Source organism: Sus scrofa, chromosome Y, assembly GCF_054392235.1.
Source record: "Sus scrofa isolate SSC_HxYL_T2T_F1_AM1 chromosome Y, Sscrofa_HxYL_maternal_Yorkshire_Landrace_v2.0, whole genome shotgun sequence".
Classification (NCBI taxonomy): domain Eukaryota; kingdom Metazoa; phylum Chordata; class Mammalia; order Artiodactyla; family Suidae; genus Sus; species Sus scrofa.
The window spans coordinates 2,325,544-2,464,659 of NC_139402.1; the positions used below are offsets into that span (position 1 = coordinate 2,325,544).

The 139,116-nt window shown below is 57.0% G+C and overlaps 5 protein-coding genes across 14 annotated transcripts in view; 2 read left to right on the forward strand and 3 right to left on the reverse strand.

The window, feature by feature from the left end:
- Positions 1-3,991: 3,991 nt before the first annotated feature.
- LOC100620339 (colony stimulating factor 2 receptor subunit alpha) lies at positions 3,992-27,295 on the forward strand. 3 transcript variants are annotated; one of them, XM_021081380.2, is made up of 12 exons: positions 3,992-4,096; positions 7,080-7,181; positions 7,684-7,829; positions 9,894-10,017; positions 12,511-12,640; positions 12,737-12,909; positions 14,752-14,885; positions 19,433-19,462; positions 20,720-20,855; positions 22,941-23,037; positions 26,178-26,259; positions 27,081-27,295. In XM_021081380.2, exons 1-12 carry the CDS (start codon positions 4,006-4,008, stop codon positions 27,174-27,176), a joined length of 1,341 nt encoding a protein of 446 aa, XP_020937039.1. In that variant the 5' UTR covers positions 3,992-4,005; the 3' UTR covers positions 27,177-27,295. The 3 variants fall into 3 exon arrangements, with proteins under 3 accessions (XP_020937039.1, XP_020937042.1, XP_084865233.1); XM_085009107.1 differs by lacking the exon at positions 3,992-4,096 and adding an exon at positions 5,198-5,544; XM_021081383.2 differs by lacking the exon at positions 22,941-23,037.
- An 11,628-nt stretch (positions 27,296-38,923) lies between these two features.
- LOC102161330 (uncharacterized) lies at positions 38,924-75,963 on the forward strand. Its single transcript, XM_085009125.1, is given in 24 exon segments — positions 38,924-39,146; positions 41,186-41,279; positions 42,036-42,175; positions 43,429-43,555; positions 43,661-43,790; positions 44,439-44,623; positions 46,872-47,005; positions 47,486-47,509; positions 48,073-48,208; positions 49,779-49,881; positions 51,055-51,136; positions 51,544-51,710; positions 59,422-59,649; positions 59,788-59,951; positions 66,349-66,470; positions 68,105-68,228; positions 69,173-69,302; positions 69,455-69,642; positions 71,369-71,487; positions 72,484-72,510; positions 73,405-73,519; positions 74,475-74,580; positions 75,497-75,578; positions 75,774-75,963. Coding segments are annotated over 23 exon segments (2,781 nt in total). The 5' UTR covers positions 38,924-39,146; positions 41,186-41,206; the 3' UTR covers positions 75,849-75,963.
- A 1,056-nt stretch (positions 75,964-77,019) lies between these two features.
- On the reverse strand, positions 77,020-79,837 carry LOC146394323 (ADP/ATP translocase 3). Its single transcript, XM_085008965.1, has 4 exons — positions 79,625-79,837; positions 78,471-78,957; positions 77,833-77,973; positions 77,020-77,567 (listed from the first exon to the last, which is right to left on the reverse strand). Exons 1-4 carry the CDS (start codon positions 79,733-79,735, stop codon positions 77,410-77,412), a joined length of 897 nt encoding a protein of 298 aa, XP_084865091.1. The 5' UTR covers positions 79,736-79,837; the 3' UTR covers positions 77,020-77,409.
- Positions 79,838-83,003: 3,166 nt separating this feature from the next.
- On the reverse strand, positions 83,004-104,521 carry LOC146394324 (putative bifunctional dTTP/UTP pyrophosphatase/methyltransferase protein). Of its 7 annotated transcripts, XR_014836000.1 has the most exons (14): positions 104,377-104,521; positions 102,665-102,796; positions 101,055-101,102; positions 99,568-99,632; positions 98,834-98,895; positions 97,743-97,851; positions 95,244-95,631; positions 92,068-92,230; positions 91,462-91,649; positions 90,023-90,155; positions 89,084-89,227; positions 87,232-87,354; positions 84,183-85,035; positions 83,004-84,094 (listed from the first exon to the last, which is right to left on the reverse strand). XR_014836000.1 is itself a non-coding variant. In XM_085008961.1 (13 exons), exons 1-13 carry the CDS (start codon positions 104,467-104,469, stop codon positions 84,836-84,838), a joined length of 1,848 nt encoding a protein of 615 aa, XP_084865087.1. In that variant the 5' UTR covers positions 104,470-104,521; the 3' UTR covers positions 83,004-84,835. The 7 variants fall into 7 exon arrangements, 3 of the variants coding, with proteins under 3 accessions (XP_084865087.1, XP_084865089.1, XP_084865090.1); XR_014836003.1 differs by lacking the exon at positions 91,462-91,649; XM_085008961.1 differs by having other exon boundaries at positions 83,004-85,035.
- A 3,680-nt stretch (positions 104,522-108,201) lies between these two features.
- The window catches only part of LOC146394325 (S-geranylgeranyl-glutathione receptor P2RY8-like), a 50,450-nt gene continuing 19,535 nt past the window's right edge, over positions 108,202-139,116 (reverse strand). The window contains exons 1-2 of one of the 2 annotated variants that reach the window (XM_085008967.1): positions 125,824-126,016; positions 108,202-113,043 (exon numbers count right to left, since the gene is read on the reverse strand). In XM_085008967.1, coding sequence (XP_084865093.1) covers positions 111,942-113,018 — 1,077 coding nt within the window. In that variant the 5' untranslated portion in view covers positions 113,019-113,043; positions 125,824-126,016 and the 3' untranslated portion in view covers positions 108,202-111,941. Of the gene's footprint in view, positions 113,044-125,823; positions 126,017-139,116 lie in introns of those variants that run through there. The other variant, XM_085008966.1, reaches the window with a different exon arrangement.

Sequence of the window (139,116 nt, forward strand, 5' to 3'; positions counted from 1 at the left end):
CACCTTATTGTACATCTGAAACACAACATTATGAATCAAGCCCAACTAAAAAGTAATACAATACATAAAAATACCATAACGACTAAAGAAAAAAGAAAAGAAACTCAGCCCAGCCTGCTCCTTCCCCGGAGACTCCCTTCCTGAGGCTGAGAGGAGGCAGGGCTGCTGATCGCATCCCCAGGAAGCCTGAGGTCAGGCATCCGGAAGTTGACACACTGTCTGAGGCTATTTGAAAATGTGTCACAAAGTCTCCACTGCCACGGTTTCTGAGAAAAGGTGTTACAACTCATTAGGGCTCCACCCTCCCCAGAACGGCCGCCCCGCCAAGGTCCTGCTTCTCCGTAGTGGCCGCCCCCACCTCTGCGATTCTCCGGGAGAGGGACGGATGGGCCCCTTTCTCTTCTCCGACCCGTTGGGGAGTTGGGGGAGGACGGAAGAGTGTGACCCTGGGGGTGGGAGCCGGTGTCCTGTCGGCAGAAAGGCAGAGGGGACGGCTGGGTGGGCTTCTCCGCTTCTGGCTGGGACACTGGAGCGGGAGGACCCTGCGGAGGGGGAGTCCAGAGCTCTGTGGGGGGCGGAGCAGCTCCGTCGTCGTCTCCCCCCACCGCAGACCAGGAGCCCCCTCCCCCATGGCCGTGACAACCAAACTGTCCCCAGACTTTGTAGTACGTCCCCTGGGGGAAAAATTCAGCTCTGGTTTTGAACCCCTGCCACAGACACACACACAGACAGAGCGATAGCTTGATTGATGAATGAGGGCTATAGGATGGACAGATGGTAGATTGATAGATCGATAGACAGGGGAGACAAATTAGACGGACTTGTGGCTGCCAAGGGGGTCGGGGAGGGATAATTGAAGAGTATTGCTAGATACACACTATTATACATAAAATACATAAGCAACAAGGACCTCCTGTCCGGCACAGGGCACTGTAGTCAATATCCTGTGATCAACCATCACGGAAAAGAATCTGAAAAAGAATCGATAAATGTACGTGCATAACTGACTCCCTTTGCTGTACATCTGAAGCTACCCTCCCTTATAAATTATAAATCAACTCTACTTCAATACAAAAAAAATGAACAGACCAATACGTCTTTTTTATTTTGGGGGGGGGTGGATTGAGGGTCACACCTGCAGCATGTGGAGATTCCCAGGCTAAGGGTGAGATTGGGGCGGCAGCCACAGCAACACAGCATCTGAGTCGCATCTGCAACCTACACCACGGCTCACGGCCATGCCGGATCCTTCACCCACGGAGCGAGGCAGGGGATGGAACGTGCGTCCTCACGGATACAAGGCGGGCTCGTTACAGCCACAACGGGAACTCCAAAGTGTCTCTTCTGATGACTCAGGCTCAACATTCTGCCGGAGGGTCTAGCCAGGCCACTTAGGCAAACATTTTTTTAAACACTCACATTTTTTAAAGCATGGGCATCTGAAAAGAGAAGTAAAGCTCTGTCTGTCAGCAGGTGACGACTGTGTATAGAAAATCTTAAGAAGTCTACTAAAAAGGCTCAGATCTCACAAGCAGATTCATTCGGTTGCAGATACAAGAGCAGCATGCCCAGCCACGCCGGTAACGGGCCATCCAAAAATAAAGAAAATAGGTCCATTGGCGTTTTCCCTGGTGGCACAGCGGGTTGAGTCAGCATCCACTGTTATCACTGCTGTACCTTGGGTTGCTCCTGGGGCACAGGTTCAATCCCTGGCCCCAGGCGTTCCATGGGTGCAGCCAGAAAAAGAAAAAAGAAAACAATGCCATGTACAGCGGCATCGAAAAGAGTAAGAGACATCGGTTCTTCCTGATAAATAAATAAAATAGCTTTACTGATATGCAAATAAATTAGTTTAACAAAAGAGGGCAAGGCTTGTACACTGAAAGGTGCAAATTCCTGCGGAACGAGAGGGAGGCAAAGCCCTAAAGAAACAGAAGGACGTCCTGTGTTGGATCAGAACCCTTCATCTTGTCAAGAGGTGAAGACTGCCCAGAATCTTCAGATTGGTCTTTGGATGGAATGCCATTCCTGAGAAAACCCCCGTTGCCTTTTTTTTTTTTTTTTTTTTCCTTTTTTCCTTGCAGAAATGGACAAGCTGACCTTCAAATGTATAGAGAAATGCAAGGGTTCTGGAGGAGCCCAAACAAGCTTGACAAAGGACCAGACAGCAGGACTTAGCATTTCCTTGGATGGAGTGATGGGGGCTGAGGCTCCTCCACCCAATGCCACAATGCCAGCCTTGGAGATCTGTCCCCAGGCCCTGGAGCACCTCCAGCCCAGGACAGAGGGCAGGGTGGGAGTGCCAGGGCACACGGTAATGTTTCCTTCCTTGCGAGTTCCTGGAAGGCCAGGGTGTGTCTGTCCACGTCCACAGTCTGTTCTCAGAATCTGCCCTCTCACAAAGGTTACCCTGAACCTTTCACAGGAATGAAAATATTCCACACCAGGAAACACCCAAGCCCCAGAGAGAGAAAGGAAATCTGAGAAAGCATTGAGCACCCTGTCCATGTTACAGAGTCCTGTTGCCAGCACCCTGGTAGGTTGGTGGTCACTTTGGGGAATGCTGGTATCATTCCCCTGCTCCCTCCTCCATGCTCTCCCCAGGGTGTCCCAGAAGGACCTTTACAAGCCACCCAAGACCGCTTGTCCATGCCCTGGTGGGAGCTCTGAGCAGATCTGAAGAAGCCAAGGCAAAAGCCAGCCCAGGCGATGAAAGAGAAGAGGTCCAAGAAGCATCCGCTTCCCTGTCCAGACCATGAGTTATTCAGCTTCTTCTGCATGGGTCGGGCTTGAGCAGACATCGCAGCCTCCGGGATGGTGAAGAAGGAGTGTGTCAGGGTCCCCAAGACCACCCTCGGGTTCCAAGAGTCCCGAGAAGGACTCGTGTAACTCAGCCCATCTATTACATTCACCATTCTCGTTTAATAGGGGAAATGGACCCGGAGCAAAGTCATCCAAGGCCACGGGATCCAACTCAGGAAGACGGCCTTCTCCCCGCGGATGCTGGCGCCCAACGGCCAGACGAGAGGACACACCTGGTACCTGGTGTGAGTGGATTTGGTGAACCATGTGCTTCCACTCTCAGGGACGATGGTCTTCTCTCTGGGGATGCTGAGACTGGGCGGTGAGATGAGAACCAGAGTGAACCTGGTCTGTGGGGACTGGGGGAGCCACCTGGTCCAAGCCTTGGGAAGATGACCTTCTCCGCACTGAGGCTAAAAGCGGGCAGGGAGACGAGAACCAGGTCGTGCCTGGTCCGTGTGGACTCGAGGAGCCACCTCGGGAAGCTGCCGTCCATGTCGATGGTGAAAGTGGGCAATGAGACAAGAGGACCCAAGAGGTCTGTGTGGACCTGAGGAGCATCTGGTTCAACTCTAGGGAGGATGTGCTGCTCTGCATTGATGCTGAAACTGGGCGGTGGGACAGGAAGAACCACCTGGTACCTGGTCTGTGTCGACGTGAGGCGTCATCCAGGCCAACTCTTGGGACCTTCTCCACACCGACGGTGGATGGGGAAGGTGGGCCATGAGATGAGAGGACCCACCTGGTACCTGGCTGAGCAGCCTCATGAACCACCTGGCTGACCTCTGGGAAGATGACCTGCTCGGGGTCACGGGGGGAGGGGGGCAGCTCAATGGCCAAGGCGCAGTCTGTCCAGCTGCCTTTCACTTCTGGATGCTCAGAGGTCACCTGCCATCTCTTGACCACCTCCCCCTGTGCTTTGCACAGACACCAACATCTTGTGTGTCCCCCTGGCTCTCCTGTGCCTGGCTTTTCTCAGCACCTTCTAGATGTGTCTCTGTGTGTGTGTGTGTGTGTGTGTGTGTGTGTGTGTGTGCGCGCGCACATGCGTGACATGGGAGCTATGCAGTGGGACGCTCCGGGGACAGACACAAATGACCTATAGGTTTCCCAATTCCTTCTAAGAGACATACCACAAGACAGGGGAGGAAATTCAGGAGAAAAAAAAAAAAAAGGAAGATACCGAGCTGAAATGTCCTTGTCATGCAATCCGTGCGGCAGCTCTCAGACGAGGAAGAGACCTGTCAGAGGGCTCAGATGTGGGGACAGCGGGACACAGCCCGGAGGAATGCAGGTTGGCAGAGGCGAGCCCAGCGCGGGGGTGGTGGGGGTGTAGGCCTGTCCCCTTGACCCCGGAGTCCTGCAAAGTGTCCGGTCACTTGGGGACCTTCTCCTGCTCGCGGGGCTGCTGTTGGCGGCTGGGGATCCAGGTTGGGCAGATTCTGAGGGTGGGGAGGAAACGTGTTGGATGAAGTCTGCCTGAGTGGGAGGGTGATCAGGGATCGGTAACCCCAGGTGTTCTTCGGCGTGGGGTGCAGCTTAAGGTCTGGGGGAGCCCCGGGGACCCCGCCCCGGTGCAGCGGGAGCTTGCGGAATTCCCCAGGCAAGCCTGTGACCGTGAAGGTGGGGACGTGGTTTGGGATGAGCCCAGAGGCTCCGGTGGGGTGTGTCTGCAAGTGGCCCGGCCGGGCAACAGGGACGGTGGCATCGCATTCTGCACAGCGAGGGAGTGCACCCCCCGGGACCACAGGGCATCCGAGGAGAGGACCGGCAGCCCCACCGCCAGCTCCCCGCCAGGCGTGACTTGAATGCATTGGATGTGGGTCCCGGGGGGGTCTGCGCCCCGTCCTTGCCGCCGCCACCATCTCTATAAAGCTGAACCCTTTAAAAGGGGAAAGAAAACCCAGTGTGACGAAAACGAAAAGAAGAAGGGAAAGTGGGCACCAAGGGCAAAACAGGGCATGACTCCGTTTTCAGGAAACTCCCGGGACGGGCAAATGCCTGGAGACGGAGGGCAGAGCGGGGGTGACCACCGGGGGCTGGGGGAGGGAGTGACGGGGCAGGACTGCTGACAAGGACAGGGTGGGGTGGGGGGCTCCTTCTCTAAGGCTGAGAATGTTCTGGACCCAGAGAGCCATGGTGGATACACAGCATTGGGAATGAACTCGTGCAGCTACGTCCTCTGCTTCCTCAGGGTGAATTTTATGCCGTGTGAATTTTGCCTCGGTTTTTTGTTTTTTTTTTTTTTTTTTAAATCCTGGCCAAATATATATAAAAGTACAAGAATGCGGCTTCCCTGGACTTGGGTCTTCTGGCCACTTCTGCGAGGTACCAGGTGCGGGCGTGTAGGATGAAAGAGATGGTTAAGCCCAGGGCCGGCCCAACCAGATAAATCAGAGCTCTGGGTGTTTCCTGCCCGGAGCCTCTGGGGATTGGCTCACAATCTTCGGGCACCAGGCGTGGATCGTCCGGAACGGTGTGGGTGTCTGTGTCCCTTCGCGGCATGTGAGAACTTCGTGCTTCTTTTCAGGCCAGCATGCAGAAGTTTCTGGTTTCGCTCCATCGCCGCTGCCGAGAAGCAGCCCTGGGAGGAAGCGGAATGGGGAAATCGTGGAGGGGTGGATGCATCTGGGAGGGAGGCGTTCATGGGTTCCGGCCACGTATCCACCCCTGGGGCGGGTCCAGCAGGAGGCTCTGAGGTGAGAAACGTGGCCCCGGGCAGCAGCTGGGATGGAGAGCAAGGTGAGGGAGGCAGGTGCTGCCACCAGCGAGGACTCAGATGGCTCCCAAAGTGCTCCGCTTGCCCACAGCCCACAGCCTGCCCCTCTTCCTGGTGAAGCGAAGCTCAGCTTGAACCGCAAGGAGGTTGCACAAATTGCAGATGCGAAAGTCAAGGCGGAGGCAAAGCCAGAGTCGCGAAGAGGGTGGAGCCCAAGGAGGAGCCTTCAAGGCACAGTGGGGAGCCCCCAGCCCCGCCCAGGGCAGGGGATCAGGGACCAGACCCAGGGGAAGGCTGGAGGTTGGCGGGATCCAGCTGGGGTGGAGGAAGCTGGCTGCTTCTCCATCCTGAGGGCCAGGTGGGAAAGTTGAAGCGTGTCTGATCCGTGCCTTTTATTTCCTCTTTGACAGCAAGGGAGCTTCTCCGGGGGGCGGGGGGGTGGTCTGGGGGGCGCTCAGGGAGCTTGGGAGCTTGGGTGTCTGTGCCCAGGTGCGCCCGTGGCCCAGGTGTGCACACCTGGAGTGCGGACACCTGGTCACAGCACCACAGCTCATGGCATCACTGGATCCTTAACCCAGTGAGCGAGGCCAAGGATAGAGCCCACGTCCTCACAGATACTAGTCGGGTTTTTTTTAACCACTGAGCCACGACGGGAAGTCCCAAATCAGTACGTCTTTCTTGGATCAACCCCACTGAGTGCAGGGTTCAGCTGAGCCTCAAAGCCACGGCTGATGGGTCGTGGTGATTGTGGGACACTTTGGGGGGAAATGACACCGACTTGGATTCATTTCGCATTTGCTCTGATGCTCTCTGACGCGTCAAAGTGGATCCGGGAGGGTTAGCACCAGAAATGAGGGCTCTGGTGTCCCTTATGATGAGAATGCGTTTTTTGAGATCCTTTAAAAAAATGGTTTGGAACTTGACTTTTGCAGCAGAGCAACGCAGGACCTAATTTTCCTGGGGGTGGGGCGGGAAAAGCTCTGGGGTCCCCACACTCCCTGCGGAGACCCCACACGTCCGGCCCGTACCCCACTCACTGGCCAAGACTGTCTGATTCCCCCTCTCCCTCTCTGCTCCTGTGTCCACACTGACCTCCTTGGGTGCAAATAAGGAGGAGATCGAAGCCTTAAGCAAGCTTGTCCGAGACAAGCCGCCTCCTGGCAAAAAGATAATATAAATATAAATAAGTGATACAATTTCCTTGTATTCGTGCAGTTATGCGCATTCCTACAGACACAAATGATTTCTATATAATTCACATTTTATACTTTTATATAAAGATCCATCTTATAAATGGGACTTTCCATTGTGGCTCAGTGTCTGTGAGGCTACGGGTTTGTTCCCTGGCCTTGCTCAGTGGGTGAAGGGACTGGCGTTGTTGTGAGCTGTGGTGTCGGTTGCAGATGTGGCTCGGATCCCAAGCTGCCACAGCCGTGGTATAGACCTGCAGCTGCAGATCCAATCGGACCTATAACCTGGGAACTTCCAAATCCCACAGGTGTGGCTGCCAAAAAAAAAAAAAGACTCCCCCATGAAATCGGATTTTCTCTCCTCCCAGTGCTTGCTCATCCCGCAGGCTGCCCCAGGCGTCTCCTAACCACGGCCCTTCTGCTCTCCCTGCTGCTGGACCCCGCGATTCTCCTGCTCCGGGAGCACCAGGGTGAGTGTGTGAATGTGGTTTGGCCTCTGCCGGCGAGTCCCACCCCATGACCCTGGCTTCTGCGGACACAGCCCGAGGCCTGCGTCTCATTTCATTGTTTCCTCATAGGAGAGATGCACCCCCCTCAACCCCAGGCATCACGCCTCCTATTGTGCACCTGCTTTGGGGACCATGAATTCCCCCCCCCCCCGCCCCCGCTTCTGCAGCCGCAGGGGCAGGTGTTCCACTCCCTCCCCGCAGCCAGCTCTGAACGCACCGCCTTTGTTCCTTCTCACTTTCTTGGTCTTTGTTTCTCTCCACAGCAGACACTTCCACGTGGAGAAAGGGTGGGAAGGAGAGATGGAAAGGGGGCCACGGAATGATGAGGACGTGACGGGCGGGGGGTGGGGGGTGTGATTCCCAACCCTCAGCTTTACTTCTAAGGCGTGGGGTTCACTGGCAAGGGGGACGTGCGGACGGGGAAAGAGTCCTTTCTGAAGCCAGCGGCCACCACGTCTCTTAGATCTTCCCGCCCTGGACCAGAACGCCAGTCTCCATGTGACGTTTGACCCAAAGACCATGACACTAAGGTGGGACTGCAGGGAAAACATCACCTCTGGGGAGTGCCTGATGACGATGCACAAGGAGAACTCACGGGTTAAGAAAGGGGTAAGAGGGAGTTCCCCTGCTGGCTCGGAGGGTTAAGAACCCAACGAGTATCCATGAGGATGCCTCACGCAGTGGGTTAAGGATCTGGTGTTGCCACGAGCTGTGGTGTAGTCTGACAGCTGCAGCTCCAATTTGACCCTAGCCCGAGAACTTCTATACGCCACGGGTGTGGCCCTAAAAAGAAAAAGAAAGGAAAAAGAAAAAAGTAAGATGGATCAGATGTGGCCAAAGGCTGTCCTTGCCACAGCCCTCATCCAGCAAGACCACAGGAAAAATTTTTAAAATGCCAGGGATACTGGGATGCACTTTGGAGTCCCTGGTGTAGGTGCACCAGGGGAGTCCTGGCAGGAGTTCAGTTTGGGTCCGGCAGGCTGATTCCCCTGGGGGAACCCCATTCTTGCCTCGGGCATCCCTGTTTCAATGAGCCTGGGGGCTCCTGGCTTCATGCAATGGGTGGTCCACATAGCAGGCTTCATCCCGGGAAAGCAACAGAATCAGCTCTGCCTCTCAAAGGACAGCACACTGAACAGATTCACGGCGATACAATGTATACATGACACCCAGGTCAGAGGGCGGGCATGAATGAGGCAGGACAAGAAAAATCAACCCCATCAAACACGACCTGAGGAGTTCCTGCCGTGGCACAGGAGGCTAAGAATTGGCCTGCAATGACTCAGGTCACTGCGGAGGCGAGGGTTTAATCCCCGGCCTGGCACAGTGAGTTAAAGGAGCCAGGCTTGCAGAAGCTGCAGCATAAGTCACAGCTGTGGCTCAGATTCAATCATGGGCCCAGGAATTTCCATACGCTGTGGGTTCAGACATATAATTAAAAAAGGCAGCAGCAGGATGGACAGGGAGTTTGGGGTCCGTCAATGCAAAGGGACATTTATTTTTATTTTGTCCTTTTTTTTTAGGGCCGCACCTGCGAGGCACATGGAAGTTCCCGGGCTAGGAGTGGAATCAGAGCTGTTGCTGTGGGCCTGTGCCAGAGCCACAGCCGTGCCCAATCTGAGCCGCGTCTTCGACCTACACCACATCTCATGGCAATGCCGGATCCTTAACCCACTGAGCGAGGCCAGGGATCGAACCAGAAACCTCATGGTTCCTAGTCGGATTCGTTTCCACTGCGCCACGACCGGGCCTCCCGCACACTTGACACTGAGAATAGACAGGCCATGAGGTCCTGCTGTGCGGCACAGGGACCTGTATCCAGTGTCTTGGGACGGACCATGATGGAAGGTAACATGAGAAAAAGAATGGGAGTTTCCATTGTGGTTCAGCGGAAACAAATCTGACTAGTAACCACAAACCTCCCTAGTAACAAGTGAGGCAGGTTCGATCCCTGGCCTCACTCAGTGGGTTAAGGATCCAGCTTTAGCAGTGGTGTAGGTCACAGATGCAGCTCAGATCCTACATGGCTGTGGCTGTGGTGTAGACCAGTAGCTGCAGCTTCAGTTCGACCCCTTGCCTGGGAAACTCCATATGCAGAGGATGCAGCCCTAAAAAAACAAACAAACAAAACAAACAAAAAAAAAAGAAAGAAAGAAAGAAAAAGTATGTATATAGATATATGTACAACTGGGTCACTCTGCTGTACAGCAAACATGGGCACAACATTGCCCATGTAAATCAACTCTTTTTAGTAAACAACAGCAGGGTACATGAAAAAAAATTTTTTACCAAACGCCAAAAAAATAAATAAATAAAAATAAAAAAAAGAAGAGAGTGTGGAGCTCCACAAAGTTGAAAGGGATGTGGGCTCTGGCTGCTGCGAGTGTGGCGCATTGGCATTCCTCGGAGCTTGTGGGAAAAGCAGAATCCCAGACCTCGCCTGGGGCTTGCAGAACCAGCCTCTGCATTCGCACAAGATCCCTGGGGGCGCCGGCCAGCAGGTTGCCAGGTGAGCTCCATTCGCCCCTTGTGAACGCAGCTGATGGGCGTCTTCCCCACGAAGGTACCTGGGGGATGTCGCCGAGGGAAGTGGGTGGATGCAGGACCACATGACGGCAGGGTGAAAAGCAAGAAGGCTGTTTCCTAACCCACCGGGTGGGTGCATCTTTTCAGATCAAAGGCAAGGAATGTCGGTGTACCTTCCAAGACCATTCTCTCCACGGGGGCGTTTCGTTCACGGTTAAAGTAAACATCGGCCAAAGATGGATTTCAGAAACGCTGGTCTACAGCAACCCAGGTAGGGAAGACGTGGCGTGATGCTTGTGCACCCCACTAGCATCAGAAAGACGAGCCCATTTATTTCAGCTTTAGGGAGAGAGAACCGACCCACAGGAATTGTGTGTGTTTAAGGGGTGCCTTTGGTGTTTTGATGTACATAGGCTTTGTCAGATGGTTACGACTGAGCTATGAATCTATCCGTCCTGTTATGGCGTTAGGGGTTTTGGGGAGTGAGAACCCTGGAGGTCTACTCTCTTAATGAAGACCAGATGAACCATGCACTACCGGTGCCACTGGTCACTACGTTGTGCATGACAACCCCAGAACGTACTCTTCTTATAACTGGAAGTTTGTACCTTTTGACTGACGCCTCCCCATTTCCCGCACCCCCTAGCCCCAGATCACCTTCATTCTGTGGGTGTCTCTGGATTTTCTTTAGAGCCCACATATACAGAACATCATTTTGTGTTTATCTTTCTTTGTCTGACTTATTTCATCCTCCAGCTCCATCCGTGTTGTTGCAAGTGGCAGAGTCTCCTTCCTTTTCAGATTGAATAATATTTGTGTGTGTGTGTGTGTGTGTGTGTGTGTGAGAGAGAGAGAGAGAGAGAGAGAGAGAGAGAGAGAGAGATCTTCTTTAGTCATTCATCCGTCCATAGACACGTAGTTTCTTTCTGTATCTTGGCTACTGCAAATAATGCTGCATAATCAACATGGGGATGCAAATACCTCTTGGAGATCCAGGTTCTATTTCCTTCAGATATACACTGAGAAAAAGGATTGTTGGGTCATACGGTAGATCTCTTCTCACTTGGGGGGTTATGCCGAATTGTTGTCCATAGAGGCGGCACCACTTTAAATCCCCACCAGCAGGGCACAAGGTTCCCCTTTTCTCCGAATACTGATCAACCCTGGTTATCTCTGGTCTTTGATGGTAGCCATTCTGACAGGTGTGAGGTGATGGCTCATTGTGGTCATAATTTGCATTTCCCTGATGATTCGGGATGCTGAGCATCTTTCCCCATGCCTGTGGGCCATCTGGATGTCTTCTTCGGAAAAATGTATATTCGGGTCCTTTGCCTGTTTTTTTTCACCAGAATATTTGTTTTTTAAAAAATGTGTGTTTTTCGTTGTTTGAATTCAATGCATATTTTGGATACTAACCCCTTACCAGATGTATATGGTTTGCCAATATTTTCTCCCGTTTCACAGGCTGGTTTTTCACTCTGTCGATTGTTCCCTTTGCTGTACAGAAGTTCTTAGCTTGATCCAGTTCTCTTTTTCTGTTTTTGTTTTTTGTCTGTGCTTCGGTGTTAGATCTAAGGTCAAGGGGCTTTTCTCCCATGTTTTCCTCTAGGAATTTTACAGTTTCAACTTTCTTTTTGTTTGTTTGTTTCTTTTTTTTTTTTTCTTCTTTTTTTTTTTTTTTCTTTCTGTAAAGACGTTCGCAGGCTCGGGGTCAAGTCAGGCTGCATTTGCTGGCCTGCACCACAGCCACAGCACCACCAGATCTGAGCTGCATCTGTGACCTATGTTGCAGTTTGTGGCAACACTAGATTCTTAACCCGTGGAGCAAAGCCAGGGATTGAACCCGCATTATCACACACACCGTCAGGTTCTTAGCCTGCTGAGCTGCAATGAGAACTCCAAGACTGTTTTCGTAACATCCTTTTCGGATCGGTCATTGCTACTGTATGGGAACACCGCTGATGTTTGTGTGTTGATTTTACACCCAGCACCTTTACGAAATGTATTCATTTTAGCATTTTTTGTGTGTTTGCTTGGGCTTTAGAGTTTTCTACCTATACAATCATATCATCTGCAGAGATCATCTTGTTTCTTTCTGATTTGAAAGACTTTATTTCTTTTTCTTCTCTAATTGCTCTGGCTACGACTTCAAGTACTTGGGGGAACAGGAGTGGTGCCCGTGGGCACCCTTGTCTCACACAGGATCTTAGGTGAAAAGCTTTCAGTTTTTCTTGATTCTGACCTTAGCTGTGGGCTTTTCTGGTTTGGCCTTCACTGGGCTGAGGTCAGTGCCTTGTAGACCTAACTTGTTGAGAGTTTTTATCCTGAAGGGATGTTGAATTTTGTCAAACACTTTTCCCACATCGACTGAGATGATTATGTGGTTTTTCTCTTTCACTGTGTTAACGCATCTCATCAATGTATTGGCGTAGGTTGACTCATTTTTACATCCCAGGGGTAAATTCCACTGGGTGATGGCATGTGATATTCTTAATGTGCTGTTGGAGACGGTTTGCTAGCATTTGCGGGGGGGGATTAAATCTATATTCATTAGGGATATGGTAATTTTCTTATGTCTTTGTCTGGTTTTGGTATCAGGGTGATACTGTCCTCATAATACAATTTTAGAAGGGTTCTCTCTTCTTCTCTTTTTGGGAAGAGTTTGCAAAGGATTGGTATCAATGCCTGTTTCAACTCTGGAGCCATCCAGTCCATCTCCCTTTAAATTTCATGTACAAATTACTTTGTTTCTGCCTCTCCCCAGGTGTGGAGGGCACCGCCGCCCAAAACTTCTCCTGTCTTATCTACAACGCGGATTTCATGAACTGCACCTGGGCAAAGGGCCAAGCAGCCCCAAATGACATCCAATATTTTTTGTATATACGAGACTCAAAGTAAGTGTTGACCCCATGTAGACAGACAGCCCTGAACCCCTCAGCGAAGAAAGAGAGATGCCCTGATGGTTCTCTGAACACTTTGGACTCTTGCAGGAAGAAAATCGAGAGAGAATGTCCTCGGTACTTATCAGACTCGGGAACCCACGTGGGATGTCACCTCCAAAACATCTCGGGATTAAGTTTTTACAGTTACTTCCTGGTTAACGGTACCAGCCAAAAGTCAGGAATCCAGTTCTTTGACTCGGTTTTGATGTTAAAGGAAATAGGTGAGAACAACCACCTGTGTTTTAACCGCTATCTCATAGGTCTGACAGAATTATTTGTGTTGAAATCTGCCTAAGTTCCCCAGGGATGCTATCATGAATGACCACACCGTGGGAGGCTTAAAACCATGGAAATGTGTCCTCTCACCATTCTGAAGGCTAGAACTCCAAAATCAAGGCATTGGCAAGGCTGGTTCTGGAGTGTCTAAAGGCCCACCTGCCCCCATGCCTGTCTCCTAGATTCTGGAGACAGTCAAGAATCCTTGACTTATACACGCATCACTCCAGTCTCTGTCTTCATACATCTGTCTTCCCTGTAGGTCCCAAATCTCCCCTCCTCCCCCTTGTAAGGGCACCAGTCATTGGATTTAGGACCTATTTCCATCCAGAATGAGCTCATCTCAAGATCATTAATGACGCAGCCCAATGAGTCCCCAAATTGGAGAGGAAGCCACCACAGAAGAGCAGACGCAGAAGCTCCACACCCTTGCCCCAAGCTCTGCCCTCTGCATCTTTTCCATCTGGACATTCCAAGTTATATCCTTGCATAACAACCAGTGAGCTCATAGAGAGAATGTTCCCCAAGTTCTGTGAACTTCTCTTGCAAATCGATGAAAGCCAAGGAGGGGGTCAGGGGGAAGCTTTGATTGATCACTGGACACTCAGAAGCCCAGGTGATGCATGTCCTGGATTTGGGCATGGTGCCTGAAGTTGAGGGTGGGGGTGCCGTCTTGTGTGTCAGAGCCCTTCACCTGTGGAATCAGACCCCACCTCCGGGTAGACATGTCGCAATGAGGTTGAGTGGTAGGGCACCCAGCTGGTGTTGGAGAATTGTTTGCTGGTGTGGGCGAGTCCCAAACATCAGACTTGGGTGCAGACTCCTAGGTCTAGACCACAGTGACGAGCCCGAGAGCTGGTCCCTCTTACTTTGCGGCCAGCGCGTCTCATCGTGAGGGTTAAAGGTGAGGAGATCTACTCGAGGTGGATGTCGAGAATGTGAGATTTACAGTCACAAGAGAAGCTGCATGCGACGGCCGAGATGTGCAAACCCACCCTCAAAGTTTCAAAGAACAGAATCGAGTCTCAGCTTTAAGAACAGAAGAGATGCCAGACAAGGTGGAAGCAGATACACTCCTGAGCCGTGGATTGCCAGCGCCCAGGGTCGAGGGGTCACCGTCTGGGTGCCCGTGCACCGCTGGAGGACGCAGAAGCTCTGCGACCTTTTCTGGCACAACTGGAAACCATGACCTTGCCCCACCTGCGTCTTTCCCTCCTTCCCTCACTTTGGATCACATGCTAGATGGTCAAGTATCCACTCGGTGGAACCCTCCCAGATGCCACCTTCTCTGTATCTCCTTAGAATGTGGAAACCCTGACTGTCCAAGCCTCTCCACCGATCCTGGACCACTGGGAATTCACTCTTTTTTTTTTTTTTTTAACCAATTTTTTTCTTCTTTTTAGCCCTCTGCTCCAGACGGGCCTCCCACGATAGTTCCATATGCCAAACAATGCCTTCTCTTGCAAAGCCAGCCCTCTCTTTCTACATGCAGCCTTGCTAATCCTATAGGATATGCCAGGCCTCTTAAGGCTAAAGACGTGTCAAACCAGCCTCTCTCCTGCCCTCCAAACCCACCACCGCCTCCCTCCCTGGGTCTTCAGGAACCCAAGCTTCTTTCCCGCTGCACATGTCAGCCTCAGGATCATCTTCCCCCAAGAGCAACACTCGGACCCACCTCTGCTTCCTGGTGACCTCGGGGAGCTACCGTCACTGTCAGGACTGGGTTTCCCTCTGTGGCCAAGGCAAAGACCTCTGGATCAGAGGTGTCTGCGGGGTTCTCGTTACAGAGAGATACAACCCTCCCAACAACATCACCGTGTACTGCAATGAATCCCACTGCTTCATCCAGTGGGAAAAGCCCAGGACCCGAAAAACACTGTCTGACAGGGAGTTCCAGTACCAGCTGGACATCCAGAGACAGGTGAGTGAACCCTGCTCTGAGCAGGACTTCCCCCCTCCAGAAGCAGGGCAGCCACTCTCAGGACCCACTGTGAGGACTTGGGGCACATGGGGTGGGTTTAGGTTGGGTGAACATCAGGGAAAATTCAGGGTCTGCTCCAAGTCCACCTGGACCCAGCGTAGACAAGCAGGAACCCTCTGCTCCAAGCCAAGCTGGACCCAGTGTAGACAAGGAGGGACCCTCTGCTCCAAGCCCACCTAGACCCAGTGTAGACAAGGAGGGACCCTCTGCTCCAAGCCCGTCTGGACCCAGTGTAGACAAGGAGGGACCCTCTGCTCCAAGCCCACCTGGACCCAGTGTAGACAAGGAGGAACCCTCTGCTCCAAGCCCACCTGGACCCAGTGTAGACAAGGAGGGACCCTCTGCTCCAAGCCCACCTAGACCCAGTGTAGACAAGGAGGGACCCTCTGCTCCAAGCCCACCTGGACCCAGTGTAGACAAGGAGGGACCCTCTGCTCCAAGCCCGTCTGGACCCAGTGTAGACAAGGAGGAACCCTCTGCTCCAAGCCCACCTGGACCCAGTGTAGACAAGGAGGGACCCTCTGCTCCAAGCCCACCTGGACCCAGTGTAGACAAGGAGGAACCCTCTGCTCCAAGCCCACCTGGACCCAGTGTAGACAAGGAGGGACCCTCTGCTCCAAGCCAACCTGGACACAGTGTAGACAAGCAGGAACCCTCTGCTCCAAGCCAAGCTGGACCCAGTGTAGACAAGGAGGAACCCTCTGCTCCAAGCCCACCTGGACCCAGTGTAGACAAGGAGGAACCCTCTGCTCCAAGCCCACCTGGACCCAGTGTAGACAAGGAGGGACCCTCTGCTCCAAGCCCACCTAGACCCAGTGTAGACAAGGAAGGACCCTCTGCTCCAAGCCAAGCTGGACCCAGTGTAGACAAGGAGGGACCCTCTGCTCCAAGCCCACCTAGACCCAGTGTAGACAAGCAGGAACCCTCTGCTCCAAGCCAAGCTGGACCCAGTGTAGACAAGGAGGGACCCTCTGCTCCAAGCCCACCTAGACCCAGTGTAGACAAGCAGGAACCCTCTGCTCCAAGCCAAGCTGGACCCAGTGTAGACAAGGAGGGACCCTCTGCTCCAAGCCCACCTGGACCCAGTGTAGACAAGCAGGAACCCTCTGCTCCAAGCCAAGCTGGACCCAGTGTAGACAAGGAGGGACCCTCTGCTCCAAGCCCACCTAGACCCAGTGTAGACAAGGAGGGACCCTCTGCTCCAAGCCCGTCTGGACCCAGTGTAGACAAGGAGGGACCCTCTGCTCCAAGCCCACCTGGACCCAGTGTAGACAAGGAGGAACCCTCTGCTCCAAGCCCACCTGGACCCAGTGTAGACAAGGAGGAACCCTCTGCTCCAAGCCAACCTGGACACAGTGTAGACAAGCAGGAACCCTCTGCTCCAAGCCAAGCTGGACCCAGTGTAGACAAGGAGGGACCCTCTGCTCCAAGCCCACCTGGACCCAGTGTAGACAAGGAGGGACCCTCTGCTCCAAGCCCACCTGGACCCAGTGTAGACAAGGAGGGACCCTCTGCTCCAAGCCCACCTGGACCCAGTGTAGACAAGGAGGGACCCTCTGCTCCAAGCCCGTCTGGACCCAGTGTAGACAAGGAGGAACCCTCTGCTCCAAGCCCACCTGGACCCAGTGTAGACAAGGAGGGACCCTCTGCTCCAAGCCAACCTGGACACAGTGTAGACAAGCAGGAACCCTCTGCTCCAAGCCCACCTAGACCCAGTGTAGACAAGGAAGGACCCTCTGCTCCAAGCCCACCTGGACCCAGTGTAGACAAGGAGGGACCCTCTGCTCCAAGCCCACCTAGACCCAGTGTAGACAAGGAGGGACCCTCTGCTCCAAGCCCACCTGGACCCAGTGTAGACAAGGAGGGACCCTCTGCTCCAAGCCCACCTGGACCCAGTGTAGACAAGCAGGAACCCTCTGCTCCAAGCCCGTCTGGACCCAGTGTAGACAAGGAGGAACCCTCTGCTCCAAGCCAACCTGGACACAGTGTAGACAAGGAGGAACCCTCTGCTCCAAGCCCACCTGGACCCAGTGTAGACAAGGAGGGACCCTCTGCTCCAAGCCCACCTGGACCCAGTGTAGACAAGCAGGAACCCTCTGCTCCAAGCCCGTCTGGACCCAGTGTAGACAAGGAGGAACCCTCTGCTCCAAGCCCACCTGGACCCAGTGTAGACAAGCAGGAACCCTCTGCTCCAAGCCCGTCTGGACCCAGTGTAGACAAGGAGGAACCCTCTGCTCCAAGCCCGTCTGGACCCAGTGTAGACAAGGAGGGACCCTCTGCTCCAAGCCCACCTGGACCCAGTGTAGACAAGCAGGAACCCTCTGCTCCAAGCCCGTCTGGACCCAGTGTAGACAAGGAGGAACCCTCTGCTCCAAGCCCACCTGGACCCAGTGTAGACAAGGAGGAACCCTCTGCTCCAAGCCAAGCTGGACCCAGTGTAGACAAGGAGGGACCCTCTGCTCCAAGCCCACCTGGACCCAGTGTAGACAAGGAGGAACCCTCTGCTCCAAGCCCACCTGGACCCAGTGTAGACAAGGAGGGACCCTCTGCTCCAAGCCCACCTAGACCCAGTGTAGACAAGGAGGGACCCTCTGCTCCAAGCCCACCTGGACCCAGTGTAGACAAGGAGGGACCCTCTGCTCCAAGCCCACCTGGACCCAGTGTAGACAAGCAGGAACCCTCTGCTCCAAGCCCGTCTGGACCCAGTGTAGACAAGGAGGAACCCTCTGCTCCAAGCCAACCTGGACACAGTGTAGACAAGGAGGAACCCTCTGCTCCAAGCCCACCTGGACCCAGTGTAGACAAGGAGGGACCCTCTGCTCCAAGCCCACCTGGACCCAGTGTAGACAAGCAGGAACCCTCTGCTCCAAGCCCGTCTGGACCCAGTGTAGACAAGGAGGAACCCTCTGCTCCAAGCCCACCTGGACCCAGTGTAGACAAGCAGGAACCCTCTGCTCCAAGCCCGTCTGGACCCAGTGTAGACAAGGAGGAACCCTCTGCTCCAAGCCCGTCTGGACCCAGTGTAGACAAGGAGGGACCCTCTGCTCCAAGCCCACCTGGACCCAGTGTAGACAAGCAGGAACCCTCTGCTCCAAGCCCGTCTGGACCCAGTGTAGACAAGGAGGAACCCTCTGCTCCAAGCCCACCTGGACCCAGTGTAGACAAGGAGGAACCCTCTGCTCCAAGCCCACCTGGACCCAGTGTAGACAAGGAGGGACCCTCTGCTCCAAGCCCACCTAGACCCAGTGTAGACAAGGAAGGACCCTCTGCTCCAAGCCCACCTAGACCCAGTGTAGACAAGGAGGGACCCTCTGCTCCAAGCCCACCTAGACCCAGTGTAGACAAGCAGGAACCCTCTGCTCCAAGCCAAGCTGGACCCAGTGTAGACAAGGAGGGACCCTCTGCTCCAAGCCCACCTAGACCCAGTGTAGACAAGGAGGGACCCTCTGCTCCAAGCCCACCTAGACCCAGTGTAGACAAGCAGGAACCCTCTGCTCCAAGCCAAGCTGGACCCAGTGTAGACAAGGAGGGACCCTCTGCTCCAAGCCCACCTGGACCCAGTGTAGACAAGCAGGAACCCTCTGCTCCAAGCCAAGCTGGACCCAGTGTAGACAAGGAGGGACCCTCTGCTCCAAGCCCACCTAGACCCAGTGTAGACAAGGAGGGACCCTCTGCTCCAAGCCCGTCTGGACCCAGTGTAGACAAGGAGGGACCCTCTGCTCCAAGCCCACCTGGACCCAGTGTAGACAAGGAGGAACCCTCTGCTCCAAGCCCACCTGGACCCAGTGTAGACAAGGAGGAACCCTCTGCTCCAAGCCAACCTGGACACAGTGTAGACAAGCAGGAACCCTCTGCTCCAAGCCAAGCTGGACCCAGTGTAGACAAGGAGGGACCCTCTGCTCCAAGCCCACCTAGACCCAGTGTAGACAAGGAGGGACCCTCTGCTCCAAGCCCACCTGGACCCAGTGTAGACAAGGAGGGACCCTCTGCTCCAAGCCCACCTGGACCCAGTGTAGACAAGGAGGGACCCTCTGCTCCAAGCCCGTCTGGACCCAGTGTAGACAAGGAGGAACCCTCTGCTCCAAGCCAAGCTGGACCCAGTGTAGACAAGGAGGGACCCTCTGCTCCAAGGCCACCTAGACCCAGTGTAGACAAGGAAGGACCCTCTGCTCCAAGCCCGTCTGGACCCAGTGTAGACAAGGAGGGACCCTCTGCTCCAAGCCCGTCTGGATTCTTAGTAGGATCCACCAGCAGCTGAGGTTCTAGAAGGAACCATGACCAGGGGGCGCCCTCCTTCCTCTGGACACATTCTGTCCTCTACGTGGGGTCCACACCTGGATAAGGTGAACAGAAAGACCTCAATCTTTCTGCTGGGCCCTCACTGTCTTGGTTTCTCCTGATGACGCTCAAAGCGGAGATCCCAAGAGACCTGTGAAAAACCTTCAAAATGGAGCCCCAAACACCTACCTTGCTTTTGTTTTCTCTAGAGCAATATCAGACGCAGTGAAAATCAACTGGTGAGTTCACCACTCTGACCCAACGTATCACCCTGGTAACTTGACCGTCCAGTGTTGGTCCGTGGACACGCGCCAGGTGCACACCTGGCCCAGCGGCGGCCAGGACGGGAGGCGGGCATAACTGGAAGATCCGAGTTCCCGGGAATGCCGTCCAGTCAGGGATGTGGGCTCCCTCCCGGTAGCCCCCCTGGGTGGGGTCAGCCTCTTCTACCCTCTTGTATCTTTTTTTTTTTATTACTCAATGAATGTATTACCTCTATAGTTGTACGATGGTCATCACAATCCAATTTTATAGGATTTGCATCCCACACCCCCAGCGCATCCCCCCAGCCCCAACCTGCCCGCTTCTGTCTTGACCCACGTCAGTCAAGGAACTGTTCCATGGCGTGTCAAGGACGTGATTGCTCCTTCACGACCCCTCCGCAGGAAGACCCTCCAAGTCCTCTTTGTGGGTCTTTTCTGCGTTTCACCACCACGCTGACCTCAGTGTCTTCCTCTACTGCATGAGGAAGAGAGCCCCTCAACATCCCTTACAGGAGGATTAGCCGTCTGTGGGTCTGTTCACATCCGGGGTCGCTGCTGAAGAGTTTCTGCATCTAGACGTACGATGCTGGCAGCCCCAGAGGTGGTTGCTCAGCCAACGGAGGCATCCTTCTTTGTCCCTATGTCGTTATCCTTCCTCCAAAGTCCGCGGTACGTCCAGCCCAACCGTCACGCCCAGACTGAGTACCTCTGGATGCAGAAATCATTCAGCAGGTGCAGTGGACACGAGCAGGCTCACAGGGGGGTAAAATCTTTGTAAGGGCTGCTAAGTTCAACCTCTTGATGAGACAGAGGACGATACTGGAGATCAGAGTGATGGAGAAACTGAGAAGTTTCCTTATAATTCCTCCAAAGTCCTCAGGACACCAAGGACAACGTTCAAAACCAGACGGGGTGTAAGTCTGGATGCAGAAATGATGCAGCAGCTCCGTGCATAAGGAACAGACCCACCGATGGATAAGATCCTTGTAAGGGAGGTGTTAGGAGGACCCATGGCTGCTCAGGCAGAAGACGCTACGGAGGGTCAGAGTGGTGGGGAAACCTGGGCATTTAGTTATTTCTCCAAAGCCCCCCGTACATGGAGCATGACGTTGGCGCCCAGAGGGGAGCGTGGCCTCGAATATTTCATCCATTTCTCTGGTGCAGCTGAAAAGACTCCCCCCTTTTTCTCAGCATAGGCAACGACTCTAACTTCTAACTCTGATTTCTCCAAAGATTGTGGTGTCTGGTGATTTGGGAAATAAGTACAACTTTCCGAGCCCGCACCCCAGGGCCACGCACACCCTGAAGATGAGAACAGCAGACGCCCGGCGCGCTGAATGGGGAACCTGGAGCCAGCCCGTCCAGTTCGGTACGTGGGCCCGGGATGGTGGCCAGAGGCGCTGTGGCAGCCTGACGCCGCCGAGGGGACGTCCTGGCCTCTGCGGCTTGGTTCCCTCGGCCTCAGCCAATGAGACCGTCCCCTTAAGGCTCTCTAAGGGGCCGTTCCCGGGGTGGCTCAGCGGGTTAAGAACCCGACTAGGACCTATGAGGATGCAGATTCGATCCCTGGCCTCGCTCCGTGGGTTAAGGATGCAGGGTTGCTGTGAGCTGGGGTGTAGGTCACAGATACAGCTTGGATTCTGAGTTGCTGTGGCTGTGGTGTAGACCGGCAGCTACAGCTCTGATCCGACCCCTAGCCTGGGAACTTCCATATGTCACAGGTACAGCCCTAAAAAAAAAAAAAAGGACATTGGGGGAAAAAAAGAAAAACCCACCAAAGAAGAGAAAATACCTTCAAATGATTTGATGAGGGCTAAGCCTCCAAAATATATAAACTATTCTGAGAAACCAAGAACACAGGCACTAGACAGCCAAGTTTAAAAAAGGGTTTAAAATGTGGGCCACAAAAAAAAAAAAAAAGAAGAATAGGCAAAAAGAATAGATGTTTCCCGGAATAAGTTCTGAACAGAGCTGGCGCATGTCCACGGGACTTTTTCGGTTTTGTCTGCCATCTGGAATCTGCCCGTTTTACAGCGAGCATGCTGGTTCCTGTGCCGGGGTGTGTGTTATCTGATCGTATTGAAACCTCTCGAAAGGGCGGAGTTTTTCCTCCATTGAATGATCTTGATAGAACTGGGGTTTCTTCCTGGATTTTTTTTTTTTTTTTGTCTTTTTAGGGCCACAAAAGCAGCATATGGAAATTCCCAGGCTAGGGGTCACACCACAGCTCACAGCAACTCTGGAACCAAGCAGCGTCTGTGACCTACAGCACAGCTCACAGCAACGCCGGATCCTTAACCCACTGAGTGAGGCTAGGGATGGAACCCGCATCCTCACGGGTGTTAGTCGGGCTCATTATTGCTGAGCCACAACAGGAACTCCTCTCGTAGAAGTTTTAAATACTCACGGATAAAATGCGCCCTGTTAGAAGAGTAATTTATTATAAAAAGTGCTTATTCCTGATGATACATAAATTAAAACTTAAGACTAGATGGGAGGCAGGGAGTTTCCTGGTGGCTCAGTGGGTTAAGGATCCAGTGTTGTCACTGCTGTGGCCTCGTTTCAACCTCTGGCCTGGGAACTTCCTCATTAGATGGAAGGTGATTTTGTTTAAAACTGTATGCCTGGGAGGTCCCATGGCGGCTCAGAGGAAATGAATCCATGAAGACGTGTGTTCGATCCCTGGCCCCGTTCCGTGGGTAGAGGATCTGGCATTGCCGCGAGCTGTGGTGTAGGTCGCAGAGGCAGCTCGGGTCCTGCGATGCTGTGGCTGTGGTTTAGGTTGGCAGCTGCAGCTCCAATTCAACCCCTAGCCTGGGAACTTCCATGTGCCATGGGTGCAGCTCTAATTGAAACAATTAAAAAAAAAAAAAGCATAGAAAAAGAAAAAAAACCCTGTATGCCTGGAACTGCATATTCACTTTAAAAAAAATTATTATAGTTGATATAGGATGATCTGTCAATTTCTGATATACAGCAAAGTGACCCGGTCATACATGGGTGTATATTCTTTTTCTCACATTATCCCTACGTATTCACTTCTTTGTCCAGTGTTTTGTTTTGTTTTTTTTTTTTCTTTTCGGCTGCACCCTCAGTATGGGGAATTTCCTGGTCCAGGGATCGAACACATGCCACAGCAGCGACCTGAGCCACTGCAATGATAACACCAGGTCCTTAAACTGCTGTACCACCAGGGAGCTCCCTTATCCACTTTCAGTTTTCCTCCATCTTTGGGTGGCTGTGTTGTAGGAGTTTCCAGTGTCTTGGCGAGACCCACCCCTGGGGGGGTCCCGTTGCCTCAGAAACGTGTTTTTGTGAAAGCTCCAGAACTGGGTAATTTCTCTAGATTCCTCTTGTGTCCTGGGCATGTTTCCCTATCCAGGAGCTAGTGAGCCAGGGAGCTGCCCCAGCGGTGACAGCTGGTCCCTGTCCCCCCCACCCCCCCCACCCCCAGGCTCCGAAGAACTAGAATCCAGCCTGGTGCATGTCTACGTGCTGGTGGTCCTGGGGACCCTTGTCTGCGGCCTGATGCTCGGCTGCCTTTTCAAAAGGTAACCCCCGAGAGTCCTGGGCGAAGCTCCCCCTGCTCTCCGGTCAGCGGAGGGGTGATGCTTGTTGCAAAGGCAGCCCCTCGCTCGCTCGCTCGCTTGCAAAGAAGAAGAGCAGGGAGGCTGCACAGAGCCCAGGCGGTCCTCACCGCGGGCGGGCACGGCAGGGGTGTGTGTGTCGGGGGGGGGGGGTCTAGGAAGGAGGTCCGAGAGATAGAGAGACAGAGACAGAGACAGAGAGAGACAGAGAGAGAGGGAGAAAGAGATAGAGAGAGATAGGGAGAAAGACAGAGACAGAAAGACAAAGAGACAGAGACACAGAGAGAGAGACAAAGATAAAGAGATAGAGAAACAGACAGAGAGACAGAGAGAGACAGAGAGATAGAGAGAGACAGGGAGAAAGACAGAGACAGAGACAGAAAGACAGAGACACAGAGAGAGAGACACAGAGAGAGAGACAGAGACAGAGAGACAGAGAGACAGAGACATACAGAGAGACAGAGAGAGAGGGAGAGACAGAGAGAGATAGAGGGGGAGAGAGAGAGGGAGAGACAGAAAGAGACAGAGAGACAGAGACAGAGAGAGACAGACAGAGACACACAGAGAGACAGAGACAAAGATAAAGAGATAGAGAAACAGACAGAGAGACAGAGAGAGACAGAGAGACAGACAGAGATAGGGAGAAAGACAGAGACAGAAAGACAGAGAAAGAGACAGAGACAGAGAGAGATGGGGGAGAGAACCAGAGACAGAGAGAGGGAGACAGAGGGACAGAGAGAGACAGAGAAGGGGTTGGGGGGGTGGAGAGAGACCCCAGGGAGGGGTCCCAGAGAGCAGACAGCCCACTGGCACTGAGGCTGGTGGGCAGGGGACCCTCGAGAGTCCCCCCCAGGAGGGCAGCCCCTCCTGTGCCGAGGTGCTGTCACTCCCGGGCTGCCCGCCCTCCTCTGCCCCCCCCACCCTCCCAGACCTGCCCTCAACCTCTGGCATCTTCTGGAATGCTGGGAACACTGGAATTCTGGGAGCACATCCCGCTCCTTCTGCCCCAGGCTCCCAGCCCCACCCCACCCCGGGTCAGCCTGTCCAGGGGCAGCAGCCTCTCCTTATGGGACCCCCGGCATCACGCGGGGTCTGCGGCCACATGGCCAAAGCTTCTGGGCGGAGCTGCATGGGCACAACGCTGACTGTGGGTTGCGTGCATTTGGCCCGGGAGGCTTTGCAGCGGGAGACCCCCTGCAGGGCATGCGGAAGCTCTGGGCATCCACCTGTGCCCACTGTCCCCATGTCCTCCTCCTGGCTGGGCATCCTGTGTCCATCCCCCCCACCCCCGGGACAAGGGGAAATGCTGGCCTGCCTGACGAATGCGGCTGCAAGGTGCCCCTGTCCCCAGGGATGCTGGACCTGGGGCAAAGAGGGGCTGGGAGTGCCTGACCACCGGCCGCGGTGACAGGAAGAGAGTGTAGGGCTTACACAGGAGAGTTATTACCTTAAAGAAACGCTGTGTGAGTTTCCCGTGGCTGCCGGAACCAGGGACCACAAACCACAGGCTTAAAACAACAGGAACCCACCCTCCCCCATCCTGGGGACCAGACGTCTGAGGTCAAGGGGTCCCAGGGCCGCACTCCCTCCAGAGCCTCCAGAGGAGGGTCCCTCCCGCCTCTTCCAGCTTCTGGGGGCTCCAGGCAGCCCTGGGCTGGTGGTTGCCTCCCTCCCGTCTCTGCCTCCGTCTTCCCGTGGCTTCTCCTCTGTGTCTGGGTCTCCTCTTCTGTCTCTTGGGAGGACACAGTCCTTGGAGGGAGGGCCCCCCTCTTCCAGGAGGACCTCCTCTCAGATCCTTCGCTTCCTGACATCTGCAAAGACCCTGTTTCCACACAAGCTTCCGTTCCCAGGTTTGGGGTGGGGTCAAGACTTGTGGGGAATCTTTGGGGCCACCTTTCAGCTCTGCACACCCCTTCTTGATGCTGTCACAGAACCAAAGGTGCTAACCCTTGAGAAAGAAAACAGACGCCCCTTTGAACACGCAGCGGGACTGTGGTGCTTGGTGTTGACTTAAAAAAAAATGCACAACCTAAAAGCTGAGGGTTCCGTTTGACTGGGGGCAAAATGAGGCAGCATCCCAGGAGCTCTGAGAAACCGCTCCCAAGAGGCAGGGGGAGGGCAGAGTGTCTGATCTCGGTGAAGGGGGAGTCCCTGCCACCAAGCTCACATTGTGGGGAAGGTCCCTGCTGGCCTCGTGAAGGTCACCGCTGGTCACGAGGAGCAGACGTCACCATGAAGGATGTTGGTGGTTTTCTAGGTACAAGGAGATGCAAGACTCGGGGGCTCCTGAAATCTTCTCCTGAAAACCTCTAACCCTCTGAAGCCCTGTCCTTCCAGTTTCCCCAGAGCACAGAGGCCTCACTCCTGGTCCCCACCCTGAGCTCCTGTCAGGGGGTGGGGGTCAGCGGCGGCAGCAGCTCAGGACTCAGTCTGTGTAGAGGCGGGTGGCACGTGCCCGTCTCCAGCTCACCCACAGCACGTGCAGGTTAAGGGATGAGCAGTGAAAATACCGCACATCCACAGAAAGCTGCCCAAATCTGCAGCCACATCCTTCACGGTTGGAGGGACAGCAGCCCCCCGGGCTTGTGACACCAAAGACCCCGGACTCCACCCAGCTGGGCGAAACTGGATGCGTCCCCCACTCCCGTCCCTGCACCCACAGGAGGGGTGAAGGGTCTAGAAAGCCCCAGGGTCATCCCTAACTAGAGCCACAGTGTCTGTCATTTTCTCCATGACCGAAGACTGAAGGCGGCCCTTCTGCGAGTCTTTTTTTTTTTTTTTCGGTGTGGCCTATGGAAGTTCCCAGGTTGAGGGGTCAAATCAGAGCTGCCGCTGCAGGTCTACACCACAGGCACAGCGATGCAGGATCCTTAACCCACCGAGTGAGGCCAGAGATCCAGCCCGCATGCTCATGGACCCTATGTCAGGTTCTTAACCCGCTGAGCCAGCGCGGGAACTCCCCTTCTGTGATGCCTAAACCACGTAGTTGTGAAGATGGGAGTTCCGGTGGCATGTTAAACACAGCGGGACAGTCTGTCCCGTTTGGGAGCCGGAAGGACGCTGGGCATGTAGGTCTCTTCGTCACAGGGGTCCTGTGTCCCCAGGTTCCTCGCAAGGCACAGCTTATTCCCGCCGATTCCACGGATCAAAGACAAACTGAACGAGAACCAACACGTAGACCACGAGGTAGGCCTGGCATGGGGGTATGTGAGCCAGGACGGCGGCGGTGAGGGCAGGAGGGGAGGGACCCCCGGTTTGGGGCTGTTGTCCCCCAAAGGGCCCACGGGGTGTGGGTGGAGTCCCGAGTCCGGCTCACGGACACTGTCCTGGGGGTTCAGGGTTTTCTCTGCAGGCTGAGTCTGGGGACATTGGGGCGGGGGGACAGGATGATGAGAATGCGGATGAGGAGAGAGGAAAGATGGACAGAAGAAAGATGGACAGAGGAGAGATGGAGAGAGAGCACAGAGAGATGGGCACGGGTCTGACCGCATCTGCAGAGGGCAGCGTCCAGAGAGGATGCAAAAACACAAGGGACTTAGAAAAGAGCCCCCCTGTGTGGGCGCCTCCTGGGTGCCCCTGTCACTCTGCTCCTCCCTGGCGCGGGGCCACGTCTGCCACGTCTGCCGTCCGGCGTCACATCCACCAGCTCCTGCTCCAGCTGGACCTCGATTCGCTCAGGGTCGCCAACCCACGGCCTGCCTGCTTCCTAGGGGACGTTTAGGGTCCCGCCCCCGGCGGGGCAGGGCCAGGGCGAGTCCCCGCCCCTTCCTCGGAGACCCGCGTGGCCCCGCACGTGCTCAGATGTCCCCGACCCCCTCCGAGCGCGCGCTCCCTCCCCATGTGCCGCCCACGTGCCGCCCACCCGCCGGCTTCCAGCTCGCAGATGACCGTCTAGGTTTCCAGAACCTCCACCCCCCCACTCCCCCCGCCCCCCGCGCCGTGGTCACTGCTCCCAGGCCCCCTGAGAACCGGAGACCCCACCCTCACCTCGTCCTTCTTCTCCTCAGAGCCTCTGGGAGAAGTTCACACACGACGCAGGGAAGGCTGACAGGGAGGACGTCTTAACGGTGGAAGAAGTGGCCCAAGGCCCCGCCAGCGGGTGAATTTCAGATGCCTCCACGCCCCGGAGTTTCCTGGAAATCAATTTTCCATTTTTCTTCAATGTTTCCATCGGTTGTTTTTTTTTTTTTAATGTTCTATTAAATGTTTAACTTTTTAAAAATTGTTTAGAGTCTCTCTCTCTTTTTTTTGTCTTTTGTCTTTTTAGGGCCACACCCGTGGCATATGGAGGTTCCCAGGCTAGGGGTCCCATCGGAGCTGTAGCCGCTGGCTACAGCCACAGCAACGCTGGCTGGATCCTTAACCCACTGAACGAGGCCAGGGATCGAACCTTCCAACTTCATGGTTGCTAGTCGGATTCGTTTCCTCTGCGCCGCGACAGGAGCTCCTGTTTTGACTCTCTTTGTAGCTGTTTCTTCATTCTTAAGAAACAGCGTGATGGTTTTTAAAAAACCATGCCTGCGGCATATGGAGGTTCCCAGGCCAGGGGTCAAACTGGAGCTACAGGTGCCGGCCTCCACCACAGCCACAGCAACATGGGACTGGAGCCGCATCTTCAACCCACCCTGCAGCTCAAAGGCAATTCTGGATCCTTAACCCACTGTGCGAGACCTGACTCTGCATCCTCATGGACCCTTGTCAGGTTCTTAACCTGCTGAGCCATGACGGGAACTCCTTACTACCCAATGTTTGTAAAAATGAGTTCTCCAAGTGGGTGTTCCTAGCAATCAGACCTAAGGCCCTGTATCCAGACGTGGCCTCTCAGTGACGGGTCCATCCTCTTCCAAGGAAGGGCCCCGCCCCCTACCCTGCGGGCGGAGAGGCTGGGGGGTGGGTGGCGCGCTGGGGTGACTGTGTGGGTTGCCCAGCAGCGCCCTGGTGCTCACTGGGGCTCAGTGCCTGCAGACGCAGCTTTTGGGAACTGGCGCCTGGCATTGCCCAACAGGATGTGCAACGCAGGCAGGGCCAGGGGAGGTGCTGGCCGTTCCGAGATACCAACCGCATCCCCAGGTCCCTTCCTCTGGACGTGAGCACGTGTTTCCCAGCAAATTTCTAGGGCTGACGCTGCAGCCCAGGCTCACACATAAGGGACGATTGATGCCTTTGGTGACCAGGCGGTCCCTGGACACGGGGTCATGCCCCCAGCTCCATCCAGGCTCTTACGGCCATGGGGGGGGGCGGGAGGGGGCGGCAGAGTCATCCTCCCGCCTCCGTAGGAGGAAGCCCACACATCAGAGGGGGGGTGAAGGAGGAAGTGGTCAGCCTGTGAGTGACACTGACTTAGCCCGAGGGGACGTGGGGGCGGTGGGGGCCACTTAGCAGGGGGGTGGCCCGCGGGGGGCGGGGTGTCCTGGAAAACATGGCATCCCTCTCAGTGAGGGGACAGACGCGAACCAGGAGCCACGCGCTGCAGGGGACTCTGAGGTCTTGCAGCCAAAACCGGCCTCTGTCCACAGGCCAGTTAAGAGACAGAGGTGGGGTGAAGCAGAAAGACCAGCTCTATGGCTCTGTCAGGCACAGGAGGCCCCGGCAGGGGAGCCCCTCCAAACGGGGTCCTCCCTTGAGAGGGGACAGCCAGGGCTCTTCGAGGTTGAGCTGCAAACCAGGGCTGCTGATGAGGATGTGGGAGCCTGCCTTCTGCTCCCTCCAGAGGTCACTTCAGAGTCATCACGGCCGCAGTCAGGGGGTCCGGGGACGATGCCTGGTGGTCTGTGGGGGGATGGCCCCTTGTCCTTCTCTCTGCAGTGAGGACAGCTCACCAAGGAAGGGGTGTGGGGGAGGGTTTCAGAGGAAGAAAAACCCCACGTGCCACAGACCTCCACGTAGAAGGGAGCCACGAGGGACAGAAGCAGTTCAGCAAGGACGAGACCTCGTGTGCAAAGCCGGTTCGACTTAGGTCGTGGCCAAGGCTGGGCTGTACGTCCTGGAGACTCTTGCCCCTCGTTTTTAGCTGTCACCATGTCTCCTTGTCATGAACTCTGGAGTCAGCGTTTTGAGACGGAAGGGAGGCCTGGGAGGGGAAAGGCGAAGTCTTTTCCTTCCCAACCCAAGGGCTCCGAGTTCCCGTTGTGGTTCAGTGTGTTGAGAACCAAATACCATCCATGAGGACACAGGTTCGATCCCTGGCCTCATTCCATGGGTGGAGGATCCAGCGTTGCCGTGAGCTGTGGTGTAGGTCGCAGACGTGGCTCAGATCCCGTGTTGCTGTGGCTGTGGTGTAGACGGTGGCTGCTGGGAGCCACAAAGTGGCTAAGAAGAATAATCCTGCGTGAGGCCTAACTGCAAGCAAAGCTACAGCAGAGGCTGAAGGAATGATGCCCTCTTCCGTTCTTGCGCTTATTTGCTGTCTGACGTTAATGTGTGTTGTAAGTCATTCTTGGCTCATCAAATGGGAACCTTCTCAAATTCCTGAGCCTCCACTCAAGTGTGGGCCATTACCTACTTATCGACCTAGCCCTTGCCAAATAGGTTGAAAACAGTGAGCATTGTGTAAAGAAGTCTCCTATCATGCAGAACTGCCACGTAAGCCAGGGGATTTTGTTGGAGTTTGGTCTGTTCCCATGGAGACAGATTAGGGGGTGGTTGGGGTGTTGCCCATGGCCCAACAATTGCGGCTACTATAAGGCCAGATATTTTTCCACAAAAAACGCTACCTGTTGGGACCCAGCAGGTGGAAATTATTATTTTTATAATTGGTAGGATTCTTTGATACATAGACTTGGTAATTAATAAAGGTATAAATAATCATAGACAAAGCTTATATAAGACAGTTTATGTTCCCGCGACCTGCTAATGGGCTGAGGTCAGCCTGACCTGGAAAGCAAGTCACATGTGAACACCCCACTGCCCATTAACGGCTGCTCAGGCCTGCTAGAGGAGCACAGAAGGTAGCTTGAGGCAAGAATGTCTATCACCTGGAGTTCCCATTGTGGCGCAGTGGTTAACGAATCCGACTAGGAACCATGAGGTTGCGGGTTCTATCCCTGGCCTTGCTCAGTGGGTTAACGATCCAGCGTTGCTGTGAGCTGTGGTGTGAGTTGCAGACGCGGCTTGGGTCCTGCGTTGCTGTGGCTCTGGCTTAGGCTGGCAGCTACAGCTCCGATTGAACCCCTAGCCTGGGAACCTCCACATGCCGCAGGAGCGGCCCAAGAAATGGCAAAAAAAAAAAAAAAAAAAAAGAATGTCTACCACCTTACGCCAAACCATGCTGATGCAAAAATTAGATACCTATTATTCTGCCTGCTAAAAATTTATCTTCTAAGAATAAAAGTACAGTTTGTGCGTATTTTCTATGTAATCTTCATTTAAAATCTAAAACTAAAAGAACAGTTTGGAATGATAAATTAGCACATGTTGTTTTGTGTTTGGAATAATAAGTTCGCACATATTGTTGTTTTGTATACTCGTGCACTAGAGCGAAATGCATAAAAGCTGAGGCTCTCCTTTCAATAGATGGGGCATCCGCAGCACTTGCGGAGGGAGTTGGCTCCAATTCTTTCCGCGCCGTTTGCAGCCCCTCCTCCTGTTCGTCGTCTCCTGGCTGCTGGGGCTGGACCCCGGCAGGTGGCTACAGCTCTGATTCTACCCCTAGCCTGGGACCCTCCATAGGCCACAGGTGTGGCCCTACACACACACACACACACACACACACACAAAAGAAAAAAGCAAAGAAAGAAAAAGAAAAAAGAAGACACACACACAAAAACCCATGACGCAGGGGCTTGTACACGGATTCAGTCTCAGCAGCGACCTCGCTTCAGCATGAACCCTCTCCTCGTCTCCACGGGGCTCTAAGAGAAGCAGGACTTTAGGACCCCGCCCGGGTCACCCCTAATTCCCTAACGCCCCCTGCAAATTCCCTGCTGTTCAGTCTGTCTTCCAGACATTTCGTGCAGCTCCGCTGTATCTTGTCACGACCGGTGCGTTCACACAGGGTCCAAAGGTCCCCATGTGACACGCGGCTGCTTCTGCTTCCTGCACCCCAAACCTTTTTATCTGCCCCAGCTCTGGATGTTTCATTCTTATCTTTTTTGATTTGCTTTCTTTTTAAGGCTGCACGTGTGGCACATGGAAGCTCCTGGGCTAGGGTTTGAATCGGAGCTATAGTTACCACGGCCACGGCCACGCCAGATCTGAGGGGCACCTGTGACCTACGCCACAGCTTGTGGCAACACTAGATCCTTCAACCCACTGAGCGAGGCCAGGGATCGAACCTGCATCCTCACGGAGACTGTGGTGGGCTCTTAAGCCCCTGAGCCACACTGGGAACTCAACACCATCAGTGCAAGGAGGCGAGCTGATCACTGGTCCAGGGTTGGGCTGACAGCTTGAGCTTGGGTTGCAGCTGTGGTGTTGATCCCGAGAAGCGGGATGCACGGAAGGGCTCGGCGTCCTGAGCGTTGGGTGGCTGGGGTGTTTCTAATCCACGGCCAGTGACGGTGACTCTCCACATTCCAGGAGCACTCGGGGGTCTGCTGTTCTGTAAGTGCGCTTATGTCCCGCTGTGGGGCAGCGTGTTACCTCCTACCTCTGTGGACGTGCTATGGATACGCAGAGCCCCGAGCAGCCCCCGGCCAGCAGAGGCTCATCCACCGCCTTGCTGGTGGGTCCGTTCCGCTCAAAGCGACTTTGAGACCATAGCAGGCAGGCTTCTCCGGAGAAACAAAACTGATGGGATGAAGGTTTATATTAGATTGGTAGGTAGACAGACAGACAGACAGACAGAAGGACGGATGCGAGACAGAAGATAGATAATAGATAAACAGATGATCGATGGATGGATAGGTAAATCCATAGAGGATAGACAGAGGGTACATACGTACAGAGATGATGGATGGAGGCAGGGACAGATGGGGAGATGGATGGATGAACCGACGGATGACTGGACAGCGGATAATAAACAGATGATCAATAGACGGATAAGTACACAGAATGCTGGGTGATGGGTACATACATACACGGATGAAGGGATGGCAAGGCTGCTCGATAAGTAGAAAGATAGATGAGAGGTACGACTTGTGGACAGGTAATAGGGAGATGGATGAACGGTAAATGGGGATGGTTGATGGATGATACATGGGATAGGGAGAGAGAGAGACGATTAGACAGACAGATAATGGGATATGGGCTGTAGATATAGACGTAAACGTAGACATAGTTATGGAGACATAGGTGCGCATTCAGACAAGAGACATAGATTCACATACACACATATATATACAGAGAGAGGGTCACTATATACACAGCTGGCCGTGTGTCTCCGCAGAGACAGAACACATGGAGGTGGACGGCCAGGTGGAGACAGATGTAGGGGTGCATGTGTGTGTGTGCATGTGTGTGTGTGCATGTGTGCGTGCGTGTGTGTGTGTGTGTGTGCATGTGCGCGCACGCGTGTGTGCATGTGTGCGTGCATGTGTGTGTGTGTGTGCATGTGTGCGTGTGTGCGTGTGTGTGTGCGCACAGAGAGACACGTATGCATGTGCGTATCTGTGGAGATGTCTCTTTGGAGGAAAATACGGAGGGCGACGGATGTATAGAGACAGGGAGAGAGACTTATTCCAAGGACTCGGCTCCTGCCATTGTGGGGTGGGGAATCTGCAGTGAGCGGGGCAGGGAGCCCCGCTGGGAGGTCCCCCCCCCCCGAGTGTCATAAATGGCCTTCACCTCGTGATGGAGACCCCCCCCGTCCCCACCAGCACCGAGTCACCGAGCCGTAAGGCCCTGCGGGACCCCGGGGTGTCTGACTTACCTGCCCAGGGACCCCAGGAGCCGTGCCTTCTGACTCGAGTGTGGAGTCAGACCATTCCCAGGTCTGGAGCCGGGCAGCAGGGCGGCACTGGCCTGTCACAGCCGGGGGACCTCAGGCACCGCACTCCTCCTTTGCAAACAGCGCATGCTCCAGTGGGCTGTGGGAATTCCAGGGAGCCCCCCATGTCCCTGAACAGACCCCAGGGTTGGGGGGGTGGATTGGAGCAGGAAGCTCTAAGGGTTTACCCTGAGTGCGTCTGTGCCCAGGACGGGTCTGGAGGGAGGGTCCGGGATCAACCCCGGAGCCTCCTGGCTTTGTGGGTGATCAGAGGACACGCTGTCCTGCCTCATCCTGCTCTGGGCTGGGCCGCGGTGCGGAGAGGCAGGGCTGCTGCAGGAGATCCCTCTGCAGCCCACCCGCTCCAGTCCTCGAGTCCCGCCCGGCCGCCCAGACAGAGGACCGACCCTTCATCCAGCCGCAGTCCTCGCCCTCAAGTCCCAAAACACCATGTAGAGCAGACGCAGACGGAGTGACCCTCCCCAGCCATACGCACCTCACAAAATACCACAAGGTGACAGAAGCCGTCCAGGAGCAACACAGCTGACCTTGTCAGCAAAGGGCCCCACTTTTTACTGAAACAGAAAAAAATAAACCCACCCTTCCTAGACGGTGGGGGTGGGGTGGGGGGAGGGAGGACCAGGAAAGTGGGGGTGGGGAGGGTGTCTGAGCAGATACCTCTCTGCCCACAGCAGCCACAGAGCTGCAGCATGGACAGCGCCTGCTCCTTAACCCATGGAGCCACCAGGAAACTCCCCTTCTCGATCCTATACACCAGGAAAAAAATTGAAAAGTGGGGTCTGGGGCTTAGAAGCCCTGGTTGGCACAGGGAACTGAGTGTGTAGGACAACAAGGAGCAGGACACGGGACGTGGTTAATAACAGTGTATCCATCTAAACCCATCATTTGTAGCAGGTGCACCGCCTAGGACAGGATGTGTCTAACATGGGAGTCTCGGGGGGGAATAAGAGAGAGAGTCAGACGTACTGGGGACTCTGTGTCTTCTGCTCTGCATGAGTGAAACCCTCACTCTGCTGACCAAATGCAGCCCCTGAATAGGAATAATAATAATGGCATTATAGCAATAATATAAAATTCACAGTAGCAATAATAATATGAAATGTTAGCCGTAATAACATTCAATAATAGTAGTTGTACTAATAAGTAGTATTCATATAACAATGATAAGTGATATTGGTAGCAGTTGTAGTATTAAATATTAGCCGTAGTCTAATAATATTAAGTAATATTAGCAGTAGTGATATTAAGTACCATTAGCACTAGCGATAATGCCAAGTAATATTAGCGATAATAAGTAGCACTAGTAGTAACAATATGAAGTACTATTCGTACTACTACTGCTATTTTTTTTAGGGCTGCAGCCATGGCACACGGAGGTTCCCAGGTTAGGAACCCTGGTCCTTAACCCACTGAGCGAGGCCGGGGCTGAACCCTCATCCTCGTGGATGTTAGTTGGGTTCCTTACCGCTGAGCCGCAATGGGAACTCCCATAGTAATAATACTAAGTAACATTAGTAGTGATAGTAGTATTTCATCATAACGTTACATAATGCTAGCAGTAGTAAGTACTATTGGCAGTAATAAAACCAAGTACTATGAGTCGCAGTGAAGAGTGAGCATCATAGGGAGTAACATTAGTGCGAAGAGTCGTGATAATATTCGATCATACTAATCGTGGTACCAGTAGCAATGAGAGCATTCAAGAGTATTAATACTGCTGCTGCTAGTAACGCTCTGGCCCCGGGAAGGAGGGGCCAGGCCAGCAGCAGAAAGGGTTGCTTACTTCCTGGCCAATACCCAGGACGTGCCCCTGTGGCTCAGTAGGTGAAGATATCCGACGAGGATCCATGTGGACGCGGGTTCGATTCCTGGTCTTGCTCGGTGGGCGGAGGAGCTGACGTGGCCGAGGCCGTGGTGCAGCTGCAGCTGCAGCGCCCGTTCGACCCCCGGCCCGGGAACGTCCCTGTGCCGCCAAGTGGGGCCCTAAAAAGACGAGGGAGAAAGACCACGAGGTGCGTCAGGGTCTTTGGAAGGACAGTGCTGTCTGGGCTGATGTCGTGTTTCAGGTTGCGCAACACGAGAGGTCACACAGAAAAGTGACAGTTCAGGGAATGTCCCTGGCGGAAGGACCGCAGGCCAAAGTGAGTCACCGCCAACTTGCGCTCTTTCCAGCTCTGGCTCGGGGCCTCTGCCGGTCAGTGTCCAGCCCTCCGGTAGGGGGGACAGGGATTGACTTGAAGGACCCAGCGGCCTGGGGAGCCCCTCCCTCCCCCAGGACCCAGGTCACAGCCCCCTATGGTGCGTGACGCCTGCTGGGTCCAGGGGCCACGCCGGGTCCCGCTGCTACTGTGGGCGGCTGTGTGGGTTTGGGGGGGTCAGGATGTGGCCGGGCTGACTCATGCCCCGAGCCTCCTCTTCCCCGAGTCAGGCCCCAAGGCGGGGGTGGGGGGGCCCCATCTCCCTCGCAGGCGCCCTGGACACATCCCGACCCTGAGCCAGAAGTGCAGCTCTGGGGACCCGGAGACCAGCAGCCCCTGGGAGCGGGGTCTCCCTTCGGAGCACCCTGTGGGGGCCCTGACAGGTCGGAGCCGAGAAGTGGAGCCCCCTCTGCTCAGGGTCCCCCAGGGCTCGGACCTCCTTCCCAAGTCCTGGCGTTGGGAGGGTGCTCATTCAAGGTGTCCTGGAATCAATGACCTCCTGAGGGGTTTGGGAAAACTCTGCAGATGGAGGGGTGACCCGGCACACATATGGGGTTCCTCCCTACAGTGCCCCGCCCCACCCCCAGCCAGGCACACCTGTCCTTGCAGGCGACACAGATGTGTCATCTCTGCAGTTTTGTAGAGATGAAACCCCATGGTATGGTAGCGACTCTGTTGCCTGTCCTTTTAATGTTTTTCATTTTTATTTGTATTTTTTATTTTTAGGGCTGCACCCGTGCATATGGAGGTTCCCAGGCTACGGGTCACATCAGCCCCACAGCTGCCGGCCTACACCACAGCCACAGCAGCGCCGGGATCTGAGCTGCATCTGTGCCGTACACCACAGCTCTCAGCAACAGCAGGATCCTTAACCCACGCAGTGAGGCCAGGGATCGAACCCATGTCCTCATGTATACTGGTCAGATGTGTTTCCACTGAGCCACGATGGGAACTCCCGGCCTTTTTATTTTTTGGCTTTGCTTTTTTCTTTTGCTCTTTGGTCATGCCCGAGGCATGTGGAAGTTCCCGAGCCAGGGATACAGCCACAGCACGGCAGGGACCTGAGCCTCAGCAGTGGCAATGACAGATCCTTAACCTGCCGAGCCACCACGGAACAGCCATGGCCTTAGTTCTTTTTTTTTTTTTTTTTTAGGGCCACACCTGCGGTATATAGAAGTTCCCAGACTGGGGGTCGAATCGCAGCTGCAAGTCTACACCACAGCTGCAGCCACACAAGACCTGAGCCACAAGTTCAACTTACACCACTGCTCACGGCAATGCCGAATCCTTGGCCCACTGAGTGGGGCCAGGGATCGAACCCGTATCCTCATGGATACTATACACTATGTTAGGTTCTTAACCCCCAGAAGCACAGTGGGAACTCTGATATTCCTAGTTCATGTCTGAAGGAACACAGAATTTGCAGATGGACCGTCTCCCAGAGCTTCTACTAATCGATAACGCACGTTTTAAATAATCAAGAATTACTACTATTCTTACAATAATTTTTTTTTTTTTTTTGTCTTTTGTCTTGTTGTTGTTGTTGTTGCTATTTCTTGGGCCGCTCCCGCGGCATATGGAGGTTCCCAGGCTAGGGGTTGAATTGGAGCTGTAGCCACCAGCGTACGCCAGAGCCACAGCAACACGGGATCCGAGCCGCGTCTGCAACCTACACCACAGCTCACGGCAACGCCGGATCGTTAACCCACTGAGCAAGGGCAGGGACCGAAGCCGCAACCTCATGGTTCCTAGTCAGCTTCGTTAACCACTGCACCACGACGGGAACTCCACAATAATTTTAAATCGCGATATACTTAAATAATCCTCGAGTCCACTTCTCTGCCCACGCTGTTGGAAGCCGACCAAAACGAAGTTGATTCGGTTATACATACATAGATTTTTTCAGATCATTTTCTATTAGAGGTTATTACCAGATATTGAGTGGACTGCCCTGTACTATACCGTAGGAGCTTGTTGTTTATTTTATATACAGATTTTTCTTTTCTTTTTTTTTAGGGACGCCCTCCCAGCATATGGAAGTTCCTGGGCCAGAGATTGAATCCGAGCCGCAGCTGCCACCCGAACCACTGCAGTCACTTTCTTGACCACTGTTTCTCGGCGGGAACTCCAAATTAAATTTAATTTTAAAAAAAGTTGAACCTTCCGGACCCCGCACGTGACCTGGTGGTGCGTGTGTACCGTCTGTTCTAAAAACTCTGCGGCTGCCATGCCCCCTGCCACGCCTTCCTCGCTCACAGTTAAAAATAAGGTGCAATGAACACATACAACCCAAACCCACCGGGTACCAAGGGCCTGCGGGTCACATTAAAAAGATCGGCCAGGAGTTCCCTGGTGGCTCAGCGGTTAAGGGCCTGGCGTTGTCACTGCTATATCTCAGGTCGAGGCTGTGGCACAGGTTCAGTCCCTGGTCTGGAAATGTCTTCGTGTCAGGGATGCGATCCCTCTGGCTCTCATCTGTTGGGGGTTCAGTTCTGCAGAAGAGCTCAAAGACATTGCTGTGTGTGTCCCTTGAGGGGGAACCAGGACCTGCCCCCAGGCGGCAGTGTGGTCCCCTGCCAGCCCCTCGGGGTCTCTGCATCCCTTCCCTTCCAGATCAGCTCCTGTGGGCACCTGCCCTTTGGGGCTCGGGGAAGGGCCTGGGGGCTGAAGCTTATTCCCTAAAAACAAGACATGGGGGGCTTGTGCCCAGGAGCCCACAGGGCCCTGCTGGGTTCCATCGTGCCAGGAAGCACCCCCCACCACCACCACCGTTTTTCTTCTTTTGAGGGCCGCACCTGCAGCATAGGGAAGTTCCCCGCTGGGGGATGAATCAGAGCTGCAGCTACCGGCCTCCACCACAGCCACAGCAACACCTGACCTGAGCACCTGAGACCTATACCACAGCTCACGGCAACACTGGATCCTTAAGCCACGGATGGAGCGAGGCCAGGGATCAAACCTGAATTCCCACGGACCCTGTGTCGGGTTCTTAACCTACTGAGCCACAGCGGGAACTCGCGGAAGCACCCTATATTTTTATTTTTATTTATTTATTTATTTATTTATTTAGTCTTTTTGCCATTTCTTGGGCCGCTCCCGCGGCATATGGAGGTTCCCAGGCTCAGGTCAAATCAGAGGTGTAGCCGCCGGCCTACGCCAGAGCCACAGCAACGCGGGATCCGAGCCGCATCTGCGACCCACACCACAGCTCACGGCAACGCCGGATACTTCACCCACTGAGCAAGGGCAGGGATCGAACCGGCAACCTCATGGTTCCTAGTCGGATTCATTAACCACTGCGCCATGACAGGAACTCCAGCACCCTTTATATCAAGGGGGCCTTTGCGGGTCTTTCCTTGGGTGCTGAGGCCCGAAGATCTTCCTCCCCAGCTCGGGCTTCCCGCCCAGCCCGCGGGCCGTCTTGGGAGCTGAGAGGGAATCACCTCCCCTTGGCGGGGAGGATGCGCTGGGGCAGGAAAGGTCACAGACGCAGGACACAGCGGCGGGGTGGGGGGGACCCTCATTCCCCTTGACCACCCCAGAGGGAGTCAGGGCGGGAGGGCCCGGAGAGATCCTGTTGCAAAAACAGGAACCTCGGGAGGTTGATTAAAAAAAAAAAAAACAACCGTCTGAACGCTTCCTGTCCCCCCAGAAGATAACGCTGCAGTGGCCACACATACGGGGGAGACTCAGCTGATAGAAGATAAAGGATTTCTCCAGACGCTGACCTACGGAAGACCAGTGACACAGAAAAGCCAAACGAGAGCATTTCGGTGCAGAGGGCACGTCTCAGCGAGCAGGCTCCTTCTTGTGGTCGCCCCGAAATCCCACCTCTCGGAAGGCGCCCCCTCCCCCGGGCCCCTCTGCTCTGTGCCTTCATCCCACAGAGCCTTCAGGCCCTGCCCAACCCCACTCACCAGCTGGACCAGGCTCTGCCCTCAAGAGCCCCCCGAAACGGTCCGAGGAAGATCCCCACATTTGGCCGACAGGTAGGTTGACCTTGCCCATCTTCAGGGCTGTCGCTTTGGCTGAATCCGGTGGCGGCACTGGTTTGGGATGGGACAGAAGGCGGCATCACTCGAGGGCAGGAGAAGGGACTCAGCCTCTGGGGAAGCTGGTTTCCGCATGGCTGTACACAGTCTTGGGCGGACGTGGCAGGGTGTCCGTGTTGAGGGGGACCCGGCCACTGTGTGCCCTGCATCTCTGTGCTGTGTCATGTCTACAAGTGACATGTTTCCTTTGGGGTGTTTCTAAGCAGTAACTTCATCAAGGGTTTGTATCAGACGCCCGCCTGCGCCAGACAGATGCCACCCCCCAAACCCCGGACTTGGGGACTCTGATCCATGGGTCTGACTCAGGGACCTTTTCCCCAGCTCTGGTGACACCCAGAAAAGCATGGCATCTCACCTGGGAAGGCCAGGAGTGATGGCACCGTCACTCCATCCTCATAAAACTAACACAATGGGCGACTCATGTTGTGTTCAGAATCTGGGAAATCTTTCGTGCCTTTGCTGGAAAGCCTCCGGGGGCCACCAGAAGGTAGCTGGTGGCTGGATATTGGAGAGGCGTCTTTGGGAGCCTAAGATGGAATACAAGCCTCAGTTATCTCCCTGCCTCCTTGAGCCACGGTTCCATGGCAACGGGGTTCCAAGGCACGTATACAACCTATGCCATGACTTGCAGCAACACCTGACCCTGAACCTACTGACGGAGGCCAGGGATCCAACCCGCATCTTCATGGATACTAGCTGGGTTCGTAACCCGCGGAGCTGCTCCCCTTGGCCAGCTCTTGATGCTGAGATCCAATGGTCTCCCTACACCATTTACTTCCCGAAAGACACGGACCATCCTCAGCCACCCGCTCCACCAAAACTGTGCCAAGGTCACTCCTGACCTGGCTCCTGGTTTCCCTGTAGGCTTCCAGCTCACCTGGCCTCACAGTGGCTTCATCCAGGTGCAGCCTCACCTCCCAAGGCTTCTTGCCCCTCAGTTTCTGCAACACAGGCAGCTCTCTGGCTCCCCTGGGCCACCCAGATCATTCCCAGGCAAGTCTCCTCACCCCAAGGCCACTGACAGAGGAGACCTTCCAAAGCCCCCCTCAGTTTCTGCAACACAGGCAGCTCTCTGGCTCCCCTGGGCCACCCAGGTCATTCCCAGGCCAGTCTCCTCACCCCAAGGCCACTGACAGAGGAGACCTTCCAAAGCCCTGGTTCTTCCCTTAGCGTGGTGCTGGGGGTGTCCCTACCTGAAAGGGCCTTTGTGAGTAGAAGAAAAAGGCAGAACCAATGCGTTTGGCTCAGGGCCAGACAGAGTTGCCTCATGCCCCAACGTGGCTGCTGTGGACCAGCATGCTCATCATACATCCCTTTTTCTTTTCACTGGAGGCCTCTCCTGCCCCTTAGGGGCCACTTAGGAGAATATCAGCTTAACATAATCCTGATACCAACTCAGGCATTCTCAGTGGATCTCCGCATGTAGGAATGTGCACAAAAGATGGCCCATGATAGTGGGCCAGGGGAAAAAATTTGGGGGGGGGTGTTGGCACCCAGAAAATGTTTCTTTAATCCAAGTTTGCTTCGAGTTGGCATCATGAATATATGTTAAACTTGCTAATGCCTTGGAGGGAGTTTCAAGCAGAATTTAAAAGGGGACTGATTTTACCTGATGCCTCAAGGGTGTAGGAGGATAGTAACCACACTAAGCTCTGATGGGATATTTGTAGACCAAATAGGACCTCATGAACCACCTAAGAACCCTGTAGAGGAGCAGGAGAGGTGAGGCTCCCAGGGAAAAAAGAAAGGGATGTGTGATGAGGATACCGGTTCACAGCAGCCTCTCTGGGCTGTGAGGTAACTGTCTGTCCCTGAGCCAAGTGCCTTGGGCCTAACCTTTTCCTCTACTCACAGAGGCTCCGACAGATAGATTCTGATTCCTGGGGACTCCCCCGGGGGTTGTGCTAAGAAGAAAGGGCGCCTTCCTTGGTTGAAATCAGACGTCCTGAGCTGCTGTCTCTTCTTTGGCTGTTTAGGTCCAGCTGTGGGGCTGCGGCATGGTGAGCCCGTTGAATTTTGTAAGCCTCCTGGTGCTCGTGAACTCAGCATGCTTTGTAGACTCACAATTGGGTAAGTGTCGGCCAGTCCTTGAATGCTGGCATCTGTGACGTGGTGGGGCTGCGGCACCCCTAAGGCTTGAAAGGGGCAAAGGTGGGGGAGGGGCACAATAGGGGAAGGGGACGAAAGGGTACCCACCATTAGGACTGAAATAAGCTACGAAGATATGCTGCCTAGCACAGGGAATATAGCTAATATTTTGTAGCTATAAATGGAATATAACCTTAAAAAATTAGGATTTGCTATAGGGTACATCTGCAACTTTTATAATACTCTACATCGACCATACTTCAATAAGACACTCAATTTAGGGAATTCCCACTGTGGCTCAGCAAGTTAAGAACATAGATAGTATCTATGAAGATTGGGGTTTGATCCCCGGCTTTGCTCAGTGGGTGAAGGATCTGGCCTTGCAGTGAGCTTTGGTGTAGGTTGCAGGCCCCTCTCATATACCACGTTGCTGTGGCCATGGCCTAGGCCAGCAGCTGCAGCTCCAATGCAACACCCAGCCTGGAAACTTCCATATGCCGTGGGTGTGACCCTAAAAAGAAAAAAAAAAATTTCCAATGTAATTAAATGGCTAATTAGGCCAAATTGGCCTTGATAAAGGAAGAAACAAAACAAAAAGCAAACAAACAAACACAGACCCAACCGTGATACCTGCAAAACATCTCCCCTCAGCTGTAATTATGATGTCGCCTGGGGGCAGGAGTGGGAGGGGGGAACTGACTCTCGTTAACTGTTCTTTTTCTTTTTTTTAAATTACAGCACAGAAGGAATCTCCTATTATAAATACGAAACTAGATAAAAGGAAAAAAATCTTAACCTGGAATTCCAGGAGAAACGTGACTCAGCAAGAATGTATAATTGACATCCCATTCGAGGATCCCATCAGACCAACCGTAGAGGTGGCTGCTCATGGGTCATGCCCTGTGGCTTTGCTTCTAGACAGCTTAAATTTTCCTGAAAAAATGTGTCTTGAGCCTCCCATTCCTAATGTTCTCGTGGGGGAGGAGAACACATTTTCCATCCTCTTAGGTTCAGTGACGGGGTCTGCAAATTAAGTGCACAAAGGGCAGATTAGCAGAAGAGGCATTCTGCTTTGTTCCTATGTGTAATTTTGACACCCATGAAGCTTTACAGAAAAGAGGGGAAAACCCAAAGAAGTGATCAGACCAGGGAGTTTCGGTGTCATTCTGACAAAGGGCAACACTTTTTGAAGACAGGAGGAAACAAAAGGAAAGATGTTTGCTCTGAGGGCTGGTAAATTACGGGAAAGGACTGCTACGTATGTGGGGAAACTAAGGGAAGATAAAGGTTCTTTGATAAGATCTTCCTGCGGGGGGGCTCTCCGTCTAAGTTACACAGGCCACTCTCCACAGGCCAGGGCGGTGTTTTTACCACCTTCCCAAAGGGCAGCCTATGCCTGCTTTCACGCAGAGAAGGGGCGTTAGCAAACTCGTCCTGCAGTTGTTGATTCTCACTGCCTCCTTCAGTTGAAAATAATCCGAAGGAGGGAGAAGCCAATTCTGCCTTTTTTTTTTTTTTTAAATGAGGAAGTAAAGGATTTTTTGCAGACTCGGAATTTTGGCTCAGATGTGGGTTTTCCGTGAGGCTGAATTTGAGATGAGCCCGAGACAGCAGGTCTCGGCTTCCAGGGGAGGGACAGGCCGTGCCTGGGTCTAGCAGCCACTCACGGGGTCCCTCAGAGTTATACATTTTTTTTTCTTTTTCTTTTTAGGGTCACACTGGCGACATACGGAGGGTCCCAAGGCTCGGGGTCAAATGGAAGCTGCACTTGCCTCTACCACAATCCGAGCCACATCTGCGACCTACACCACAGCTCACGACCATGCCAGATCCTTAACCCACTGAGCAAGGTCAGGGATTGAACCTGCATCCTCATGGATTCGAGTCGGGTTTGTTACCGCTGAACCACAATGGGAACTCCCACATTCTTTTTCATGTTTAAAAATATTGAATCACTATGTCATACACCTGAAACTTGCATCATAGAGTGAGTGCATCAGCTGTACCTCGATCAAAAGGAGGGGTTTTGGTCAGAGGCCCCCTGCCTCCTGCAATGGTCTCGGGATTGTGTGTCAGGCCAAGGAGCCTGAAGCTCAGGTGGCGTATTTACCCTTGGCTCCGCCTCTTCCAGGTCTCCGACGACAACTCCTACGCCTGCACCTTTGTCAACCACTTGCTGCACAGGGGGGCCAACCTGACCGTGAATGTCACCGCAGATGGGCAGGTGTACCAGGAGTTCCTGACCATTCCCAACCCAGGTGACCGCGCCCCCCCACGGCTTCCTCCTGTTCACAGCACCCATGGGGCCGGCGGGGCGCAGGTGCTGGCGGGGCCGCCGTGAGGGTCTGTGGCTGTCTTTCCAGGCAAAGAAGGTTCCGGAGGCACAAACCTGTCCTGCCTTATCTACAACATCCGCTTCATGAACTGCAGCTGGATGCCGGGCCCAGCCGCACCGGCCGACGTCAGCTACCACCTCTACATGTGGGCATCCCTGTAAGCCGTGCCCCGGGAGCGGGGGCCTCGCTGGGGGTGGGAGCGTTACCTGCCGAATGAGCCACAGCCCAGACACGCTTCCTCCGGGTCCAGGGGCATCTCTCTAAAGGCTCCCCCAAATCCCAGAGGAAAACGCCCGTGTCCCGGTCACCTTCAGCGGGCTCCCGGCGCCAAGCTGTCCACCCTCCCCCAGTCGGAAAGTGTCAGGAAATTAGCAATTTAATCTTTTTTTTTTTCTTCTTGCCCATGGCATGCAGAAGCTCCTTGGCCAGTGAACAAACCCGCCCCACAGCAGTGACAGTGCCAGATCCTTAATCTACGAGGCCACCACGGAACTCCTATTTTTAGTTCTTTGTTTTGCTTTTTCTTTTTTTTTCCTGTTAGGGCCACACCTGCAGCATATGGAGGTTCCCAGGCTAGGGGCTGAGTCAGAGCTGCAGCTGGCGGCCTATAGCACAGCCACAGCAACGCCAGATCCGAGCTGTATCTGCGACCTACATCGCAGCTCGTGACAACGCTGGACCCTTGACCCACCCAGTGAGCGAGGCCAGGGGTCAAACCTGCATCCTCATGGATGCTGTACTGGGCTGTTAACCCACTGGGCCCAGCACGGGAACTCCCTCCCTGATGCCCGTCTTGCAATCGCAGTCATGGCAACGTGTCAGAATGCAGCTGGTACATCCTTGATTCCACGGGGACGCGGGTGGGCTGCCACTTCGAGAACCTCGACGAGCCCCACAACACGGACAATTACTTCTTCCTGCTGAACGGCACCAGCAACGAGACCGCCATCCAATTTCTGGACTCGATTCCCTTTGTAGGCAAGGATATAGGTAAGACAGTGGCCTCCTCTGGCAGTATTCTGCCCCTTCTGCGAGTCGCCCGATGTGTGGACCACGTGCTGGGTCCCACACTGGCCTCGGCAAGATGCAGCATCTAGATTTAGGCTCTGGGAAAGACGCACACAGGGAGCTAGGCTGCTCCTAGCTGTCCCTTGGGGTGGGACGCCTGCATTTTTGGCACCCGTGAAACATGCAAGGTACAAGGGATTCATGTTTTTGGTGATCACAAGTTCTAGAAACACCTCGCCAACCCCGAATTAGTAACTACTGATTCCTGGCTGCTCGGGGAAACACAGGGTTAGCCTCCGGTCACAACATTTTCATCAGCTTATCCAATGCATGGATTCTTCCACCATAAGGCAGGTCGCAGCCTTCCTGTGCTTAGGACTGATAGGAAAAAAAAAAGTTTCCTCTACCCTCTTATGTGCAGTGAAAGGGGCATGCAAATTAAATTGGCAATGGATCAACAGAAGAAAAGCCTGCAAGTTTAATTTTAATTTCTACTTGCATGGGCGGGGGTCCACAGAAATGAAATAACAGTAACACCCCTCATGAGTGGTTAGACTCAGGGACATACATGCTATTTTAATAAAGAGTGATACATTGCGAAGACGGGATCAGACAAAGGGAAGGGAATTTGAGCTTCTGGAGGTGATAAAATGCATGTGTACACTCAGGGAAGATAAAGGTTATTTTCATAACGTTTATGCAGATTCATCTCAGTGCTGATTTTTCCATCGTTTTCACAGTCGCTAAGCTTCCCCGGGAGTTCTTCTGAGGCACAGTGGGTTAACGATCCGGCGTTGCCATTGCAATGGCTCGGGCGGCAGCTGCGGCTCAGGTCCCATCCCTGGCCTGGGCTCTTCCACATGCCACTGGTGTAGCCAAAGGGGAAAAAAAAAAAAAAACAAGCTTTCCCAGAGAGAGAACTCATGGAAGCCCTCATTGCTCAGGAGTTTCTGCTTTTAGTCAGATAAAGGCAGTTTGGGAATGAGTTCTTTCTGTACGTGTTGCTTCTCAGTTGCCTTCAGGCATAAATAACCCTCATGCCAAAGTGTCATTTTTTTTTTTTTCCTTTTTAGGGCCTCACCCACAACATATGGAGGTTCCCAGGCTAGGGGTCGACATGGAGCTGCAGGTGCCAGCCTACACCACAGCGACAGCAATGCGGGATCCTTAACCCACCGAGTCAGGCCAGGGATCAAACCCGCATCCCACGGATACTAGTTGGGTTCTTAACCCGCTGAGCCACAACAGGAACTCCCAAAATGTCCTATGTGGGGGGGACACTCTGGTGCCTTTCAGGAGCACCAGACAGAATTTGAGTGCTGTGCTTGGGGGGATGTTTATAACGGTGACACGGGCGACGCAAAGCACAGAAGCGTGGGAAACGCGGTACCCGACCAGCCATGGAAAGAGCACCTGTGTGCCGTCTGAGCTGCGGAACCTCCGCTGGGGACACCCCTGTTGGGCGACTCCCATTTCATGCCACCTTCTGGAAAATAACTGCTGAAGCTCCGCGGGTGCTGATCTGGGGGTTCCAGGCTGTGTTTGAGGCGCAGGCGAATTTTCAGATTTGGACTCTGCAAATAAACCAGACATGCTCGGTAGCAAAGGCGCCGTCTCCCGGCTGAGCCGCGTCCACCAGACTTGAGGCCTGGAAGGGCCCTGGGGTCTTTGAGATCTGAGCATGGGAACAGGGGCCACTGCCCCCTACTTGTCCGTGGACCTCCTGTCCTGAGCTTGGGTGACCCTCCCCGTGGCTTCTCATCTGCGTTTGGGTCTCCTCTTCCGTCTCTTAGAAGGACACTGCCATCTGCAGTCCCTGGCAGAGGAGGGGCTCTCAGAAGCCGACTTCTGGGAGTCTTTCCATCCTCAAAACGCCCAGGTCCAGCCCACCCGGAGTGCCAGTTGGCGTGTCTTCCTTAGGCTGGGCACGCAGGTGACTCCCCTGAGACCTCCACGTAAACGCCAGCCAACCTCCGTCCCGTGGGTCATAGGAAGTCCCGGAGGCCGACGTCTCTGCCCGGATCCCGGCCATTCCACGACCTGGAGGCAGAGGCTGGGGCTCGGCCAGGACAGGCGCTTGCAGCAGGGAGGGGACAGCCCGGGTCTCGGGCCTGGCGCGCCCGTCGCCTTCTCTTCCAGGATCGACGGGGATGCTTCTGCAGGGTCCCAGGTCATGGACGCCTCCGCCTCGTAGATGTCTCACCTGAGGCCTCTTTGCATTTCTTCTCAGAAAAGTATAACCCACCAGCCAATGTCTCGGTCACCTACAATGTGTCCTATTACATCATACGGTGGGACAACCCCAAGATCCGATTCCACCTTTCCCATCACATCCTGTGCTACGAAGTGGACGTGCAGAGAAAGGTTCAGGCCCCGAGCGTCCTGCCTTCTGCGCTCCCCCTTGGAGCGGAAGCCTCACGCATGAGAAGCTAACGCTTGGCTCCAAAAGTCTGTGCTGTGTTTGTACCTTTACTGTCTCTTTGTCCTGAAAATGCTGTTCCTTCTTTTTCTTTCTTTTTTTTTTTTTTTTTTTTAGAGCAGCACCTGCAGCCGATGGAAGTTCCCAGGCAAGGGGTTGCATTGGAGCTGTGCCCACAGCCATGTGGGATCCTTAACCCGCTGAGCGAGGCCAGGGATCAAACCTACATCCTCATGGATACCAGTCGGGTTTATTAACCACGGAGCCACGATGGGAACTCCCGCTCTTTTCTTTATTCTTGATTTTTTTAATTAAAAAAAAAATCCCCCTTACGCTTATAATAAGCTTCGTGCCACCCCTGGGTTGGGAGGGGCTCTGTTTGAAGATGGAGAAAGCCCCTCATCGTCTTCCCCTTCTCTTTTCAGGGCAGCGTCTCCAAGGGGGAACCCGTGAGTATCTCCCCCTCTGTGCATCCCACAGCTCTCGGTGGGCAGCACAGCTCCGCTCAGCCTGGGCCCCCCTCTGCCCCTTTAGCAGATGGTCCACAGGTTTGCCTCCCACGGAGAGGCCCCCTGTGGATGGAGAGGTATCCATTGTCCACAAGGACACCCCTGAGCTGTCCAGGGACCGCCGTGCTGTCCCCAGGGTGGGAGAAAAAGTGACAGCTGGGGTCCCCGGAGCAGCACGGCGTCCGTCGCATCCACGGGCGTCCGAGTCCAGTTGCTGCCTCCTCGTCCTCTGTGGAATCAGAACAATCCCGACCCACTTCCCACGGGCGTGAGGACCTGCCCACCACATGTCAGAGACTCATAGCTGTGACCCCAGGTGGGGACCGGCTCCACCTGCAGATGCCGAAGCCCCTTAAGGGACTCCCCCCCACCCCGGCCCGCCCCCAGCAGGAGACACGGAAAGGTCACCTTCCTGCCAAGGTCGCAGCCCTGCCTCCCCCCCTGCACACAGCCCAGCGTTTGTCACCACCGCCCGTGACCCTGGCTCTGTATGTCTTCGAAAGGTTTTCCAAAGAGGAGAAGACGAAAATAAGTACCTGCTGCCAGGCGCCACCGTGACGGGGGAGCACACCCTGCGCGTGCGCGTGAGGCACGCCTACGGGACCATGTGGAGTGACTGGAGCGCCACCTGCTCTTTCGGTGAGACTCCCGGAAATGCCTGTGGACCCTGACGGGCGGCCGGGACGGAGGGAGATTGAGCCTGTGAATTCTGCTGCCCGAGCCTCCTCCTCTGGCTCTTAGGAGGCCACTGTCCTTGGCTGGAGGGCCCCCCTCATCCAGGAGGACCTCCTCCAGACTCCTCACTCCATCACACCTGCAAAGACCCTGTTTCCCAATAAGGCCCCGTTTTCAGAGTTTAGAGGAGGGGCACATCTTTTGGGGGTCCGCTGAGCCAACTGCAGGGCCCCTCCCAGCCGAGGCCCCAGGGATGGCTTGGGCGGGCCGTCTGATCAAATACACCATCCACAGCGTGTCTGCTTTCCTGCACCCCCCACTCTGACCTTTCTGGGTTCACTATGGGAGGCCTTCCTTGATGCAACCACACGGACACAGGCCGCTCTGGGGTCATCTTGCTGCAACCCCACTGGGGTGTCTCTAAGGCCCCCCAGCCCAGGAAAGCCACCCTCCGGGAGCCAGCCAGGCTGTTCACACTTTTCTCCCCCCATGGGGGGCTCTGTCTGCCCTCCAGGGGGCCCTCCTCCTTCATGGGAGAGGCGGGGGCAATCACACAGGACGTATGACAGTTAGCATCGCTGGGCATGGCTGGCATGGCTCCTGGCAGGGAGGTGCCCAGAGCTGCCCCCGTGAGCTTTGTGGTCCAGACTCCCTGCATGCCTGCCCCGTAGGACCACAGGAGCCATGGCTGGACCCCCTGGAAGCCAACAGGGCATGAGCTCTAAGTATGCACCTGCTGAATGCCTAAAAGCCATAGGGCTGCCCCACTCTCACCGCAGAGAGGAGGCGCCAAATCCACGTGCGAGCTTCCTTCCTCGTGGGCAGTGGTTCACGCCTCGCAGAACTCTGGAGCCCACCTGTCAAGTCCGAGTTCCCAAGAGAAAGCCTCATTTGCAATTTTTTTTTTAAACACGTTTTATTGAAGTAGAGTTGCCTTACAAGATTGTGATCATTTGTGCTGCACAACAGAGTGATTCACTTCTACATGTGCCCACATCCATTCTTTTTCAGGCTCTTTTCCCACATAGGTGAGCACAGGATGTTGACTAGAATTCTCTGTGCTGCACAGCAAGTCCGTGTTGACCATCCCTTCCACACACAGTGGTGTGCTTGTCTCATTTGCAATTAAAACACAAACAACTCATACACACAACCACCTTCGTTCCAGCCTTGACATTTCACAATTAGACATTCATTCCTTTGGCTATGCAGTACAGTGTTGAGAGTAACTATGTATTAAGAAGGAAGGCATTGTGCGGTATCCACTTTGCCCTGGTGGAAATGTATTTGGTGGGTCCTCTCTCACGAGAGGGAGGGGGCACTGGATGGGGACAATGAGAAGAGGTCGGGTGAGATGGGCATGGGATCCTAGAACAGTGCCAACATTCCCACTTCCCTTGGGTCCCTGTGTCTGAAAGTTCTTTTCTCTTTTGCTCCAGCCCTGCTTCCCCTACCCCGCAGTCTGATAGTGGGGGTGGGGGCACGAAGATGACCCCCTGGTCACTTCTGACCCTCTGCTTGTCTGCCCCATCAGGCTTCCCTGAAAAGGATTTCGGCAGATTCCTTGTCATCCTGGTCGGGCTGCTGGTGGGGGCGGTGGCTTTGTTCAGCATGGGCCTGATGTTTCTCTGTAAAAGGTAACGCCCCACCCACCCACCCACCCCAGACACCATGGTCTGTGCAGGAGGCCGGCCACAAAAGGCCACACGGGGTGGGAGTGGGGGTGTCACCCCATGCACAAGGAACGGCCAGAAATCCAGGCTCAAAAGGCCGATTCGAGGTTGCTGAAGCCAGAGCCGGGGGAACAGCGGACGGCCGGGCTTCTGCCACCTGAGATCACGCCATAATGGGGCCACATATCCACTCCGGTTCTCCTCCCACGGCCGGCGGGTCCTGGGAGAATCTGACCCTCTGTAGGTGTGGGGTCTGCACGCTCCCTGCAAAACTCAGTCACGATTTTATGCCCAGAAGAACGAGCGTTAACATAAGAGCTTTCCAAAAAAAAAAAAAAAAAAAGCCTGGAGTTTTTGCAAGGAGCACACAGGTGACCGGATGACAGGTTGGGGACGTCACGTGGCGGAGTGGCCCTGAGCTCGGCACCGGTGAGGCTCTGTCCCCTGCGTCACCATTAGGAAACGGACGCTGGGTGTCCCCTGACTGCCTGACTGGGGACTGCGATGGAGGCCGACTATGGGTCACAGCCACCACACGGGGGCAGCAGCCGAGCACCACGGACCGACCGTTTCTCCAGCTCCAGTTTCCTGGTTTGAGGCACGGGTTGGGGGGGGGGTGGCCTCCGGCTCAGATGGGGCTGTGGCATCAACTCGCTGAAGATTTAGGCTCTGTGCCCTGTACCGGCTGCCTGATGATGCCTGTGCAGGATATGCCCACCTGGGGTGACCAGAACCAGGCTGCTGCTGGGCAAGCCTGGCGGGATGGGGGCCCATCCCATCTCCAGGGCAAAGCCCCAGGACTGTTTGACACACGGGGACCAAAGTCGGTGATGGAGAGTGTGGGGTGCTAGTGGCGCCTGGGGGTTCCCATCACGATTGCAGCCTCATGGGGACCCTTGTGATAACTCGGGGTATCCTGTGGTTACTTGGGGATTCGTAGCAGGTTCCGGGGCCTTGGGGGACAGTTGAGGGCCCTCGAAAGGGCCCTGGGGTCACACCAGCCTCACCACTGACTTTGAGCAGAGTGGCTGGTGGGATCCTGGGTTTCTCCAGGATGGGACAGGTGCCACGCCTTGGGGACCAGAAGGCCAAGCCAGCCTCTCTTGCCGTCCACATCTTTGGCCCTTTTCCTGCCAGGTTCTCTCTGAAGCAAAAGCTGTTCCCGCCCATCCCGCAGGTGAAGCAGGACCTGGCGAGCTCCTTCATGTCCAACCTGGAGGTGAGTGACACCGGGTGGCTTCTGGTTCTGGCCACCACCTTTGAGAAGCCGGGGTTCGCCTCTTTGGAGGTGGGGCCGGAAGGGTCTCTGCTCGCTGAGGGGGCCCCTGGCAAGGGTGGTGGCGGGAGGAGGTGGGGGGGTTTGGCCCTCCAGCCGCCTGCACCGCTGAAGCCCCTCCTTCCAAGCCTGCAGCCCAAAAGCCAAAACCCGCAGCAAAGTCGAGGAACCCCAACAATGTGACCTATTTCCGTAGGGCTCCTCTTTGAGTGTGGTTCTCTCTCTCTTTCTTTCCCTCTCCCCCCTCCCCCCCCTCCTCTCTCTCCTCCCCCCTCCCCTCCCCCCTCTCCCTCTCCCCCCCTCCTCGGAATGAAGAGCTGGTCCAACCCGTGTGCTGTCCTCTCTCGCAGACGGCCTGGGACGGGGGCCACCCCGCGCCGGGCTCGCAGGACCCCGAGGACATCCTCACAGTGGAAGAAACGCGGTGCTTTGCCCGCTGAGACCTGGAGGTGCTGGGTCGGGCCCCGCACCCCAGTCCTTACGAAAACGCCGCCGCAGTGGGCCCTCTGCTGCATCAGCGATAGGACTCGGCGCGGGCCCCTCGCCGGCCCCCGCCCCTTGCATGGACTCAGTCTGCAGCCGCCGCCCCGCAGGTTCCCGCGCCCCACCCGCGACCCCCGCCCCCCGCCCCCCCGGCGCCCGAGGGATGGACCTGGCCCCCCAGCTTGGACGCGCCCGGCAGGTGGAAGAGGATGAGTCCCACACACAGCGGTCCAGATTGTCCGCAGCGGCACAGACTTGGGGACAGACAACTCGGGAGTCACCTGTCCGCACTGCGCAGCCCGCCCACAAGGGGGCGAAATAAACACACACGCGATCGGGTGTTAGGGCATCGCAGGGGTTGCCTGTGGGCACAGCTTCGTGGTTCAAGTTCCTGGCGGATGCTGGTCCGCAGAGGAGGAGGGAGAGAGCCCTTGCCCCGCAGATGCGCTTGCCGGGTGTGCATGGCGTGGCCTCTGTGGGTTCCTTTGCTGCTCTGGTTCCTGCGTGTCTTCCCCTTCCAGCAAACTGTGCATTTTATCGAGAACCCTTTATGAACGAGGTTATTTAACTTAAGGTTACAATACAGTGGGTCGCCACGAGTTAAGGTGACGCTCCATGTACTGTAAGATGGGGGTGCCATTCCCTGGTGGCTCAGCGGATTGAGGAGCCGGTGTTGTCACTGCTGCGGCTCTGCTGACTGCTGTGGCTCAGGTTCGGTCCTGGCCCGGGAACTTCCGCATGCTGCGGGTGCAGCCAAAAATAAAACAAAAATAAAATAAAATATTGGTTATATGCCCTGGATTGTCCACATCGTAATTGCTATTGAGAGACTCTCCGCAAGGGGGGATTTGGGGGGATGGGAGGGGGGCGTCCCCATGGATGTGAAAATCCTCAGGCAGAAGTTGGGGTGAGGGGTTCCCTTTGATGGCTAAGAACCTGGGATAGTGTCCCTGAGGATGTGGGTTCGATCCCTGGCCTCGCTCCATGGGTTAAGGATCTGGCGATGCCGTGAGCTGTGGTGTAGGTCGCAGGAGTGGCTCGGATCCTGTGTTGCTGTGGCTGTGGTGTAGGCCGGCGGCCGCAGCTCCCATTCGACCCCTAGCCTGGGAACTTCCATGTGCTGCAGGTGTGCCCCTCAAAAGGGAAAAAAAAAAAAAAAAAGCTGTAAGGGGTAGGCAGACGCAGGGCAGATCAGGGATTCTCATCAAGCCATGGACCCCGCGCCCCCGGCCCCCGGCCCCCAGCCCCCAGCCCCCAGGCCTGGCGCTGCCCCTGCTCCAGGCTCCACTGGCCCCTCCAGGCTGCCGTTCACCCAGGAGCCAGGGCACTGGCAATTCTGCAAGGACACCTCCTTCTGTCTCAGAAACACTTCCTGGATACGCCGCAGCTCGGTGGAGAGGGGGCAGGGGTGCAGGGGACTCTGGAGGGACCAGAACGTGACACAGGTGCTTCGAAGGCATCGTGCCATCTGGGAGAGCTTCGCAATATTTTCCCCAAATCATTTTTTTTTAAGGAAAGAAGAGCCAAAAAAAGAAAGAAGAGCAGAACATTTTTCTATTGCCCTCCCTCTCTCTGTTTTTTTTTTTTTCTCTCTTTCTTCTTTGACTATTCCTCTCCCTCTCTCTCTGTCTCTCTCTGTCTCTCTTCAGTCTTGATGGTATTTAGCACATTTACAATATTGTACAACCACCACCTCTATCCACTTCTCATCCCCCCCAAGGAGACCCCATTCCCACGAGCTGTCACTCGCCCAGCCCCAGCCCCAGCCCCTGGCACCATGAACCCTCTTCCTTTCCCTGTGGACTTGTCTGTTCTGGACATTTCCTCTCCATGGAATCCCACAGGGTGTGTCCTTCTGCGTCTGGCTTCTCTCACCAGGCATCGTGGGTTCAAGGTCCATCCAGAGGCAGCCTGTGTCCAAGCTCCCCTCCTTTTCACGGCTGCATCGTTGTCCACTGTGTGGAGGGACCCCATTCTGTTTATCCATCCATCCATCATCCATCATCTGTTCATCATCCATCCACCACCCACTCGTCCACCCATCCATCCATCTACCCACCCAGCCACCCATCCATCCATCCATCATCCATTCACCCACCCAACCATCCATTCACCCACCCATCCATCCACCCATCTACCCACCCAACCACCCGTCCATCTACCCACCCAACCACCCGTCCATCCATCCATCATCCACTGATGGACGTTTGGGTTGTTTCTTTTCTCTCTCTCTCACTGCCCCCCCCCCACACACACACACAGCGTTAAAGCTGAGCACATTCATGGAGGAAAATAGTCACCAGTGCCCCCACGGTGGCTGACATCAGGCACCCCCATATCTCAATATGCAGGACGAAGACACCCGCCCTCCCTGCCCTTCCTCCGCCAGGGGCAGAAGGAGGTAAAGGCAGGGGAGGAGAATGGAAACACCTGCTGACAACCACAGCCCTCTGCTGCATCTCTCCACCGGCTCGGCACGTCGTAGCCATCTGGGCTGGGCCACCCCGGGAAGAGGCCGACCTCGCCGCCAGGCCAGGCTCACCGGGGCTGCCCGCCGGGGGTGTGCGGACGTGGGCAGAGACGCCCCTGCAGACGCAGAAAAGGTGCCCGCTTCCCGATTTCCTGGGATGCTGAACCCCATCCGAAGGCAAACCTTCGAAGAAATGGGCATTTCACAAGAGGCGGCAGCTGCTGATGTGATTTCAAAACTTCGAGGGTTGGGCTGGGGCCAAGCTCAGAGGAAAGCTCTTGCGAAAGCCTTGTGGGGCTTTGAGAAGATAGGAAAGGGGAGGCTGTCGATGGGAGGGAAACTCGTTATCACCGTGGACGCAGCGCCTGTGACCCCAAGATACCTCCCCCCAGTGAGCTGCGCCAGGGTGGCGCCGGAGATAACTCGCCGGGGGTTACAGGAGGTTCCCTAGCTCCGGCCGTGACAACCGGTCCCGGGAGAATGGGCTTCTCTTGGGGCCATCAGCTCCAGTGGGTGGTGGGCTTGGCCCCCCGGGAGCTTCTGATGCAGGAGGATGGATGCAAATTAAAAACCAGAAGAGCTCCTTGGTGGTTCAGAGGGTAAAGGACCCGGTGTTGTCAGAGGAGTGACTGGGGTTGCTGTGTGGTGTGGCTTCAATCCCTGGCCCAGGAACACCCACGTGCCAATGGGACATGAATTTGGAGTTGACATCCACCGAGTGCAGGTGTTGAAAGGGGCAGAAAGGCCCCACCCCCGTGCAGGCAGCGAGCTTGGGACTAGACATTGGCTGGTTTTCTGAAGCAGTGGCCGCCAGGCCTGGGGACGGCTCTGGGACAACAGGTCTGTTGGTTCCCGCAGGGAGCAGAGGGCACGCCTCACCCTGCCACGTCCAGGGCGCCAGGCCAGCAGGAATCTCAGAACACAGAGTGTCCTTGCCTGGGGGGCAGGGCAGCCCCTGCGGCAGGATGTGTTTCTGCTGGGAAACTTCATCCGGAAAGGCCCTCCTCTCCGGGGAAACCCACAGGCTACCCGCAGGGTCACGGACGCCTGGCTCGCCCGACCCCGAGGACGAACGAAGCCAGCCTTGTACCAGGATCTGGCCCCCGAGGGTCTGCCTGTTGGCAGCCCCGCTGTGCTGGAGCCCCAGCGCCATGGGTCTGCCCTGCAGGTTTGCAGAGCTGGGCGTGGGCCAGCGAGGGAGGGCAGTTGAGCTCCCAGCCTCGCTGCCTGGGCCTCCCAGGTGGTGAGGCTGCCCCGGGGGGAGTTGCGGTTTGGGGCAGGGGTGTCTGAGACCCGCCCCCAGCCCTGCTCAAGCCCAAGCTGTGTTTGCTCCCCACCCCCACCCCAAGAGGTGCCCCTTTGCAGCCCCAGCCCAGCTTCCCCAGGGCTGTGCTGGGACCGCCTGCTGACCAGCTGCAGAGAACACCGTGCGACGCCCATGGGGTGCGGGGGGCAGGGCAGCAGCTGAGACCCCCCCGCTTCAAGAAAGGAGACCCTCTCTGCAGTTCTGGAGGGGAGACGAGATAAGATTCTCCCCCACAAACAGAGGTTCCCAAGTGCTTCAGACCAGGCAGGGGTCGGGGCTGGAGAAGCTAGAGAACTGGGACTTGGGGCCACCCTGGGGAGGGGGGGGCGGCAGCCTGAGGAACTTCAAGGTCTGTCCTCAGGATGGACCAGCTGGACGCAGCTGTGTCCACACCACAGGCCGCAGGGTGACGGGCCAAGATGTCCTGTTACCCCGTCTGACGCTCTCCCGGCAGACGGGCGGTTTGCACACGTTCACACAAGAGACACAAGCTTTTCTCTTCAACGCACGCACACACATACACAGTGTGTCCCCATGGATGCTAATCAGGTTCTTTACCCACTGAGCCATTAGGGGAACTCCTGGGATATGGGTATAATCCCTGGGTACAGGTGTGCTCAGGTGTCACACCATGGTGCACCTGACAGACATCTAATCGGGTGTGACACGCGGTCCCTTGTGCTGCCGCGGGTTACGGGTCCGGCCTGCCTGTGGCTCTGGAGCAGGTCCCAACAGCAGTGCAGGTGCAGTCCCTGGCCTGGGAACTTCCTCCTGCCGCAGGTGAAGCCAAAACCAAACTGAAACAAAGACGCACATACCAAATAGTCCCTTGCTGGAGTCCAGGGGTGTAGTCATACCCCCATGTGCGTGCATAGACCTCCATGGGGCCTCACGTCAGACTTAATTAATGTACCCCACAGGGCCGGCACCTGAGCACACCTGTACCCTACGATGCTGAGAATAGCCTAGGAGTTCCCGCTGCGGCTCGGCCGGTGAAGACCCTGACTAAATCCGTGAGGATGTGGTTCGATCCCTGGCGTGGGTTGAGGATCTGGCGTTGCTGTGGCTGTGGTGTCGACCAGCCACTGCTTGACCCCTAGCCTGGGAACCTCCACCTGCCGTGGGTGTGGCCTTAAAAAAATAATCATACTACCCTCTGCATAGCTATGCTCTTCCAGAGGTGGTCCTGCAACCATTGCTTTGTACAGTAATCGTCCCAAGTTTATTCAGCCTGTTATTGCAGCGTCATGATGACACGCAGACAAAAGCATCATCCTAAGCCCCAGTAGATACTGCTGGGAGGACGTGACCGGATGCCTGGACGGTAAGGGGCTTAACCCACCCCTTTCCGTCCACTGGCCGATCCCGGCTCTCGGCCGTGACCACCGTTCCTGTGCGTGGCGGAGCTGAAGGCCGCCTGGGAGGGGTGCTCAGCAGCCGTGCTTGCGCGCAGTGACCCAGCTCCCCAGGGAACTGAGCCTCCGAGTCCCGTGGGGGCGTCCCCCGGCTCCACGGACCCCTCCCTATGTGCCTGGGAGCCCGCTTCCCAGAGAGAGCTGCCCGTTGGGGTCCTGATGGGCCCAGGGCCTCGTGCGGCCCCCCGCCGACTGACTGTGAGGGGGACTGAGAGTTTCCAGGGTGGGCGAAGCTCTGCCGGCCCCGCCCGCCTGGTTGCACCAGCTGGGTCTCCAGGGGCTTTGGCCGGGGCCGGGTGCTGGGTCGGGGGCTGCTTTTCTGGTCTCTCTGGGACCAGCTGGGCCGGGCCCGGGCCCCACCCTTCCCATTCCTATTTCTCTGTTTCTGTTCCTCCTTGTCCCTTTCCCGGCTCTCCTGGGGTGATGACCCGGGCTGTGTGATGGACTCAGCCTGAGGGAGGAGACAGGCGATGGGGAAACTTAGGACAGGCAGGTGGAGACGGAGCCGGCTCCCCAGGGTGATGGCAGAGCCTGCGGGATCCTGCAGACGGGGGGGCCCAGGTGACTCACCTGCCTGGGGGCCTCGCTCCCCTGTGCTGGGCGGTGCCCCCATCCTCAGCCCTGTCTGCTCCCCTCACTGTGTCCAGAGACCCCCAGACACGAAACCTCAAGTCCTGTCCCTGGTTAGAGGGACTCTGACGGGGCTGGGCGGCAGCCTTCCTAAAACAGACGGGTCACAGCTGGGTCCTTGCGGGTCCTCCCTGACCTGTGGCTACCCACCCAGGGCTCCCATGGGCAAGGGTCCTGGGGTTTGTGCTGCACTGCTGGGGTCCTTCTGGGCTGGGTCTCCCCACAGAGAGTTAGGGCACCACTTTCTCGGGTCTGCAGAGCCTGAAGGCTCTGTGATGCTCTCCCTTTGTCTCTTCACTGTTTTATGAGGATTTGGGGCATGTGGGGCAGGGAGAGAGGAAAGACAGAGCTGGAGGGAGGGAGGAGAGAAGGGAAAGAAGGAAGGAAGGAAGGAAGGAAGGAAGGAAGAAAGAAAGAAAGAAAGAAAGGAAGAAAGAAAGAAAGGAAGAAAGAAAGAAATAAAGGAAGAAAGAAAGAAAGAAAGAACGAACAGAAGGAAGGAAGGAAGAGAGATGGAAGGAAGGAAGAGAGAGATGGAAGGACGGATGAACCAGAAGCCCCTGCCATCTGATGCTGGGACCCTGTGCAGGCTGTCGTCTACACCGTGCGTGTCCATCCAACTCCCTTGTTCCAGCCACACCCCCCTTATCAGAGTCCTGAGCTGTGGGAGAGTGGGCGCGTGTTGTAACAGGGGGGCGACCTCTGAGGTCACTTCGGCCTCCTTATCTCTCAACAGCCCCACTTCTGCAGAAACTGCCTGCTTCCTCCGTCCCCTGTCCCCCACCGTCCCCTGTCCCCCCGCCCTGGTCCTTCACTGGCCGGCCTCTGCCCGGCCTGCCCTCCGCCTCCCAGCCTCTCACCTGCTGTCTGTGCCCCCGTGGGCTTCCCCTCCCCCGAAACTCAGGCATCAGAGGCCACCTGCAAACGGCTCCCCCACAGCATCGGGGGCGTGCTGCCCAGGAGAGGGGTCGGCTGGAGGTGACCCCATGGGCGAAGTCCACTCTGGACGGACCGTTAGTCCTCAGCTTTGTCACCTGTTTCCCCCCCATCTGCTTGGAAGCCCCCCCTGTCATCCTGCTTCCAACTCAGACCCAGAGGGACCAGGAGACAAGAGGCGTCCACCAACTGGTCATTGCCCATCATGCATTTCGGAATCACCCCAATTCTTAGCAAGATGCTCATCACTCCTGATGAGGGAAGGGGGGTCTGGTCCTTCCTTTGGGGGACACAGCTTTCGTCTCCCAGTGGGCGGGTCAGCCACCAAGACACATGCTCCGTGGCAGGTGGGTGATCCTAACAAAAGACCCCAAACTGGTGACTTAAAACCACGAGAGGTCACCCTGCCCCATCCTGGGGACCAGACGTCCCAGGGCCATGCTCCCTCCAGAGGCTCCAGGGGAGGGTCCTTCCTGCCTCCTCCAGCACCTGGGGGCTCCGGGCGTCGTGGGCTGGTGGCCGCCTCCCTCAAGTGTCTGTCTCCCTCCTCCCATGGCTTCACCTATTCCTGAGGACAGCAGTCCTGTGGGACCTGGGGACCAGCCTGTGCCAGCAGGACTCTGCCGTATCTGAATCCCTCACACCAGCGCCAACCCCGTTTCTAAAGAAACTCAGATTGTGCGATGCAGGGGAAGGTGCAGGGGACGCAGGCTGGGGGGGAGGACAGACCTGAAAGCTCGGAGGAGACGCCAGGGCCCCCCCACCACCACAAGGCGAGGCTGTGGGTCGGGCGGATGGGCGGTGGGGCTGGCATCTGGCAGAGGCAGGAAGGGAATGGCCTGCAGGACAGGGGTGGCGCTGTCAGGCAACAGCTGAGCAGGACACCTGCCAGCCTCTTGGTGGGTGTTGGGCTGGGGGATGGACGGGACGGAGTGAGCCCTGGGTGGGCAGTACCTCGGGGACACGGAGCGACCTCGCCTTCCCCAAGGGGGTCTTCTGGACGCATGCATGGAGGAGTCCCGGCCATTCGCGTCGCCGGCTCTAACCCAGGAGGCGGCTCCAGGAAACAGCCCCAGCCAGGCTGGAGGCCGATTAGGACTGTAACAAAGAGGAAGCCACACACAGAAGTGAGAACAGGACAAGGATACTTCGGGAGAAAGAGCGTTTCTTCTGCGGGAGCACGTGTGCGGCGGACACCAGATGCCGGTTCTGGGGGGTGGGGGCAGAGGGGGGTCCCTGACCAGGTCACAGGCCACATCCCCCATCCTCATTGGGCCTGAGTTTTAGGGGTGGGGCTGCCCTGGAGGCTATAAAAATCTTGCAGGGGGAAAAGCACGCCTCTTTCTCTTTCCAGAGGCTGCCTGCATTTCAGCCGTGAAAATAAGACCGTGAGGAGCCAAGGATACCCCTGCCCCTGGCCCCTCGTGAGAAGCCAGGGGTCCCCCCCAGCCCCTAAGGCCCCAGAACCCACGCCAAGAGGGGGCTGCCTCTCCCCCTGGACTTCGCCCTGCTTCCCAGGTAAGTACCAGGTGGGAGGGGGGTCGCTGGGGAAAGACACACAGCTTCCCGCGAACCCAAGGGCCCCCGGGGGCAGGGGGACACCCCGGATGTGCACACGCCTCGTGGCATCTGAGATGCGTCGTCCAGGGCAACACACAGCAGACTCAGAGGCTTGATGCACAAGGACGATGCTGCGTTTCTCGCTGACAGGACAGTGGTGTCACCTGTCCTGGGGGGACCTTCTCGGTGAGGGGCCGGCCCACACCTGCGTCACAAGCTGGGTCCAACGTGTTGGCCAGATGAGTGAGCTGGACAGTCTGGCTGCCCAGGGCGAGAGCCGGCCCCAAACTGCGGCTCTCGCATCCCGGGCTCTGGGCTGGAAGTGTCCAGAACGCATGGCCGCTATCCAGCCCTGGCCCCCTGAGCCCGGCCAGCTCGTCCGAAGGAGGAGAGACCCTTGTGTCTGGGCTTGGCGACGACGCCTCCCGGAGGCCTCCTCTGGTGGGTGATTGATGTCGGGTCTCGGCCCCCCTACCTAGCCGAGGAAGGAGCATCTCAGGTCAAGTGTGTGCACGAGCTGTCATCAGTGGGGGCCCTGCCAGCCCTGCAGAGCCGGGGTTGGGTCTCCTGATGGGGGGCTGGGAACGCCCTGAACAAGGTGGGACGGGGCAGGTTTGGGGCTGCCCTGCTGGGGCCTGGGACCCTGGGGAGGGGGCAACCCCAAGGCAGGCCAGGGTCCCAGGCTCTGCTGTGGGGTCTCTGCTTCTGTGGCTGCCCTGAGCTGGCACCCAGGTGTCAGGGGTGTTGGCAGGAGGTGGCTCAGGTGGGGGAGGAAGTGGGGGGCCAACCAGGGGCCACCGTCACGGGGGTGGGCTGGGGGGTGCAGGAGGTGGGCCCTCGGGGGAGGGTCCAGGAGACCCGACCTGCGAGCTGCGGAGGGGGCTGCATGAGGACCTCGGGCAAAACCCTGAGGGGGCGTCGAGACCGCACGGGGCTGAGTTACGGCAACTCGGTCCAAGCAACAGGCTCAGGCTGCACTGATTTACACTTTTAATGGAACTTCCTGCCACTGTTTTGTGATCCCGGGTTTCCTGTTACTCTGCGTGGCACACGCTTTCCGGGTTCCAGACGGGGCTGGAGCCAGGAGCGCCCTCAAACCCCAGGGCGGGGGCGCTTTAGAGAGAGGCTCACACACACACACACACACACACACACACACTCACGGAGGCCCGCAGTCTCACATGCACACAAACACATGTGTGCACACATGCAGTACACAAAAGCGCACACAGACAAGCACACACAACTAACATGCACACACATGTGTACACAGCACACACAGACATACACACTGTGATGTGTGCTCAGACGTGCACACATAGGCAGACACACAGATGCACACAGTCACACAGACACACAGACATGACCACACACAAGCTCACACGGGCAGGCACGCCCACTCCACCCATCATATGTCACACAGATACACACGCACACATAGGCATGCCCGGCGCACACGGGCACACACGCACATAGTGTGTGCTCACTCAGACACACATATGCAGACACGTGGAGACAGGTGGTGCATGAAGCTGCATGCACAACACACACGTGCGTGCAAGCACACACAGGCACACAGACCCGTACACACGTGTGCACACGCAGTCTTCCAGGGGGTCCCTTCCTCCTGGAAGCAGCACGACCTCCCCGGGGGCTTTGGCGCCCCCCCCCCGCAGCCACCCCCCCACAGTTGCTGTCTCTCTCCTCCAGCGCGGCCCTCGCTCCAGTGGGACCTGCGTGGCCATGGCTTTCCTCTGGCTGGCGGTGTTGCTGATGCCTGTCTCCTGCCTTCTGTCAGTGCACCAGGGTAGGACAAGCCCAAGGGAAAACGGTGTGTGCTCTGCGGGGCCCTCGGGCTGGGCTGGTTTTCCGTTGCGCCGCTGACGCCAAGGCCCGCGGAGCTTCGTAGCTCACACAGACACGTTTCATGGACTCGGGGCTCATCTTGCAAAACAGGGGCCTCGCCGCCGGGCGGTGACTCTGGACACGGTGCAGATGCTCCATCCAGAGATGGTCAGGTTTCTGGGATGCTGGGCGGCATCGCTCATCCGGGACTTAGGCTCGCCTCCTCCTGGGCGGGGAGGAGGCCACGGCAGGACCAGGGCGAGGGTTGCATGTGCCGCAGTCCTCACCCACGGGACCTGCACACAGCCCTTTCCTAAGCTGAGCTCCTGGGGTCCTTGTCCACGATGAGGTTCTTAGAAAGGGGGGATGGTGGACAGAGAGAGTTGGGGTGACGCAGCCCCCAAGGCAAGGAGCGCCCCCAGAAGCTGGAGAGGTCCTCCGACTGAGCCTCCACGCAGGACCCACCCTCAGCATCCTGGCCTCCAAGACGGCGAGGGAGAAGCACGGATGTAATCAGAGAGGCCGTGGCCACCACGCCTTTGAGAGGCAGACCAGCCGAGCAGGGTGTGTTTGGGGCAATTCCATCCTGCTTTCCTCATTTCCTAGTGAGGACTCTTTTAGGGGGGCAACTAGGGTCTCCTTGGTCTCTGGGAGGCTCCCCAATATTCAATCATGGTGGTGATGGATAAGAAATGAGTCAGGAAATGGCGATGTGAGTTCCCACTGTGGCTCGGCAGGTTAAGAACCCACCTAGTGTGCATGGACGTGCAGGTTCAATCCCTGGCCTGGCTCAGTGGGTTAAGGAGCTGTGAGCTGTCGTGTAGATCAAAGACACGGCTCGGATCCCATGGTGCTGTGGCTGTGGTGTAGACCTGCAGGTGCAGCTCTGATTCAGCCCCTAGCCCGGGAACCTCCATATGCTGCAGGTGTGGCCCTAAAGAGACAACAAATATACAAAACAAAAAAAACCCAAATGGTGCTAAAATTCAGTGGTAACTTTCCATGACAACAAGAACAGACACGGGTGCAAAGTCCCGAGCTGGCCGTGCCCACCTCTGACCATCGGTGTCCGGCGGCCCTTGGGTGACAGGTGCAGCTGGGAGAGATACTCTGGATGGGGGGCAGGAAGACAGCAGGGACCCCCAGGGGGAGCCCACATCCTCAGCTCCGGGAAAGAGACTGGATGTTGCTCGGGCGCCCGGCACCCTGGGGTGAGAGACCAGGCTTCTAATGAACGGGGTGAAAGGAGAAGGGGGCCCCGCAGAGGTGTGGGCTGCCTCCGGGCAGGTCTGCACACAAGCCCCCACCAACAGGGGTCCCTGGCTGACAGGTGGACCCTGGTCAGGGCCCAAGGGGGTCGTGTTCACCTCGGGCTCGGGTGCGGTCCCCAGAACTGGTTGACGTGGGCCAGGCTTCAGCCAGCAGGACCACAGCCAGTCCATCCCCCGACCAGAGAGGCTCGGAGATTGCAGCCGGCAGGGTGTTGTTGGCTGTGGTCACGGCCGAAACATTTCATAACCCTGAGAAGTTCATTCGTGCATTTCCTCAAATAGTACTGGAATTCAGATGGTGCCTCTGTGTGTGTGTGCCTGTGCGTGTGTGTGTGCTGCGGGGCCCACTAGCGGCTGCTGGCTGACTCAGCTCAGGCTGCTTAATTAACATACAATAGTCTGGGTGTCTCAAGAGGGGTCTCAAGTGACAGGTATTTATTTATCACAGTCCTGGAGACCAGTGTCTGAGGTCAAGGGGTCCTAGGGACTCCAGGGGAGGGTCCTTCCTGCCTCTTCCAGCTTCTGGGGACTCCAGGCGGCTCTGGGCTGGTGGCCGCCTCCCTCCTTCTCTGCCTCCGTCTTCCCGTGGCTTCTCCTCTGCGACTGGGTCTCCTCTTCTGTCTCTTAGGAGGACACTGTCCTTGGAGGGAGGGCCACCTGATACAGGAGGACATTGTCACTGACCTCTCCCTTCATCACACCTGCCAGGCCCCCCTTTGCAGATAAGGTCCCGCTCTGAGGTCCCGGGGTCAGCACTCCAGCATCCCCGGGTGGAGGACAGGGCGCAGTTTCTCACGAGTGGCTCTGCTCCAGCATAGACTGGAGGGACTGGGATCCTAGCATCATGGCTCCAGCATCCCCGTGGAGGCGCTGGGAGAAGCGTCCCAGGGGAGCGCTGAAGCATCGGAACAGAGAAGGACCACATGTGCTCTCTTCATTTTCTTGAGCAGAACTCAGCCACAGGGCTCTGCCCGGTGCCCGCGAGGGGCGGGGGACATCGGGGGTGTTGGGCGGGGAGGGGGCAGGCTCCAGGTCTCAGGCGCCCACCCCCGCATCCTGCCTTTGTCTGCCCGTCTTGTCCTGGGGCCAAGGGTTCTGCCTCCTCTGTGGTCAGTTCAGCCCCATGGGTGATTTAGGACCAGTGACCAGAGACAGGAAGTGAGGCTTTTTTCTTCTAGGAACCAGTCTGCTCTGACATTCTAGCAGCCCCTTGCAAGCCCCTAAAACAGTAACTTTGGTCAAATTGTGTAAGACGTGGGTATGGGACACGGTGAAACAGAAGCATTAAAACCAGACACTTGTAGTTCCCGTCATGGTGCAGCGGAAACGAATCTGACTGGGAACCATGAGGTTGCGGGTTCGATCCCTGGCCTCGCTCGCTCCGTGGGTTAAGGATCCGGCGTTGCCATGAGCTGTGGTGTAGGTCACAGATGCGGCTCGGATCCTGCATGGCTATGGCTGTGGTGTAGGCGGGTGGCTACAGCTCCAATTAGACCCCTAGCCCGGGAACTTTCATATGCCGCAGGTGTAGCCCTAAAAAGCAAAACAAAACAAATAACAAACAAAAAAAACCAGACACTTTGCCTTGTTCAAGTCAGACAAAGGAATGTTAGTCTCTCACCACTGAGTCTGAATTACTGCAAAGTGATTTTTCTCACTTTATCAGGGTAAAGACATTTTCTTCCATTCCTAGTTTGCTAAGGTTTTTTCATCCCAAAGGAGTGTTAAATGTTGTCAAAATATTTTCCTGCTTCTCTGGAGATGATGTGTTTTCTGTTAAAAAGGGTGAGTTATACCAAAGGTTAAAACAAACTTACGGGGAGTTCCCGTTGTGTCTCGGGGGGTTAAGAACCTGACATGGTGTCTGTGAGGAGGTGGGTTTGATCGCCGGCCTTGCTCAGTGCATTCAGGGTCCAGGGTGGCCTCGAGCTGTGGCGTAGGTCACCGAAGTAGTTCTGATCAGACGTTCCTGCACCCTGATATGTCTTGTGGTCACAGCCGGCACATGCCTGCCTCTCTGTGTCTAGTCATTTTTATCCGGGGCTGGACATTGTCCAGGAGGGGTGGGGGAGGGTCTGCCTCGGTTGTCTTCCCATTTTTTTTGGTCTTTCAGTGTTTTTAGGGCTGCACCCATGGCATATGGAGGTTCCCAGGCTAGGGGTCCAATTGGAGCTGTAGCCTCAAGCCTACGCCACAGCCACAGTAACGTGGGATCTGAACCGTGTCTGCGACCTACACCCCAGCTCACGGCAATGACAGATCCTTAACCCACTGAGCGAGGCCAGGGATCGAACCCGCTTCCTCGTGGATGCTAGTCGGGTTTGCTAACCGCTGAGTCCGACGGGAACTCCTCGATTGACTTCTTTAAAGATGGAGAGTTTTGTTCTGCATATCAGTCCTTCGTTGTTGGGTCAACTTGTGTGGAAGCTTGTTTCAGGGAGAGTCACCTTTATTTAGTGTTTTTTGTTGTTTTTTTTTTCCTCTCTGACAACAAAGGCATGACCCCTCTGGGGTGTTTCGTAGCTGCTCTGTGGGTTCAGCAAGAAATCTCTGCCTTGTCTCATTGGAACATGAATGTCTTTCACCCCAAATCAACTCTCGGCATCGTGCGTCTTGCGTCTCCCAAGTACTTTCTTCCCACTAGCTTTCAAGAGTCGTGCGCTGCCTCTTTTTGCGTGTTGAGAAATAGTTGATTTCGGAGTTCCCTGGTGGCTCAGCAGGTTGAGGATGTGAACGTTCCCGGGCTGGAGACTGAATCCATGTCCCGGGAGTGACCCGAGCCCCAGCAGTGACAATGCTGGATCCTTAACCTGCTGAGCTGCCAGGGAACACCTGTGTTTACACTGTATCTATTTATCTATATTGTCCTATAAAAATATATGGTTTGGTGCCACTTACACAGCATCCCCAAATCTCAGTCTGTGAAAGAGGCGTTGCTCAACTATCTCAGCCCGAATTTGTTCTCAGTGAAAACACAGACTGTGAACTACAAGGTCAGGAAAGGTAGCCCCACGTCCTCATCCACGGGGGTGGCAGGAATCCTGTGCTTTTCTGACGTCTTTCCCCCCATCGTCGGGAGGGTGGGTTGGCAGGGCCCTAAGGAGCTCGTGACGCTTGGCGTCTTCCAGCTTCTGGCAGCTCCCGAGACCTGGACTCCCTGTAACTCAGCAGGAGGAAGGGGGTCCCCCTGGGGATGCTGGCTGCATCGCCTGCATCCTATAAGCCTATAAACGTTGCAGATCCAGACGCACCGATTAGGAACTTAAGGATAGAGCCGGAAAGTGGACGGCTGAGCTGGGACCTCCACGGAAATGTCTCCGAAATTACGTGTTACATCAATTCGAAACGTGAAAAGCGAAAGGTGTGCCACGCTCCCTGTCCTTGGCCCCAGGAGTCGCCACCTCGCCCCGGGGCCCTGAGAGCCAGCCGGGCCCAAAGTCCGCTTTCCTCTCGGGTGTCACAGGAGGGACACAGGTTCTCCTGGGGGCTCAGCAGTGGGATGCGGGGTCACGGCTGGGCACCGAGGCTCAGGGTGCCTGGTCCCTGAGCATCTGGGGTGGTCCCCACTGGAGGGGTGGGTGTGGAGATGGGCTGAGATGCTGCAGGTGGAGATCTGAGCCCAGCTGAACATGAGAGGTCGGGAGCCACTGCACCCCCGCCCCGCCGACAGCACCCCCGGCCCCCCCACCACGTCCCCCAGCCCCACAGCTCCCTCCTGGGTCAGAGGGTTCAGGGAGCCTGAGGATCGAGGTGGGTCTCCTGGGCAGGTGTCGGTGAGAATGCCAACCCCTGGAAATGTCTCAGGAAGGAAAGAACATTTGTCAATTCCTCGAGAACACACCGGGTCCTCTCACCTCAATATTATTATTATTTTTATTATTATTATTATTATTATTATTATTAGAGTGGATGTACAGGGTTGTGCCAATGTCTGCTGAACAGCGCAGTGACCCGGTCAGACAGAGATACACATTCTTTTTCTCATATGCGCTTCCATCGCGGTCTGTCCCTAGAGGCCGGACAGAGTTCCCTGTGCTGCGCAGCAGGACCTCATGGCGTCTCCATTCTCAAGTCAGAGTTTGCATCTACGAACCCCACACGCCCCGTCCATCCCTCTCCCTCCCTCCCTCTCCTCCCTGGCACCCCCCAGTCTGTTCTCCTCATCTGTGAGTCTGTTTCTGGTGGGTTTTGTCAATTTAATTTTTTAATCAACGTGATAGCTGCACAGGGATTAAAGAGAGAAATGGTTGTACAAGGTTTGTGTTGACAAAATAGCAGCCCCCCCCCGCCCCCAGCCTCAGAAACGCCACTTCCCTTCCTCTTTAGCCCAATTCTGTTGTTCTCTTCCCCTCTGTCTCTATGACACAGAGTCCCGATGAACTCCGTTTGGCGAAAAATTGTGGGTTTTCCTCCTAAGCAGCAGGAGGCTTGACCTTTTCTTTCCTACTCCCAACTCACCGCCCCAGTATTTCTCACGCTCGGTTCTTTCTCTCTCTCTGTCTCTGGGTCTCTGTCTCTGTTTCTCTCAGTCTCTGTGTCTCTGTCTCTCTCAGGCTCTGGGTCTCTGTCTGTCTCTGTCTCTCTGTCTCTGTCCCCCTCAGGCTCTGGGTTTCTGTCACTGGGTCTCTGTCTCTGGGTCTCTGTCTCTCTCAGTCTCTGTGTCTCTGTCTGTCTCTGTCTCTCTGTCTCTGTCCCCCTCAGGCTCTGGGTCTCTGTCTCTGTTTCTCTCAGTCTCTGTGTCTCTGTCTCTCTCAGTCTCTGTGTCTCTGTCTGTCTCTGTCTCTCTGTCTCTGTCCCCCTCAGGCTCTGGGTCTCTGTCTCTGGGTCTCTGTCTCTCTCCTCCCTCCCTCTCCCCGCCCCCACCTCTACGGATGCGGCGACTTGGATGTGAGACTTTGAGAATGGGTCCTACACTGCGTTCTTTTTACCCTGGACACTCTCTCGTCTACATTTCTGGTTCTCCCCTCGTGGTGATGAAACAACCCTCTCTCTCAGGCACAGAACAACAGGTACTGCGCCGTTCAGCCCATCCCATGCTCAGTGACCAACTACACGGTCTCCGTGAACCAAGGGCCGCCGTTGTCCACGTTCTCCACGTGGATCCTGTATCCTGAGCCAGGTGACCGGGGAACGCTCTCGGGGGGCGTGGGGGGGGGGCGTTTGCACGTGATCCTTCCTTCGTGTTCTTGTTTTAAAGGGCTGCACCTGCGGCACATGGAGGTTCCCAGGCTAGGGGTCAAAACAGAGCTGTAGCTGCCCGCCTACACCGCAGCTCACACCTTAACCCACTGAGTGAGGCCAGGGATGGAACCTGTGTCCTCATGAATGCTAGTCAGACTCATGTCTGCTGAGCCACGATGGAAACTCCATGTTATTTCTTAAAAATATGATTCTGGGGAGTTCCTGTTGTTGCTCAGCAGATTGAGAACTCAGCCACGAGGCTGCAGCTCAGATTCAGCCCCTCGCCTGGGAACTTCTGCGTGCCGCAGGTTTGGCCCTACAAAAAAAAAAAAAAAACTTCTGTGTATATATGATTCTGATGGGAAGAGACCTCAGCTGCACAGAATCAAAACTACCTGTGAGAAAGGCAGTTCCAGAAAGACCACTGGGGGTTTCTTAGCCCAAACCACCTCTGGGGGAGGGGTGGGGGCAGGAGGGGGTGGAGGAGGGTATTAAGGCCAGGTCGGGGTCCTTTATCTTTTTTGGGGGAGCCGCACCCCTGGCATATGGAGGGTCCCAGGCTAGGGGTCGAATCGGAGCTGCAGCTGCCGGCCTACACCACAGCCACAGCCACACGGGATCCTTCGCCCGCTGAGCGGGACCAGGGATCAAACCTGCAGCCTCACGCAGACTAGTCGGAATCGTTTCCAGCGAGCCACTCTGAGGTCTGATATCTTGAGCAGCGTAGGTGTGTCCACACCGCGCTGAAGGTGCCCAGGGCTTACAGGGCGACGGTACCGCTGCTGGAGCCGGAGGCGACCCTCCGTCGTCTACGAGGGCCTCGGGATCAGAGCTTTCCTCTAGAACCGGACCCCCCTTCCCCCCTCTTCTTGACAAACCCAGAAGGGAACCCCAAGGCGGCGGCAAACCTGACCTGCTGGATTCACGATGTGCACTTCCTGACGTGCAGGTGGGCGCCGGGCCGTGCGGCGCCCCCGGACGTGCGCTACCGTCTCTACCTGGAGAATCCACTGTGGGTGCAGCCGCGGGCGCGCAGGGCTCCCCGGGGCGCTGGGCGCGGGGCGCGCAGGGCTGCGCGGGGCAGGGGGCGCAGGGGGCGCGGGGGCGCGCAGGGCTCCCCTTGGCGCGGGCGCTGGGCCGCGGTGACCGCTCCGCCCGCCACAGGTCCCATCAGATGTGGGAGTGTGTCCACGACGAAGCTGACCCTCGGGGGACACACTTCCAGTGTCGCTTCGACATCTCCGCCTTGTCTGACAAACTGGGCCGCTTAGCCCGTTTCCTGGTCAACGGCAGCACCAGCAGCGGCTCCAGAATCCCCTGCTCTGAACTTACGAGCCAACTGTCCCCGATGGGTAAGAATCGACGGCCGCGGCTTTAAAAGTCTCCTGTCCGGGTGGGCGCTGCTGTGAGGAATACTGGGGGTGCCGGGGGCGGGGCGGCAACTGGCTCCTTTCCCACAGTCCTGGAGGCCAGGAGGCTCAGAGTTCCCAGGGGCACTGTAGTCCCTGGCAGGGCTCCACTCCTGTTTTGTTTTATTTTGTTTTGTTTTGCCTTTTTAGGGCCACACCCGCAGCCCATGGATGTTCCCAGGCTAGGGGTCGAATCTGGGCTGCAGCTGCCGGCCCACCCCACAGCCACAGCAACGCGGGATCTGAGCGTTCTCTGCAACCTGCACCGCAGCTCAAGGCAACACCAGATCTGTACCCCACGGATGGAGGCCAGGGATCGTGGCCTCGAATGGGAGTATCCCAGTACTTATCCTGCTGAGCCACGACGGGAACCCCTGGCTTCCTCTTCTTAGAAGGACCCTAATCTCATCACCCCGTTTCCACCTTCACGGCCTCATTAACCCTGGGCACCTCCCAAAGGCCACCCCGTGATGAGCCCAGGCTTCCTGCCAGGGATCCAGGAGAGGCTCGGCAGACAGATGGGTTCCGGGCGGCGGAGGCGGACCCTGCAAGGGTAGATTCAGACATGGTCCCGCAAGGAGCTGATGGAGATGAAACAGCCCGGGGAGGGCATCGGGCCAGCCCACTGAGAGAGGGCCCAGGAGGAGCCAGGTCCCACAGGAGCGGGGGTCTGGAGCAGATGAGAACAAAGCAGGGGGTGTGTCCCCATCAGAGTCCCCCGCTGGGACACAGGCTGCCGGGTGACCCTTGAGGAGTGGCGTTGGCCGGCCAAAGTGCTGGGGGAGAGACTGGCCCTGGGCAGGGCAGGGGACCATCAGCCTGCCCTGGCGGGGGGGGGCAGGAGGAAGGGACCTTGCAGCAGGACCAGGCTTTGTCCCTCTGCCCGCAACCCTGGAGACCTGAAGTCAGAGGGGATAGAACGGGGCTGCCATGGGGTGTGTGCCTAGAAAGCTGCCAAGGGCAGGGTCTCGGGGTGGGCGAGGGTCTTCCCCAGCCTGCGTCTGACAGCTGGTCCTCAGGCGAGTGGGCACTAACCATCCCAACATGTGCTCGTCGCTTGTATCTGTCTTTTAAGTCTATATATTTGCTTTTTAGGGCTGCACCTGCGGCCTATGGAAGTTCCCAAAGGGGTCCAATCGGAGCTGCTGCTGCAGGTCTACACCACAGCCACAGCCATGCTGGATCCCATGACCCACTGAGCAAGGCCAGGGATGGAACATGTGTATTCATGGATACTAGTCGGGTTCATAACCCACTGAGCCGCCAGAGGAACTCTCATGTCTCTCGATATTTTTGCCCATTTTTAACCTTTAAACGACATTCTCCTCTCTCCCCCCACTGAGTCTGAAGGAGGTCTACTGTATTTTTTTTCTTTAAATTTATCTTTTTCTTTTTTGGCCGCCCCCTGGCATATGGCGCTCCCGGCCCAGGGATCAGATGCCAGCCACAGCTGCAACCTACAGGCTGCAATGGCAGCAAGGCCGGACCCTTTAACCTGCTGTGCCGGGCTAGGGGTCGAATCTAGGTCCTGGCACTGCAGGGACGGCCCGTCCTGCTGCGCCACAGTGGGAACTCCGAGGCCTATTGTAAAAGTATCTCCAGGAACAACAAAAAAATTTTTTTGGATGTGTTTCACTCCTAAATTTTTTTTTTTTTTTTTCTGCCCTAGAGATACTCACCGCCCCCAACATCACAAACAGTTGGTGTAACCAAAGCTATGCTATCATGCGGTGGACAGTGCAAAGTAACTTTAACTTTCATTTCAAGTATGAAGTTCAGATACAGAAGGTAACCCGCCCCCCCCACCCCCAGCCGTGGGCATTGCTGGCGTGTACATACCCCGGGGACGCTGGGATTTTCGGGTCCAAGAAAAGGGGAGTCGGACAACGAAGGAACTCTGGCCAAACAAAAGTGTCTGGTGGGGAGTTCCCCTCATGGCTCATAGGGTTAAGAGCCCAACTAGTATCCATGAGGACGCGGGTTCAATCCCTGGCCCCGCTCAGTGGGTGAAGGCTCCTACACGTCCGTGAGCTGGGGTGTAGGTCATAGACACGGCTCGGATCCCACATTGCTGTGGCTGTGGTGTAGACCTGCAGCTACAGCTCTGACTCGACTGCTAGACTGGGAACTTCCCTATGCTGCAGGTGCAACCCTAAAAAAATAAATAAATAAAAAATCTGGCAGATTGAAAGACGCCTCGGACATTGGCGAGGAGGTCAGAACATGGGGGGAGATGGCTGCATGTTTCCAGCATGGCTGGGGGCAGAGGGGGTGCTTCTGAATTAATACCCAAAAGACAATCAGCCCCATAGAAAAAGCCGAAGGGTTTCATGTTTTCACTTTACGGCATGTGGAAGTTTCTGGGCCAGGGATTGCGTCCAAGCCACAGCTGTGGCAATGCTGGATCCTTTAACCCACTGCACTGGTTGGGGGAACCCACACCTCCGCAGTGACCCCCTGCAGTCAGATTCTTTTAATTTGTTTTCCTTTTTACAACCCTCCCTGGGGCATGTGGAAGTTCCTGGTACAGGGGCCGAGTCAAAGTTGCATCTGTAACCTGCACCAAAGCTCACGGCAATGCTGGATCCTTAACCCACTGAGCGAGGCCAGGGATAGAGCCTGCGACCTCATGGATACTAGTCAAGTTCTTAATCTGCTGAGCCACAGCAGGCGCCCCGAAGGGCTGGCAGTTTTCTTCTCAGTTGTTCTGTACACTTGAAGCTGCTCTGACAAATAAGGGCCTTTCTTAGGGACCAGGCACCCACGTCTGCTCTTTCCTTCCAGGGCGAGGACCAGGCCTACAGTCAGGAGGTAGGCGCCCCCTGCCCTCCCAGGAATGGGCCCTTTTCTTTCTCTCACTGTCTGTGACTCTGCGAGGAAGCTCCCAGACCGCAGAGCAGACACCGCTGCCTGCCTGGTGCTGCCCACGGGTCCACCCCCACCGCCCCGAGCCCCTCCGGACTCAGTGGGCGCATCGCCACACTGTCACGCACCCCGAAGCTGCATCTAAGCAGCCAGGGTGGCGGCCTCCACACAGGTGGTCCCGCTTCATAGACACCCCGAAATCGCCAGCCACCGACCACCCCCGTCTTTGTCACTCCCCGCCGCTGCCTCCCTCTCCTCCAGCTTCCCGTGGCTTCTGCTCTGTGTCTGGGTCTCCTCTGGTGTCTCTTTGGAGGACACTGTCCTTGGAGGGAGGGCCCCCCTCATCCAGGAGGACCTCCTCTCAGGCCCTTTACGTCTATCTGGATAATCAGACTGGAGGGTTAAAACCACAGGCTTAAAACCCTCCCCCACCCTGGGGACCAGACCTCTGAGGTCAAGGGGTCCCAGGGCCGCGCTCCCTCCAGACACTCCAGAGGAGGGTCCCTCCTGCCTCTTCCAGCTTCTGGGGGCTCCAGGCGGCCCTGGGCGGGTGGCTGCAATTGTCCCGTATCCACACAGCATCTCTCTGTCTGTGTGTTTCTATCTTGTCTGTTTTTATAAGGACTTCAGTTATACCGACAGGTCCACGGTGCCCCCCACCCCGGCCCCCGTAAACAACTACATCTGCTTCGAGCCTATTTCCCAACAAAGTCACCGTCGGAGAGGCAGAGGGTTAGGACTCTGCACACGAATCTGGGGGGGACTCGCAGCGCACCCGTGGCCCCGTTCCCCCCTCGGGCCCAGAATGGACTCTCCCTTCCACTTCCTCCTGAACTGCAGGTGGAGAGAAACTCCTTGTGGCTGTACAATCCTGGAACCTACACGGTAAAAATAAGAGCCAAGGACGCCAGTTTCAATCTCCCCTGGGGCGACTGGAGCGCCCCCCAGCGCTTCGGTGAGTGCCACCCTTCCCGGGGCTTCTCTGTGGCTGGGTCTCCTCTGGTGTCTCTTAGGAGGACACCGTCCTTGGATGCAGGGCCCCCCTCATCCAGGAGGACCTCCTCTCAGAGCCTGTCCTTGAAACTGGATAATCAGACAAGGGGGTTAAAATCCTGGGGACCAGATGTCTGAGATCAAGGGGTCCCAGGGCCCCGCTCCCTCCAGAGGCTCCCGGGAGGGTCCTTTCTGCCTCTTCCAGCCTCTGGGGGCTCCAGGCGGCTCTGGGCTGGTGGCCGCCTCCCTCCTGCCTCCGCGGGACCCTGGGTGGCAGGAAGATGGCTGTTGCCAACGCTCTCAGTCACAAGATCAGCCTTTTCATGAAGCTTTTAATTTATTTTTTAAAATCAAAGTGCATGTGAAAAGTCCACAATGACCCCAGGTCAAATTCAAGGACTGGGGCAGCTGCGCAGCCAGGGCTTAGCCGGGGAGGGAGCCCGGCTGCGGTTCCAGGCAGAACAGACTGCTGATGGTCAACCTCTCCCGCCAGTGTGGCATCAGGCAGAGAGACCGGGTGGCTGGCTCTGCCGGTCAAGGATCCCCTGTGTCACTGCTGTCGCGTGGGTTGGCGCCCCGCCCAGTTACTTCTGCATGCGGAGAGCTGGCCCCAAACGAACAAAACCAGACCAAACCGGGAGTCCAACACACTGGCCAGAGCGCAGCGCTTGTCAGTGGGCCGCTCCCAGCCCTCGCCTCCCAGGCTCCATCGGTGGTGCTGCGGGTGGCGGCGGTTGGGATTCTAGACTTGTGGGAGGGGTTCCCGCGGGGCGCGGACCCGCGCGCTGGTGGGTGCTATTCCCAGGTGGACGGACCCGCCCCAGTGGCCCTGCACCTCCTCCCCGAGCCCCGGGGAGGGGCTGTCCCTGGAGCCCCCAGGACCGGCCCCGACGGGTCCCCTCCGCCCCTCTTCGCAGTGTGTGACGGAGAGAAGGGCACGGTCTTGCCGGCCTGGCTGACCTCTTTGCTGATCGCGCTGGGGATGCTGCTGGCTCTGGGGCTTGTGCTCCTGTTATGCAGAAGGTGAGCGCCCGCCCCCGGTTTGCTGAGTCGTTTTCTGGAGCGCGATTCGCAGGCCACGCTCCCCCCGCCCCCGACCCCGTGCGCCCGCGTCTTGGCTGTGGGGTGCGCGTGCGCTGGTCGCAGGTCGCGGGCCACCGCCTCCCGTCGCCCCGACGCTCTTTTCCCGACCCGACGCTGGTTTCTGCCACCTGGTCCTCGCCGACTGCAGAACCCAAGGAGCCGGGTCCCCGATGCAGCATCTTGGGGGCCCTCCCCGCACTCCCAGCACACGTGGGGAAGGGGGGCTTGAAGCCAGGCTGTCCTGTTGGTCCCTATTTGCTCCCGCCCCTGTGCCCCGACGCCCCCCTCTGCCTCCAACAACCTCAGGACGAGGCTCTGGGTTCCCTCTCCCACCCCGGGGGGCAGCAGTGCCCTCATGGGCTTTCCCACCTGCCTGGCAAGCCCTGTGGCTGGGGTCCCTCCCGAAGGCCGGCGCGCTCTGCCCAGTCGGTGGGCCCCGCCCAGCCCCCAGCCCCACCTCAAGTCTGTCCATCCCATCCCGCACCCCCGACCCGGCTCTGCGGCTCCTCTCTCCTGGCTTCACCCTCACCCCTCCCAGCCGCTCGGTTGAAGGGTGGATAGGCCGCTGCCCCGGAGGGGACCACCGGCTCGGTGTGGAAGCTGTGCGGAGGCCAAGGTTGCCACAGGGATGGGATGGCGGCCGCCTGCTTCTTTACGGGGTCTCGGGCGGTGGGGCAGCCGACCGAGGAGATGCAGTTCCGCCCGCCCCGGACTCGGACTTCTCCTTCCTCCACGTCTCCGGGGGAGGCGGGCAAGAGACCCCTCCCAGCGAGGTCGGGTCTGTCCCTCGTGGCCTCGCTGCCGCCCCCTAGCGGCCGGCGGGGGCGGGTTTCAGAGCAGGTGACTCTTCTCCCAGGTTCTCAGTGAGGCAGAAGCTGCTCCCGCCCATCCCTCACCTGAAAGACCCCATCAGTGACAACCTGCAGAACGAAAGGATGGTATGTGGCCGCCCCTCCCCGCCAGCGGGTGGGCCCGGGGCCACGTGCCCACAGCCCCGCCTGGGGTCCGGGTGACGAGTCGGGCAGGGGAGGGGCCGGTCACCCCGAGGTGCTCCCCGGGGCGGGACCCCCCCATTGGTTCAGCCCTGGCCACAGACCCTGTGGCTCTGTCACCCCGACCCCCTTACCCCACAGATGGCGTGGGACCCCGAGCAGGAGAGCCGGGAGGAGTGTCCCGTGGCCGAGGTGCAGGTTTTGGGGGAAACATGAAGTTGGTGCGCGGGACTCGCTCTCGGCTGGTCGCCCTTGGACGTGGACGTTGGAGGCGGGGGCAGGGGTGGGGAAGCGCGGTGCAGTGTAGGTGCTGCTGCTGCCTCGCGCAAGGGGACTCTGTGTTGCGCTCATTTCTCCAATAAAGGGCCTGAATTTTCACCCTGTCACTGGCCCTCGGAGGCGGGGACCCGCCGCCGGGACCCACTTTCCGCCTCCTGGACTTAGCGGCGTTCGGGACCCGGCTAGAAAGTCCACTGGGTTTGCTGGGTCCTGAGCCCTGCCTGCCTGGTTCCTCCGCTGGATCGTGCTTCCCTCTCTGTAAGGCTGCGTGAGAAGGAGCGGCTACACGTCCCCTTCCAGCTACAGGAGTAAAACCCGGCAGCCTCCTCGGGAGGCACAGGAAACCGGCACACTGACACTCCTGCAGAAAGCCCAGGGCTGGTGATGAAACAAGCGCTAGACGCCAAGAGCAGCCCAATTCTGAACCGGGCAGTTTGCTCAGAAAGCAGATCTGGGAAGACAGGTTCCAAGTGACCCCACCCCAGGAGCTGGGGAGCGTGAGAACTGACCGGTCGTGTCTTGTCCCTTATCACCCCTCAGGAGCTGGGCGACCCTGGGGACAGCCTGCTCAAACTTCCTCTAACCCGACCTCGCCCTGGTCTGGAGGTCTCAGATCTGCCTCCCAGCTGGGGCCGCGGTGCACGTGGCTTCCCCTGTAGCAGACCTCAGCCTGTCCTTCCCAGGGTCACTTGACTGTGGAGGCAGCGGGCAGTGCTGTTCTTGGGTGGCTGGGTGCCCGGTCCCCGGGTCCCAACGCTGGCAGTGGTGACCCCAAGGGCAGGTCCCCAAGATCACGCAGAAATTCATGCCAGGAGCAGGCTGACCTGCCTGGGGCTGGGTCTTGGGCACACCAGACAGCTCTGCTGTGGTTCGAGTCCAGCTCCAGTGGAGGCTGGAATGGTGGGCGGCAGCTCCAGTAGAGAAACCCAAGCAGCACCTGGCTAGGGAGGTGGGGGTAGGCTTAGAGGCCCCCGCACCCCTCCCCACCCAAGGGCGGCTCGGCTCCTGGCACAGGCCAGGCAGCCACGCAGGGGCCTTCCCACCTGAAAACCCACGGACGCCCGTGCCCCCGCCACACAGGGGCGCTCCGTTCAGAGGCAAGAGCAGGGTCTGTGTCCTGATTTTATTGTTTTGCAACAGAATGCCCGACATAGAACACAATCGCAAATATTCGGCTGTGCAAAAGAGAACAGTGCTTAAGTACAAAGGGAGACATGATTTTTAAATAAATACTTAAACACAGGTCGGTCCTACAAGCACCTGGGGTCTAGGTCTGCCTTCGTGGAGCTGCCTCCCCTGCGGACCCAGGACGCCATCATTCCCTCCCCCCGCAATCGATCGATGGGTAGCGGCCCCAGGGGGCCGCGCCCTCTGCCAGGCCTGGGCCGTCCGCAGGGACACTGGAATTTCTGAAGGTCAATGGTCCGTGACAGTGGAGAATGATTCTACGTAGGTCCCTGGGTCCCTTGGTCCGCGTGCCCGCCGGGCGGGGCGGGGCCTAGATGACCTTCTTCAGCTCGTCGTACAGGACCAGCACGAAGGCGCCGCCCATGCCTCGCAGCACGTTGGACCAGGCGCCCTTGAAGAAGGCCTTGCCGCCCTCGTCCTTGAAGATCTTCCGCCAGCAGTCCAGGGTGCCCTTGTACATGATGTCGGCTGGGGGAGAGGGCGGGGGTCACGGGGCGGGTCGGACCGGCCCGGAGCCCTCCGTGCCAGAGCCCCACTCCCACCCCCGGGCCCAGGGACGCAAGGGCGAAGGGAGGGCAGGCCAAGGGCGTGTGCAGGCACCCCGGGGGCCCTCGTGCAGCCAGGCTACCCCACCCCCGGCCCAGACGCGGAAACCACGTGGTGTCCAGGCCCAGCGCCGCCGGCAGAGGCCGCGCCCGGGGCCCCGCCCCCAGAGCCCGGGAAGCGGACGTACCTCCCTTGCGCCCGGACTGCATCATCATCCGCCGCCGCACGGTGTCGAAGGGGTAGGAGACCACGCCCGCCACGGCCGTCACGGTCTGCGCGATCATCCAGCTCACCACGATGTGCGTGTTCCTGGGGTCGGGGAGCATGCCTGCGGGGCCGCGGGCGGCGTTAGGCCCGGTGCTGCAGCTGCAGCCCCCCTCCGGCTCCACGGGGAGCCCCTGCAGCCCGCGACACCAGGAGTCAGGCCGCGGTCAAACGCAGCACCTGGGGACCGGGACGGCGCCTGCCACCTACAGCACGACAGCCCCCAGGGGCCGAGAGCCTCGGGGAGCGGACTCCTCCGCATCCGCTCCGCGGCAGAGCTGCCTGCTGGGCCCGGGCCCTGACCTTCACGGCTTACGTTCCAGGGTGAGCCATGCCTCGCTCACCTAGACAAGACACCGTACGCCGCAGCGTCTAACTGTTCTAGGAACTGAGACGTTTAAAGAAGTGGGGGAAGACCACGCAGCAGAAAGGAGCCCCTTCCGAGGAGAGGAAATGGAGAGACGCAGAGAAAGGCCCCTGTGAGCACAGGGCGCCCGCAGGCCCCGCCCGCACCCGGTCTCAGCGCCCCCGCCCACGCGTCCGCCCCGCGAGCGCACTCACCCTTGGCCGTGTCGTACACGCCGAAGTAGGCCGCCCGGTAGATGATGATTCCCTGCACCGACACGTTGAAGCCCTGGTACAGCCCCCGGATGCCGTCAGACTTGGTGATCTTCACCAGACAGTCGCCCAGGCCTTTGAACTCCCGCTCGGTGGCGGATTTCCCCACGTCGGCAGCCAGGCGGGTTCGGGCGAAATCCAGGGGGTAGACGAAGCAGAGGGAGGTGGCGCCGGCCGCGCCGCCGGAGGCCAGGTTGCCGGCGAAATACCTCCAGAACTGCGTGTGCTTGTCCACGCCGCCCAGGAAAATCTGCTTGTACTTATCCTTGAAGGCGAAGTTGAGGGCTTGCGTGGGGAAGTAGCGGATGACATTGGCCAGGTTGCCCCTCCAGAAGGACAGCACGCCCTGCTCCTTGGGGATGCGCACGATGCAGTCCACGATGCCCTTGTACTGCTTGTCGGCCGCGATCTGCTTGCTGGCGTGCTGCACCTGAGGGCCGAGGGCGGGGGGTTCACACCGGGGGCTCGGAAGGCACTGCCAACGGCCTCCCCGAAACGGTGGGTCCGCAACTAAGAGAGGTCGTGCAAGCGGCCTTAAAGTTTCGCGAATGGCCTCTAGGGAGGAAACCCCCCTTTCATCACTCACTGTCCATCATCCATCAGCTGATGCGAACTACGGCCTGGCCTTGTTTCTACCTGTGCTACAATTTTGACAGTTTCCTAACAGGTAAGGACAGTTTATTCCGACTTAGAGCCGAACAGAAGGTTTCAAAACGGAGATAGAACTCAAGTCCCGTGAAAAGTCAGAAACACGGCCGTGGAGACCCGCCCAAGGTCACCGCCCGCGCCGCGGTGGGGTCTGTTCACGCGGTGCCTCACGCGCATGCGTCCCCCGGGCCGGGCCCGCAGGACCCAGTGCGCAAGCGCGGATGCCGTGAGCCCAACTACTGGCAGCCAGAGCGCTGCCGCAGCCCCGCTACTGCGCATGCGGCGGCGCCCACATGACGCGCGCCCGGGCCGCCTCCGGAAGCCCGCGGCGCGCGGACAAAGCGGTGCGGCCTCCCGCTTCCGGTGCACGCGGCCCGCCCGGCCCGCTGTCCCCGCGCCCGGGCCCCTAGCCCTCACCCGCGCGCGCGCGCGTGCGTAGCCCGCCTTACCTGTAACAGCAGCTTGACCCGCTCAATGGGGGCCACGGCCGTCTTGGAGATGGCGGCGGCAATGCCTCCGGCCAGAAAGTCCTTGGCGAAGGAGATGGCCTGTTCCGTCATGGTGGCGGGGCGAGCAGCACAGCGGCCGGAGAGCGGAGCGGAGGCGCGGAGATCGCAAGGTAGGCGCCTCTGGTCAGCGCTGCCGCCGCCGGGACCGAAAAGACGGGGCTGCCAGAGCGCAGCCGCTAAGGCGCCAACGCTCCGCCCCGCGCCCCCGCGCGCAGCGCCCATTGGCTGCGCCGCCGCCCGGCCCCGCCCCTCCGCGCGCGCCGCGCCCCCGCGGGCTGCCGGGAGCCGCGCTGCGCCCCGCCCCTCGCCCCCCGAGGGCCGCGCCCATTGGCTACGCCGCGCCGCCGCCGCCCCGCCCCTTCCCGCGCGCGGCGCCCCGGGGTATGCAGGGAGCAGGGCCCCGCCCATGCGCCCTGCAGGGCCGGGGGCGCGGCGGCAGCCTTGACCTTGTCAAGGTCACGCCGGGCCAGGCGGACGCGACGGACCGCGGCGGCGGAGGGGAAAGGCCGGGGTTGTCGTGTCCCCCGCCTGGTCTTCCTCCGGTCTCGGCGGCGCGCACCCTTGGGCTGGCCCCATTGAGCCCCAAGGCCCGATCGCAAGCGCAGGACTCTACCCGATGATTCCCGAGTTCAGACCGCGACCCCAGGCTTCCTTCCCTCACGCTTGAGGCTTGGCCTTTCCTGCAGAACCCTGAGTCCCAGCTGCGACCCCTCGACTCGCCCTGATGACTCCTGGGCTCTGCGGGATAGAGTCTCGGCCGGGACACCCGGCGCGTCCCGTGGGAGGGGCGACAGATTCAGGGCCATAGCATGAGGAGGCACGGTACCCTCTCTAGGCTCGGTTTCTGGAGGGCTTGCCTGTTCCCTCTGAGAGAACCCAGCCTGTCCCAGGCCTGTCACTGGAGTGCCCCGGAGTACCCCGCCACTCTGTGGGGTTCCCCGGCCCTGACCCTGAGACTCCAGGTGCACTTAGCGAGCCGGGCACTGGGTGGGGGAGAGGAGAGCCGGACCTCCCAGGTCTTGGTGCCCTGTGTGGCTTACTGTGACGTGGGGCCTCCCAGACGGACAGGGACACGTGTGCCGCCATCAAATGCTTATTCTCTCGTGCACTCACGTGCAGTGTCTATACGCGTGTTCACATGCACAGCTCACAGACCTGCAGATGCACGCACTCAGACATGCAGGTCTTCACACACGGGTGCACATCCCCCCTCCCCAAATCGCCCGAGGCCACGATGTTTTGAAGCGTTGTGAACGCTTTATTGAATTATAAATAGCCCAAGTCATAAGTGTACCTATCACTGAATTTTCACAACCTGACTACACCTGTGTACCAGCACCCCCAGGTTGAGGAGAGAACCTTTGTAGCAACGCTGGTGCAATGACTCTTGTATTTTTATTTCCCTCCCTCCCTGCTTCTCGATTTCTGTTTTTCTCATTCCCTTACGCTTTTTTTCCTCTGTCCTTCCCCCCTTTTTTGGGCGGGGTTTTCCCCTGTCCCCCCTAGCAGGCGATGCTGTGTGCATGGATGCCAAGGAAGCCCTCCCCCCCCAGCCCTGGGCACCTGCCATTTTTCCGCCCCCGTGTCCTTACACAACCTTCATCTGTCCTCTATTGACCTCCCGGGAGAGGCAGGTAAGGGGCGGGGCCCGGAGGCTGGTCCAGCTGCCGGGGTGATAGCAGCTCCAGTCGCTCAGGTAAAGATGGCTGTGGGGGAGGGCCTTGAAGTTCCGGCACTTCCTGAGGCTTCTTGGGACTGGGGGACGGAAAACGGCCCTGCGGGGCCCGGCGCGCCCCCGCCCGCAGCGGCCTCGGGGCTCTGGAGGAGAGGGCGGCGGTGGGTTTTGGGCTGTGGCGGAGCGCTCCTAGCTGAAGCAATCATCTGTCTTCATTTGTACACAAGATGTGCCTGACTGGGCAGGGCCGACCCTGTGATGGTTATCGCTGTTGGCTGCGCTCACAGGGGCCAACCAGCCTCAGCTGGTTCTTCAGGCTCCAGCCGGGAGGCCCTGCAAGTGGGAGCTGGAGAGCCTGTGTTGGGGGGAGTAGGCTGGCAGGCTGCGGTTCCCCTCTGACTGACCCACTCCCCTCCCCGAGGCGCGAAGCCCCTCTCTGTGCCCTCCCTGCCTTCCCTGGTCAGTGCCACGCTGTCTATGGCCCCTGGCCACCATGGGTGCTTCACCAGCGCTTCTGGGAGCAGGGAAGGAGTGGGATCTCTTAAGTTCAGAACACGTTTTTCCCTAAAAAGCATTTCAGGTGGCACAGCGAGTTAAAGATCCAGCGTTGTCACTGCAGCGGCTTGGGTCCTGCTGTGGCACGGGTTCGATCCCTGGCCTGGGAACTTACACATGCCATGGGTGCGGCTAAGAAAATAAATAAAAATAAAAATAAGCGTTTCACGCAGGCCTCGAGCTCAGACCCATCTGTCCTCCGTGCTTAGGAGGGGGCAGGGGGAGGATGACTTGGTCCTTGCGCTGCACCTGGGCTGAAGGGGGGGGGGCGGCAGGACCACACGCACCAGGAACCTGGGCAGGGAGGGGCGAGGTGGACTGTGCAATTGGGATTACAAAGGGGACCGAGGATGCCCAGAGGTGGGGTCCATTTCCAAGACCCCTGGGGTGTGGGCGGGGAAGTGGGCGTGTCCCCATTCCTCACCGCTCTCCCAAGGTTGACTTAGGACGTGGACGGTGTGGGAGCATCTAGAAAGTGGGTGCCTTAACTAAAAGAACCGGAGGAGGTGTTCAAAGGTGATCAGGTTTCAGCTGATGGCTCCGAATGAGTCATGCAAGTGATGAGGGTGGCATCTGGGGAGGCTTGGGGGCGCGGGCACGTGCCAGAAGCCAGGCCATGAGTCAGTCCTGGGACTCCGGCCTGAGACTGGGTCAGGCCCTGCCTTTAACTGACCGGATCTGGTGAGCGGTGCGGGGACTTCGAGGGGAAGGCGCCTGGTGGAAACTCGGGAGGACCCTGCAAGGAACGTGGGGGAGGGGCGACACGCTGGGGACTCAGGTGTCCTCTTTAAGGTCTGTCTTCTACTCCCCCCCCCCCGCCCCCCCCACGGACAGGTGCAGAGGGCAGATGTTACCCAGGATGCCTCCAGAGGGCGTGACGCGGGCGGGCACTCAAATGTCGGAATGAATTAATGAATGAATGACTTGGACCTGGAGGGCGGGGTCCGGGGAGGCGCGGGGAATTGCAATCGAGCGGTGCCTGTGGATCCAAAGACTCAGGCCCCGCATGTGCGCACCCCTACGGATGCTGCTTTTGCATGCATCTAATAAATGGAGACACCAGTTGTAAATCAGTCATATTTTCCCATCTCACGTTTTTAAAAAAAAAAAACTTTAATGCAAGCAGTTCCAGCACGCAAAAGACAATGAGAGTTATCAGAAGCCCCAGGCACATTGTCGCTTCCACAAACGTTATCGACCCTTTACTCTCCACCTGGGCGGGTCTCCCTCCAGAGCGTCCTAGTTTTGGGGTTTTTTTTTTGGGGGGGCCACACCTGCAGCACACGGAAGTTCCCAGGGTAGGAGTGAAACTGGAGCTGCGGCTGCTGGTCTACACCACAGCCGCAGCAATACCGGATCTGAGCAGTATCTGCGACCTATACTGCAGCTTGCAGATCCGTGACCCACTGAGCGAGGCCAGGGATGGAACCGCGCCTCCCGGTGGGTTCTTAACCCTGATGAGTCACGACGGGAATTCCAGTGTCCTTGGTTTAAGGGCACCGTCGTGGGTGGGGGAACTCGGGGTCAGAGCCTGCAGCAGCCTCGCCGCCTCCAGCCCGCAGGGCTCTGGCGACCAGGACAAAGGCGGGCTGGGTGTCCCCGGGTCGGGCGCCCTGGCACCTCTGGTTGGATATGGGCTTTCTTCTAGCAAACCCCGTGTCCAGACATCCCCGGGCGCCCAAGCGGGCCTGAACGCAGGCCTTCCAAGAGCCCCGGACTCGTCACTTGTCATCCCAGGGGACCTGGCCAGGGTGAAACAAGGTGCCCTTGGCGAGACAAAGGTACCCGCCGTGACTCACCTCTCCTCCCGGGGAGGGGAAGGAGGCTGACGGAAGTGGCCCAAGGGGACGGGCACGGGTCACCCCAGCTCCGCCTCGCGGCGGAAGTGGCCCTGCCGGGAGCCCAGCCCGCGCCCAGGTGAGGGGCGGGGACCTGGGGTGGGCGGAGCCTCCGCTCTGCGCTCCTGGACGAGTGGCTGCTGCTTCACAGAAGCCGCAGGTCCATCCTTACGGGGTCCAGGGGGCCGAGGGGCCTCGAGCGCTCTCTTTTCTCCATCCCACGGGGAGAGCAGAGGGCACTCCCCCTCGACGGCCAGGCTCCCTCTAGAGTCAGGGTTTCACTTCCTTCCTCGATCCCTGCCTCCCGCGGAGACACGATTTTTTTTTTTCAATAATTGGCGCCTGTACAAAATGATATACTTGTGTGTATGTGTATATAATATCCTTTAAGTTACAAATATACATCTTTCCGTTTGCATGTAAAACTCACATGGTTCACGTTCTATTTCGATAAAGTCCCTTCTGACACACAGAAAACTGTCTGTGTCTCCCGTCTTGTACGTTATGTGTCTAACAGTCTGTGGTTGGCGCTGGAAAGCGCAGGTGATGTGTTGACACCCACAGGGGCCCTGTTAGAAAGGACCTCCCCTGGGACTCTTCAGACAAGAACGTGTAGTCTAACAGCCTCCACGTGACCGCCGCACAAAAGGTTTTGCACGGGCCTCCCCTTGAAGAAATAGCTACGCTGCTGAAGCGCAAAACAGACTCCCGTGGGTCCCTTACCAACAAACGAGCATCTGGCCACCATCCTGGGCACCGGTGTGCGCTGTGGGGTGGGGGCGGAGGTGGGTCCTGCGGCCACAGTGACCGGCCGAGGGTCAGCGATGGGAACCACTGAACAGGCCGCCCACATGGCAGCCGAAAGAGCGCGGGAGGAACTCGCTCCAAACGGGCAGGATTGGGAAACAGGCTCTGGACGCCCCTGGCGTCCTCCGGCGCTGAGAGGGAGCGCGGGGCCTACGCGTCCCCCGCGCACAGAGCCGCACAGACGCGGGCCGAGAGCGCCGTGCTTTCTGTGTCCTTTAACGCCCCCCCCCCCCGCCCCCTGCCTCGAAGAGACCTTCACTTCCGTCGGGACGACCCTCAGGGCGCGGCCCGGGTGCCCAGGACCACGCGCAGCAGCGCCCCCGCCCGCGCCACCTGCACCTCCCGGAAGCCGTGTCGCCGCAGCAGCTGCTGGTGGTCGCTGGGGCTCAGGGTCCGCAGCCGGGGGATCCGCGCCGGCGCCACCGCCTCCGCCGCCTCCTCGGCCAGGGCTGCTTCTGCCACCAGGATGCCGCCGCCTGTGGGGAGAGGCTGGATGGTGACCTTGATTCAGGAGGACCTCCTCTCAGCCCCCTCTCTCCATCACACCTGCAAAGACCCTATTTCCCAGGAAGGTGCCCGGTGGGTGTGGACTGCGGACACACCGTCTTCATCCAGCTACGCGGACCAACAAGAATGCCTGAACCACACGGCCTTTTGGGGGACTAAAATTGGCTCCTTTTAAACTTCCACACTTTCAACATGTTCCAGATGCTCCAGAGACGTCCTCACACAGCGACAGTTTCCAAACCCTCTACCCAAGAGATGACTGTGTAGCGGGGCCCCTCAGCATCTGGCCCGTGAGCCTCTCCCTCCTGCCCCCACCCAGGCTGTCACCCTGGGGTCCCCTCGGCCCCGTCCTGCAGAGGGGAGCCCTGGTTTTCACGTTTCTGTCTTTATTTTGCAGGAGCCACCGGAGAGAGGGGCTGCGGTGGAGGCACAGTGATTGAGTCCAGAAAAGCCTTTTTTTTTTTTCGGTTATTTTTTAGAGTCACACCTGCAGCATATAGAAGTTCCCAGGCTAGGGTTCAAATCGGAGCTGCAGCTGCCGGCCTCCACCACAGCCACAGCCACGCCAGATCCGAGCTGTGTCCGCAACCTACACCACAACTCATGGCAAAGCTGGACCCTTAACCTACTGAGCAAGACCAGGGATCAAATCCACATTCTCACGGAGACTTGGCAGGTCCTTAACCTGATGAGACACAACGGGAACTCTCCCTACAAGTCTCAGGGCACGTCGCTCCGTCCACTGTTGCGGCGAGTACCTTGGGCATCCATGGAAATCAGGTTCCCCTCGGAGGTCACAGCTGCCCCTGCGTCTTCAAGCCCCAGCTCTGCTTGGAGGAGCCCGAATGGTTCTGGTGCCCATGCCTGGGGGCTTTCACCTTTTTCTTGGTTTTCTACAGTCGCAGTGAGCAGTGGCTTGATGTGGGATCTCTGTCCCCAGGCCGGGGACTGGCCCCAGGCCGCCTAGGTAAAAGCACTGCATCCTAACCACTGGACCACCAGGGAGCTCCCTGCACCTTCTTGAAGCCCAGGCTCACCCTGGGTGCCTGGGTCCCCGGGACCCTGAGCCTCCTGCAGGCTGGGGTGGTCTCCAGATGCCCGGCTCCTGGGGTCTAGGGCCCCTGCAGGCAGGTTGTAGGGCTCAAGGATGGCTCCCCGCATCGCCTCTTCTGTCCCCTCCCCGTTGCCCTTCCTGGGTTCTGTTTCCAATCTGCCCGTGTCTCATTTCATTTCATTTCCATCATTTCATTTCCAAGGCCTTTCCCGCTGGTTCCCAGCATAAGCAGCGGGTCCTGGAGGCCAGCTTGCCCGTGAGAAGTGGAGTCCATGGCTGCTGGCGCCTCTCCAAGCCGGAGACCCCCGTGTCCACAAGGCGGGGGGGGGGGGGGGCTTTTCCCCGGAGGCTGGGGGCACACAGGACAGTGGCCTGAGGAGGCCCTGGGCTGTGACACAGGAAAGGGGGCGGCAGGAAGGCCAGTCAACCTTGGTCCTTGAAGACCTGCCTCCTGGTGCCCCCACCTGGCTTTGTGCCTGAGGTGGGGGCCTCGGATTCCTGGAGAGGCCAGAGGGGTCCTAGGAGGGGGTCGTTCCTGCCAGCGGGGCGGAGCCCAGCATGGCCGCCACACGGTCATTCCCTGCAGAGACCCCGTGAATGGACTTGGCTTTTGTCCAAGATCAGAGACCCAGAATGGGGGTCAATTTGCCGAGAGGTGGCTTTCATGGGGACGCCGAAGGCTGCACAGGACAGGCAGCGGAATTGCCCCGGGGACACAGACGTGGGTTGGTCACCTCCGCTCCACTGGCCTGATGACCCCTGTCGGCTGTGAGCATGTGGACACGGCCCGGGTGCCACAGAGCAGCCTGGAAGCCATCAGAGAAGGGACCACCTGAGCCCAGTGGGGCCCTGGCGGGGGGCGGGGGGAGACCCACATCTGGGGCTGTGCAGGAGCCTGGCACCCCGGATGTTGTCACCCAGGAGTTCAGCGATGCATCCCCAGCACCCACGCATCATGCATCAAATCCAAATCCGTCCGCGGGGAGACGGTCAGCTGAGCCTCGGAGGGCAGAGGGGGCGGCCGAATCTATAAAACATACTCTTTTTTTTAAAAGCAGAAAGTGTCTTTGCAGGTTACAGAGAAAAAGTCAGGTGAGTGGTGTGGTCTCACCTGGTTTGCAGCTGTTTGAGATCCTGCTCAGTAACTCGTTCACTTTGTCGCCTGGCAGGTCCTGCAGGATTCCTGACAGGACGTAGAGGTCTGCTTCCGGGAGGGCGTCCTGGAAAACGTGACCTGTTTACAGAGAATGGGATCGAAACGCTAGCGACACAAGACCTGGCCTCCGCTGGACGGCAAACGGGTGCACGACTCTCTACAGGGGAGGGGGGCGGGGGGCAGGGGGGGACCCTCTACAGGGGAGGAGGGAGGGGGGAGAGGGGAGGGGGCAGGGGGGACTCTCTACAGGGGAGAGGGGAGGGGGGCGGGGGGGGGAGCCCGCTGTGGGGAGATCCTGTCCCTGAAAAGACGCATTCAGGGGCTGACTTGGGCAAGGACGCTTGTTTGGAAAGATGGTCTTTGCAGAAGTGATGAAGTCGGGGATCTGAGAAGAGGCCTGTCTGTCTGCCCATCCGTCTGTCATCTCTCTCGCCATCAGCCTTCGTCTGTCTATCTATCCATCCATCCATCCATCCATCCATCCAACCGTCATCCATCCATCCACCCACCTAATCATCCATTTCTATCACGTCTGTCTATCTATATCTGTCTGTCTATCCATCGATCCATCCTTCCATCCATTGATCCATCTATTTATCTTTCACTTGATCAGTCTCTCTATCTATCATATCTCTCAATCTGTTTGTCTGTGTATCTATTTATACATCCATCCATCCATCCGTATCTATTCGTCCATCCATCCAAGAATCTATCAATGTATCCATCTATCATTTACCCATCCATCTACCCATCTATGTATCAATCAGTTAGTCTGTCAATCTGTGTCCCTCTCTCTCCGCTTCGAGGCCACAGGGAGAAGGCGGCCACCTACAAGCCAGGAAGCGGGAGAGACATGACCCACAGACAGATCCAGAGACACACAGACAGAAGGACGCCTTCTGGTCATCACTGCAGCACGGTGACCTCCTTAACCGTCATCACCTCGGGGGAGAGTCACACCGGGGCTTCAGCCACGACATACGACTCTGGGGACACCGTTCAGAGTGGAGCTGGGTGACCAGCTCGCTTTCACTAGAAAAGGAGCCGGCGGCCGGGGGCACAGGGTGATCCAGCACGCCTGCCCTCAGGTGGGGCCGCAGAGCAGGTGAGTCGTCAGAGCTGTGAGCTTCCTTTCAGACCATCCCACAGGGAAGCCCTCCTCACGTCTGCCCGAGGCCTTCCTGCTGCAGCCCCTGCGGCACCTCCCCCGAGGCCTTGGTTGTGGCGGCCCACACGCGCATCTCGGCCCGCCTCCCGCCTCCACCCCCGCCATCGCCTCCACGTCCCGTTGTCAGGATCTGGAGATGCGCTCGTGTGTGTGCAGCCACACACACACACACACAAAGACACGCACACTCAGACACATGCAGACATGCACACTGAGACACAGACACACACTGAGATACAGAGACACACACTGAGATACATACACAGACATGCACACTCAGGCACACGCAGACACTGTTATACATGCAGACATGCACTTAACACAGAGACATAGACACACAGATTCACCAATATATACACACACACAGACACAGAGAAAACATGGATACGTACACATACAGACCGCACAGAAACACACACAGATGGACAGACACACAGATACATGCACACTCAGACACAGACACACACAAACAGAAGCATATGCACTCATACAAACGCAGACACACACACACACACACACACACAGAGGCACACAGACACACGCACGCAGAAACAGACCAACACACATGGGCATGCGCTCTGTACAAGACAGAAATAAAGTCACGAACGCCGACACCAGCAGACACGAAGCCGCACTGACCTGGCAGGAAGCGGATCCGCCCCGTCTGGGGTCCCTCGGGCTGAAAGCGCCCGGCGAGCTCGATGACCTCCGGGCGGTCGAACACGGTCACCTGCAGACGTGGGTACTCCTGGGCCAGCTCGCGGGCCAGGGCGCCTGTGCAGCCTGCGGGAAGCAAAAGCGGATGCTGGCCTGCCGTATACGAGCCCCCTGTTGGGTGTCCAAGGGTCAGCTCTGGCAAATCCAAAACCATGCTCCCAGGACATGGCCTGAGGCCTGTGCCCTGAAATGAGGTCAGCTGAAGGGGGGATCACTGGTGTTGCAAAGTCAGGGCCTCGTGGGCTGGTGCTGGAGCAGGTGCCGGCCCAGAGAAGGTGAGCAGGGTGGGCGAAGACTCAGGGGGACTCCCAACTACAAAGCTCTAGGGAGCTCTACTCTTCCCTTCCCCTTTCAGCTGTGGGAATGTAGATGCGACGGCTGGCGCCACAGCAGCCACTCTGGGCCACCAGGAGGAAAGGTGTGCAGAGGATGAAGAAACACAAGCCGGCAGCTTGGGAGCCCTCTTGGGACCCCAGTCCCATGGCAACCCTTGGGCAGGTCTCTGTTCCTCCCGTGTCCGCTGTCCTGGGGTCAGAACTGCGTTGGGAGGGGGTGGAGGATGTGGGGCAGAATCAGACCTCAGGAGATGGGGGCAGACGGGCTCCAAAGTCCTCTCCCCGGCTCAGCAGCCCCCAGGAAGGGTCCCCTCACCTCCAGGGGGGTCCTGGGCCATCCCTAGAACCTGCTAGCACTTGGGTACATCCACCCAAGCCCACACCCACCCTGGATAAATCTCAGCACGAGACAGTTTGCGGAGATAAACCCATTAAGCAAATCTGACGGGGCGGCCGAGCTGCCCGGGACTGAATACACAGGGCCCTTGGCACTGACACCCGGCGGGGCGCTGGGGGGTGTACGCACCTCCCAGGTCGCAGGCGGAGCTGAAGCGGGACAGGTCAAAGGCCGTGGCCACGTGGCGTGCGGTCAGCGTGCCGAGGCCGTGCGCGGCCCTCATGAACCGCAGCGTCCCCTCTGCGCCCTCGTGAGGGGCGTCCTAGCACAGAACGGGGTCTGAGGACACCCACCCAGGGCTCAGGCAGTCCTGCCCCGGGATGAGGGGCCCCCTGGCCTTCCCGTCCAGGCACCGGGAAGGCGCCTCGCCAGACACTAAATCTGCTCCCCTCCCCCAGCCCCCCGGCCGGGATCTCCACGTGCACCACCAGAACCCCGAGAAAGCCACATCTGCTGTTCATCACCCCCAGTTTACGGCGGGTTTACAGCAGCCGAACGACTCAGAGTCTCCGTCTTTTTGGTTTCTTTTCTTTTTCCTTACTTTTTAAATTTTTGTTTCTGATCTTTTTTGTCTTTCAGGGCCACACCCACAGCATGTGGAAATTCCCAGGCTAGGGGTGGAATCAGAGCCGTAGCTGCCGGCCTACGCCACAGCCACGGCAACGCCGGGTCCTTAACCCACTGAGTGAGGCCGGGGATTGAACCCACATCCTCACGGATGCCCGTCAGGTTCGATAACCACTGAACCACGAGGGGAGCGCCTTCTTTTTTTGGGGGGGGGCACACCTGCAGCATATGGAGGTTCCCAGGCTAAGCAGCAGATCAGAGCTGCGGCTGCCGGCCTACACCACAGCCACAGCACCGCCAGCTCAGAACAGTGTCTGCAACCCACACCACAGCTCACGGCAATGCTGGACCCTTAACCCACTGAGCAAGGCCAGGGATCCAACCTGGGTCCTCACGGGTACGAGTCAGATTCGTTTCTGCCGAGCCGCAATGGGAACACCTGTCTTTTCTTTCATCTCTGTCTCTGTCTCTGTCCGTCTGTCTCTGTCCATCTCCCCCACACGGGATGTGAGCCGCAAGCTACGCCAGGCCCCTTCCCTGCCATCCGCAGCCCTGCCTCCCTGCCTCACGTGTGGTCTGCCCTTGGCCAAGGCTGCTGGGGACCGAGGTGGCCCAAAGCCCTGGATGGGTGCCTCTGGCCGAAGAGGGCCTGATGGACCCACAGCGCTTTGTTCGCTGGAGGCAGGGGAGCGGGATGAGGTGAGGCGGAAAGTACTTTGCAAGCCCTGCTCAGAAGCGAGAGTCTGTGCAATTCAACTGCACGCAGGAAAACGGCTGCATTGATGCAAAGCAGCCCCTGCTAGAAAAATGTTGGTGCTGGGACCAGCCAGCGGCCCGCCCACGCCGTCCTCGGCGCCTGCAGGCCGTCTGCAGCCCCCCGTCAGGCTTCCCGGCGTTGGCTGTTTCCCAGGCAGTTCCGACTGCCCCTACTCTGCGACATCCCCGTGCTCGCTGGTCCCTCAGCAGCAGAGGGACGTGGAAGGGACACTGGATTGTGCTACCTGACACAGGGGTTCCGCCTGCATCGCCCCCAGCGCCCTGTGGGTCGGGCCTGCTCCCTCCCGCACGGCCCGGTCCAGGTGTGTCAGGAGGTCCCACACGTGGTCGTCGTGGTACACGGCGAGGCCGTGGAGGGAGTGTTCGCCGTCCGACACCAGGTGGAGCGTGGCCGCCTCCGTGTTGCTGTAGCCTGAAAACATGGGGCCGAGTTCCCACTGAGGCTCAGCGGCTTAAGAACCAGGCTAGGATCCATGAGGACGTGGGTTCCATCCCTGGCCTCGCACAGTGGGTTAAGGATCTGGCGTTGTTGTGAGCCGTGGTGTTGGTCCCAGATGTGGCTTGGATCCCGCGTTGCTGTGGCTGTGGCTGCAGCTCTGATTCAACCCCAAGCCTGGGAACCTCCACAGGTGGCAGGTGTGGCCCGAAAAGACCAGAAGAAAAAGAACGAGAAGTCACGCACACCTGCTTCCTCCTTCCATCCCTCCCCTGCCCCCCACGCTCCAGGGAAGAGCAGTGTTCCCGGGACAGAGAGACAGACAGGCTGCCTTCCCTGTCTCCCCTCAGAGTCACCGTCCCGCCTGCAAAGCTGCTGGAAAGACCCCAGGCACCTCTGTCCGTCCTGTCCAGTAAGCCCAGGGCCACGCAGGCATCCAGCAGCCGCTCGGTCCCGCCCGTGGAGGCGTCTATTCTGCGGGCCACGTCCGCAGCCTTCAGGGGGCCTTGGTCTTGTAATACGTCAAACACCTGGAGCTTGCAAGCCGTGAACAGCGCCTGTCCGGGAAGAAGAGTTCCCGTCAGACGCAGGACGTGACCTGTCAGGTACTTTTTCCCCAGGACTCGCAAGGGGAGGCCGGGCTGTCAAGAACACGCGGGGAAGCGTCTCCGGATGCGAGTGGGTTTCGGCTGGAACCGGGTTTGCTCAAGGGCAGAGGACATCGACAGCGACCAGGCAGAGACGTCGTCCCGGGGGAGGACAGCAAAGGCCCCCTGTCGCGGGCTGCACGGGGTGCGCCCAGGTTCCCACGTGGAGGCGGGCTTGGATTGGCCACGCCGCTCAGGACACGTGTCGCAGGACACCCGGAACCTCCCAGGAGCCGTCGTCACGTGGAAACTTTCCAGGATAACGGAGGCACTTCTGGGAAGCGCCCGACGAGAGCTGCGTCTACAACTGCCACCGTCGAGCCTCTGGGGTGCTTTGTCCTGCCGGGCCCCCGACAGACGCCAGCCTGGAGGCACGCCCGGCCACTGGGACAGCCTGGTGGCAAGAGCGATGTCCTGGGGGGGGACAGAGGGCTAGGCGGGGGGCACGGGGAGATGGCAGAAGGATATAGACAGACGATCGACGGGTAAACGGTCGGCGAATGGGTAGACGGGCGGAAGAGGAGCACAGTGACGACAGAGAGAGACGAGTGATAGAGATGGGTGATACAGAACGGGTGACAGATGGGGGAGGATGCAGACGGGTGGACGATGTGGACAAAGACAACAGAAGAGGTGACAGAGGACAGGTGGAAAGGCTGAACAGCTAGACAACAGATCGGCGTCATACAGAGATGCAGGCGACATAGATACAGGCGACGGATAAAGGGATGGACAGGGAGAGGAGTAGGAATAGACAGGTAACAGGTGCGTGATAATGGACAACAGACCATGGAAATAACGAAGAGCAAGTAGGGAGTGATATCAACGGATACGTCATGGGTAAAAGGTAAAAAATCACAAACCGAAGCTAGACAGTTGCAACGATAAAGAAGCCACGATAGATAAACCTGATCGGTCCATGGAGATGACAGCTGCGTCGGTGGACGGATGGACAGACGATGGTCAGACTGACAGACAGTCGCAGAGGTACACCCGCGGCGATAGACGCAGAGATAAAGGACAGCGAGATGAACGGGTGGACGTGTAGAGCTTAGTGACAGGCACACACGGGGAGGGGACAGACACGGATGATACCCAGATGGAGAGACGGGCTGATAAACGACGCACAGGGAAGTGGACAGACGGATGACGAAGAGAAAGACCTCGACAGATGACGAGAATAACACCCGACACAGGAGACAACAGAGGTGAACACAGGGCGGAGAGGCCAGACAGACCCCGGATGGATGACGGATGAGCGGTGCGTAGACAGAACAAGAGACGGACAGACAGATGCCAGAAGCGCAGCGCGGCCCAGTCGAGTGATGGGGGGACGGCCAGATGAGAGCCTGGGGTGCAGCAAAGCAGAAGCAGCCTTCGTTCCGAGTCTGAGCTTCTCCCTCCTGATAGGAGGTAATGGGGAGGTGGCGGGGGGGGAGGGGGTGGGCCGGGGGGGCCGGGGAGGACCGGGGGGAGGGGGTGGGCCGGGGCGAGGGGGAGGACGGGCCCCAGTCCCTTCCCATGCCACTTCCCAGCTCTCAGGGCCACCTCCCTGCTCTAATGCCCCTGAGCAGGTGCCAAAGGAGCAGCCGGAGGAGGCATGGTGGGGAGGGGAGGGGCCCTGAGGGGGTGTCAGGGGGGCGGCTGCAGAAGAGTACAGCCACGTGAGCCACCGCTGGCAGAGACTCAGGGCCCCGGGCTGGGCCTCTGCTGGCCACTCCCCGTCTGGCCAGGGCCCAGGGCAGCTGCGGTACACATGCACACAGGGAGGCTGTGGCCGCAGGGACCTGCGGGTTCCAGGAAGCAGTGACCTGGACCCAGGCTGCTTCCTCCTCCGTCCAGGACACCCTCTGCTGGGATGTCCCCCAAGGCCCCGGGGGACAAGGGCACAGACCCTGACCCGGTCTGCCTTCCAGGCAGCTGCTGACTCGCTGCCAGAGCCCAGTGCTCCCGGCCAGCAGGCTGGGCACCCCCTCCGCACAGTCAGGGTTCCAGCCTCATCTCCCCCAGCTGGAGACATGGTGGGGTGCCCCCTCCAGGGTCCCCTGAGCACACCTCACCTTCGGACACCTGTACAGACCCCGCCCTGCCATGCAGACCTCGGGGACCCACAGACCCAAACAGGGGCCGCACACACCGGCTGTGTGGCCCAGGGAGTCGAACCGACACGTCCACCCTCTGGGGTCCCAGTGGCTATTTCTTCTCTCTTTTTCTTTTCTTCTGTTTAGGGCCACACCCACGGCATATGGAGGTTCCCAGTCAGAAAGGAGCTGCAGCTGCCGGCCTGCACCACAGTCACGGCAACGTGGGATCCGAGCAGCATCTGCGACCTGCACCACAGCTCACGGCAATGCCACTGAGCAAGGCCAGGGACTGAACCCAAGTCCTCGTGGATGCGAGATGGGTCCTTAGCCACCTGATCCACAACGGGAACTCCCCCAGAGGCCCTATTTCTGATAATCAACCGGGGACACTGTTCTGGCCTGAACGGAGACCCCCAAAAGGTATGCTGACATCTTCACCCCCAAAGCCTGGAAATGGGGTGTTACTAGGAAATAGAGTCTTTGCAGACGTGAGGAAGCGAAGGGTCTGAGAGGAGGTCCTCCTGGATGAGGGGGGCCCTCCCTCCAAGGACAGTGTCCTCCCAAGAGACAGAAGAGGAGACCCAGACACAGAGGAGAAGCCACGGGAAGACAGAGGCAGAGACGGGAGGGAGGCAACCACCAGCCCAGGGCCGCCTGGAACCCCCAGAAGCTGGAAGAGGCGGGAAGGACCCTCCCCTGGAGGCTCTGGAGGGAGTTCGGCCCTGGGACCCCTTGACCTCAGACCTCTGGTCCCCAGGATGGGGGGGGGGTTCCTGTGGTTTAAAAACCCCACCTTGGGGTCCTTGGATCTGGTGGTCTGGGGACCCTCAGACAGGCACCTTGGATGCTTTGAAGGCGTCCATCAGCTCCAGGAGGCCGGTGGGGAAAGGCGGCCGGTTCTCTGCCGCCCCGTTGAGATCGGCGTGTGGCGCCCCCAGAGCCTGTGGCCGTTCGCCCGCCTTCTCGCCACCACGGCCGCCCTCGTGGCTCCCAGCAGGGTCCGGGCCGCCACCCTCGGCGTCGCTCAGATCCTCGAAGGTGTCCACGGCGGGGATGGAGTCGTGCTTGAGCCGCTGCACGTCCTGGGCCCGGGGCGGGTAGTACAGCCGCGCCAGCTCCTTGCAGAAGCGGTTCAGCGGGAAGCCCACGACGTTGAGGAAGTCCCCGCAGACGTGCTCCACCAGCATGCCGCCCAGCGCCTGGATGCCGTAGCCGCCCGCCTTGTCCCTGCGGGGGGCGGGGATGAGGTGGCAAGGGACCTCCACCCTCCCCGCGCCCCCAGACCCGCGGTCGGGGCTCCGGCAGGGAACCGCTGCCCCCCAGCCCCGGTGGGGGAGGGGCAAGCTGTGGCCCCCGGGGGAGCTGCCCCTCCTCCAGGCCCGGTGCCAGGCCATCTCCGGGGGCGGGGGGGGGGGGTGCTGCCCCATCAAGGACCCAGGCCCCCGGCTGTGCCCACCTGCCCCGCTGCCTCAATGGGAGTCCTTGGCCAGGGCTCCCCGGTGGCGAGGGCGCCTCTGCTGAGACCCCTCCCCCTGTCGACCACCCAGCACCCCCCTCCCCCACCCCCAGTCGCCCCCAGACCCGCTCCAGGAAACCGCAGTGAGACCCCCGCCCCCTGCCCTGTCCTGGGGGGGCGGGAAAGAGGGCGCAGCCGGCACGCCCTCCGCCGTGACGGACGGCCTGGCCCTGCCCCTCCTCTTGGTTTGCCGTGGGGACCCGAGGCCCCAGGGCCTGGCAGCCCTACCCAGAGCCCCGCTGGCCCCTCACCATCACTGTCGCCCGGGTCCCTGCACTGCCCGCTCATTGTAAACGGAGCAAAATCCCCCGGTCAGACTGAACGCTTTTGGGCCCTCAGATGCCCACGTGGAGACCTAACCCAGGACGGGGAGGCTTAGGAGGTGATGAGCTTCTGAGGGATGCTAGGGTTCTTTTTCAAATTTTGACTCTTTTATCCTTTTATGGTCACACCCGCAGCATATGGAAGTTGCCAGGCCAGGGGTCGAATCAGAGCTGCAGCTGGCCGCCTATGTCACAGCCACAGCCATGCAGCCATGCAGCCATGCCAGATCCGAGCCGCATCTGCAACCTACACCACAGATCACGGCAATGCTGGATCCTTAACCCACAGAATGAGGCCAGGGATCTGACTCGAATCTTCACGGGCACTAGGCCAGGTCTTTAACCAGCTGAGCCACGACAAGAACTCCAGACACTAGTGTCCTTATCAGAGACCCCAGAGGAGTTCCCATCGTGGCTTAGCGGTAACAAACCCGACTAGTATCCCTGAGGACGTGGGTTTGATTCCGGGCCTCGATCCATGGATTAAGGATCCGGCGTTACCATGAGCTGTGGTGTAGGTCGCAGATGTGGCTTGGCTTCTGTCTTGCTGTGGCTGTGGTGTAGACCGGCAGCTGGAGATCTAATTTGACCCCTAGCCTGAGAACTTCCATATGCCGCAGGTACGGCCCTAAAAAGAGCCCCCCCCCAAAAAAAAGAGAGAGAGAGAGACTCCAGGGAGCCCCTTGCTCTTTGCAGAGCATCAGGACACAGTGAGAAGATGCCACCTCTGAACCAGGGAGCAGTTGCACCAGGCACAGAATCTGTCCCACCAGGATCTCAGAGTCCAGCCTCCAGGACAGGGAGAAACAGAAACAAATGTTTTGGTTCCAAGCTCCCTGCCTGCGGTGTTTTGTGAGGAACCCAGGCAGAGAGAGATGCTCCCGTGAGGATTCAGTAACACAGGAGAAGCTTAGCGCACGGCTGGGCCGTGGCACACACAGGTTGTCACCAGGCGCTGGGGGGGGCTTACACCTCCCACCAGGGGAGGGCTGCCGGGGGTGGGGTGCCACGTCTGCCTCCAGGCACCGACAAAGAGCTTCTCCCACCCCGTGGGAGGCTTGTCCCCTGACTTGACCCTGAAGGGGCCCAAGCAGGCTTTAACCAGCAGAATATGCGTGCTGAGCCTCGGCCACGGGGGCCCGGGGTGCCTGCGTTCACTCCCCACTGCTGTTGGCGCCCACGCCCTCGTGAGGACGCTGAGGGAGCCACTCCGTGAGGTCACACAGCAGGCCAGTCCCTGAGGCACCTTCGGAGCTGTGGGTGAGGCCACCAGCCACCAGGCAGCCCTGGTCGGGGAGGGGAGTGAACCCGTGACGATGGAGGTTGGCTGACCCCCAGTCATGACCTTGACCAGACCGCTGCCTGCACCTGGCACGCCTTGGGGACAGTCAGGGGACACTCGGGTCACGGGGCCCCTGCCTTCCAGGGCCCCACAAGCCCCAGACGCAGGCCGAGCCATGTGCCTGGCGGGGACTCGGCCCCAGGGCCCCCACACTCACATGGGCTCCCCGCTGTCAATGTACTCCCACAGCAGCTCCTCCGACAGCTCCGAGAACTTCACCCGGGTCTCCTCATGGAAGTCCGACACGTGCGTGTCCAGCTGGCCGTCTGCGAGGGGGGACCTGCGGGTGAGGGCCCTCGGCCGGCACATGTGTCCCCGGGTTAGAGCCGCTGCATCGGGGGGAGCTGGCCGGAGCTTTGCGTGCAAGGCACACACGGGTCGTTAAGCGGGGGGCAGGGGGGAGGACGGCTCATGTTATTTTATTTCTTTCATTTCTTTTTTCTTTCTATGCACCTGTAGTACGTGGAAATCCTGGGCTAGGGGTTGAAGTGGAGCTGCAGCTGCCGGTCTACACCACGGCCACAGCAACACAGGATCTGAGCCATACCGGTGACCTGTGCCGCAGCTCACTCACAGCAGTGCGGGATCCTAAACCCACTGAGTGAGGCCATGGGTTGAACCTGCATCCTTACGGACACGATGTCGGGTTCTGAACCTCCTGAGCCACAGTGGGAACTCCCGGGTTTCCGCGCATTTTTTACGTACTTTTATTTATTTATTTATTTTTAGGGCCACACATGCAGCATGTGGAGGTTCCCAGGCTAGGGGCAGAATCAGAGCGACAACTGCCAGCCTACACCACAGCTCACAGCAACGCCAGATCCTTAACCCACCGAGCGAGGCCAGGGATTGAACCTGTGTCCTCCTGGTTCCTAGTCGGTTGCTTAACCACTGAGCCATGATGGGGACTCCTGTGCATTTTTTTCAAAAGCCTTCTCATCACGGCGCAGCTTACCCATGCCTTCCAAACCTCCACCTTACCTCCGCCTTCCAAACGGAAGACCTCAAAGGAGGCATCTGGGGGGGTGGCATTGGAGGGGGTCGTCTGACTGTCCCCCACCCAGCACAGCCCCCATCAGGTGAACCCCAAGCTTCCACGTGGGACCCTGACTTTCCCAGGCAGGACGGGAGAGGGCACTCGTGTGCAGCACAGAGCCGCCCCCGTGCGACCCCGAGGATCCCCCCCCTCCCTGTGCTGCAGTCCCGACCCCAGGGCTGCGGAGGAGGGGGGCGCACTGGCCGCGGTACCGTGGCTGCAGCAGTGGACGATGGCCACTCCGGTGAAGACGCTGTGCTCCTTCCCGCTCAGCCTGCAACACACAACCGCGCGCTCGTGCCTCTGGCCACTGGCGGCTCCCGCTGCAGCATCTTCCAGACGACTGAGCCCGCGACCCCGTTCCCCGGCCGCAGCCCCACCCCAGCCACACGGTCTCCGAGGAAAGCCTCCTGTGCGACCGTGCAGGTCCAGTCGGCAGGGCTGGGTCAGAGGCATCCCCGGGGGCTCTGTCACAGGACGCGAGGTCCAGCTGGGACACCCGCCGTGAGCACAGAGACCCAGAAGTGGTAGCTGTCCTGGCGTGGCCGAGCCAGGAAGGGGCCCTGAGGATGGGGGATGATGGGGGTGTCCCACGCAGGCACAGAGAGGGACAGCCCCCTCCCCCCCAGGGCAGGAGCTCGGATGGCCGGGCTCCTAGGGGGAGTGCTCAGGTGGCGGCTGGCATGACAAGGACAAGGCGTGGCCAGGGGTGGAGGCTTGGGGACGTATGGATGCCCGGGCAGCCCCTCGGGGTGGAGGTACGTTCAAGGGCCCTGGCCACCGCCACCGATCTGGACCAGGAGGGGCCCCGGCTGGGACAGGGGAGGTAGGCGCAGCACCCACCCCCCACCCCACCCCGACCAGGGGGCTCGGTGCCTCTGCCCAGCCCAGGTTCCCTGTGATGCAGGCTGTTTCCCAGGACGGTGGACGGCCGACAGCCACCCACCTGGACAGCATGCGGTAGGCGTCCTGCTTGTCCACAGGCTTCTCTAGGATCAGCCCCTCCACTGCCTGCAGGAGAGACGGGAGGGGGACCGTCGCTTCCAGCCCCCCAGCTGGTCTGTGACAGCAGCACTGTTCACTTTTTTTTCTTTATTATTTTTTCTTTTATTTTTAGGGCCACACCCATGGCCTATGGAGGCTCCCAGGCTAGCGGTCCAATCAGAGCTACAGCTGCCGGCCAACACCACAGCCACAGCCACGTGGGATCCGAGCCAAGTCTGCGACCTACGCTAGCGCTCACGGCAACGCCAGATCCTTAACCCATGGAGCGAGGCCGGGGATTGAACCATGTCCTCATGGATATGAGTTAGGTTCATAACCCACCGAACCAACAGGAATTCCCGTCCACTTTTTAGATTTACACTTTTTTTAAAATTCAGGTGAGGAGTTCCTGTCATGGCGCAGTGGAAACGAATCCAGCTAGGAACCATGAGGTTTGGGGTTTGATCCCTGGCCTTGGTCAGTGGGTTAAGGATCCAGAGTTGCCGTGAGCTATGGTGTAGGTCACAGATGTAGCTCGGATCCTGCGTTGCTGTGGCTCTGGCGTAGGCCGGCGGCTGCGGCTCCAGTTCAACCCCTAGCCTGGGAACCTCCATAGGCCGCAGCTGCGGCCCTAAAAAGACAATAAAATAAAATAAATCAAAAAATCAAATCAAATCAAAATAAAATAAAACTAAAAATAAAATCCAGGTGAGATTCTCATAGCATGAAATTCACCATTTTAAAGTATTTGCAACGCTGGGGCAGGACCGCTGTCCTGTTCCCCAACCTCTCTGTCATGGAGACCACCCCCGTCCCCGTGAGCTGTCCCTGCAAACCCCTGCCCCAGCCCCTGGAGCCAGGAGGCCCCTTTCTGTCTCCGTGCGCTGGCCTGTGGCAGAGCTGCTGGGAGCCCATGCAGGGGGACCTCCCACCAAAAAGGAGGACACTCCGTGCCCCAAACCCCGTCCTGGAGAGAACCGTTCCCCCAAAAGACATCTCGGGGTCCTGCCCCCTGGCCCCCGTGAACGGGACAATATTTGGAAAGAGGGTGGGTGCAGATGGAATAAAATTTAAGGTGAGGTGACCGTGAAGTAGGTGGGTCGTAAGCCACTACGACTGGTGCTTATGGAAGAAGCAAACTGGGACAGAGGAGAGGCCACGGGAAGGGTGTGAGAGGAGGTCCTCCTGGAAGAGGGGGGCCCTCCCTCCAAGGACGGTGTCCTCCTCAGAGACACCAAAGGAGACCCAGCCACACAGGCGAAGCCACGGGAAGAGAGGAGGGCAGCAGCCCCCAGCCAGGGCCCCCCAGGACTGCGGGCAGCCCACCGGAACCGCGGGGAGACCTGGGACAGAAGCATCCTAGATGCTGCGGGAGGAGCCAGCCTTGTGGAGCCTTGACCTTGGTCTCCAAGGACAAGGTGGCCAACCTGCAGGCAGAAGAGGACTCACCACGATGGTGTCTGCGCCGATGACGATGTCGGGGGCTCGCAGGTCCTTCTGCAAGAGACCCGGACCCAGCTTCAGCCAGGAGGGCCCTGGGTGTGCGGCCAGCACACTCCTATCGCAACGCACATCGCGCCAGGCGTCCCCGGGTACCCAACAAACGCAGTCGGAAAGTGAAACCTGGGGGCCCTCTGCGTCCCCCGTGACGCCAGGACGCTCCTCGGACATGTGGGTACCAACTCCGACTCTGGCCGCACTTAACCACGCGTCTCTCCATGGCCCGAAATCAGCAACTAGGGTTCATTTACTCACATCACCTAATAATTCATAACTAGCTATTTATGCCAGCGAATAACTAATAACTGTGCCCTCTAATGGCTAACAACTCATCATGGTTATTCACACCAGCTACCACGCCTGTGCCGTCACGCGAATGGCAAGCAGGCATCATTATAAGGCACTGCAAGAGCTAAGCTACATTCATTCCATCCCAAAGACCCCATTACACGAATCACGAGTGTAAATTACACAGGGCCACCAAGTCACAGGTAAACGGCACTAATTCCGTCTCCTAAACGATACCGTTATCTCGATGGCAACTGTTTGTTAGATCGTAACACATAGGAAACCGGCTATTTCCGTATTGCGCTTGATGCTCTAATAGTACATACGGTCGCATGTTACACAGGAAGGCTAATAACACATGAACCACACGAATTCCATGTCATCAGTGACGCTGTTCTAGTGCAACAGCGTATCATATCGCAACTCAGAGTAATGGATACGGTGTGTCAATTATTTTCTCTCTCTTTTGTTTGGCTGCACCCGCAGCATGCACAAGTTCCTGGGCCAGGGATCGAACCCGCGCCACAGCGGCAACTTGAGGCCCGGCAGTGACAACGCTGGATCCTTAACCACGGGGACACCAGGGAACTCGGTTGAGGTATGTCCATGACACTCCTCCATGAATCCCGAGGCAATATCATGTACCGGCAAAATGACAGATGAGTCCTACTCCATACATGATGGGTAAGTGATAAACAGACCTTCTGCGAGCAACAGAGAAATATCACGTAATGTTCCAGACACCGGCTGCCAGGGAGGATCCCAACAGCTTACTACGCAGAAACACTCAGCCGTGGAAAAGCTACACTAACCGCATGCTGTAAATGGCACTTATTTACAGAGTGCGTATTTTGGGTGTGTGTGTGCTTTTTAGGGCTGCCCCTGTGGCACATGGAAGTTCCCAGGCGAGGGGGCGAGTAGGAGCGGCAGCTGCCAGCCTATGGCATAGCCACAGCAACGCCAGATCCTTAACCCACCGAGCGAGGCCAGGGATCGAACCCACGTCCTCGTGGATGTTACTTGGGTTCCTTGCCACAAGTGAGCCACTGCGCCATGGCGGGAACTCCACGTGCATATTTTAAATTTTAATTTATTTTCTGCTGCAGCATATAGCCGCTTGATGTGGGAGCTCAGCTCCCCGACCAGAGATGGAACCTGGGCAACGGTGGTGAAAGCAGCACGCTCTAACCACCAGACCACCAGGGAACTCGCATACAACACGCATATCGGATGCCCCACAGCAGGAGATCCTAAGAAGCAGAAGCCCTTGCCTGGTACATCCTGCTGGCCACCTCCAGGGCCTTCTGCTTGGCGGTCTCCACGGCGTACGCATGCGGGGTGGGGAACGAGGCCTTGGGCAGCTTCTCCTTGAACCTGGAAGGGACCACCTCGAACCGGAGGCCCTGGAGAAGGGTGAAGAGGGCGTGAGCGTTTATGGGAGGGACTCGAGGACACGGATGGGGTAGGACCGGACCTGCCGTCACTGGCCTCTCCCACGGGCAGCCCACTGTCCCCGACCATCTGATCCACACTCTGGACACTGGCCAGGTCGGGGCCGGGGGGGGGCTCCCTGGGGAAGGCCACGCGGAGGCCAGCAGGGAGGAATGAACTGGCCTGCAGCACCGAGGGGTCAAAGGGCTCCCGGAGAGTCCCAAAGACCAGGCTTCACCCCCACAGGGATCAAACTACTGAAATGACACCGCCTGAAAGAAATGCCACAAAAGAGCCACCAACATCAGCGGGACTCTGACGGCGTTAACTTGGTCCCTTAGTACTTGTGACGAGGCAGCCCTGTGGGATGCGGGTTGTGGACACAGTGACATCTGGAGCCAGGTGGGGACAGGTGAATTACCACAGAGGAGAAAACTCCCCACCACCCCCCAGGACCCCTGCAGAGCATCCCTCTGGCTCTCACCTTCCCTGCCCCCCAGCGCTCCCCCACCTCTCCCCTCCATCATGGCTCCAGCACCCCCGGTTTCCTGAGATCGCACCGTGAGACTGCCTTGTCTCTGTACCCCCCAGCCCTCTCCCTGGAGGTACAGACAGCACCCCTCGCTCTGTACCCACCCGTACCCAGCCCACTCCCCAAGGCCCCCAGGCAGAACGTGCCCACCATGAGCAAGTCCCCTCCGCTTTGACTCTGTCCGCGCCCTGCTCCGGGACAGACCCAGCTCAGGCACACAGACCTGGCCTTGGCCCGCCAGACCCACACAGCCCGGCCAGCAAGCCATCAGGTCACTGGCTCCCAGGTCATGCAGAGGCCCTCTTTCCTTCACCCCACGGACCTGGACCCCGGTCACTAGGGCCCTGCCCCACCCCCACGCTTTGAGGGCTGCACTTGCAGCATAGGGAGGTTCCCAGGCTAGGGGTCGAATCAGTTGCAGCCACAGCCACAGCAACCCAGGTCCGAGCCAGGGGTACAACCTACACCACAGCTCACGGCAACGCCGCATCCTTAACCCACAGGCCAGGGATCGAACCCGAGTCCTCATGGATCTTAGCTGTGTTCATAACCCACTGAGCCACAACGGGAACTCCAGGCCAGCCCGCCGGTCACCACAGGCCCCAGCCCTGGTCACGGGACCCCCAGTCACAAGGCCTCTGTCCTCAGACCCTGCAACCAGGCCCCACCACTAAGCCCTGGCCTAGACACCCTCACCCCCCTAGGCCTCTTCGGGGAGTAGGCCCCCCCAGTCACCAGACCTTGGCCTGCAGACACCCCCTGCCCCACCTCCGACGACACCGAGGTGAGGAGGCCTCCCATCACTAGGCTGAGGCCACCAGACCCCACCCCCTCTCCCCTATCATTAGACGCCTCCGGTCACTAGGCGCCAGCCCGGCAGACACCTCCCGCCGCCCCCGACCAAGCCCGGGTCACCAGGCCCTTGGTCACTAGGCCCCTGGTCACTAGACCCGCCGCCCTAGGCTCGCCCTAGATCCCCGCCCCGCAGACCCCAGCCCAGGCCCGGCCCAGGCCACTCACTGCGTTGCTGAGGATCTCCTGGCGGCGCGGGGAGGCGCTGGCCAGCACCACGTGCTTTTGCAGCAGCTTCCCGATCACCGGGCACAGCACCATGGCGCCGCCGCGACCCCGATCCCGACCCGCGCCGGAGTCCGCGGAGGGATTCAGGCGCGCGCCCAGAGCTGCGCAGCCAAAGAGGCGCGCCGGGCCCTGCGGCCCAGGCTCCGCCCCCAACGAGGCCCCGCCCCGGCGGCTGAGCCCCGCCCAGGCCTTACCCCAATGAAGCTCCGCCCCTGAAGCTAAGCCCCGCCCATACCTGCCCCCAGGAAGCCCGGTCCATCCCCTCCCCAAGCCCCGCCCCGTCTCCCAGAAAGGTCTCCCTTGGGCACCGCTTCCGGGCCAGCCCAGAACGAAGCACCGCCCATCCCATGAAGCCACGCCCCCGCAGCTCGCCCCGCCCCTGCGTGGCCGCTGATTCCGGAAGCGCGCTGGGCCCCAGCCTGCGGGCCTGGGGTGGGGGCCGGGGCTGGGGGCAGTCCCCTAACCTGACAACGGCGGGGCACCTTGGGCGCAGAGAGTGGGGACAGGGGAGATAGGCTGTCCTTGTGATTGGGTGGAGGGGTCCTCGAGGGGGGAGATGGGTGTCCCCAGGAGACAGTGGGGGGTGGAGATGGGGGTCCCCTGGGCGAGATGTGGCGTGTACGGAGAGAGGGGTTTCCGCCGGGCCTCGGTACAGTACGAGTGTAGCCCTTCTCAGTCTCAGGACTAATTAAGATCCCGTTTGGGGCAGGATCTTCCCTTTTTGTGGGGCCGCCCTGGGCGGTTGCAGGGTATTTAGCGGCGTCCCTGATTTCTGTCCACTAGATGGCAGTAGCCTCTGCAGGTCTGCAGAGATCCAGGGTCCGCCGGGGACCAGAATCGCCCCTTTGTGTGCCAGGGCGATAGACAGACAGATGGATAGATAGATAGATGATAGGTAAGGTATATAGCTGATTGATAGCTAAGATGAATGGTTAGATGGGTGGATACAGGTTCGGTAACAGACAATGGATACAGGAGACAGAAAGATTGTTTATTGATGTAAAACAAATAGATATGCTGGATGGATAGACAGACGATATATAGATAATGGAGAAAGAGAGCGTTTTATGCTCGACAGGGCTTAGCCTCAGCCCTGCTGACAATGGGACTGAAGGACTCGGAGGGGGGGGCAACCTGTGCACTGCGGGGCATTGGGCGGATTCCTGGTCTCCACCCGCCGCGTGCCAGGGCACCCCCTCTCCCAGGGCAGACAACTAAAGTGACCCCTGTGTAACACACACACACACACACACATAAACTAGTACCTATCTGTGTGTATTATATGCACATGTGTCTGTGCACATACGATGTATCACAGAGGAAGGTCCATAGCCACGTGACATCCTGTTTTGTGTCTCGATGGCATCATCATGTCCCCTTTTCCCTGTAGCTTTCTGTGTGGGGTGACCCCCCAAGGCATCAGGTGGTTCTGCCGACCAGGTCTGGAGGCCTGCGACAGTGGCGTGATGCGGGGACCCATCGCTCAGGCTGGGCCCCTGGCCACGGACCTCTAGCCCCAGAGCAGGTCGCCGAGGTCCCCTTGCCCCTCTGTCCCCCTCGCCCTCCCCAAGGAGGGGCTGGGAACCCGAAAGGCAGGTTTTGCACCCCCTCCTCTACTGCTCCCGTCCACCCCAGGCCCCCATGCCAGCCCCCTGTGGGTCAACCCACCCAAGGATGAACCCATCAGCGAGCTCCTCCCCCGTGGGCTGCACCTGCCCCAACCTGCTACCATTGGGGGACTCTCGTCTGATTGGTGAACTGGACATTTCAATAACTATTGTTATTACTGCTCTCAAATGATGAATAATTTAATAATAAGTAAATATTTTTGATCAATACAATAAATGGTTATTAGATATTATGCTATTGCTATAATAAAGAATAAATTGTTACTTATAATTATTATTATAAGTAATTATTAATAAATTGGTCGTCATGTTTATTAAATAAATGATAATATCTTATAATGTATATTTTATTTCTATTTTGTGATTTATATTTTATTATTTATATTTTATTTATAAATAAAATATAAATCAATAATACTATTAATATTATTAATTAAATAATGTCTTATAATGTATACTTATTTTATTTATGAGAAATCTTATATATTATTGATATTATCATATTATTATATTAAATATTATTATCATAAGAGTATCATGATAATATTATTAAATAACACTTTAAATAATTATTAATATTATATTAATTATGACTATTATTATATCTAACTCTAGGCATTTGAGGGGAACATAAAGTCCAACAGCCAGGAAGCATCTCTCTGACAGAACCATCTCCCAGGGGCGGTGACAAGGACCTGCCCAGGAAGTTGGCTGGAAAGGTCCAGGGGGCGGCCCCAGAGACAGTGTCACACTGCCCTCCCCTCGGCCGAGAGTTTGAGGTTCCCTTCCCGTTTCTGCTCTGCCCAGGCTGGCATCACTTGATTGTGTGCAGACCAAGACACGGCAGCAGGTGTCGCAAAGGCCACCGCGAAACACACTGAAGGAAGGATCCCTATGTTTGAGAGCCCATCTGTGTGTCCTGTGAGCGCAGACTCTCCTTTGATGGAGTCACCTCCCCCCACCCCCACCCCCGCCACCCCGGGTCCCCAGAGCCAGCCCCCAAGACTCCTGTTCCACCACCACCCAACAGCTCGATCAAAAAAAAAAAAAAAAGAAAGGTTTATTTTGCGATGGTTCTAGGTTTCCCCATCCCCCTGTCATCCCTCCTCCCATCCGAGATGTTACTGGTCCCTGGAGAGGGACACAGGATGGACCAGTGCTGGAATCTCGCCGGTTTTCCCAGCGGTCTGTGGGGTTCCAGTCCACCTGAGAGCCTCTCTCCTTCTCTTCCAGAGTCCCAGCTTCCTTCTTTCTCAGGACACTGCTGACGAGGTGGGGAAAACAGGCTGACAGGTGTATTGCTGGATTTCACGGACAGTCTGGGAAGGTCCTGATGACAGAAGGTGACAATGAAGGCAAGAACGAAATTGTGGTTGGGCCAAGATAAATGCCTTCAATTGGGGATGCAGCAGGGCCATTGGGCAGGAATTACCAGCTGATCTTGGGTCCCCACCAGTGCAGGAGAAGGCTCTGCGGCCAGTGGCAGGTTCAAATCTCTCTGTGCTTGGGGTTTATCTGAAAGTCCCAGAGGGGCACTCTTCATCCACGCCTGCTCCTTAGGGCTCCCCCACCCACCCCCGGCTTCTTCATCTCTGCCTGCCACAGGGCTATTGGAACAGCACTCAAAGCATCTCATGGGCCTTATAGAATCGCACAGGCTTCCAAAGACATTAGGGGGGAACAAAGCTGAGGTTAAAAGTTGAAGGTTTTTAACAGCCCATCGGAACCTGAGTGGTCTCTGCTTTGGCCCCGTGATTGCGACAGCCTTAAGAAGTCTCCGGTGACTTTTCCTGCCATTGCCTCCAGACACTGTGAAAGCCTGAGGGTCAAACTATGTCCATGGCACAGCGTGGCAGGAACAGAGTTTTTGGAGAGATGTGATTTCAGCCCACTGTTTGGGATGTTTGGGTTTGGTCCTGTTTGGAGGCTGAGCTCCAAAATCTGGCTGAAACAAGGTCTCTGGGATCCTGTCTACAGCTTCACACATAAAAACCACCCACACAGTGATGGGCAGCAGACCCACCTGCAAATGATGGTGCCCAGTGGTCACCCAGGCAACAGAACAAAGAGGAAAATGAGTACCACGGATGAACCCCCCAAAAAGTCGTGGGGAGAAAAAGCCAGCACATCCAGCACCTCGTGTAATGTCCTTTATGTCACGTGAACAGCGAGGACAAATCTACAGAAGCAGAAACCAGAGGCAGAAAGCAGAAAGCAGCCCAGGTGGACCAGGCTGGCCCATGGGTATCGGGCATCTTTTCAGATCCACGGCACTTTCTAAAGATGCTCCGCGGAGATTCGGGGAACCTCCTTGAACTCGCTGTACGTCGCTGCACCTGGAGGGGCTGAGGACGAGTGATGTAAACCCCGTCAGGAAATGGACACATCCAGCAGGAGTGCACTCTCAGGAGGTCCCTACAGGAGTCGGATTCACACAGACAGAAAGGAGACAGCGGCGGGGCCTGGGGAAGGGCAGGGCGAGGCAGAGATTCCTTTTCAGAGAACATGAGAACGTTCCGGGGACAGATGGTGGGGGGGGTGGCGTGACGCCACGCGTGTCTTTAATGCCGTCGAACCGCGTGCGTTTGAACAGGGTAAAGACGGTCCATATTATAAGCTTTCTACGACCTTTTTTTTTTTTTAACTGAGACGGCAAAACAAAAACAAAAAAATACACACACACATACACACACAAAACCAAAAAAACAAGGCTGGATCAGGAGCAGTGGCTTCTTTTATACTCAGCAATTCTGAAAGCGGACGGTTTCCAGCATGGGGCGATCACATGTGGCATCAATCCGTATCTTTGCCTGACGTGGGCCCACAAACCCTCCGGTTCAGGTGGGGATATTTGAAAAACAGGCTGATGTGTTTAAACAGCACGAAACCGAAGCCTCGCTAGGAGCGCTCTGCGTGCGGACGTCCTTCGCCTGCGCGCGGTCCCCGACCACGCACGCACAGACGCACACATGGGCGTGCACGGACGCGTAGACGCACACGGGTGCACGGGCGCACGGGGTGTGCCTCGACGGGCGTGTGAACGTGTGCGTCTGCGTTCGCGCTCCTCTGTTGAAGCAAGCCTGGACGATCACAGCGCTTCGCCCGGGCCTATGTTCAGATACCTTGGGCACGTGAGGGATTCTTTTTTAAAAAGGCCCCATGGAGCCTCCCCAAGCCTCCATGCCACCCACCCCACGCCCCATCCGTGTTCACCCCACGTGTTCGGAACTACATGATTCTGCTGAAATCGAGGCTCCAGGGGGCCTGGCGGGAGGATAACGGGGTAGGTCGCCTGCAAGAAGGGAGGGGCCTTTAGCTGGCAGGGGTCCCGGAAGCCCCACAGAGGCACCTGCTGGCCCTCTGCACTTAGAAAACCCACGGTCTTGCTTCTCTGCGTGTTTGGCTGCCCCACACCCTCCAAAGAGCCGTCTCTTGGTTTTTCTGATGTCTCCCTAGATACGGATGTGTTACCCCCCTTTCCAGGAGACTTCACAGGGCAACCCATTGAGCAAGGATGTGGGGTGGGGGACACCCCTGCACATGCGCACACACAACAGTAATAAAATGCTGAAACAGGGGCAAGCCCTGCTCCGGGGCCTCACACAGACCCCTGGGGCAGGCGGATGGTCACGTGAGCTTGCAACTCCTGGATGGAAATTTCCAAGAATTCCAGAGAGCATGTTGGACCCCGGGGGGGAAAGTCACAGGAGGTGGGTCGGCCTGGGTGGCAGAGGGGGGCTGCCCTTCCAAACAACAGCGCTGATGGTGATGCAATGTGGACCGCAGAGCTGCACCCGGCGACCTCCTGTCCCAGATGCTGTTACTAAGGAGACCAACTTCCCCTGAATTCAAGCAGCGTTGCTTATTCACGAAGCAGCAGGAAAACGTTCTATGAGGGTGATTTAAGGTTTTCACAGCTTTTTAAGCATCGGACATGGGAAGTCCCTGCCCAGAATGCGAGGCTGCCTCTCGCTGGCTCAGGGTTTCCGCCCCCCCAGCGGCGATCTGGCTTTCCAGGGTTCAGCTTTGGGACACTCGGGAAGAGCAGGGGGACAGCACACCCTCCATGGCCAAGCCAGGGCCCTCAGGACAGCCCTTTTCCTGTCTCCTCGGCCTGTAGCTTTGAGTCCTTTCTCTGGGATGTCACTGGCCATCTCTGCAAAGGCTCCCCAGGGGGCTCTCTGCTCCCAGGAAACCCAGGGGTGGGCTCAGACCCTGTCCTCCATGGGGACAGAAGGGGATGGAAGGGACCTCCAGGCTGCACCTCCAGGCCAAGGGGGTGGATCCCACAAAGCTGCCCCACTCCCACCCCCGAGTCAGCTCCAGGCACGAGCACCTCCTGCAATCACCCAACCAGGGGCCAGCATCACAGCCCCAGAATTTCAGAGTGTGTGTCCTGTGGTGGCTGGAACAGTTCCCACAAGCTGGGGGCTTCAACCACCAAACCTAATTCGTCTCAGCCCTGGGGACCAGACGTCAGAGGTCAAGGGGTCCCAGGGCTGTGCTCCCTCCAGAGGCTCCAGGGGAGGGTCCTTCCAGCCTCTCGCAGTTTCCGGGGGCTCCAGGTGGCCCTGGGCTGGTGGCCACCTCCCTCCCGTCTCTGCCTCCGTCTTCCCGTGGCTTCTGCTCTGTGTCTTCGTCTCCTCTTCTGTCTCTTAGGAGGACACTGTCCTTGGAGGGAGGGCCGCCCTGATCCTGTAAGTGACATTCTGAGATTCCAGGTGGACATGGAGTTGGGAGGGGCCTATTCACTTCAGCACATGTGTGTCTGCTTTTCTCCCAAAGCAGTGATGGCGGGGACCAGTCCGCAGGATGCCCCACAGTCACCCCACCCTGGAGGTCCCAGAGCCCCCACTGCTGGTCCCTCCCAGGTCTCACCTTACAGGCTAAGGGCTGTTTTCCTTTCCCAGGGGAGCCCTGAGCTCAGTCCTGTGTGTCTCCTTGGGATGCACACAACACACAAAGTGTCCCGCTTTGGGCAAATCTCAGCCTCCCAGGAACCTGCTGTCTTGGCATCCTGGGCACTGCAGGGACGGGGCCCTTCATCTTCCCAAAGTAGCACAGTTACTGAGCTGGCACAGGTGTGTCCAGGGGCTGACCGGGCGGCCGGCCCTCCTATGGGCTGCGTGGTCAGGACTTGCTGTGTACCTGGTCCTCAGAGGACCCCACGGTCAGGCCAGGTGCAACCCCAGATGCCATGGGAACGTGCCAAGGCCCGGGGCTCTGGGCTGGGAAGGGGAGGCAGAGAATGCCCCCCCCCCGGGGGGGGGAAGCTGCACCCCAAAGCATGTCAGCGAACCCCAACTTGTAGCTGCAGACACTCCGTGCCCCGGGCCACTTATCTCCCACCCAGCGACCCTCCACCAATGCCTCCTGGACAGACGTTTTTCCCTCCACGGTAGCCACTTGTGGACATTTAAGTAAAACCTGGCTCCCACTGCTCCAGAATAACCCTCTGCTCTGCAAGCCCCCGTGTGTGTTGGCTTGGCTCCTGGAGGGACCCAGTGATGTCGGGGGGACAACACGGGCTTGTGTGTGGCCGCCTGGCGGAATCCCAGTGCCCAGAGGGGATCGCAGGTGAACTGAACCTGAAGCCGGGGGCCCATGAGGCTGCAGGAGCAGAGCAACCCCCAGCATCCCCGTCCTGAGGGGTGGGGGCAGGCCATGAGTCAGGCGGCCCGCCCGGCGGGCTATCCGGGGCTGAGGGGAGCGCAGGTGCCTTCAGCGGTGAGCTGGCCCCTGCGATGCCAGGGGACCCTCTGCGCCTCGGGGAGGCAGGGGCGGCGGTGGGAGGGGGGAGGAAGGCGAGGAGAAGGGGAGGGAGGGAGGGAGGAGGTCCCCGCGTGTTTCCCCCGCGGCGCGCAGCAGGCGCTGGGCTCAGAAGACGCTCTCCTGGCGCTGGAGGCAGGGCCGGCCGGCTGGGTCCGCGCCTTCGGCTTGGGCGCTGAGCACCGAGCGCGCCGAGAGCGTGCGCGCCGAGAAGAGGCTGTCCCGGCGCACGTCCCCGCTGTCGGTGGGCAGCGGCCCGTAGCCCAGGTAGTCGCGGAGGCGCAGCTGGAACTCGCGGGAGGCGAAGTAGTAGACGAAGGGGTCCAGGCAGTTGTTGAGGCAGCTGAGGCAGAGCGTGAGCTTGTACACGTGGTAGTAGCTGTGGCCGAAGAAGAGCCGGCTGACCATGTGCAGCAGCAGCACGAAGTTGTTGGGCGCGAAGCACGTGACGAAGGCCAGCAGCACCACGGCCGCCAGGCCCACGGCGCGCCGCCTCTGGCCGCGGCCGTGCGGGTCGGCCGAGCGCAGCAGCGTCAGGATGGTGGCCGTGTAGCAGGCGACGGTGACCACGAAGGGGATGAGGAAGAGCAGGAGGAAGAGCGTGAAGAGGAAGATGGCCCACATGGCCACGCTGGGCAGCATGGTGGACTTGAGCACGTCGAAGCAGGTGACGATGCCCAGCTCCTCCACGGCGTACGTGAGATCCGTGCGCGCCAGCGGGGCCAGCGCGGCCAGCAGCAGCAGCCACAGGCCGGCGCAGGCGGCCACGGCGTAGCGGCGGCGGCGCCAGCGCGCAGAGGCCAGCGGGTACACGACGCCCAGGAAGCGGTCCACGCTGATGCAAGTCATGGTGAGGATGGACGAGTACATGTTGGCGTAGAAGGCCACGGTCACCACGTTGCAAAGCAGCACGCCGAAGACCCAGTGGTTGCCGTTGCAGTGGTAGTAGATCTGGAAGGGCAGCACGCTGGCCAGCATCAGGTCCGTGACGCTCAGGTTGATCATGAAGATGACCGAGGGCGTCTTGGGGCGGATGTGCCTGCACAGCACCCACAGCGAGAACAGGTTCCCCGGGATGCTGACCAGCGCCACCAGCGAGTACACCACCGGCAGCACCACGGCGATGGCCGGGTCCCGCAGCATCAGGATGGTGGCGTTGTCGGGGCGCGTCAGGTTCATGTCCATCCTGGGGCCGGGCGGCGGGGCCGGTCTGGAAGGCAAAGGGGGCGCAGGGGTGAGATGGGCAGGGGAGAGGGAGTCCCCACCCCCACCCCCCGCCCGCAGCGTACGTGGGAGGGGCGGCGGCTTCTGGCTCCTCCTGTGCTGGCCCTCCCTCCGGCCCCCTCCCTGGCGCAGACCGTGGCCAGAACGGGAGACGTGAAATCCTCCAAGTTTGTGCCCCTACCACAGGCTGCTCCTCCAGACCCGGGATGGGAACTCAGAGAGCTTACCCTGCTCCACCCTGGTTGGAGGGGAAGAGACCGCCAGAGGGGGATGTGGAAGGCCCGTGTCCAGTCCCCACAGGCAGCAGGCGTGTGATCTTTGCTGCTTGAGCTAGAGGACAAGGGACCCTTCCTGTCACTGCCAACCCCCCCACTGCCTCCTGTGTGCCAGACCCAGGGCGCTGCACACCTGCCCCTTCCTTGGCAACTTCCTTCCTGTGACTTGGAAGCATGGGGGCCTTGCTGTGAGGCCCGGTGCACAGGCTTCAACATTGGGGCTGTGAGGATGCCAGGGGAGTGCGGCCAAGGTACAAGTGACAAAGTTACCAAGAGACTGACCCTGTTTCTAAGCTGAAGAACAGCCTGGAGCCAGACCCCCATCTCCAGACCCCTGAGCTGGGCACCTATCCTTATGCCAGCCCCCAACACACCAGGTCTACCCTGTGAACAAGGACTTGAGTAAGGTGTGAGAAGATGCCATGGGCCAGGTCAGAAGAGGTCATCACTGGACCCTGACTTTCCTCCGGGAGTCACGACTGCCATGCAGGGAGCTGCCCTGTCCACCTCCTGTCCCCCTGCGGTCCCCGGGCGCTCCAAGGGGCAGGTGCTCACACAGGATCCACCAGGCAGGGGTCTTACCCAAGAAACTGCCCATGTGACAGCTACCAGGAGGCAGTGGGGGGGAGAGCACCCAACCTCAACGTGAGTGAAGGAGAGAGGTGGGGGGGCGCCCTGACTGCGGCGAGGGCCCCAGAAAGCTCTGTCAGGTGCATGGGGTCCTGTTCCCCAGGAACGAACACCTTCCATCCTGGGGGCACCGGGGGGGGGCCTCCATGCAGACAGGGGGAGGGAGGCGGAGGCCAGAGCTGGGGCTGCGTATATGTGTGTGTAGGTGCGTATGTGTGTATATGTGTGTGTGTGTGTGTGTATGTGTGTGTATATATGTATACGTGTGTGTATGTGTTATATGTGTGTGTATGTGTGTGTAGGTGTGTATGTGTGTATAGGTGTGTATATATGTGTGTGTATGTGTGTGTGTATATGTGTGTATATATAGACACACACACGTACATTCAGTTGCATGTGTGTGTATGTGTACACACACGCCATTGCCTAGGTATGTATGTGTCTGTGTACACATTCTGCGCTGTGTGTGCATATACGTGTGGCTTGTATATATGTGTGTGTGTACATGGCATGTAGAGAATAGACTACACAGTCTATGGCATATACATACACACATGGACCATACACACACACACACACACACACACACACACACGTCTACTCACACACGTCTGTATCCTAAGCACACATACCCCGCTGGCGTCATTTATCAACATTCTGATGAACGTTTTTATTTCCGTATCTACTTATTTACTGTTCCAGGGCCACGCCGGGGGCGTGTCATTTCCCAGGGTGCAGGTCGCAGCAGAGCTGCAGCTGCCGGCCGCCCCCACAGCCGCAGTGCTGGTGTATCCGTGTGTTTCTGTACGTATTTATTTATGTACGTGTTGGCCGCAGTGTGCAGCAAGCCGCCTGATGGGAGAGTTCAGGTCCCAGATCAAGGCTTGAACCCGGGCCACCGCAGTGAGAATACCGAGTCCTAACCACTAGACCACCAGGGAACTCCTGACCCTGTTGCATTTATATACATATTTCTGTGTGTGTGTAGATACATAAGTTGTACACATATCCGTGTGCAACTGAATATGCACGTGTATTTATACACACACAGGCATGTATATATCTGTGTGTTCCACACCCCCTCCACACGAACGTGCCAGGGGGGTGTATGTATGTATACACAGAAGCATATATGCAATGCGATATGTGTGTCTATATACACACATACCCATTCACACACACACACACAACTGTGTATAACAGGGTGTACACCTGCGCAGATATGTCTACAAACACACACATAGATTTGCACATATACACGTATGCCAATGTAAAATATAAAGATTTATTTCAGGGCAGGCTGCGGTGTAGATGGATGTGGCGTGGCTGTGGCTGGGGTGTAGACCTGCAGCTGCAGCTCCCATTCGACCCGAGCCTGGGAACCTTCGTATGTGGCAGGTGCAGCCCTAAAAAGAAAAAAAAAGCCAAAAGAACAGCATTTATTTCAGGGAATTGGCTCACACGTTTGTGGGGCCGGTGAGTGTCAAGTCTGCGGGGCCGGGGGGGCCAGGCTGGAGGAGATACCCAGGGAGGAGCTTCTGTAATGCACACCCACAGAGGCAGTGGGTTCTGAGCCCACTCCTCCTGCCGCTGCACCTTGAGGCTTGCACTCTTTTTTTTTTTTTTTTTTTTTTTTTAATGCTTTTTAGAGCCACCCCTGCAGCATAGGGCAGTTCTCAGGCTAGTAGTCAAATCAGAGCTGCAGCTGCAGGTCTACACCACAGCCACAGCAACACCGGATCCAAGCCACATCTGAGACACACCACAGCTTACAGCACTTAACATATCCTCATGGACACCATGTCCGGTTCTTAACCAGCCGAGCCACAGCGGGAACGCCGAGCCTTGCACTCTGGAAGGTTTATTTTTTCTGCTCTTCCTCCGTCCATGGAGAAGGCTGCCGAGCTGCCCACGCAGCCCACTCCTGACCACCGGCCCCTCGATCCACACGGGGACAGAGCGCAGAGACCAGGGCCAACAGGAAGAAGGGGTCCCAGACGCTTCTGGGCACAGTGGGTCCAAGTTTCACTTTGCGGTTTGTTCTGCAAAGGCAACCCCAAGGCAGCTCCCAGTTCACTCATGCTGGTTTTCAAACTCCGCGTGCTGGCTTCCCCACTTCTCTTTACCTGTGCTGCATCCACCTGGGCGATTCTGGGTTTCTCCTTCCTTGAATGCAGGGAAAAAGAGCTTTCACAGCGACGGCAGCCGGGTGGGGGGAACAGGAGAGAGAGAAGCACGGCGTGTGTGTTTTCTGGCTTTCAAAGAGGCCACCTGCCTTGGGCCCCTTGGCCTGGAGCCCATGGGGTGGGGACACAGGGTGGGGGGCGAGGGCACATCTTTAGGAGGCTGGAAGGAAAAGTGACGTGTGGAGTTGCGTTGAGTCTGTCCTGCATGCCACGTTCCTGTAAGGGGCTGTCTGCCAGCCAGCAAGAGAATCCCCACCAGAAGGCGACCCTGAAAACACCTCGAATCCAGACGCCCAGCCTCCAGGAGTGTGAGAAACAAATGCCTGCTGTTTAAGCCACCCCGTCTGGGACGTTTGAAGTGCCAGAGCTGACCAAGACAGCCGGTATACCGATGGCTCAGGCTGTGGCTGCAGGCACCTGTCACACTGCAGTGCCGCTCGCGGGAGGTCCTGGGATCATGCAGATCGTAGCAACCGCCTGAATCCCCTGCACCACAGGTCACGGACGCCCTAATCCATTCCGCGGACTCTGCTTTGGAGCTGGCAAGTGGCGAGGCAGGCGTCATGTTTTGCAGACAAAGGCAGTGGGGTTCCAAGAGGGGAGCGCATAGAGCTGGGGTTCAGAAGGACTCGACCGCCACCGCCGGGCTCCACCATCGTGTCCTTCTCATGCACGGCGAGCCTCCCCACTATTCTACTGATGGCCTCTGGCTGTGGCCGCAGGCACCCCGGCACCAGCACGGTATGAGCTGTTGTGGTGACCCAACCATGGTTGCAGGCATCCCTTCCCTGCACGGGGGGGGTCCCAGGACCCTGTGGCCGGCTCTTGGGTCTGACTGACGGCTTCTCCTGCGTCTTGATTCGCTCCAGTCGAATCCAGGGATGGCGTTTCCTTCCGGCTGTGTACACCTGGAGCAGCCTTTTCCCCGTGTGCTTGGGACTCGGAAGCCAGAGCTGCCAGCCTGGCTGAACAGCACGTCATGCAAAAGTCGGCAGGGTCTCGGCCAGCCTGGGGGGGTCTCTCCTCGGAGCCCACAGGTGGAAACTCTGGGACCGCTTAGGGTTTTAAGGTCTGACTTTTTCACCTTGCCTCCCCCCTCGCCGTGCAGCCGGGGGCGACCGCTCTGCTATTTTGCAGGTGTCCCAGGTGGTCGCTTCGCCACCTGACTGTGGTGTGTTCAAGGCTGGGGATCGTGAAATCCAGGTGAGGGGCTCGCCAGGCATCAGGTGTGCCCGTCATAGCTCAGGACTGTGCCCCAAAGACGCCCTCTGCACTTTGCTTGTCCCCACCGTCGCACGCCGAGGGGGTCTATGAGCAGCAAACGTGGCCCGGGGGCCACCCCGGAGGCCAGGTCACTGCCTCCCGAGCTTACCTGGACGGCAGATCCTGCTTCACAACCTCTGCCCTGGTGTTTCTTCCACCAGCAGCTCGCCATCTAGGCCAAGCATGTGCAGAAAGCGCTTCCCCAAACCCGTGTAAAAATGGCCCCGTTTTCGGTTTGAGTGGCAGCTTTCCGCTCCGCTAGCTCGCGGCCAGGTGCCAGTCTACCCCGGGCACCGGCCCCGCTCCCCTTGGGGACCAGGTCCATCCATTCTTGGCTTCAGGAGCACAGGGCCTTCTTGGGGGTCTCTGTGGGTGCCGCCGGCAGGGGGCTGCACGGCAGGGAGCGACCTCTGTCACTTCCCGGGGACAAAGCCGAACGGGGGAGGCTTCTGTGTGCCTGGGGGCGGGGGACAGGGTGTCTGAGAAGAGGGAAGGTGGACAGAATCGGAGACAGAAAAGCCACGGCCCTGGCATGGAGTGGGGGGTGCCCTGGAGGGCAGGGCAGGTGTTTTGGGGGGCATTCTTTCTGTTCCTGCTCGCCCAGGGCTGAGGCCCCCCACCTGCCATCTTCTCCTCCAGGTGGGTGCTTCAAAAGAAGCGGATTTGCATAACACGCGCAGGCTGCCGGGCTGCCGGGAGGGGAAGCAGCGTGGCAGGAAACCCAAGTGGGCGGAGGGAGGTCCTGGCCGCACTCTGCAGCCCAGAAGCCGCTGCCTCCCGGGTGGCCCCGTGCTTTCACCTGCGCGCCCCCCACCCCCAGACTCTGGAGCCCCAGCCTGCAGCCTGAGGGTGTTTGGACCCCAGAGCCCGGCCGCCTGGGTGATTAATAAAGAAATCACCTCTCGCAGATGCTGGCGCCTCTGAAACCCACAGCATTTGTGGTTGAGACCCGAAGGAGGCCTGGGGGGGTGGGTGGGTGGCAAGATGGAAATTTTGTGAAAAGAGTGCAAAACGGTCTCAGGGGCAGCAGACACCCTGCCAGGCGCCGGGCGCACAGAGGTGGCTCCTGCACGAGGCAGGCGGCCGGGCAGGGGGGCTGCCCCAGGCAGGTGGCTGGGAGGAGCGGCCGACGAGCCCTGCGGGAAAGTGCACGCAGACCCGCCGTGCTGCATCAGCTGCCCAGGGCTGCTGTGCGCCCCACCCTGTCTGGTCCTCTCTTCACAGCCTGACTGAGCTGACCTTGACCTGTCTTCAATATTTACACAGCTTCAAGGCTGCTGGCGAAAGAGGACACTTCAGGGGGTTCTCACGCATGGGCTGGCATGTCAGAGCACGTCCACCCCACAGCCCCCCAACACCACGGCCGCCACCCCCAGCCCTCCCGCCCCAGCCCTCCTGTACGCACATTTAAAAATTAAGTTCAAGTGCACGACTCGGACAGTCCACCCCGTAGACATGCACAGCTCAGTGGCATGGGCCACACTCACAAAGTTTGGCAACTATCACCTCTATCTGTTTGTAGACAGTTTTCATGGCCCCAAAAGGAGACCCTGTCCCCATGAGCGGTCACGCCCCAGCCCCTGGCAGCACGACCCCACTTCCTGTGTGTGGATTTATCTCTTCTGGACACTTCCTGTGAATGGAATCCCACAGTGTCTGTCCTTCTGGGTCTGGCTTCTCTCACTGAGCATCGTGGGTTCAAGGTCCATCCACATGGCAGCCTGTGTCAGAGCTTCACTCCTTTTCATGGCTGCATAATACTCCACCACGTGGATGGATCCTGTTCTGTGTATCTCTCCACCCACCCACCCATCCATCCATCCCCCATCCATCCATCCATCATCCATCCTGCATCCATCCATATGTCCATCCTTCCAACCATCCACCCACCCATCCATCCATCCCCCATCCATCCATCCATCCATATGTCCATCCATCCATCATCCATCCATCCATGGACATTTGGGTTGTTTCCATCTGTGAATTTGACTCCTCCAGCGCTGGCTAGTGTGAGCTGCCTCATGGGTTTTGGTCCCACCGAGGTTGTAGCACTTTGCTAGGAAAGCCCTTGGGGCCTCACCCCAAAGCTTCTGGGGGCCACCATTTGGGAGAGCTGGCGGGGTCAGTGCTTTGAGTTACGTGGAATCGTCATGTGCTGCATAGGGGCAGAGCAGACTGGCGCTTTGCTCCTCATCCAGGAGAGCTCCCGCCCAGCAGATCTTGTTCAACAGACTCGGGATGAGGGAACCAAGCTGAAGTCACAGCTGCCCAATGCAGGAAGTGCTGGGAAAACGCAGGGCATGGGCCCCCCCCACCCAGACTGTCACCAGCCTCTGAGGGTTGCCGTGGCACCAAGGGACCCAGTGAAGCATGTTGTCAACTGGGGTGTGTCCATAGATGGCAACTAGATCAGTAACCGGGAGGGGATCCTGGGAAGGCTGAGCCAGTGACCCCAAACTGGGGGCTTAAACAGCCTGCATCCACCCTCCCCCATTCTGGAGACAAGGAGACGTCTGAGGTCAAAGGGTCCCAGGGCCACACTCCCTCCAGAGTCTCCAGGCAGCCCCGCCTCCCTCCCGTCTCTGCCTCCATCTTCCCGTGGCTTCTCCTCTGTGTCTGGGTCTCCTCTTATGTCTCCTAGGAGGACACTGTCCTTGGATGGAGGGCCCCCCTCATCCAGGAGGACCTCCTCTCAGACCCTTCCCTTCATCACACCTGCAAAGACCCTGTTTCCAAGGAGGGTCTTTGCAGATGTAATAAGTTAGGTTAAGATGAGGTCCCCCTGGAGCAGGAGCACCTGAGACCTCTATGCTGGGGTCCTTATAGAAAGGGGACATTTCAACACAGACACACAAGAGAGGGAGAAGGCCACGTGGAGACGGAGGCAGAGATGGATGTGACGGGCTCATCAGCAAACACCAGCAGCTGGGCGAGAGCCTGGGACAACCTGGACCCTCCAGAAGGAACCAGCCCAGCAGACCCCTTGATTTCAGACTTCTGGTCTCCAGAACAGACAGATACTGGATCTTTGTTGTTCAAGGCCCCTAGTGGGGGGCGATTTGTTACAGGGGCCGTGGGGAAGGACCATGCAAAGGAAAAGAAGAAGAATTTAGCTGATTGACTTCAGAAAGCCAAAGCCACGATCCTGCAAAATAAAAGAAAGCTGACAGTCTCGGGGCAAGATGGAGGAGGAGGGCGATGGAAGCAAAGGTGTGAAAACGGCCCTGTGAGCAACATCGACATATGGTCCGTGACCCCTTTTCTTGGCCAACATATTCGGGGCGGCGGGGGGGAGGTCTATAAATGATGAGCAGCTTTGCGGAAGCCCAGAATGAATGCCAAGTCTGGCCACCAAGGCTGCACCCAAGGCCCAAAGCAGGACCTGACCTTCTCCTGCTCAGGTCTCCTGCCTAGAGTGGGTGAAAGGTCTCCCCAGTAGCACTTACACCAGAGACCCACAGTGCTGGGGGACATGCCCCATGACCCAGACCCAGTGCCCCTTCCAGCCTTGGGAGGGAGAGGGGGACAGGTGTATGCCTGGAGGCAGATCCACACTAGCCTTGAGAATTCAGCCTTGGGCCAACTTGCTGGGGTGGCCAGGATTTTACAACAGGGTCCCATGGTCACCATTCACATACGCAATCTTATTTCTGCAAAAGTCTTGATGGACAGGTCATCTAGACGCATGACGGGTACTAGAGGGGTGACAGGCAATGGATGGAGCCCAGGGCTTCTCACCCAGGCAACACTGTCATCCTTGCCAGGAGACACTCAGCAATGTCTGAAGACATTTCTGGTTGTCGCAACGGGGAGAAGGGGGAGCCACTGGCACGTGGTGGGTGAAGACCAGGGACCGTGTTCAACACCTGACAGTGCACAGGACACCCCACATCAGAGCCATCAAGCCCCAAATGTCAATAGTGCCGAGGCTGAGAAACCCTGACTTAGCATCAGAGATTCTCTCTCTCTCTCTCTCTCTCTCTCTCTCTCTCTATCTATCTATCTATCACCTATATCTTATCAACCTACCTACCTGCTTATCTATTTTTTATCTATCATCTCTCTATGAATCATCTACCTATTATCTATCTCTCTGACTTTCTATCTTTCGGGGGGAGGGATCCCAAGAACCAGAGTGACTGCAGAGAAATCACAGAAGGAGAGAGAAGCTTGAAAGGAAGGGCACGAGCTGGGGAAGCAGAGGGACAAGGAGGAGGTTGAGGATGTCAAGACCCCTTTGAGGAACATACCAGAAGCATCACACCCTGCACCTTCCCCCCCACAGGGCCCCTTTTGCTTTCATGAGTGTCCTTCCACGCTGGAGCCCAACACATCTCAACAAGACCAGGGTCAAAGCTGCCTCTCTATGCAGCTTCCTAGGTTCCTCCCACCCAAGAAGAAGTGAAGGCAGCCTCTTCTGGGATCCCAGGTGCCAATGAGTTTCAACGTTGCCTAAATGTTTAGACCTTCCAATTAGAGAGCATGTGCATATTTGCTCTGAGTCAAGAAATATAAAGAAACAGCAATATTTGTGCTTCTCCTCATGCTTTTTGCCTTTAGGACCATCGACTCCAAGGTGGCCCCTGGGAGATGCTGGCTCTGAAGCATCCTTCCAGACATGCCTCAGTGTACATCAAACACGCACGTGTGCACACTCACCCACACAGGTAGGAGTTTTACTTTGCATGCTGTACATATCAGCTCCCGCTCCCTTCCCGCTTTATACAAACTGACAATGTCCCCATCCCACACATAGAGTTCCCCTCTGCTGTTTTCCACACTTGAATGCCCTGTGGTGCATTTCACCCTGTTCCCCAACCTGTGGGCATTTGGCTGGATGGCCTGAACTTCGGACTGTGCACACACACACACCTCTGCAAGCATTTCTGGGCATGCATGTGACACTGACTTCTAGAAGACTTCCCCAGCAGTAGAACTGCCCATCCAAAAGGGGTACACATTTGAAATTGAATGCATATAGTAGAAAAGAAGAAAGATCTGAAACCAACCTTCTAAGCTCCCACCTTAGGAAACCAGAACAAGAAGAGCCATTTAAATCCCAAGTGAACAGAAGAAAAGAAATAATAAAAATGAGGGCATAAATTAATGAAATTAAAAACTGGAGCTCAAGGGGGGGGGAAGATATCAAAAGTTGGTTCCTTGAAGAGATTAATAAAAAATGATAAACCTGTAGTCAAGCTAACTAAGAAAAAGAGAAAGACAAAAATGAATAATATCAGAAATGAAAGAGGAGACATCACTACAGATCTCATGGACATTGTAAGGCTGATCACGGAAAACTGTGAACAATTCTATGCCCACACGTTGTATGACTTAGATGAAGTGGAGCACTGCCTTGACATAATCTGCCAAAATGCCCACAAGGAGAAAGAGACCCTTTGAACAGCTCCATCTCTATTAAAGAAATAGAAGCGATAATTAATAACCTTCCAAAAAAGAAAGCACCAGGTCCAGATGGATTCACTGGTGAATTCTACCCAGCATCGAAAGGAGGAATTACAGTAACTCTTTACCATCTCTTCCAAAAAACAGAAGCTGATGGATTAAATATCCTCACATGTACACTGTGCCCATTTGGGTTTGCAGCTAATAGAATAAGGTGGGGGTGGGGGGAAATCTCATTTTTTGCATTCTAACCAACAATGTGTCATCAACCTGTTTCATCTTTCCCACCAACGGGTGAGAAGTGCTGTCTCACTGAAGTTTCAATTTGCACCTTCATTTTGGTCATAGAGGTTGGCTGAGTGTCTTTTTCATGTTTGTTCTCACACTGGCATTTCCTGTTGGCAATGCCTTTGTCCTACTGAGCCTGACCCCCAGCCCCATTGGTCTCCTCACTGGCCACTCAATGCTCTTATTAAGGTCACAGTAGCGGCTATTTCTAGTGATGATCATTGATGACATCTGTGCAAATCTATTTCTGGGTTTGCTATTCTGCTCCCTTGTCTCTTTCACCCGAACCACACTGTCTTGATCACATCAGGTAGTGCCCTCTGACTGTGTCCTTCTCCTGCAATATTGTGCTGGCTGTTCTGAGTCACGTCCCTTTTTCTCTGGCGTGTATGCTGCCATCAGCTCTTGCCCTCTGCAGGTCATCTTTTAGTTTTGTGAGTGGCATTTCACATGACATTCAGTTTATATCTTTCTGTCACAGCTTCTTCTCCTTTACACGTTCTGTATTCTGCGTCCTGTTCAGGAATACCTTCTCTACCCCCCACTCTAAAAGATTCTCCTCTCTTCTTTTTTCTGAGTGCCTTCATGGTTTTATTTTCTGTTGCCCTGGCTGTATTGTAACTGTTCCTCCTGAGCCTACCCTTTGCAGAGGTTCAGTGTCTGCTGATCGAAGGCACAACAGAATCCAAGAAAACACAGCATAAAACCTCAAACTTTCAGAAAGCAAGGGTGTCTGAGACGTTGCTGAGTTCACTTACCCACCAGAACCTGACTGTCTTTTCAACAGGGATTCTGAGCCTCATTTAAGGTGTCTGTGTGGGGGCAAGGCAGAGACACTGCCATCCTGATGCCTCCTTGTAAGATGTGGATATAGACCAACTGGTTCTAGAGCCTGCGGGGAGAGGCAAAACCCCAGAAGAGCCACTACATGATTGGAAGACAAGAACGAAATTGGAGGATTGACAACTTCAAAGCTACAGTCATCAAGACAGTGCAGGGAGAGGCAAGATGAGGGAGGGGAGTAAGTGGCACAAACTACTATTATAAAGAAATAAGCTGCATGGATGGACTGCACGATGCAGGGAATGGAGCCAAAATTTTACAATAACTATAAATGGCATATAAACTATAAAGGGAATCTAACCTTTTAAAATTGTGAATCACAACATTACACGCTTGTAAGACATATTGGATAGCTACTATTTTTCACCTTAAAAAAAAGGAGAATCATCACCTTTTAGGAATATTCTAGGTAGTTTTTTTGTTTGTTTGTTTGTTTGTTTGTTTGTTTTTTGGCTGTGGTGTGCAGCAGCTTGATGTCAGAATATCAGTTCCCACACCAGGGATTGAACCCTGGGCTGCAGCAGTGACCTAACCACTAGACCACCAGAGAATTCCCTCTTAGGTAAATTTAAAAAAAAAGAGAGAGAGAGAGAACGAGAGCAAGACAGTGTAGCATTGATGAAAGAATAGAGAAATAGGTCAAGGGAGCAGAAGAGAAAGCACAGAGACACCATAAATACAGTCAACCCATCTTTGACATAAAAGCAAAGGCACGGCAACAGAGCAAAGAGGGTCCCATCAACTAGTGGCACTGGAACAACTCACAGCCACGGGCGAAAAATATGAACCTAGACACACACCTGATTCTCTTTATTGTAACTCAAAAGGGACCTCAAATCTAAAAGTAAAACACAAAACTATAAGCATCTACAAGATCATGTAGGAGAATGCTTAGCTGCTCTGGGGCACAGTGACGGTTTTTTAGACACAACACCCAAGTCACAATCCATGAAAGAAATCACAGAGACGTTGGACACTAAAAAACATCTGGAGAGTTCCCTGGTTGTCGGGGCTTTCACAGCTGCGGCCCAGGTTCAATCCCTGGCCTGGGAGCTGAGATCCCACATGAGGCTGCTGCATGCCACGACCCCCCAAAATAAAATAAAAAGTCTGTGCTGCAAACGACCCTGTCAAGAGCATACGAAGACGAGCCACAGAGTGGGAGAAAAGATTTGTGAAAGACACCTCTGGGGAAAAAAAAAGAACAGAATCCAAAATATATAAAGAGCTCTTAAACAACCAACAATAAGAAAACAGGAGTTCCTGTTGTGCCTCAGTGGAAACGAAGCCAATTAGTATCCACGAGGACGTGGGTTTGATCCCCAGCCTTGCACAGTGGGTTAAGGATCTGGCCTTGCCAGGAGCTGCGGCGTAGGTCACAGATGCAGCTCGGATCCCGAGTTGCCGTGGCTGTGGTGTAGACCTGCAGCTGCAGCTCCAATTCGACCCCTAGCCTGGGAACCTCCATATGCCACTGGTGTGGCCCTAAAAAGATGAAGACAAGACAAGGAAAAAAATAGGAAAACAAACCACCCAGTTTAAAAACCGTCCCAAGACTTCTCCAAGCAGGTTGCAAAGAAGCGAGGAAAAGACAGTCCCGTCCTGTCCCAGGGCGTCAGGGACTCCAAGACAAGAGAGCACCAGACCGGGATCAGAGTGACTCACATCTGAAAACACCGCCACCACTGCCACCCGTGTGGGTGGGTCCAGACCGAGACCTCTATCCCCGCTGGGCGCCCTGCGAGGGTCCCTGCGTCGGCGGTAGCCCCCTGGCCCCTCTGAGGCTGAGACCCCTATTTATGTGGGACGTGATGCCTTCAAGCCTCCACAGCCTGCAGGCTCCCTGTCTCCGGGCCACCCAGGGACCCCCATTACCTGTGTGTGGCCGGAGGGAGGGCTGCTCCGTTCTGTCCACTTCCAACTACGGACGCGGGGCGGCTGATGGGTGCCCGGGCCGCGCCACCTGCCCCGCGCGTGCTCCGCGGAACCTCAGCTCCCGGCTAAGCACAGACGCCCAGGCATAGTAGCCTCCTCTCCGTCGCTGCGTTAACGTTCCCCTCCACTGCACAACCGGCACGCAGCAGATCACAGGTGATTTGCATGCCGCCGGCCGTCTACACCCGCGCAATGTCCATCCGCCCCCGGCAGGACGCGGCCCCGATCCCCGCGTTCCCTGCCTTGGGCGTCTTTCTCTCCAAGCTCCTGGCACCACCTAACGAGCCAGACACCTCTTTCTGCCCCAAAGCCAGAAGGCTCGGCTTTTCTTTTGCAAGACTTTTTTTTTTTTTTTTTTTTTTTTTTTCCATTTTCAAGCTGCACCTTCAGAGGTCTCCTCAGAATGGCACCTGCAACTTCAGCCTCTGTCTGTGAAGCAGGAAGCCAGGCAAGGTGGATGCATTAATGAATGTGAAGCACCCTTCTGTGAAGAAGAAAAAAAAAAAAAGAAAAGAAAGAGTGGGCCCCCGGGGTTGGGGGCCTGCCAGGAAATAGGAGTTTACAAGCAGCAGCCCTGTCAGTTCAAAAGTGCTTGTCTCATGGGTGAACCCGGACACCAGCTGTGTGAACAGGCTGGTCAGAGCCGCTTGACAGATCAGCCGACTGTCAGCAACAGAGAGACGGACAGAGAGACAGAGAAAGGCGCGCAGCTTTCATCTCCTAACGCCTCTGCGCTGTTTCAAGAGAGGCCCTAAAACCAGCCAGGACCTACCGGACAGCACAGGGAACTCCCCTCAATATTTTGCCCTCATCTATCAAGGAATCAAATCCGAAAAAGAATTTATATGCATATATGACTGAATCCATACACTGTCCTCCTGAAACGAACACAAGATTGTAAATCAACTCTATTCCAATCAAAATTAATTAATGTACCAAATAAATAGGAGTTCCTGTCATGGCTCAGTAGGTTAAGAGCCTGATATAGGATCCATGAGGATGCGGGTTCCATCCCTGGCCCCACTCAGTGGGTTAAGGATCCAGTACTACCGTGAGCTGTGATGTGGGTGACAGAGGCGGCTTGGATCTGGTGTCGCCGGGGCTGTGGCGTAGACCGGCAGGTGCAGCTCTGATTCGACCCCTAGCCTGGGAACTTCCGTAGGCCGCAGGTGCAGCCATAAAAAAAAAAAAAAAAAGATAAAAATTTAAAATAAATAAAACAACAAATAGTCCCTCAAATGTCTTCATGACTAGTGAGACAATCCTTTAGCCATAAGCAGAAGGCCACACTCATGCAATTTCTGTCAAGTCCTACAAAGGGGCCCAGGAGACTGGCATCCAAATAAGATTTGAGAAGGAGCTGAGAGGCCTCGGGGGGCTTGATCCTGCCCCACCCCGACACTTGGCTCTCGCTTGGTGTCTTGATTCAGACCTTGTGACCAGAACCCAGAGCTGTCCTTCTTCTTGCTCTTGAGACGCCGTCAAAACCTCTCTGGGTGAAGCGCGAAATCTCCCCAAAATGCCACTGACACAGACACAGACGCAGGGCGTGCTGACATATCAGGACGTGCTTGGCACCCAGAAAAGGATATTTTATTGTTTGGGGTTTTTTTGGTTTTTTTCAGGGGCTATACCAATGTCAGGTGCACATTCCCAGGGCCAGGGATCCAGCCGGAGCCAGAGCAGGGACAACACCAGATCCTTAAACCCCTGCACCACCAGGGAACTCCAGAAAAGAATATTTTAAAGGAAGGGACCCTGAAAAGCCCTTTTGAGCATGGAACTGCAGCAGACATAACACTTCACAGACACACCTCCCTCTGAGTCCCCTCGATGCCCCCAGGCCCAAGTGAATAAGGTCAGATATAAGGGGCTTGTAGGCTGCGCAGACCCCATGCCAAAACCCACGAGGGTCCCCTGAGAATCCCAGATGCCCTGGAGCGAGGGTCTCTGAGAAAGGAGCCCACCCCCCCCGGAGAGGGGGGTGTGAGCAGAACATTTTATTTTCTGGGTTTTTTAGGGCTCCACCCACGGCATATGGAAGTTCCCAGGCCTAGGGGCTGAATCGGAGCTGCACCTGCCGACCTACGCCACAGCCCCAGCAACCTGGGATCCGAGCCACATCTGTGACCTACACCCCAGCTCACGGCAACACCAGATCCTGAACCCACTGAGCGAGGCCAGGGATGGAACCCGCGTCCTCACAGATACTATCTTGGGTTCCTTACCATTGAGCCACTACGGGAACTTCAGGGCTTGCAGATTAACTCTGTTTTGCATCTGGAACATAAGAAAGCCATGACCCTCTGCTAAGACCGAGTCCAAGGACTGAGCATTGCCAGGGTGTGTCTGGTGTGTAAGTGCAGTGAACACACAGGTTTTGGGGGATGCAAGGCCAAAGGCCGACCCCACCTGAGTACATGGAACACAGGTAGAACCTGGATGCTGTTTAACTGAGAAGAGGTGAGGTCGGGCGGAGGCTGTTCTCCTAGACACCAACCCCAGAAAGAGAGGCCTGGCCAGAGGGGGACAATTTAGGGTCAGGAAGTGGCAGAGCCCAGGGCTCGGTCAGGGAGCCTACCCATAAGCCTGGGTTTCCTTGCTGAGCCAGGAAGGAACAGTGGATAAACAAGGTGTGCTGAGGGCAGCTCTGGTTTAGGGTAGAAAGTGCCAGCTGGTGACTGGGGGGTTCCCCGGGCTCGCGGATAGAACAGAAACTTGTCAGTATGGGTCACTGTCCTGAGGCTGCCATCACTAAGCACCCCATCAGGGGCTTAAAACAACAACCCTCCACCCTCCCCTCCCCTGGGGACCTGGTGTCTGAGGTCAAGGGGTCTCAGGGCTGCCCTCCCTCCAGAGGCTCCAGGGGAGGGTCCTTCCTGCCTCTTCCAGCTTCTGGGGGCTCCAGGCGGCCCTGGGCTGGTGGCCACCTCCCTCCTGTCTCTGCCTCTGTCTTCCCGTGGCTTCTCCTCTGTGACTGCGTCTCCTCTTGTGTCTCTCAGGAGGACACTGTCCTTGGAGGGAGGGCCCCCCTCATCCAGGAGGACCTCCTCTCAGACCCTTCGCTTCATCACATCCGCACAGACTCTCTTCCCAAATAAGGTTCTACTGCAGGTGTCAGGAGTCAGGACAGGGACATGCCTTTTTGAGGAACTCAGTTCCACCCCCGTAACATGCAATTGTCATCCAGACCAGCATCCCTGCCACGGCAATCAGAGAAGAAAAAGAAATAAAAGGAATCCCAACCGGAAAGGAAGAAGTAAAACTATCCCTGTTTGCAGATGACATGATGCTACACCTAGAAAACCCTAAAGAGGCTGCCAGAAACTGTTAGCGCATCCATCAATTTGGTAAAGTCGCAGGATACAAAATTAACACACAGAAATTGACTGCATTTCTATACACTAACAATGAAGGATCAGAAAGAGAAATTAGGGAAACAATCCCATTTACCATCACGTCGAAAAGAGTAAAATACTTAGGAATAAACCTACCTAAAGAGACAAAAACCTGTACTCTGAAAACTACAAAATGCTGACGAAAGAAATCAAAGATGCGCAAAGACATGGAAAGACCTCCCATGCTCTTGGATGGAAGAATCCACATTATCCAAACGACCACACCACCCAAGGCAGTCTGCAGCTTCAGGGCAAGCCCAGTCAAATGACCAGGACGTTTTCCACGGAACTAGAACAAAATAGTTAAATATTCGTCTGGAAACACAAAAGACCCAGAAGAGCCAAAGCCATCCTGAGAAAGAAAAACGGAGCTGGAGGAAGCAGGCTCCCCGACTTCAGACTATACTACAAATCAACAATCATCAAAACCACATGGTACTGGCACAAAGACAGAGATATAGATCATGGGACAGGATAGACAGCCTGGAATTAAACCCACGTACCTACAGTCAATTCACCTCTGACAAAGGAGGCAAGAATACACAATGAAGAGAAGACAGTCCCTTTCATAAGCAGTGCTGGGAAAACTGGACAGCCGCATGCAAAAGAAAGAAATTAGAACATTCTCTAGTATTGTATACAAAAATAAACTCAAAATGGATGAAGGGACTAAATATAAGACTGGACATTATAAAACTCTTAGAGGAAAACATAGGCCAAACCCTCTCTGACATGAACCACAGCAATATCTTCTCAGATTCACCTCCTACAGTAATGACAATAAAAACAAAAATAAACAAATGGGACCTAATTAAACTTAAAAGTTTTTGCACAGCAAGGGAACCCCTAAAGAAGATGAAAAGACAACCCACAGAATGGGAGAAAATCTTTGCAAATGAAGTGACGGACAAGGGATTCGTCTCCAAAATATACAAACACCTCCAGCAGCTCAAAACCAAAAAACAAACAAACAAACAAACAAGCCCATCAAAAAATGAGCCAAAGACCTAAACAGACACTTCTCCAAAGAAGACATGCAGATGGCCAAAAAACACATGAAAAGATGTTCAACATCACTGATTATTAGAGAAACACAAATCAAAACCACTATGAGGTACCACCTTACACCAGCCAGAATGGCCATCATCCAAACATCTACAAACTATAAGTGCTGGAGAGGGTGTGGAGAAAAGGGAACCCTGTGACACTGTTGGTGGGAAGGTAAATTGGTGCAACCCCTGTGGAAAACAGTACGGAGATGCCTCAGAAAACTAAACATAGGACCACCATTTGATCCAGCAATCCCACTCCTGGGCATCTCTCCAGAGAAAACCATGCCTCAGAAATATACATGTACAGACTTTGAAAAACTTAGGGTTTCCAAATAAGACAGGTTGGGGGTCGGGGAATGCACTGGGCGTTTGGGATGGACATGCTATAAAATTGGGTTGTGATGATTGTTGTACAACTATAAATGTAACTGAGTTTAAAAAATGCTATAAAAGTAAAAAAAAAAAAAAAAGATACACATACTCCCATGTCCTTACGGTACTATGTAGAGTAGCCAAGCCATGGAAGCAACCTACATGTCCATCAACAGAGGAGTGGATAAAGATGGGGTCCATATACACAATGGAACACTACTCAGCACTGAAAAGGAAAGAAATAATGGCATTTGCAGAAACATGGCTGGACCTGGACATGATCAGGCTGCATGACGCTAGTCAGACAGTGAGATGCCCACATCCTGTGCTATCCCTTCCATGTGGCATCTGAAAAAAAGGACACAAGGAACTTCTTTGCAGACCAGATAGAGACTCACAGACTTTGGAAAACTGATGGTTTCCAAAGGAGAGAGGTTTCAGGGGAAGGGATGGGCTGGGGGTTTGGCATAGAAATGCTGTCAAATTGGGTTGTGATGATCACAGTAAAACTATAAATATAATAAAATTTATTGAGTAAAACATATGTTCTATATACCTTATATATCTGCGTATAAAACCTATGTATGTGTGTGTGTGTGTGTGTGTGTGTGTGTGTGTGTGTGTGTGTGTGTGTGTATAAAAGCCCGGCGTCTCTTATGAGGGGTGGTTTAAGTCCAGGCGTCCTGGGGAGAGGCCCTGAGAAGGACCCCCCCGCCCTGTCCTGTGCAGGCAGCACCTGCCACGAATGCACACCTGGATGTGACGATGCAGGAGCACTGGACACACCCAAAGGAGAAGGGGGGGAACTAAGAAAATGTGAACGTCACAAAAGAGGAAGAGAGGCTGGAGAAATGCCCCAGAAAGCCTGGGGAAACGGGACGACTCAAGCGACCTGGCCCCGAACTGAACTCTGCTGGACGGGGTCCGTGCTCTCTCTATGGATGTGATTGGAGCAGCCCCCACAAGGGGAAAACGGGAGTTTTGCAATAAAGGGACGTGGCCATGTGAAATGTACCAAGAGACTGTACCTAAGAGGATATCCTACTCTTAGGGAGATGGACGGACGGACGGATGGATGGATGGATAATAGATAGACAGGCAGACAGACAGACAGAAAGGCAGGTAGATAAGTAGATAGAAAGCCTAGTGAGATGGATGAAAATTTAAGTACGTTTGCCACAAATGTTTCCTCCTTGCTCACCTCATTTCAGCGCAGAATTTTCCATCCAACTTAAGACGCCCCTGTTAACTGAATCTAGTCTGCTCCCGGCCTTCCATCACCCATGAAAAATGATATGACATTAAATGTTTACTTGACGGTTTCATGAAAAAAGTGGTATCATCACATGAATGGAAGGAAACTGAGGGGGTGACTCGGGGGTGGGGGGAGCGGAAAATCCCCTACATGGACCCACGTACGTTAATTTTCCACGTGAAATCGATTGCCTGCCCACAGTGTGTCCACGGAGGCAGGATGGGCTGGTGGTGAGGGGCCCAGAGGGGGCGTGAGTGGTGGGGGGCGGTGAGCAAGACGTCGGTCGGGTCTCAGCTGTGTCAAGAGGGAGCTGGGGGCCTGGGGCAGCACCCTCCCTCTGGAAGCCCGGGTTCCTCCTCAGAAGACACGGATCCTATCAGCTTCCAGTGGGTACTTAAACTCGGCACAGTGAGTCAGGGGCCTGAGACAACAGGAACGTGTGTTCTCAGAGTCCTGGGGCCAGAAGCCCCATATCAAGGGGTGGACGGGGCTGGGTCCTTCTGGAGGAAGGTTCAATGAACACAGGAGAACTTCTGAAAGTAGGATGACAAATCGTGCTTTGAAATGAGACAGTGAAGGGGAAATAGTTGAGGCAAGTGTTTAACCCTTCCGTCTGGCTGTCTGGACTGTCCATCCATCATCTCTCCATCTGTATCTCCTACCATTTACCGTCATCCTATTATCATCATCTATCCTTTCATCTACCTACGTATCCATTGTCTTTATATCTATGACCTATCACCTACCCATCAATTTTCCACCCACCATCTATTAATCATTCTACATCTATCCCTCTGGGTTTATTATCTCCCTATAGATATCACTCATTTGTCCCCTATCTATCAATCTATATCTATTTTCTCCAAGTCTGTTTATCTATCTTAACCATCTGCCTAATCTGTCTATATAGACATTCCAGTCTTTGCCTCCATCTTCCCCTGGCTTCTCCTCGGTATCTGTGTCCCCTCTTTGGTCTCCTAGGAGGACACTGTCCTTGGAGGGAGGGCCCCCCTCATCCAGGAGGACCTCCTCTCAGGCCCTTCACTTCCTCACACCTGCAAAGACCCATTGTCTACATAAGGTCCTGTTCTGAGCTTGTGGACAGATGTGAATTTGGGGGGACATGATTCAACCCAAGAAAGCGGTGGTGATGATGCAAAGGACCATCCTGAGATGCACGGGGTCATCCACACCCATGGTTGGGACCACCCCTCCCAGGACAAAGTACTTAACACACCGGTTGTGATTGTCACTGTTTCAGTAAAAGTCGGGGGTCTGAGAGTTGGGTGGGACTGTAGGAGGTGCAAATAATATAGGCATGAAGGGTGGTCCCAGATGAGGTGGGAAGCCTGGAGGTGCTCCCTGAGCAAGGAGAAGATTCCTTTTGTCAGCTTCAACGCCTCACTCTTCACAAACTGCCTCGTGGAAACAGTCTGGTCTTCAAGATTTAAACATAGAGTGACCATGTGACACAGCATGTTCCTCTCCTAGATATAAGCTCAAGAGAAATAAAAACATATGTCCACACAGAAATATGTACACGCATGTTCATAGCCATGCTGTAGACAGCAAAGGGTGGAGACAACCCAAGTGTCTGTGGATGGATGAAGGCATGGACGGGTGGATGGGTGGATGGACGGATGATGGATGGATACGTGGATGGATGGATGGATGATGGGTGGATGGATGGATGGATGATGGGTGGATGGATGGATGGATGGATGGCTAGGTGGATGGGTGGATGGATGCGTGGATGATGGATGGATGGGTGGATGGGTGGATGGATGGAGGGATGGGTGGATGGATGGATGGATGGAGGGATGGATAGATGGGTGGATGATGGATGGATAGGTGGATGGATGGATGATGGGTGGATGAATGGATGATGGGTGGATGGATGGATGGCTGGGTGGATGGATGGATGGCTGGCTGGATGGATGGATGATGGGTGGATGGATGGGTGGATGGGTAGATGGATAGATGGATGGATAGATGGATGGGTGGCTGATGCATGGAGAGATGGCTGGATGGATAAACTTCATGGGGTCCATCCACACAGTGGACTATGACTCATCCATGAAAAGGAGGGAAGCTCATATACAGCCTGCCTTGTGGATGGACCTTGAACCCACGATGCTCAGGGAGAGAAGCCAGACCCAGAAGGACACAGCGTGTGGGACTCCATGGATAGGAAACGTCCAGGACAGAGACACCCACAGAGACAGGAAGCAGATTTTGGGTTGACAGGGGCTGCAGGGAGTGGGGAATGAGGACTGTTGACTTTAGGGGGACGGGGTGTCCTCTGAGGGCATGAGAACGTTCGGGAACCTGAGGGAGGTGGTGGTGGAACGACATGGTTAATGTGCTCCAACCCCGCAATGGTGCATCTCAAAGGGTGACTGGCGTGTTGCACACACGTCTACATTTCAACAGCAAGAAAGGCCTCCTGTGCCGCAGGCTTAACCCTGAGGACATTGCTGCTGCTCTGCGGGATCCTAGCTTGTCCTCTCCTCCCGGCTCCCAGCGCCACCGCACATCTGGAGACTTTCCCCGTTGATTCCAGCCTCCTCAGCCCTCAGGTCGGTGCTGGGGTGCTTGGAGCTGGCCACCCGCCTTTGGGTCTGTGGTTTCCCTGCGGATTGAACCCCACCCAGGCCTGGAGCAGAGGGAGGCTGGCCCAGGGCCATCGCCGATGGTGCAAGGCGTCATCCGGGAAGCCCCGGCCTGAGTCCCAGGGTCTCCCATTGTTCTTATTTCCTTCTTCCCCGAGGCCACGGCCAGCATCTTCCTGGCTCTGTGCCCTGGGACCATGAGGAAAGCTCTGGCCCACGTTCCCCGAGCCCTCGGACCGCGCCTCCCGTGGCGTCGTCGAGGTCAGCGCGGGCAGGCCCGGCTCCTCGGCCCTCACTCGAAAACAGCCCGCACGGTCCTCAGGCGGTCCTCAGGGACGGCGAGGTGCAGAGACGGGGAGGGACGTGCAGGGACACAGCCCCTCTGTCCCAAGCTTAGAGCCGGACACAAGCACGGTCCAGACAAAGGAAGGGCGAGTGAACGGTGACACACAGGACGCAGTGGGTGACTGATGGGGGTGATGAAGGAGGGAGGGGAACGGCGCAGGTTCTCTGCAGATGCAGAGACGCCTAGGTGGACCAGCAGAGGGAAGACGGCCGCAGAGACGGCGACCAAGCCCCGTGCGGAGACTTTGGCCAAGTTAACCAGCTCCCCCCTCAGGTCCCCCCCACGGCAGGGACCTGGTGTCCAGCCGCCCTCCCATCCCCCCGCTGCAGGGGACCTGGTGTCCAGCCCCCTTATGTCCCCCTGCTGCAGGGGACCTGGTGTCCCTTCTTCCCTTGGGACTTGTCCCTTTCTGAGACTCTGGTCCACAAAACTGCTAATCGTGCAAGAGTGAGAAGTGGCCGAAACCTGGCCAATCATGGATCCCCTCACTCTGTCCTTGGGTATGTGTCCAGGGGTGGTCATGTGGCCCCGCCAGGGCCAATCAGGACTCCCAAGAGGTGCCAGGAGAGAGAGAGGGAATCGCCTTTCCATCTGAGCTTTGCCGTCTAAAGATGGGGATTGGGTCGTCCAGGACCCCTTTTCCCTCCACAGAGCCATTGGCCCTTTTCCAGAGACACTACAGTTTGCAAGGGAGAGGCCAGCAGAGCTGAAATTAGGGATGGGGACAAGAGAGAAAACAGGACTGGACAACCATTTAAGCCCCTGGATCCAGCCATGCCTGAAGCTGCCCTGACATTCCTAATTATCCAGTTCCACCATTTCCACGTTAACCTCAGCTCTCAAGAGCCACATTTCTATTGTTTGCCACCAACCAAATAGTTATAACTCATCACCCACCAGGAACCGGCATGCTCCAGATTGGGTGCCCACAGAGCCCACACCTCCTGCCTCGGCCGCTCCTTGCCGGCCATGTGCTTGCAGTCGCTGCGCCCACCTCTGCCCCTCCCTCCGTGTGGATCTGGGGTGGGGGGTTCCTTGACTCAGAGCCTCTGTTTCCATATCAGCAGAAATGACCAGAGGAGCATCCTGGGAGGTGGCAGACGGAGGGCTTTCTATGGGAGACTCCGCCGTGGCCGGTGCTCGTCTTCCAGTCTCACGGTTCCTGTGCTTTCCTCGCAAACCCCACACATACTTTTAGGATTTTGGGGTGCCTGGGTCCAAAAGACACAACCCAAAGGGGAGCCAATTGGACATAAGCCCGTGGCCCCACAATTCCCTGGCATCTTTAAAGTGGAGACCCATGTCCGCCTGCATCTTGGTGCATCTCAGGGGGGCCCCTTCCCACCCGCCCCTCTCCGGGTCCCGGGACTTACGGTGGCCGGAAGGGTGGCGGCAGTCCTGGGCCAGCAGACCCCGTGGAGTGTGCCTGAGCGGGGCGCGGGGGACTGTCACCCCCACTGCCTCCTGGGTGGAGGAGGCTACCCTTTGCAGAAAGCTCCCCACCGGAGCGGGGGTCGAGGGACCGCCCCCCCACTCTCCTGGGGACTCTGCTGTCAGTGCCCCCAGCCGATCTGCAACGGACACCGTCCCCAAGGACCCAGCGGGCTCCTGTAACGGTCACCTGTCATCTCAAGATTTAATTAAATGCACAGAGGTTATGAAACTTGGAGCCTGCAGGCAGGGCGCCCAAGGATGGAGAAGCTTCCTCTTTTTCACGGTGAGGCCCCTGCGGGGCAGAGGAGGTCACAGGAGGGGATTTTACGTATTTGTGTAACACACACACACAAAAAAAAGAACAGGTTTTAAAAAATACGTCTCACCGAAATAACTTCAGGAATCACTTCCTACGAGTGATTAGTCTGTGATGACAAGCGGTCCTACACCTAAGAGTTGGTTCCTTTGAATATTTGTAATAACAGTTTGCTTTTCAAAAACTGTGAACATGAACTGTTTAAAAGCTTACTCCGTCCTGTGCGATGAGGGTTTCTTGGTCTTAGGACCTGGGATGTGTTCTCTGAGTTTTGTCCCTGTGATGGACTAAATTGTACCCCTCAGTTCATGTCACAGCCCCCTGACCGCCAGGACCGAAGGATGGGGCTGGGGAGACAGGTGTGTTTTTGCGTGTGTGTGTGTGTGTGTGTGTGTGTGTGTGTGTGTGTCTTTTGAGGGCTGTACCCACAACCTATGCAGGTTCCCAGGCTAGGGGTCGAATCTGAGCTGCAGCTGCCGGCCTACACCACAGCCACAGCAACCTGGGATCCGAGCCGCACCTGCGACCCACACCACAGCTCACGGCAACCCGAGATCCTTAACGCACGGAGCGAGGCCAGGGATCGAACCCGCATCCTCATGGATACTTGTCACCTCTAGTTACCTCTGAGCCACGACGGGAACTCCCGACACGAGTCTTTCAAGAGGGGATGGAGGCAAATGAGGTCACAAGGGTGGGTCCTGATCCCCCAGGACGGGGGTCCTTAGACGAAGACGAGGTCAGGACACAGACACCCACACAGGGACAGCCCCGCGGCGGAAGCCGGCAGCTGCAGCTCCGATTCAATCCCTAGCCTGGGAATTTCCACCTGCCCCAGAGGCGGCCCTAAAAAGCAAAAACCATAAAACATAAAAGTAAATAAAAATATGGCCCCGATCCAGGAGGACCTCCCCTCAGACAGGGCTCCAACCCACATGGGGGCAGGTGGGCTCTCCGGGGGACTTGGGGTGGGGGGATCCCTTTCTGTGCCTCCCTTTTCTGCAGCCGCCTCGTTGCTTGTCTGGTGGCCCTTCCTCCGCCTGCAAAGCCAGCTTCCTCCTCTTCGAATCTCTTGGTCCAGTCTCCCTCTTCCACACGGAAGCCCCCCCAGGTTTCACTGCCCACCCCCCCATACCCCAGGGCCTCTCCCCAGCTCCCAGTCAGCCCACCAGCAGACGTAACTCCATCTCCCACCTCCCTCCTCAGCGACAAGTAGCAAAACATATTCCCAGGCTCTGGGGATTCAGAGGGGGTGTGTTTTAGGGTGCATTAATTCATTAGAAATTAATTCAGCAGGACCATGAGACTGCCGTCTGCAGAGCAGGGACCCTGCGGAATGAATTTCTAAATGCTGCTCTAATCCTTGCACAGGGACCAATGCATTGAGCGGGGGGGGGGGGGGGGGGAGGCAGGAGGGAGGGAAGCAGTGATTATAAGGAGTGGGGGGGGGGTCCTGCCTGGGGGAGGGGCTGGCCTCAGGGATGCCCCCCACGGCCAGCAGCCGGCACTTCCCAGTGGCCTCGGCCGCTGAGATGGCCCAGTGAGGCCAGTGAGGAGAAAGCATCCGACGGGGCCAGGAGAGCAGCTGGGCGCAGCAGAGGTGGCCGGCTCCAGGCGGGGGACCTTGCGGGTGGGGAAGGACACGGGGTGCAGACAGAACAGAGTTTAGGGAAGTCACAGGCCAGTGTGGGTGCCTCTAGGAAGCCATAGGCATCCAGGGACCTTGCCCACGGCTGTGGATGGGGTCCAGCCTTCAGCTTCTCTAAAGCTTGGAGGGCCAGACACGGGTTTTACCACTGCGCATAGGAGCGCAGGGACAGTGGGGGTGAGCAGGACGTGTGGGTCAGCCGGGGCTGACTCAGAGGTTAAGGATTTCAACACCAGTTTATCCCAGAGGCTCCCTTGGGATGGTCCTACATGGCGGCTGTTGTGACTGAAGCCACTGTGACCACAGAGGTGCCAGCCACTCTCTGGGGTGCAGATGTCACTTATCTGGGGCTACAGACCCAAACCCAGGATGGCTGGATCATAGGGCAGCTCTATTTCTGTTGTGGGAAGAATAAATACAGAGGCCAATGGGCACGGTGGAATATTATATAGCCACGAAAAGGGAGGATGTTCTGACACCCGTTACAACAGCACGGAGCCCGAGGACGTCATGCTCAATGAAATTGAGTCCCCAGAACACAAATCCTGTGTGATTCCGGGTACAAGAGGCTCCTGAAGGCCCCAGATTCACAGACACGGAGAGGAGGAAGGTGGGGGCCGGGGCTGGAGAGGGGCTGGGAGTTCGAGTTTAATGGGGCCAGAGTTCCATTTTGGGAAGATGAATGAGTTTTAATGACCCGCTCTGCAATATTACTAACAATCCCGTGTTGTGGACATAAAATCTATTAGGAAGGCAGATCTCATGTTCACGGCTCATCGCAAAACCAAAATACGGTAAAA

Excerpts from the sequence above, each read along its gene's own strand:
- LOC100620339 (XM_085009107.1), top strand. The coding sequence starts at position 5,448 with ATGGGTTCCGGCCACGTATCCACCCCTGGGGCGGGTCCAGCAGGAGGC. Across the intron at positions 7,182-7,683 it reads CCTGCTCCGGGAGCACCAGG|ATCTTCCCGCCCTGGACCAG; the intron begins GTGAGTGTGTGA and ends CACGTCTCTTAG. Across the intron at positions 10,018-12,510 it reads GCTGGTCTACAGCAACCCAG|GTGTGGAGGGCACCGCCGCC; the intron begins GTAGGGAAGACG and ends GCCTCTCCCCAG.
- LOC146394323 (XM_085008965.1), bottom strand. The coding sequence starts at position 79,735 with ATGACGGAACAGGCCATCTCCTTCGCCAAGGACTTTCTGGCCGGAGGC. Across the intron at positions 78,958-79,624 it reads GGGTCAAGCTGCTGTTACAG|GTGCAGCACGCCAGCAAGCA; the intron begins GTAAGGCGGGCT and ends CTCGGCCCTCAG. Across the intron at positions 77,568-77,832 it reads GCAGTCCGGGCGCAAGGGAG|CCGACATCATGTACAAGGGC; the intron begins GTACGTCCGCTT and ends CCTCTCCCCCAG.
- LOC146394324 (XM_085008961.1), bottom strand. The coding sequence starts at position 104,469 with ATGGTGCTGTGCCCGGTGATCGGGAAGCTGCTGCAAAAGCACGTGGTG. Across the intron at positions 99,633-101,054 it reads TCGGCGCAGACACCATCGTG|GCAGTGGAGGGGCTGATCCT; the intron begins GTGAGTCCTCTT and ends TCTCTCCTGCAG. Across the intron at positions 87,355-89,083 it reads GCGGATCCGCTTCCTGCCAG|GTCACGTTTTCCAGGACGCC; the intron begins GTCAGTGCGGCT and ends CTCTGTAAACAG.